The sequence below is a fragment of the Crotalus tigris genome, unplaced genomic scaffold (assembly GCF_016545835.1).
Source record: "Crotalus tigris isolate CLP2741 ecotype Arizona unplaced genomic scaffold, ASM1654583v1 scf7180000022970.308977840:1548163, whole genome shotgun sequence".
Lineage (NCBI taxonomy): Eukaryota > Metazoa > Chordata > Lepidosauria > Squamata > Viperidae > Crotalus > Crotalus tigris.
In genome coordinates this window covers 1,352,166-1,464,438 of record NW_024099557.1, presented here as the reverse complement: position 1 = coordinate 1,464,438, position 112,273 = coordinate 1,352,166, and the positions used below count along the sequence as shown (strand labels likewise).

Below are 112,273 nucleotides of genomic sequence, written 5' to 3'. Positions count from 1 at the left end.
CTGGCTGAGGAATTCTGGAAGTCGAAGTCCAGAAGTCTTAAAGTTGGGAGACCTGCTCAAAAACATAGGACGGTGGCTGTATTTAATGACAAGATTATTCTCTCCCAGCCCAGTGTGCTGGCTGGGGAATTCTGGGAGTTGCTTTGCTAAAGATACCAAGTAGGGTAGGGGTCTTCAAACTTGGCCCTTTTATGACTTGTGAACTTCAACTCCCAGAATTCCTCAGCCAACTCCTCTGGAAGTTGAAGTCCACAAGTCATAAAGGGGCAAAGTTTGAAGACCCCTGCTCTAGCGTAGGGCCTGCAAGAAAACTTTCACATTTTCTGGAAGATAACACGGATCGATCTTAGGGATCACCTCATTCAGGGACCATGGCAGAAAAGAAATGCTTCCAGGGTCCTGATAAATGACATTGTTTGATAGAAAGAACCTGGAAAGTGTGGGCCCTGCTGACAGTTCCTAAGAGCCAAGCAGATGTCACAAGAGATAGGTAGCTCCTCAAATTACTAGTCTGTATGCTTCTTTAGGACTTTCCAAGTTACATTATAACCAGCATCTTAAATCACAGCCAGAAGCACGTTAATCAAACCAGCTTCCTAATTGGATTGAGCCACTTGAGGAGTCGTTTGTGGAGGAGTGGATGGTTTGTAGATGTTTAGACTGTGCATTGGTTTGAAAGAACTCAACAGAGTAACAAGAGTTGGAAGGGACCTTGGAGGTCATCTAGTCCATCACCCTGCTTGAAGAGACCATATACCATTCCAGACAAGTGGCTGTCCAGTCTTTTAAAAAGCCTCCAGTGATGGAGCACCCACAGCTTCTGGAGGCAAGCCGTTCCACTGATTAAGTATTGTTAGGAAGTTTCTCCTTAGTTCTAGGTTGCTTCTCTCTTTGGTTAATTTCCATCCATTGCTTTTTGTCCTGCCTTCAGGCGCTTTGGAGGATAGCTTGGCTCCCTCTTCTTTGGGGCAGCCCCTGAGATATTGGAACACTGCTATCATGTCACCCCTTGTCCTTCTCTTCATTAGACTAGAGATACCCAATTCCAGCAACCGTTCTTCGTATGTTTCAGCTTCCAGCCCCCTAATCATTCGTGTTGCTTTTCTCTGTACTCTTTCCAGAATCTCAATATCCTTTTTATTAAATGCTTTTATTAATCATCCTTCTTAACTAAAGACCACATGGAAAAATGGGAGTTTTCCCCAGGGGACAAATATATTTACTGCAAATGCGGCACTGCTCAAACAGCTGTCTATCTTTTACAGTATCCCTCTGGGACCGACATGCACACAGAATGATTTGCTTCTCAGAAATATCTCAGCATTGGGCTAGATTTACAGCGGTAGGCAACCTTGGCTCTTTCATGATTCGTGAACTTCAACTCCCAGAATTCCTGAGCCAGCCATGCTGAGGGGAAAGGGAGAGGTTTCCAAGCTGAGCCATGCTGGCTCTGGAATTCTGGGAGTTGAAGTCCATCGGTCATAAAAGAGCCCAAGGTTGCCTACCCCTGACCCTTTCCCATACTAAATCCCACTGAAACAGGTCTACCTAACCTCCTTCCTCCAAGGTTCTCTACAGCTACAGTCCAACCATCTTCTCAAAGATAGGAGACAGGTGGTGGTTATCTAATAACAGTGTTGGGTCTAAAAATGGCCTCTTGAGGAGGAGGCAAACCACCATAACTTTCAAGGTCGGAGGCGCTACCTCTTCCGTCAGTGTGAAAAACACTACAGCAAGGACCCAACCTCCCTGCCACTTTCAAGGCCCAAGGGACGCCAGGGCCAGCAGACGGGTGGTTGAGGTAACACCACAGAGAATCCTGTCCATTTCCTCAGGAATCAACAGCTCAGACTCTTCTCAGTTCACACCCAGAAGATCGAGCTTCAAAGCGCCTCAGCCTTGGGGCAGAGTGACTTCATCTACCGGTGAGCTAGAATATTTCTCACAGTCCAGTAGATAGTCCTCTGGCCTATCCCGATCCAAGCAGGGACTGGGACCTCCTAAGCCAGTGGTTCTCAACCTGTGGGTCGGGACCCCATTTGGGATCGAATGACCATTTCACGGGGGTCGCCAAACAACACAGTCCGCCATTTCCCCCCCCCCTTTTCCTTAGCTGTGCTACTCCCTTTTATTCTATTGAATAGAGTCTAATTCTATTGGTTTTCAAAAGCCAATAGGAATTGTCCAGGCTGTCTCTGCCCTGCTGAGCCCGCCAAAAGTCCCATTCTGCAAACGGTGCTGCACCAGTTGAGTAGTCCTCGACTTACGACCGGTTGGGGGTCGCGGCATTAAAAAGGTTGAGAACCACTGTCCTAAGCAGAGCCACTGGATAGTTATCTGTGGATGCAGTAAAGATGGAGAAGTACTGAGGTTTCTCCACCCACAAGGGAGTCCCTAATATGGGTCCTTATCTAGGTTTAATCAGGCTCACTCTTGAGTCTTCTTCCAATAGCACTCCAAGAGTCTCTTCTGGCACGTTCTGGAATTTCCTAATGGTGAGAGCAATCAACCAATGGAATAGCTTGCCTTCAGAAGTTGGGAGTGCTCCCTCACTGGAGGCCTTCAAAAAGAAACTGGACAGTCACTGGTCTGAAATAGAGGGTCTCCAACTCGGGCAGAGGGTTGGACTAGAAGACCTTCTAGGTCCCTTCCAACTCTATTATTCTATGTCTAGCTCCTCAGAAAACCAAGGGGTAATCCAAGATTAGCACAGAGGAGAAGCCGCATAGGGACAGTATAGTCCAAGGCCCAAACCTCTGCCCAATTCAGATGGCAACTAGGGCCGAATTGCCCACCAGATCCTTGAGGAAAACCCTATAGCAGGCAACTTTAAGACCTGTGGACTTCAACTCCCAGAATTCCCCAGCCAGCCATGGGTCTTAAAGTTGCCAAGGTTGGACACCCCTGCCCTATAGAGTCCATCACTTGCTTGAAGTGGGCCAGATGATTTGTTCCTGCAGGGTGAGCAAAACCGAACCAGAAAATGAACTATCCCTGGCAAGGGACTGATGTTCACGTCCTCCACCACCAGATGATGTCACAACTGCCCGTAGACAAAAACAAGACCCAATGTGCAGCCATCCAGATGTGTCGGGCCAGGGATCACTTGGGACACATCCATGGCTGCTACGGAGGCCACCAAGTCCAGTGTGGCTCTTCGCTCAATGTCACCAGGTGGAAGACTAAGTACCAACAGCCCAGGGACTTTACTAGTAGCCCAGCAACGGAAACCAGCAGCCCAGGTAGAGACAATGCAGGGTTGCAAGGAGAGTGGTTCACCAGCAATAATCCCAACTGTTCCATAGAACTAGACTTCAATCAGTGGGTCTCACATCCAGTTATATGTGGCAGAGCCTACAACAGGGGTCTTCAAACTTGGCCCTTTTATGACTTCATGGACTTCAACTCCCAGAATTCCTCAGACATGCTGGCTGAGGAATTCTGGGAGTTGAAGTCCACAAGTCCTAAAAGGGCCAGGTTTGAAGACCCCTGGCCTACAAGGACAGCCACTCCCCTCATGGGCTCTCAGCTGATGCAAAATCTGAAACCTGGGTGGGCATAATTTCGAGAGAGATGCTCCCCCACTCAGGGCCCACCCAAGTCTTGGTTAAACATGGCACCTGCATCCATATATTACTAAAACTTTCAGGTTTCTCTGCTTGTAACCATCAACTGGGCAAAAGAGTGCATCCTAGGGCAGGGGTAGGCAACCTTGGCTCTTTTATGACTCGTGGACTTCAACTCCCAGAATTCCTGAGCCAGCATGGGAGAAACTTCGGCCCCTTCATGACTGGTGGACTTCAACTTCCAGAATTCCTGAGCCAGCCACACTGAGGGGAAAGGGAGAGGTTTCCAAGCTGAGCTATGCCGGCTCAGGAATTCTGGGAGTTGAAGTCCACGAGTCATAAAAGAGCCAAGGTTGCCTACCCCTGTCCTAGGGCAACAATTAATCGAACCAACTTACCTCAAAGGGGCTAACTGACAGAATGAGTCCAAAATCTGGAGCCTGGGACTCCCGTGGGATTGAAATTTGGCAAAGTTGCAGCTGTTTCAGCGCTGCCATGTCCAGCTGAGGTCATATGATTGTCATGGGCATATCCTGGCTCTCTTTCCCACTTCTCTCTGCCCGCTGCAGCCAATTGGCGGGTGGTAAGGGGCAATTGGCTGCATTGGACCCACAGCTGAAATCTGATTTTTTTTTTTAAGGTTCTGGACGATGAGGAAAGGATGAAGGAGCGGCTCGGATGCCTGCTGGCTAGGTAGGACTGGCTGGGGGTGCTGGTGGTTGAACCCCTCTTCCCCCCTTGCAGAGATGTCGAAATGGAGAATGGGGAACAGAGGTGTGCTCAGCAGATCCCTTTGTTCTCCCTTCCCCCCCAGCAAAGTGACAGGCAGATCTGTGGGTCAGGTGAAGAGGAAGCTTCATTGGGACAAGGTTGAGGGCTGGGTGGGGAGGGGAAACGGCCCCAGACTATATTACACGTGGAAAGAAGGCTGACCCCACGGCTCACAGCTTGTCCAGCAGTGTCCAAGCTTGGCAGTTTTAAGACCCCTGGGCTTCAATTCCCAGAATTCCCTAGCCAGCCATGCTAGGGAATGCTGGATGGCTGTGGAATTCTGGGAGCTGAAGTCCACAAGGCTTAAAGTTGCCAAGGCTGGACACCTCTGGCCTAGTCCGTGAAAATATTCTCAAAGGGGGCAGCCTTAATGCACACCAACGGGGGCGTTCCAAGGCAACAGCCACAGCCGAGGGCCGAGTGGGAAAGTAGAAGGCTGAACAATGGACAATGCTTTCAGGCAGTGAAGCTGACGTTCCAAATGAAGGCCACTCCCAGGGTCTCATCATACCCGCCTCTGCTCGTCCCGGTCCATTGCTCCTTCCTCTTATGTCAGAATACACAGATCTAATCCTAGACTCAAACACCCATCCACCCCCCGGACTGTGAATGCCCAAGGACTTGGTGGGGGAAGTCCCTGCTGCAAAAGATCCCCCTTAATCTTCATCAGCTCCCTGGGGGACTGGGCCAGCCTGTCTCTCCCGACCTAATCGACCTTATGAAATTGTCGCTGTGGAGGAGGCAGTGCTCCAGCTGTTGCCTTGAGCTCTTGAAGGGCATCTAATCAGGAAGTGAACAAGTAAATAAATAAGAACCCGTAATAAATAAGTCAACAAATAACAAGGGGGGGTCCAGACTTTGGGCATACAGAGTAGGGATAGGGAGCTATGACCCCTTTAAGGACTGTTGGACTTCAACTCCCAGAATGCCCTAGCCAGCATGACTGGTTGGGGAATTCTGGGAGTTGAAGTCCACTGGGCCTTAAGGGGGCCACAGCTCCCCACCCCTGCCTTAGAGGGGAGCAGCCTTGCTGAATAGTAGAAACAAAAGCCAATTCTCCTCCTTGCCTGCACCCCCAAAGCAGACCAAGCCAGTGTCCAATTGCACCCCATAGCTACTGCTCAGGAAAGTCAAGGGAACCACACCTCTCAGTGAATCGACTTCACTTTTGTCACAAAGATGGACGAAGCCCTCTTGAGAAACTCGTCCTTCTTCATGGCCGCGCTGGCCTTCCTCTCCAACAGCGCCCGGTCCATAGCCATCGCCAAGCAGTCCGGCCTGAGCTTGGATCCGGCCTCCAAGCAACGGATGGGAGGAGAGACGTCGGCTAGGTGGAGAGCATCCTCCAGCGTGCCCAGCACGGCCGTGCAGACCCTTTTGTCGGCGGCGCCCGAGCCATTGTCGAGGGCATCGTAAAGGCCGTCGGCCTTGGCCAGGAACTCCAGAAGGATCAGGCAGGTGAGGACCCCGTAACGGAAGATGTCGAAGGGCACCACTTCGTGGTCCCGGCAAGAGACCTTCTGCAGGAGGGGCTGCAAGGTCTCGTCGGAGGCCCCCCGGTCTTGGCACAGCAGTCGCAGCAGCTCGCTGTAGGTCTTCCCATCCATGCCGGCTTTCTTGCCCTCGACTCCAGCACCGAGGGCATCGTAGGCGGAGTGGACGTTGTTGTTAAAGGCTGTCCTGATGGAAGAGGGGGTGGGGTGAAATGAACAATATTAAGGGATGGTCTCAAAGCCCTCGGAGCTACAAAGGCCTAAAGCAGGGGGTCTTCAAACTTGGCCCTTTTTTGACTTGTGGACTTCAACTCCCAGAATTCCTCAGCCAGTTGTTTCAGCCATTTTTAAGTCAAAAGTCAAAAAAGGGTTTGGGGGTGCTTGAAAGTTGCCTAACAACTATTTCCTGTATTTTCGAAGAAAATTTCCCAAACACTCCAGACAGCCATTCTTGTACCTAATAAAGAGATATTTCAGACTCAAATTGAGGTGTTTTGAGTTTGAAATGGTTGGAAACTAAATATTTTAAACACACACTATCGATGAAAAGGTTTCAAGTTGTATAATGATTATAGTTATTGTTACTGCTTTTCTCACACAGTGTTTTTTGTAATGCAGGGGTCTTCAAACTTGGTTTTTATGACTTGTGGACTTCAACTCCCAGAATTCCTCAGCCAGGCACGCTGGCTGAAGAATTCTGGGAGTTAAAGTCCACAAGTCATAAAAGGGCCAAGTTTGAAGACCCCTGTATGTAATGCAATGCAGGGCAATTTAATTTTAACTGGGAAAAGCAAAGAAATTGTGAACTTAATTTTAGTTTTAACTTTAGAAAATGGCATAAGCTTTGCTGAGCTTTTCTATGCGTCCCATGATTCTGATCAATTATGCTTACTTTATGTGACAACTAACAATGTCAGCTGACAAAAGTCTTATATTTTGTTTTATTCATACATTAACATATGGTAGAATTATTTTAATTGTTATTTCTACACATTAAAAAATGGGAGACTGCCCAGGGAAAACACATTTCATTTGCGTCGTGCCAAGAAAAATATGCTTGGAGTAGACATATTTGTGACTCGGCTTTGGCCAAAAGTAATTCAAGTAAAAAGCAGAAGATTAAAGAAATTAGCTATGATTTAATCTGGAGAGGTGGCTATCAATAAAAATTAATATTATTCACAGAAACCCTGGATCATGGTTCATAAAATACTGTACTTCATCGAAGGATACTGGTGTTTATGCAAATGGTGAGATGAAGGGGAATATTTCTGGATTACAGCTAACAAATTCTATTGAATTTCTTCCAACTCTAATCTTTAGCTTTTCCTGTAAGATGCAAAAGCAAGATATTTTATTCTGTAAATTTTCTTTGTTAATAAATCTAGTTCTCTTTTCTTTCTTCACTTTTCCTCGTGCTTCTTTTAGAATTTTAAACATAAAAACCATCTAACAGTCTTGAGTGGTTGATGTAATATTTCCCCTTTATACCCAAATATTTAGCATATTGAAAATTGAAGTAAAATGTCCTTAGTCACTGACTATGCTTCCCGTTTCCTCATTTATTAAGATGTAATACTTTTAGCTGATTATACTGCAATTCTTTATGATTAACCATGTGATTGAAACCATACATTATTTTAAATAATGTTTTGTAACATATGCAGTATAATTGTAAAATGGGTGAATCATTGTGCTTCGTAGGAAGAGAGCTGGTAGCAAAAAAAAAAAAAAAATCAGGAGGGGGTGTGGTAGCATCTTTTCTGAATAACACATTTTATTAACGGCACCAGCTTTTGTGAGATGAACCCTCACTTCATCAGATATGTAGAATGACTGGCTACAGAGGTAGGCAACCTTGGCTCTTTTATAACTCGTGGACTTCAACTCCCAGAATTCCTGAGCCAGCCACGCTGAGGGGAAAGAGAGAGGTTTCCAAGCTGAGCCATGCTGGCTGAGGAATTCTGGGAGATGAAGTCCACGAGTCATAAAAGAACCAAGGTTGCCTATCCCAGGGCTAGTCTGATGGAGGATTTAAATTGGCCAAAATGGGCTACAACATCCGAGATTTGTAGCCTACCAGACTCCAGATCAGTGGTTCTCAACCTGTGGGTCGGGACCCCATTTGGGGTCGAACGACCATTTCACGGGGGTCGCCAAACAACGCAGTCCGCCATTTTTTCCCCCTTTTCCTTAGCTGTGCTACTCCCTTTTATTCTATTGGCTTTGAAAGCCAATAGAATAGACTCTCTTGAATAGAGTCTAATTCTATTGGCTTTCAAAAGCCAATAGGAATTGTCCAGGCTGTCTCTGCCCTGCTGAGCCCGGCAAAAGTCCCATTCTGCAAATGGTGCTGCACCAGTTGAGTAGTCCTTGACTTACGACCGGTTGAGTAGTCCTTGACTTACGACCGGCTGGGGGTCGTGGCATTAAAAAGGTTGAGAACCACTGCTCCAGATGGACCTCCGGGGCACCCAAGTTTAGCCCAAACCGACAATTAAAATGCAGTCAAAGTTCCTGGCTCAGTACAATCGTTATTTCCATGTCCTTGCTGTGCCTCCCACGCCCCCCCCAGCTCCATGCTTGGCCGCTTTAAAGAAAAACTACATTTCCCAATGAGCCCCGCGGGCGGGGTCGCCCCGTTGCATCGTTGGGGATCGTAGTTCTGCCCCTCGCATGCGGGACTCTTCGCGCCCACCTGTGAGAATGGTGGGCCAGGCCCAGATACCACAAGGCCCGGTCGAGACTCAGCTGGCGCTGGCGGTCCCCGCCGTCCGACAAGGCCTCCGTCGCCGTCTCTGGGCTACTCTGCATCAGCTTCTCGAAGTAGCCGGCCAGGAAATCGACGGGTTTTTCAGGCCGGGCTTCGAGCACTTTTAGGAGAGCCTCTCGCACCATGTCGGTCACGCCGGACTGCAGGAGGAATTCCGCCTCGCCTTCGGCGACGCCGTTCGCTGACAAGGCCGACCGGCTCTGATCTGTCCCGGCTGGTGCCGCCGCCGCCGCAGGGGACGAGCGCCTCTTCTCGTTGGCCGCCATTTTGGTTGAGGGCACTGTTTCTCGCAGGCTGCCATCCCGACTGAGGTCCGTTCGACCGCCATCTTAAGTGAGGGCCCCCATTTTCGACGCTCCTTCCCTCCCCGGGAGCGCCATCTATAATTTTTCCTGGTAGCCAACCAGAGACCGGTATGAGGTCATGAATCTGCGCCGAGACCACTGTCTTATGGCTTCTAAACCAGCAAAAAAGGGGGGTTAATTTTGAACGGGATCAAAGAAGGCGCGTTCCAAACTTACTGCCATTCCCCACCTAAGAGAGGCGAAAGCGCCCCTTCATTCTGAAAGCGTCCCAAGCGATTCAGCCATAGTGATAATAAGAGGCTAGAGTGGCCCCTTATAGTCATAGAGCGGGGTCTTAAAACCTGGCCCTTTTAATGACTTGTGGACTTCAACTCCCAGAGTTCTTGAGCCAGCGTGCCTGGCTGAGGAATTCTGGGAGTTGAAGTCCACAGTCATAAAAGGGCCAAGTTTGAAGACACCCTCCATAGAGCAAAATTGAGGGCATCCTTGTTTCCGTCTTTACCGGAAGCGCAGAGGCATTTCCATTTCCGAAATCAAACCGCTCTAGGGCTCTTCTAACGTCTCTAAACCCGGATGTTTCATCGGGAACTCTACGTGCGTATTTTCCCATCTAGCTTCGCCGTCTCCACGTTTACCCTCTTCCCGTGTCGGCTGCCTTTGCGAAGGACGTCTCGCGAGAGTTAAGAGAGAGAGAGAGAGAGAGAGAGAGAGAAAGAAAGAGAAAGAGAGAGAGAGGTGGAAAACTCAATGCGGCAGTCCTGAAAACGGGGATAACAGCTTCAGGAGCGCTTGGATGCCCGGAAAGTAGGTGAGGTTGCTGGGCTGGAGGGTTGCGCTGCAAGAGTCTTCTTCCTTCCCTCCCCGAAGAAATTGGCAGAAATTTGGAGAGTCCCGAATGTGCTTTTTTCAAGAAACAGATAGACTTTCTTGTTTTTTCTTTGAAGACGTTTCGCTTCTCATCCAAGAAGCTTCTTCAGCTCTGACTGGATGGTGGGGAATGGAGAGATTTATACTCCTTACAGACAGCTGGTCATTTGCATCCTTTTAGAGGGTCGTTGGAGGCCACTTGGAGGTTTACCTGTGTCCAACAGTGAAGGGACTTCAGCAGTGAAGGGACACAAGACAGAAAATATCCTGCAGCCAAGAAAGCTCCACACCCATTTGCACTCACTCAGGTGACGCTGAGGACACCTCCAAGTGGCCCCAACGACCCTCTAAAACAGGGGTCTTCAAACGTGGCCCTTTTATGACTTGTGGACTTCAACTCCCAGAATTTCTCAGCCAGCGTGCCTGGCTGAGGAATTCTGGGAGTTGAAGTCCACAAGTCATAAAAGAGCCACGTTTGAAGACCCCTGCTCTAAAAGAAGGCAAATGACCAGCTGTCTTCAAGGACTATAAATCCTTCCATTCCCCACCATCCAGCCAGAGCTGAAGAAGCTTCTTGGATGAGAAGCGAAACGTCTTCAAAGAAAAACAAGAAAGTCCCATTGCCTCTTTAAAAAGCACCTTTGGGACAACCATGACCAGGATGACTGAACATCTCCATAGACCTTTGGAAGAATCATTTGACATCTCCAAGTAGTACTCCACCTTCATTTTGTCCTCCAGGTCCAACGGCTTCATTCACACGGGACACGTGGAACCTGGTGTTCATCTTTTCTTCAGAATCCCCGCCATGCATTGAACCATCAACATGCCTAAAGGATATGTCCATGTAGATTCTCAGTCATCCAGGTCATGGTTGCCCCCCTTAAGGTGCTTTTTCAAAAGGCAACTGGACTTTTTTTTCCTTGCAGACGTTTCACTTCTCATTCAATAAGCTTCTTCAGTTCTGACTCACTGGTGAGGAATGGAAGGATTAACAGGATTTACAACAGTTCGTTTGGTGTCCGTTTGAAGTTACAATGGCATTGAAAAAAGTGACTTATGATCGCTTTTCATACTTACGACCTTTGCAACATCCCCATGGTCATGTGATCAAAATTCAGAGTTGGTGACTGATTCTATTTATGATGGCTGCAGTGTCCCGGGGTCACATGATCCCCTTTGGCAACCTTCTGATAAGCAAAATCCATGGGGAAGCCAGATTTGCTTAAGAACCATGTTCCTAACTTAACAACTACAGCAATTCACTTAACAACTGTGGCAAGAAAGATTGTAAAAAGGGACAAAACTCACTTAGCAACTGTCTCGCTTAGCAGCAGAAAATTTGGGCTCAATTGTAGTCGTACGTCGAGGATTACCTGTATATTCTTTGCTGTCATCTGATCGTTAGCACTCTGAAGATCGGCTGTTAGAGTTAACTCTTAGTATGGAAAAATGTATAAAAATGGAGGGAGGAAGGAAGGAAACTCTAGTTAACTAACAACTTTCAGAGGGCTAACAATGATTGCAAGGAATATAAATCCTCCCAGCTTCCACCATTCAGTCAGAACTGAAGAAGCTTCTTGGATGAAAAGCGAAATGTTTTCAAAGAAAAACCAATGTCCAGTTGACTTTTAAAAAACATATTTGCGATTTCCTAACAGAGTTTTGACATTGTAGGCCGCCCAGAGGCGCCTTGTAGCGAGATGGGCAGCAAACAAATTTAATAAATAATAATAAATAAATATGAAATAGGGTTCCAGTAAGAGCCTAGCCCAGAGGTAGGCAACCTCGTCTTTTATGACTCGTGGACTTCAACTCCCAGAATTCCTGAGCCAGCATGGCTCAGCTTGGAAACTTCTCCCTTTCCTCTCAGTATGGCTGGCTCAGGAATTCTGGGAGTTGAAGTCCACGAGTCATAAAAGAGTCAAGGTTGCCTACTCCTATCCTAGGACAAAGATTAAGAGCAGGGGTCTTTAAACCTTGGCTCTTTTATGACTGTGGACTTCAACTCCCAGAATACCTGAGCCAGGAAGGGACAGAGAGAGGTTTCCAAGCTGAACCATGCTGGCTCAGGAGCCAAGGTTGCCTACCCCTGCCCTATTTGGGGATAGAGAAACAAAAGATACATTGAATATATGCGTCAGACAGCAAAAGATTAAACAACAAAACACGTTGAGTTCATGTGAGACTTGAACAACAGGAAACATTAACTCTAGATAACATTCCACAAGTGGAAAATTTATGGATTCTGTTATTCTTTCCGCAGCTCTCTCTCCCCCCCAAGGGTTTAGACTTGCAAGTGTATTCAAGGACTTTTGGAATACTTACACTATTGTTTACTGACTGAAAAGGCAAGTTCTCACATATCAAAAGAAATGGCCTTAGCTAAGAAGAAAAACATTCTTTCCTACAGTTAGAAAAGAGGCCTAGACTGCTGTGTTAAAAATGGTAGTGTCATCTTTGAAAAATGCTAATGATAAAAGCCTAGAGAGTTTCAGATAAGAATTGGAACTGTTAGTCTTCCGTTGGGGAAATTACAGTATAGCTTAATTCAGTGTTTCTCAAACTAGCCAACGTTAAGCGATATGGACTTCAACTCCCAGAATCCCCCAGCCAACAAGGGGGAATTCTGGGAGTTGAAGTCCATACCGCTTAACGTTGGCTAGGTTGAGAAACACTGGATTAATCCAATGCAATCTGAGCTGTTTCTTACCGTTTTAAAGCTCTGCCTCCAAGCTTAAGTTCAGATTTTTTTCTTTTCCAGGCTTTTAAATACAGGCAGTCCTTAACAGCCATTAGTGACCGCTTGAAGTTACAGCTGCATTGAAAAATCTGACTTGCAAGCTATCCTTGCACTTAGACCACTGCACCATTCCCACATAATCAAAACTTGGGCACTTGGCAACCAGCATATATGTAGAATAGAATAGAGCTAGAAGGGACCTTGGACTTTGGAGGTCTTCTAGTCCAGCCCCCTGCTCAAGCAGGAGAACCTATACAATCTCAGACAAGTGACTGTCTAGTCTCTGCTTAACAACTTCCAGTGATGGAGTGCCCACAATTTCTGGGGATAAGCTGTTCCACTGGTTGATTGTCCTCACTGTCAGGAAGTTTCTCCTTAATTCCAGGTTGCTTCTCTCTTTGATCAGCTTCCAACCATTGTTTCTCGTCCTTCCCTCTGGTGCTCTGGTGAACAACCTGGCCCCCTCTGCCTTGTGGCCGCCCCTCAGATACTGGAACACTGCTATCATGTCACCCCTATTTCTTATTTTCTTTAGACTAGCCAAATCCAAGTCCCGCAGCCGTTCTTCGTACGTTTTGGTCTCCAGGCCTTTGATCATCTTAGTTGCTCTTCTCTGAATTTTTTCCAAACTCTCAGCATCTTTTTTGTGATATGGTGACTAACATTGGCTGCAGTATTCCAGGTGTGGTCTTACTAGGGTTTTATAAAGCGGTACTAATCCTTTATGCAATCTTGATTCTATGCTTCTGTTTATACAACCCAGGATTGTTAGATAATGGAGAAGAGCTATTATTTGTCCCTATATAGAGAACAGGCAACAGACAGCAACTCGTAATTTTTTTAAATGGAATTTACATACATTTTAGTCTAGATTTCATTTCTTGTAACAAAATAGGGCTATTTATCACTGGTTACCATTGACGCTTCTTTAAAAAAAGTGCAAAACTAAATACATATATATCAAATCCATCATTCCAAATTTAATTATCTTCAATACCCAATGCGGAGTCAAGTTTCTTTCCAAAATAGGTGGAATGCAAGTCTCTAAGTCAGATGGTAGGTTAATGTTAGCTGCAGCTAGCCACAAAAACTTAGGTTGAGACCATGGATGTATAATTGGGAAGCTTAGCCAATATCATCATCACTACCACTACCACCACAATCATCATCAAACTCTCAACATCTATTTTGTGATATGGTGACCAAAATAGGCTGCAGTATTCCAGGGATGGTCTTATTAGATCAGGGGTAGGCAACCTTGGCTCTTTTATGACTCGTGGACTTCAACTCCCAGAATTCCTGAACCAGCCATGCTGAGGGGAAAGGGAGAGGTTTCCAAGCTGAGCCATGCTGGCTTAGGAATTCTGGGAGTTGAAGTCCACGCGTCATAAAAGAGCCAAGGTTGCCTACCTCTGTACTAGGGCTTTGTAAAGAGAGAAAACATGCAGAGTGTCAGCTCAAAAATTTTGCCCCTCTGTGCATGTCTGCAAAGAACTAGGAAGTATTGATTTAGGGTTACAGTTTATCCGCTAGCGCAGTGGTTCTCAACCTGTGGGTCGGGACCCCATTTGGGGTCGAACGACCATTTCACGGGGGTCGCCAAACAATGCAGTCCACCATTTTTTTCCCCCTTTTCCTTAGCTGTGCTACTCCCTTTTATTCTATTGGCTTTTGAAAGCCAATAGAATAGACTCTCTTGAATAGAGTCTAATTCTGTTGGCTTTCATAAGCCAATAGGAATTGTCCAGGCTGTCTCTGCCCTGCTGAGCCTGCCAAAAGTCCCATTCTGCAAACGGTGCTGTACCAGTTGAGTAGTCCTCGACTTACGACCGGTTGAGTAGTCCTCGACTTACGACCGGTTGGGGTCGCGGCATTAAAAAGGTTGAGAACCACTGCGCTAGCGAGTCAGTGTGTGTCTGCAAAGAACTAGGAAATATGGATTTAGGATTTATACTTCAGGGCGTCAGTGAATTAGCAGATATTGAACCCACCAATAACAAAGACAACCCATATCTGTTTCAGAATTCTCCGCTAGAATCCAAAGCAGTTCTAAAAACATTGCAATGTGTAGATCAGGGGTAGGCAACCTTGGCTGTTTCGTGACTCATGGACTTCAACTCTCAGAATTCCCGAGCCAACATGGCTCAGCATGGAAACTTCTCCCTTTCCCCTCAGCATGGCTGGCTCAGGAATTCTGGGAGTTGAAGTCCACGAGTCATAAAAGAGCCAAGGTTGCCTACCCCTGGTATAGATGAAATGAATGATCTCTGCATGCAGAGCTTAGTTCCTGCAAGAATTCATGCTGTGATGATTATGTTCAGCTTCAGCTGAACATGTTTTAAAGTGATTCTTACTTGGTTGGAAACAATTGTTTATGTCCCTAGGGAACTATTTACAAGTCTGGAAAGGAAACACCCCTTTTCTTTCCATTGCTGAATACTGAACTGGGTCTTTCATTGTGTAGTGTCCTAAAAGACATACATTTGGTTTGCTTTTTGAATAAAGTCAAATTTAGGGTATGTATTTTCAGTGAAGGAGATAATTAAGGCTCGCATGTGAAATGCAAACTTTTAGGGACTTTCTGTTGGCATAAATGTTGATTCTTCCGACATGGTTTTCATTTCCCAACAGTCCCAGGCTCCATTGTCTGGAGATAAGACAGATGTTTTCAGACCATGTTCCTTTCACACGGAGGGAGGGTAACAAAGCAGAGCAAGGCAATTACGTTCCCCAACAAACAAGCCCCCCTCCCAACAGAATGGCAGGCCCCGAAAAATGAATACATAGGTGCAGGCAATAAACTGTAAGCAAATCCATTTGGGGGGGGGGTGTTTCCTGACGCTGGCGTTTTGTTCCTGTGACACCGATCCACAGCCATAAACCTTCTCTTTCCATGTTGGTGTCTTCATTTCTAGGTCACGGAATATTTTCCCTAACCATTTGGTCTCGGGAGAGTTGGTACGTATTTGGGGACTGTGGGATGGGGTACCGTTTTTCGACCGTCATCTCTTTCTCTTACTGCAAAAGAGACTTTTGATAAAATAGAGGTGCAGGAGAGAGGCTCAGTGGCCCCTTGCAGGGAAGTTAGAGATCAGCAGCTTCTGAAAAAAAAAAAAATGATCCAGGGCACAAAGGCCTGGAGGCTAAAACACACGAAGAATGGCTGTGGGACTTGGGTTTGGCTGGTCTAAAGCAGTGTTTCCCAAACTTGACAATTTTAAGGCATGTGGACTTCAGCTCCCAGAATTCCACAGCCAGCGTTGCTGGCTGTGGAATTCTGGGAGTTGAAGTCCTCATGTCTTAAAATTGTCAAGTTTGGAAAACACTGGTCTAAAGAAAAGAAGAAATAGGAGAGACACGATAGCCGTGTTCCAGTATCTGAGGGGCTGCCACAAGGCAGAGGGGGCCAGGTTGTTCACCGGAGGGAAGGACGAGAAACAGTGGTTGGAAACTGATCAAAGAGAGAAGCGACCTGGAATCAAGGAGAAACTTCCTGACAGTCAGGACAATTAACCAGTGGAACAGCTTGCCACCAGAAATCGTGGGTGCTCCATCACTGGAAATTTTTAAGAAGAGACTGGACAGCCACTTGTACGAGATGGTATAGATTCTCCTGCTTGAGCAGGGGGCTGGACTAGAAGACCTCCAAGTTCCTTCCAGTTCTATTCTATTTTGTTCTATTCTGTTCTGTTCTATTCTATGTTCTATTCTACTCTGCACTACTCTATTCTATTTTCTGTTCTATTCTTATTCTATTTTCTTTTCTATTTTCTTTTCTATTCTGTTCTGCTCTGCTCTACTCTATTCTTCTATTCTATATTCTATTCTACTCAATTTTACTCTACTCTATTCTTATTCTATTCTACTCTACTCTACTGTATGATTGGCTACCTCTGGATAACCAGAATGCAGGAAATGGGGCTGCCATAGAGAAATGCACAGACAAATGCCATGATAGTCATAAGTCACTTTATTCAGTGCAATTGTAACTTTGAATGGCCATTTAAACCAGGGGTCTTCAAACTTGGCCCTTTTATGACTTGTGGACTTCAACTCCCAGAATTCCTCAGCCAGGCACGCTGGCTGAGGAATTCTGGGAGTCGAAGTCCACAAGTCATAAAAGGGCCAAGTTTGAAGACCCCTGGTTTAAACCAATAGTTGTGAGGACTGCCTGCATGAATGATGCTGCTGAGGTAAGACACACTGTGAGGTGGTTTTTTTGTTTTTTTTTGATACACGGATGTTAGCTGAATTGCATTCTGTCATCTTGGGCTTATCAAGTCATACAAAGGCAGCTGTTTGCCTTTGCGTGCCTTTACAGATTGTCCTCAACTTACGACTGCAACTGACCTCCCAACTTTCTCTTGCTAAGCAAGACACTTTAAGTGAGTTTTGCTCCATTTTACGACCCTTCTTATCACATTTGTTAAGTGAATCGCTGCAGTTGTTAGTAACACCGTTGTTAAATGAACCCAGCTTCCCCTATTGACTTTGCTTGTCAGAAGATCACAAAAGGTGACAGCATGACTTCAGGATACTACAGCCGACATAAATACATGCCAGTTGACAAGCGTCCCAATTTTGATCGTGTGGCCATGGGGGATGTTGCAATTGTCGTGCAAAAAATGGTTCTAAAAGTCGCTTTTTTCCAGTGCCGTTGTAACTTCAGACGGTCATTAAATGAAAGGTTGTAAGTCAAGGACTATCCCTATTCGCTCACTCCACTTTTGGTGAACATGTACCTGCTAATGTTAATCCAGTCCACAAAGTGTCCATGGAGATTCTCAGTTATCCAGGTCATGGTTGTTCCAAAGGTGCTTTTTCAAGAGGCAACTGGACTTCCTTTGTTTCTCCTTGAAAAACATTTCACTTTTCATCCGAGAAGCTTCTTCAGTTCTGACTGGATGGTGGGCAATAGAAGGATTTATACTCCTTGCAGACAGCCGGTCATTTGCCTTCTTTTAGAGCAGTGGTTCTCAACCTGTGGGTTGGGACCCCATTTGGGGTCAAACGACCATTTCACGGGGGTCGCCAAACAACGCAGTCCGCCATTTTTCCCCCCTTTTCCTTAGCTGTGCTACTCCCTTTTATTCTATTGGCTTTTGAAAGCCAATAGAATAGACTCTCTTGAATAGAGTCTAATTCTATTGGCTTTCAAAAGCCAATAGGAATTGTCCAGGCTGTCTCTGCCCTGCTGAGCCCGCCAAAATTCCCATTCTGCAAACGGTGCTGCACCAGTTGAGTAGTCCTCGACTTATGACTGGTTGAGTACTCCTCCACTTACGACCAGTTGGGAGTCGCGGCATTAAAAAGGTTGAGAACCACTGTTTTAGAGAGTCGTTGAGGCCACCTGGAGGCTTATCTGTGTCTCCAGGGTCACCTGAGTGAGGCAAATGGGTGTGGAGCCTTCTTGGAAGTGTTGAAAGGACTGTGTTGTAGACTGGAGATGGATGATGTTGTATCCCTCCCTCTCTGTTGAGGGAGGGCTGTTCAATTTTGACATGGATGGCCTCTTTGATCCCTCTTTCAAAGCAGCGGTCCTCTCTGTCCAAAATGTGGACTTTGCTGTCTTCCGAAAGAATGGCTTTCGTCTTTCAAATGCAGATGGGCTGCTGAATCTTGTCCTGATGGATTTGAACAGCCCTCTCTCAACAGAGGGGGAGGGATATGACAACATCTACCTCCAGTTTACAACAGAATGCTTTCAACACTTCCAAGAAGGCTCCACACTCATTTGCCCCACTCAGGTGACCCTGAGGATACAGATAAGCCTCTAGGTGGGCTCAATGACTCTAAAAGAAGGCAAATGACCAGCTGTCTCTAAGGAGTATAAATCCTCCCATTCCCCACTATCCAGTCAGAGCTGAAGATGTTTCTTGGATGAAAAGCGAAATGTCTTGAAAGAAAAACAAGACAGTCCAGTTGCCTCTTGAAAAGGCACCTTTGAGCAAGTCCACAGAGATTTTGGTTGCAACTGCGGCCTTTTGTTCTGCTTCCCCAGGCGATTCATGGACCCCCGACTCAGCCCTCCCAAAACCCGGCTGCGGAAAAGGTGGAAGAGAGCCGTTTGGAAGCCAAAGAGATGTCCGCCCGCAGCTGTCCCCGACCTACAGCTCCACCACTGCGACATCTGCGGGAAGGACATCAAGCACCAGTCCAATTTCCGCGAACACCAGCGCATCCACACGGGCGAGCGCCCGTACCAGTGCAAGCGTTGCCAGAAGACCTTTGTCCGGGGCGCCGACCTCATTAAGCACCGCCTGGTGCACTCGGCCATCCGGCCCTTCCGCTGCCGGATCTGCGGGAAGCAGTTCAAGCTGCAGGCCGACCTGGACAAGCACAGCAAGGTGCATTCGGACGAGGCCCCCTTCCCCTGCCACCTGTGTCCCAAGCGGTTCAAGCGCACCTCCTGCCTGGTGAAGCACCTGCGGATCCACACCCAGGAGAAGCCCTTTGCCTGCTCCCACTGCAGCCGGCGCTTCAAGTGGGAAGCCTCGGTCAAAGAGCACGAGCGGGTCCACACGGGCGAGCGTCCCCACCGCTGCGACCAGTGTGCCAAGACCTTCACCCACCGCTCCACCTTCCTGCAGCACCAGCGCACCCATCAGAAGTACCCTGCCTTCAGCTGCAAGCATTGCGCCAGGTCTTTCAATCACAAATCCAACCTCCTGAAGCACGTCCGTCGGTTGCACTCTTAGGCAGAGGTCCCCAACCTTTTGGGCACCAGGGACCGGTTCCGTGGAGAGAGGTTTTTCCGCGGACTGGAGGGTGCGTGGTTTTGTATACTGGCAGCATCCTGTGGATGGGATTTTGCTTGTTTGTGCGGACCGGTTGCTGCCATGCCATGGCCCGGTAGTGGTCTATGGATCGGGGGTTGGGGACCCCTGCTCTTAGGGGCCAGAGGGTGGGTGAGGAAGGGATCCACAAGTGACCCCCCGCCCCTGTTTCCCAGGGTGCCCAAAGACTCTGTGAGATGCGCAGCGGCCTTCTGATTGGCGAAAGCTCAAATGAGACAATTCTCTGTAAATTGTCTTGTAGAAGAAGTAGCAGCCAACAAAAATGGAGGCGTTCCCTTTGACTGATGATGTTACCTAGCTGGGTAGTGAAAGGTCCGCAAGAAAACCACTAAGCTCAGAGAGCAGCCAAGGCCCCCTTCTTGATCTTTTCCCGCCCCTCTGCCAAAATTAGTGCGTTGTATTCATTTGTACAAAGAAGTATATTTCTCACGAGAGGAACCAGCAAGAGAAGAATCCCAAGTGCCAATCAAAACGTTTTGACGTGTTTTGGAAAACGTTTTTTTCTTTTTCGTCCACTCGGAGGATATCAAAATTTCAGAATGACTGACATCCTTTAAACCAGTGGTTCTCAACCTTTTTAATGCCGCGACCCCCCAACCGGTCGTAAGTCGAGGACTACTCAACTGGTGCAGCACCGTTTGCAGAATGGGACTTTTGGTGGGCTCAGCAGGGCAGAGACAGCTTGGACAATTCCTATTGGCTTTTGAAAGCCAATAGAATTAGACTCTATTCAAGAGAGTCTATTCTATTGGCTTTCAAAAGCCAGTAAAATAAAAGGGAGTAGCACAGCTAAGGAAAAGGGGGGAAAAAATGGCGGACTGCGTTGTTTGGCAACCCCCGTGAAATGGTCGTTCGACCCCAAGTGGGGTCCCGACCCACAGGTTGAGAACCACTGCTTGAAACCAAATTAAAACGTAAGAAGTTTGATATAGCCTTGGGGCCGATTTAGCATCTAGTTTACCCCAGCCTGCTATGCATTTCAGCAGAACATTTCCATGGCAACCCATTGAATCTGTCCTTCAGATGCCAGCGAAGGAAATCTTCCTTCTGGCATTTGGCACTCCTAAGTGGTCCCCTCTTTTTAATTTGTTTCTTTTTCATTTAAGACAAGGGCTTCCTTTAAAGATGGCACGGGTAGTCTTCAACTCACAACCCCAATTGAGTCTAAAATTTCTGTCGCTTAAGCAAGAGAGTTGTTAAGTGAGTTTTGTTCCCCTTTACAACCTTTCTCGCCCCAGTTCTTAAGCCAATCACCGCAGTTGTCAAATTAGTGACACGGTTGTTGAGTTAGTCTACCTTTCCCATTGACTTTGCTTGTCCAAAGGTTGCAAAATGACCCCAAGACACTGCAACCGTCATAAATATGAGTCGGTTGCCTCTAGTGTCCAAATTTTGATCACGTGACCATGGAGATGCTGCAGCGATCATAAGGATAAAAAGTGGTCATTGGTCCCTCTTTCCAGTGCTGTTGTAACTTTGAACAGTCACTAAAGTAACAGTGGTAATTTGAGGACTGCTTGTAAACCCCAGAAGGGCAGAAAAGGATCCCAGGTCTGTTATTACTCACAAAGACGTAGGCATGCATCTCTCCTACCTTTTCTGAAATGTATAAATATATCTTGTTTAGAGGAGCGGTGCTCACTGTTTTTTAATGAGATGCCCTCCAGTCCGTATTGTTTACATAATGAACGCTGCGGTGGGCCCTGATTATATGCTTTGGGTCCTGCCTTTTGATTCCATGCAAGGGATCACGTACAATTCAGCAATAATGCAAAAAAAGGCCATTGCGGTTGACTCGACCGCTGTCCTCTGTCACTGCTTTTAATTAAGAGATTGTGTTCCCGCCAAAAGAGTGAGGTGACAGTTGCACAATTCTGTTGTTCTTTGCTGCTGGGCCCAGTCTAGGGCAGGGGTAGGCAACCTTGGCTCTTTTATGACTGGTGGATTTCAACTCCCAGAATTCCTGAGCCAGCATGGCTCAACTTGGAAACCTCTCCCTTTCCCCTCAGCATGGCTGGTTCAGGAATTCTGGGAGTTGAAGTCCACAAATCATAAAAGGGGCAAGTTTGAGGACCCCTGCTCTTAATCTTCGTCCTAAGATAGGGGTAGGCAACCTTGGCTCTTTTGTGACTCCTGGACTTCAACTCCCAGAATTCCTGAGCCAGCATGGCTCAGCTTGGAAACCTCTCCCTTTCCCCTCAGCATGGTTGGCTCAGGGAATTCTGGGAGTTGAAGTCCACGAGTCATAAAAGAGCCAAGGTTGCCTACCCTTGTCTAGACGGAGGCCCTACCACAGATTGGGAGTAGGAAGTTAAAACCCTTCCTATGTTTTTTCAAGGTCCGGATGGAATTCTCTGCATTGGTTCCCAATTCAGATTGGATTCTGATCGCATCTGGGAATCAAATAAAACACACTACAGGCAGACCTCGACATACAACCTCCATTGAATCCAGAATTTATGTTGCTAAGTGAAAAATTTGTTAAGTGAGTTTTATCCCGTTTTACAACTTTCCTTGCCGCATTTATTATGCCGTTGTTAAATTAGTAATACGGTTGTTAAGTGAATCTGGCTTCCCCATTGACTTTGCTTGTCAGAATGTCATAAAAAGGGGATCACGTGACCCCCTGGGAACACTGCGACCATCATAAATATGAGCCGGTTGTCAAGTATCTGAATGTAAATCACCTGACCCTGGGGATGCTGCAATGGTGGTGAAGTGTGAAAAATGGTTATAAGTCATTTTTTTCAGTGCGGTTGTAACTTCGGACAGGCACTAAAGGAACTGTTATAAGTCGAGAATTACGACCACAATCGAGCACAAAATTTCTATTGTTAAATAAAGCAGTTGTTAAGTGAGCTTTCCCCCTTTTTACAACCATTTGTGAAACCATAAATGAATCGTGCAAATTAAGGAAACGTGGCTTGCCCCCCGGCTGGGAAGGTTACAAATGGCAATCATGTGAACCCGGGACGCTGCAACCGTCAAAAATACATGCCCGTTGCAAAGTGCCCAAATTTTGATCACATGACCATGGGGAGGCTGCAATAGTCATGTGAGAATCTGTCATAAGTTACTTTTTTCATGCTGTTGTAACTGTCACTAAACAGATGGTTGTAAGTAGAGGACTACCACCCATTTTGGACACGGTAAGTGTCACATCAAGTTTGAGCTGCAGTGCAGAGGTCTCCAACCTTTCTCAGTTGGCGGATCGGAGAGAAAGGGTGAGAGAAGCATTTGCTGCGTGCGCGCGCAAACACACAAATGGGGCCGTGAGCACGCGCGATGCAAACAGGACGGTGCTAGTGCCCACGTGACACTTGCTAGCACCGTGCCGGTTTTGCTGCGTGGGCGCTAGCATCGCCCTATTTTCGTGCAATGCAGTAGGTGGTTTTTGCGCCACGTGACGCCCGTTTTCGTGTCACATGCTGCCCGGTTTTTCTGTTGCGCGCCGCCCAGTTTGCTCTCGTTTTTACGCTGTGCGCCACCCAGTTTTCATACCACCTGTTTTCAAGCTGTGCACCACCTGGTTTCCTTCCATTTCCACGCCGTGTCACCCGGTTTTCACACCCCGTGCCGCCTGCTTTTTGTGCCACGTACCGCCCGGTTTGCCCCCGTTTTTTTAATTGTGTGCTGCCTGTTTTTTCCCATTTGCGTGCTTTGCGCTGCCCTGTTTCCCTCCATTTTTGCGCCGTGCAGTGCCAGGTTTTCGCACTGCCCGATGACCGGTTTTCCCCGATTTTCACGCTGCGCACTGCCCAGCTTTCACACTGTGTGCCATCCTGTTTGCATAGCAACGCCCTATTTTTGCTGCACAAAGCCGTTTGCACAGCAGCAGCAGCACTAGGACGAGTGGGCGTGAGTGTGTATAGCATGGTTCGTGCCCTGGTGGCCAGTAGGCCACGGACCAGTAGTGGCCACGGACTGCAGGATGGGGACCCCTGCTGTAGTGAGCTTTTGTATACTTTACAATGCCTTCTTCCTTCGGTCTACGACCATGTTGTGCCTTTTTTAACCCCTCCCAAAAATATGTTTTGTAATTGTAAAACTTGAGGGTTTCCCTTTGCTTGAGTATATGAAACAAACGCCGATCAAATGAATCCTAGAAACAATTTGTCATCAGTGGCCAATATTTTGACACATGGGTACCCAGTTTGAAAATCAGTGGACCAAAAACTGAATTTGGTTTCCTAAGATGAACCTGAAGGTTTCAGAAAGTCTTTCCCACCCACCCACCCACCCACCCAGGTTTTATTTTCTGGGTGTCTAAAAGTATAGGGCAGTGTTTCTCATTTTCAGATGTGTGGACTTCAACTCCCAGAATTCTCAGCACGCTGGCTGGGGAATTCTGGGAGTTGAAGTCCACGCATCTGAAAAAGTTGCCAAGGTTGAGAAACTAGGGGTTTTCCATGCTACATTCCAAGGAAATGGAGGAAATTGTTTTTATGCTCAGTGAAGAAGTAGTGTAGTAATTATTATTACTGGATTCAATTTTAGTATGGTGTAGCAAATTTGATGATGCTGATATTGGCTAGGCTTCCCAATTATACATCCATGGTCTCAATCTAAGTTTTTGTGGCTTGCTGCAGCTAACATTAACCTACCATCTGACTTAAGAGACTTGCATTCTACCTATTTTGGGAAGCAGCTTGACTCTGCATTGGGTATTGAAGATAATAATTAAATTTGGAATGATGGATTTGATATATATGTATTTAGTTTTGCATTTTTTTTAAAGAAGCATCAATGGTAACCAGTGACAAATAGCCCTATTTTGTTACAAGAAGTGAAATCTACACTATAATGTTATGTAGCTGCCATTAAAAAAAATTTTTACGAGTTGCTGTCTGTTGCCTGTTCTCTGTAAAGGGACAAATAATAGCTCTTCTCCATTATCTAACAATCCTGGGTTGTATAAACAGAGGCATGTAATCAAGATAATGCGGAGTATTATTACCGCTTTGTAAAATCCTGGTAAGACCACACCTGGAATACTGCAGCCAATTTTGCTCACCATATCATAAAAAAAATGTTGAGAGTTTGGGAAAAATTCAAAGAGCAACTAAGATGATCAAAGGCCTGGAGATTAAAACATACGAAGAACGGCTGCAGGACTTGGATTTGGCCAGTGTAAAGAAAAGAAGAAATAGGGGTGACATGATAGCAGTGTTCCAGTATCTGAGGGGCGGCCACAAGGCAGAGAGGGCCAGGTTGTTCACCAGAGCACCAGAGGGAAGGACGAGAAACTGGTTGGAAACTGGTCAAGGAGAGAAGCAACCTGGAATTAAGGAAAAACTTCCTGACAGGACAATTAACCAGTGGAACAGTTTTGCCTGCAGAAGCGGTGAATGCTCCAACACTGGAAGTTTTTAGAAGAGGCCAGACAGTCACTTGTCTGAGATGGTATAGGTTCTCCTGCTTGAGCAGGGGGCTGGACTAGAAGACCTCCAAGGTCCCTTCCGGCTATATTCAATCAAGAGAGGGATGGGGGGGGGGTGTCTTCCAGTGTTTGGGGGAGCTGTAGCAAAAAAGAGGGGTTTGACTCTAGGGCACCAGGGAGCAGGACGGGAAGCAGTGGGTCGAGGCTTAACGGGGAGAGATCCAGCGTGGAAATGAGGAGAAATTTCCTGACAGAGCAATTGATCCATGGACCGGTTTGTGTTCAGGGGTGCCCCTTCATTGGAGGTTTTTAGGGGGAGAATGGATAGCCATTTGTCTGGCATGGTCTGACCTCCTGCTTGATCGGTGTGTGTGTGTGTGTTGGACTGGATGTCCTCCTTGATCCTTATCCAATACTGTTATTCTGAAACTAGTTGGAGAGAGAGAGAGATCCAATCTAGAACTAGGTAGACATTTCCTGACATGGAGAGTCATCAGTGAGTGGAGTAGCTGGCCTCCCAGAATTCTGAGCTGGAGGTTTTCAGGAAAGGATTGGACGGCCATTTGTCCCAATTGGAATAAGGTCTCCTGCCTCTGGCAGGGGTTGGACTAGATGACCTCCAAGGTCTCTTTCAGCCCTTTGGTTCTATGCAATCTCTGAATGGACAGTTGGTCTGAAAGTCATAAGATCGTAAATCAGCACACATTCTAGGATGAGATGATCAGTCAGCATTTTTTAAAAAAAGCACCTGAAGGGAGGACAGGAAGCAACGGATGGAAACTAAATCAAGGAGAGAAGCAACCAAGAACTAAGGAGAAACTTCCTGACAGTTAGAACAATTAACCAGTGGAACAACCTGCCTCCAGAAGCGGTGAATGCTCTAACACTGGAAGTTTTTAAGAAGAAACTAGACAGCCATTTTTGTCTGAAATGGTATAGGGTTTCCCGCCTGAGCAGGGGGTTGGACTAGATGACCTCCAAGATCCCTTCCAGCCCTTTGGTTCTTTGAAATCTCTGAATGAACCTTTGGTCTGAAAGTCATAAGATCATAAATCAGCACACATTCTAGGATGGGATGATCAGTCAGCATTTTAAAAGTGTAGATCACCTTTGTATCTGCTCTCTCTCTCTCTCTCTCTCTCTCTCTCTCTCTCTCTCTCTCTCCCCCTCCCTCCCTCCCTCTCCCTCTCTCCCTCCTCCCTCAGATTGTATCTGTATTGTATCTTTTACCCTGTATGATTAAACTTACACATTGTATGGGCAAAAGCATACAATACAGGTAGGCCTTGACCTACAAGCACAATTGAAACTAGAATTTCCATTGCTAAGCCAGGCAGTTGTTAAGTGACTCATACAGTCATTAAGTGAGTCCAGCTCCCCTCATTGACTTTGCTTGTTGGAAGCCGGCTGGGAAGATTGCAAATGGCGATTGCATAACCCTGGGATGCTGCAACCATTGTAAAGTACATGTCAGTTACCAAGCACGTTTTTAAGAATAGTTGTTGGTGAATGCTAGGGTGACACTTTTGACACGTGTGCTGTAGGTTCACCATCTCTGCTTCTTATATTATTAGGGTCCATCCCCCCCATCCACCCATCACTTGCTCCATTAGACTTTGCAATGCAGAAGTCAAGGAGTGAATTTGAGTGATTGTGTGTGTCAATCTGCCAGTGGTTCCTGCCCTAAAGAATGTAGAAAAGCACTTGCATAAATTCAGCAGAGCCATTTTAAGTATCGTGTAAGTCAGGGAACACTGAGGTGAGGGCAAGAATGGAGTTGTTAAAACAGCTGTCAACGTTGCTAACATCGGATGTTTTTGCATTGACAACAGGTGGAGATGCAACCATTTTCTTCTTTTTGCTTTTAGAGTTAGATCAGTGGTTCTCAACCTGTGGGTCGGGACCCCATTTGGGGTCGAATGACCATTTCACGGGGGTCGCCAAACAACGCAGTCCGCCATTTTTTCCCCCTTTTCCTTAGCTGTGCTACTCCCTTTTATTCTATTGGCTTTTGAAAGCCAATAGAATAGACTCTCTTGAATAGAGTCTAATTCTATTGGCTTTCAAAAGCCAATAGGAATTGTCCAGGCTGTCTCTGCCCTGCTGAGCCCGCCAAAAGTCCCATTCTGCAAACGGGGCTGCACCAGTTGAGTAGTCTTCGACTTACGACCGGTTGAGTAGTCCTCAACTTACGACCGGTTGGGGGTCGCGGCATTAAAAAGCTTGAGATCCACTGAGTTAGATGATGCTGGGAGGGGGGGGAATGTGCACAAGTATCTAACTAGACATAATAACACTGGACCTAGTGTGAGAACCAAGGTTATTGAAATAAGAGATGATAAGAACTGGAGAGTTGGAGGGAAAGCTGTTGCAAACTAATTGGGGAATGTGATTGATGATTGTCAACTGGAGGAAGGAATTGTGCTTTGATATTATGTGCTCAGGGGAGGGAAATTCAGTTTTTTGGCTTCGATTGTGTTAGTGCCAATGTTATGCTACTCAAATAAAGATTCTTTAAGGTAAACCACGCCTCGAAGTTCCTTGAAGAGTTTCATCTGTCGGAACTATGACAACAGCCATCAGAGAAAATAAAAGAGACCTGTGATAATTGAAACACTTGTCCTCTTTTTGTATAAGATTCATATATTTGGAAAGCGTCAGGCACGAAAAGACCAAAAAAGATCAGTTCCACACATGAAGATTCGATTGAACTGATGTATTGCTAAAAGACTACGCGCAGGAATCTTTTCAATTTAAAGCATGTCCCTGCTCAGAGTTAGATACGGGTCAACAGCACTCGAAGGGCTTACGTTCTCTTGTGGCTACGTAATGATTCTACCCTGATCCCTCTTTTAACTCTGTCCTCAGATTCTGCTATCCATTCTACATAAAAAGATCTATCTTATGAATAACAAGGAATCAAAAGAACCTGCAAGCAGAACGTGGAGGGGAGGGTGAGATGCTGCCCCTTTGGTTCCCTAGCAACTGTTTTCAAAACATCTGCCTTCGAATTGGGAATCTGTACTCGGCAGCCTCTTGGGGGGGGGGGGAATCTCTAGCCTCCCAAAAAGCAAAATTTTGGCTTGTTGGAGCAGAGCTAACATATGGATTGCGAAATCTCAAACTGCCTCTAGAGGGCAGCCAAGTACTCTGTGCCTGGTTGCTTAACTATGTCCCAAAGGAGGCAACTGGACTTCCTTGTTTTGAAGACGTTTCGCTTCTCATCCAAGAAGCTTCTTCAGCTCTGACTGGATGGTGGGCAGTGGTCATCTGCATTCTTTTAGAGCAGGAGTCTTCAAACTTGGCCCTTTTAGGACTTGTGGACGCGTGCCTGGCTGAGGAATTCTGGGAGCTGAAGTCCAGATGTCATGAAAGGGCCCGGTTTAAAGACCCCTGCCGTAAATGAATGAAAGGACAGCCTTCAGTGACTTCAGAAGTCTACACCTTTGGATGACAAAGTCCATATATTAATTGCACGTTGCACAAAAAGGTCTAATTTTCCTGCCAGCGAGCAGCTCAACAGTTTGAAAGAAGAGAAGAAAAACTGCTCCCTAAAAGAACCTGGGGGATGCAGGTCCTGGTACCCCAAAAAAGTCCCAACGGTGCTTTTTCAGGGGGCAACTGGACTTCCTTGTTTTTCCTTTGAAGACGTTTCGCTTCTCATCCAAGAAGCTTCTTCAGCTCTGACTGGATGGTGGGGAACGGAAGGATTTATACTCCTTGCAGACAGCCGGTCATTTGCCTCCTTTTAGAGCAGTGGTTCTCAACCTGTGGGTCGGGACCCCATTTGGGGTCGAACGACCATTTCACAGGGGTCACCAAACAACGCAGTCCGCCATTTTTCCCCCCTTTTCCTTAGCTATGCTACTCCCTTTTATTCTATTGGCTTTTGAAAGCCAATAGAATAGACTCTCTTGAATAGAGTCTAATTCTATTGGCTTTCAAAAGCCAATAGGAGTTGTCCAGGCTGTCTCTGCCCTGCTGAGCCTGCCAAAAGTCCCATTCTGCAAACGGTGCTGCACCAGTTGAATAGTCCTCGACTTGTGACTGGTTGAGTAGTCCTCGACTTACGACCGGTTGGGATCACGGCATTAAAAAGGTTGAGAACCACTGTTTTAGAGAGTCCTTGAGGACACTTGGAGGTTTACCTGTGTCCTTAGGGTCACCTGAGTGGTGCCAATGGGTGTGGAGCCTTCTCGGCTGCAGGATGTTTTCTGCCCTGGGTCCCTTCACTGTTGGAAAACGCACACAGGCTGTTGGGGATGAGTCTGTGTTATCTGCATCTCAAGCTGAAGCGCAAATGGTTCCTGCAGTCTGCAATGTTTTCTGGAAATCCGTTCATATTCCCGCAGCATTCGAAGGGTGTCCATCCCAAAGTGCATAGCTGAATATCTATGGAGATTCTCAGTCATCAAGGGCATGGTTGTCCCAAAGGTGCTTTTTCAGTTGGCAACTGGGGTTTCTTTCTTTTCTTTGAAGAAGTTTCACTTCTCTTTAAATCCTTCCATTCCCCACCATCTTGTTGTGATTCCTCGCCAACCAGTGGACCCGAAAGCTGAGTCTGAGGAATCAGAGGAGGAGGGGGAGGGGGATGGAGTGACATCAGACTCAGGAAGGCTCTGAGGAGCTCCAAGACTTACAGTTGGACGAGGAGCCTGGCCCCTCTACTCGCGCTCGGGCTGAGACACAGCTGTGCTGGGAGCCTGAGTTGGACAGTGATGAAGAACAGCTGGGAGATATCCAGGATGCACGAAAACGCCAGCAAGAAAATAGAGTAATAATAATAATAATAATAATAATAATAATAATAATAATAATAATAATAATAAACTGGAGCACCACTTGAACACCATTGGCATTGATAAATTCGCTATTAGTCAATTGCAAAAGGCGGCCTTACTAGGAACTGCTTCCATCCTGCGACGATATCTGTAATATCATCAAACATCCACATCTGCCTATCCCAAGTCCTGGGTAAGGACTCGATAGGTAGACAAAATGCCAAATCCAGTCTGAACATCTGGCTAACTGTGCGATGAACCATAATAATAATAATGTTGGAAGGGACCTTGGAGGTCATCTGGTCCAACCCCCAAACCCTATACCATTTCAGACAAATGGCTGTCCAGTCTCTTCTTAAAAACTTCCAGTGTTGGAGCATTCACCACTTCTGGAGGCAGGTTGTTCCACTGGTTAATTGTTCTAACTGTCAGGAAGTTTCTCCTTAGTTCTAGGTTGCTTCTCTCCTTGATTAGTTTCCATCCGTTGCTTCTTCTCCTGCCTTCAGGCGCTTTGGAGAATAGCTTGACTCCCTCTTCTTTGGGGCAGCTCCTGAAATACTGGAGCACTGCTATCATGTCCCCCCCTCGTCCTTCTCTTCATTAAACTAAACATACCCAATTCCAGCAACCGTTCCTCATATGTTTTAGCCTCCAGTCCCCTAATCATCTTTGTTGCTCTTCTCTGTACTCTTTCTAGAGTCTCAACATCTTTTTTACATCGTGGTGACCAAAACTGGGTGCAGTATTCCAAGTGTGGCCTTACCAAGGCATTGTAAAGTGGTATTAACACTTCATGTGATCTTGATTCTATCCTTCTGTTAATGCAACCTAGCACTGTGTTGGCCTTTTTGGCAGCTGCAGCACGTGGCTGGCTCCTATTTAAGTGATTGTCCACTAGGACTCCGAGGTCCCTCTCACAGTTACTACTATTGAGCAAAGTACCCCTATACTATACCTGTACATTTGGTTTTTCTTGCCCAAATGTAGAACCTTGATTTTTTCACCAGAACCTTGCTTTTTTCAGTAAGACAGAGTAGGACAGAGGAAAGCAATGGCGCGGCTCCAAAGGCAAAGGAGAAGGCATTAGGAAGCCATGCCTTGGCTGCCTAATAAAAGGGAAGGTGCGGGAAGTGCTGGTTGCTGAAGGCAACCGTTAGTGTTGAGGATCAAGTTTCTGTGGACTGTGTTTTGTTTGCCTTGGACTTTGACTCAGGTCTGTGAATAATAAAAGGGGATTGTTTTTTTCCTGCGTTTCCAGCCTGCTTGTTGGAAGAGGGGTTTCTCCTTGTGAGGTTAACAAGGACTCACGTAGGCTGGGACAGAACACCTTTAGTCAGAGCTGAAGAAGCTTCTTGGTTGAGAAGCGAAACATCTTCAAAGAAAAACCAGACAATCCAGTGGCCTCCTGAAAAAAAAAGCACATTTGGGACATCCAGGACCTGGTTGTCCATAGACATATCCCCCAAAAGATGCAATCTTATTATTTGTTAAAGGGATGTCCCGTTTCCCTACCAGGAGTTCGTGGTAGTATAGGTAGTTCTCAATTTACAATTGGTCGGTCGCTTAAGGACCGTTCAAAATTTATGACGAACCTTCTCAGAGCTACTTGGATCCATTTTTGGAGTTAGAATGGTCATGTATGGGTAGGAGATGACCAGGCTGAGCCTGGGGGGGGGGTCAAATGCGTTACCAGTCTTGAGTCCCTTTGCGCCCACAGAAGATCTGAGTCCAGCCCATCTTGAATTCTGTTGACTCTTATCCAATGCCCAGTTTGCTTTGATCATTATTAGTTTAGATTCTTGTAGTGCGTACAATAAATATATTCATTTGAGTTGTCTGGACTCCTGATTTCCTGCACTTGATAACATCTGTGTATATACACACACATATACACATGCATACACCACACCCTGCAATCACGTGATTGCATTTGGGTGCTTGACAACCAGCTCTCTTTTTTGGCTTTTTCAGTCTTCTGCAATCACATGACTGTAATTGGGGGATATTTTTTGTTGGTTTCTGAGGGTTATTTCCTGTTTTGCACACCCAAAAATGGATTTGCTTAACAGCTGTGGCATTCACTTAACACTGGAGCGTTCAGTTAATGACCATTGTAAAAAAAAGCCACTTGTAATTTTGAATCCAGTCACATGATGCTTCAACCTATGACCGCAATTCCGGGCTCAGTTTTGGTCAAGTAGAGGACTACCAATAATCCTGAATAGGTCAGATCAAGGACGAGAGAGAGAGAGAGAAGGGCGCAAAATTGCCCAGTGAATTTTGATGGCTCAAGATGGCCTTGAAACAAAACTCACAACGCCCTAATCTAACTTCTTAGACACGAAATTTCCTTGGTTCTTAGAACTGTTAATTATGCAATGATCGCATTACAATTTTAAAAAACATACGTAATTGTTAATGTAAGAGAAGGAGGCGGTGATAAAATGCCTATCTAGAGACTGAAATGGAAATGAACTGCAATCAGGAATTTTATTTTTTTACTAGCTGTGCTAAAGAATACCACAAACAGTCAAGGAAACAAATAAATAGATCAAATGAACAAATCAACCAGTCCAAAATTCTCACTCAAGGTACCAATGACCAGGCTCAAATTATCCTACTTTGAACAAATTATGGGAAGACCCAGCTCTCTGGAGAAGGCTCTGGTGTTGGGAAAGAAGGAAGGAAAGACAAGAAGAGAAGGACCAGCAGCAGCCAGAGGGATGGACTCAGTTACAGTGGTGATGGGGGCAAGACTGGAGGATCTGAAAAACCAGGTGAAGGAGAGATTGTCATGGAGAACATCTATCTATGACAGGGGTAGGCAACCATGGCCCTTTTATGACTCGTGGACTTCATCTCCCAGAATTCCTGAGCCAGCCATGCTGAGGGGACAGGGAGAGGTTTCCAAGCTGAGCCATGCTGGCTCAGGAATTCTGGGAGTTGAAGTCCACAAGTCATAAAACAGCCAAGGTTGCCTATCCCTGATCTGGAGGGTCTCAGCCTAGGCCAGGAGTAGACAACCTTGGCTCTTTTATGACTCGTGGACTTCAACTCCCAGAATTCTTGAGCCAGCATGGCTCAGCTTGGAAACCTCTCCCTTTCCCCTCAGCATGGCTGGCTCAGGAATTCTGGGAGTTGAAGTCCACGAGTCATAAAAGAGCCAAGGTTGCCTACCCCTGATCTATGAGGTTGCTGGGAGTCAACAACTTAATGGCACCCAATCAATCACGGACTGCACCATTTTAGATAAGCAAAAAACTGAAGGGGGGGGGGAAAATGAGTTGTTCTGCCAGAAGTTTGTCGGGCTGTTTGGCAACCCCCTTAAACGGAAAGTGTTTTGTTTTTGTTTTTTAAGTCCAGGTCTCTAGCAAGACTCATTGAGACAGGAGGCTATGGGGAGATCCCTTTTGTGTCACCCCAGCTAGCACAGCATAAAATACTGGATTAACGTTGCTCAGGGTAGCGGGTCCTTCGTATTGTATTTTGTAGTCTCACAAATACCCTGCAAGGTTGGCTAAGCTAGATTTTGGAGTCTCTGAATTCCCAACCGCCCTCTGCCCTGGCGGGCAACTTGTTTGGCATCTGCTGCCCTAGAAGCAAACGTGTTTTATTTCCCAGCGTTGATTCTTGCAAGAGTTGTTTGTACAAAGTTTTAGGATAGTCCCGACTTACGACCAGTCATTTAATGACTGTTCAGAGATAAGGCAGACTGCCCAAAAGGTATTTACGATCTGGTTCTGAAGTTCTGACAGCCACACACACACACACACACCCATGGTCATGTGACTGCATTTTGGGCACTTGGCAAGCGTCCCGTGGACCTGCGATCCCCATTTTTGCTGAAAACCGGCATTTACTTCTAATTTCCGGCAAAGGCTACCCATAGCAATTCATGGTGGTTTTGTTTAATGACTGTGCTCGCTCAATGACTGCTGCAAAAAGGTCGTAAAATCCGGTCAGTCACATAAAGACCTGCTTTTTGACCGTCATGACTTAGGACCACAATTGCTAGGCTCAATTGTGTTCATAAATGGAGGACCACAGGGATTGAGAGGGTGTCCCCAGAATTCCAGCAACTGAATTAGTTCCTTTTTAGAATCAATTTATCCCCATGTAGGTTGAGAATTTCTGATGCCCTTTCCTAACGGTCTTTCTGGGATCTGGGGAGCAAGTGGTTCTTTTCCTTTAGGTATTGGTTGTTGACAGTCCTTATTATTCTGGAAACCAATTGCAGTCCTAATGCTGGGAACGAGGACAAAACAGAAGCTTCGTAGTGTTACAACTTACCAAATAATTAAACTGTTATAAACCCCTGACTGGGATTAACTCAAATGTACCTGCAACAACATAGAAAGCTAAGCAGGCATGGTAGTGATCAGCTGTGAATGGTCTAACCCTGGAAGTTTTTAAGAAGAGACTGGACAGCCATTTGTCTGAAATGGTGTAGGGTTTCCTGCCTGAGCAGGGGGTTGGACTAGATGACCTCCAAGGTCCCTTCCAACTTTATTATTATCTCATGCTGGTGGGCAGGACCAATCTTGCCTGGGAAATAAACGTTGCTCTCAAAATTCCCAGTCTATACTCACCAGCCCCAAAGATAGCTTAGCCCTTTTCGGAAATAAATTTCCTGCTGGCTGGATGTGAAAACACCCTGCAACTTTCAGAAAGTGCATACATCTGAGAACCAGCTCTTGTAGGTTCAGGATGTGCAGAAAAAAAAAGAGAGAGAAACAGCATTTGATTTACTCTCCCGTCGTTGTTCAACAGGCCATCTGGCATAGGTCCATCCTAAACTGTTGGGAAACTTCCAACCAGGCAGGGAGGAGGGGGTCGAGCGAGGACTTAGCCTTGAGTCCTGGCACAGCCACAAGAGACATAGGTTTGACCCCCTCCCCAAGTCCCATGGAACCTTATCTGGTTGTTCCCAGACAAAGGCAAGCAGTCTGGGAAGATTCTTGTAATACAGGCAGAAGTCAATAAAGTTGCTGACTTAGACTTTTCACAATAGATTGGATTGTCTATGCCGGACATAAACAGTGGCACTCAAACCCACAGTTCCACTCAGTTCACATCAAAACTGGAGAAGGATCCGGCCAGCAGTTCTGCAGTGAACGCCTACTGCCCCCATCGATGGGGCAAATGGCCTCAAGCAGAGCCTGGGAAACAGGCTTTTCATTTCCACCTCTTGCCCAAGGCAGAAAATCCTGGCAACATGTCAGCGAAGTCCTTGCTTGATAGCCCTTGAAGGCCAAAGAATAGCTTTCATGGCCTGGTGAGAAGTCCAGGGTCCAGAGGGGGTGTAGCCAAGGAGATGGACGGAAGCTTTTTGGCCCTTCCCTTGTTCACCACTGCCGCCGTTGCCGCCATCGATGTGAGACGTAGCCTATGATGATCAGTCCTAAGAGGGATCCAGTGGCTCCGATGGTGAAAAGGGCATCTGTGTTGACACTGGCTGCAAAAGGAAAGGTGCACCAACCATGTATTTAGTATCTTAAGTAGACAGATGCGTCCATCTTCTATTAACCCACCTCATACAACCCTGTTGGCGCAGTGGTTAGAATGCAGGATTGCAGGCAATCTCTGCCCATAACCAAGAGATTTGATCCTGACCAGCTCAAGGTTAACTCAGCTTTCCGTCCTTCCAGAGTGGTAAAATGAGGATCCAGATTGTTGGGGGCAATAGGCTGACTCTGTAAACTGCGCAAAGAGGGCAGTAAAACACTATGAAGCGGTATATAAGTCTATGTGCTATCGCTATCTAAGCCCTGGTGGTGCAGTGGTTAGAATGCAGCATTGCAGACTAACTCTGCCCACAGCCAGGAGTTCAGTCCTGACTGGCTCAAGGTTGACTCAGCCTTCCGTCCTTCCGAGGTTTGTAAAATGAGGAGCCAGATGGTTGGGGGCAAGAAGCTGACTCTGTAAACCGCTAAAGAGAGTTCTGTAAAGCACTATATAAGTCTAGGGCAGGGTTTCTCAACCTTGGCAACTTTAAGACTTGTGGACTTCAACTCCCAGAATTCCTCAGCCAGCTTTGCTGGCTGAGGAATTCTGGGAGTTGAACTCCACAAGTCTTAAAGTTGCCAAGGTTGAGAAACCCTGGTCTAGGAGCTATTGTTATTGCTACTGCTATTATTCTCCACCCTTCCTTTGTCTGTAGGTGAGCAAAAAACTAAGATGAGCGCCCTCCCACGTGTAGAAATATTAAGGTTGCAAATATTAAAGACCTATGCCTGTAAATTACATTTCTCCCCAATTTATGATAATTTGATCTCTTCTTTATTCATATATGTTCATTCTTTTTTAATGTAAATAGTATTGTTCATAAAGATTTTTTTTTTTAAAAAAACAAAACTTTACAATGAATCATTTTAACACCTTTTCAAAAATGTTTTTTTAAAAATACATTAAGGTTTTTTTAACCTTACTTTTATTAGTTCTATAAATAACTTAAGGCAGCAAACGTATTTAATACTTCTTCCTCCTCCTCCTCCTATTTTCCCCACAGTGACGCCTGTGAGATGGATTGGGCTGAGAGAGGGTGATTCACCAATAATAATAATAATAATAATAATAATAATAATAATAATAATAATAATAATAATAATAAAAAACAACTTGGAAGGGACCTTGGAGGTCTTCTAGTCCAACCCCCTGCTCAGGCAGGAAACCCTATACCATTTTGGACAAATGGCTGTCCAGTTTCTTCTTAAAAACTTCCAGTGTTGGTGCATTCACCGCTTCTGGAGGCAGGTAGTTCCACTGGTTAATTGTTCTAACTGTCAGGAAGTTTCTCCTTAGTTCTAGGTTGCTTCTCTCCTTGATTAGTTTCCATCCGTTGCTTCTTGTCCTGCCTTCAGGCGCTTTGGAGAATAGCTTGACACCCTCCTCTTTGGGGCAGCCCGAGATATTGGAACACTGCCTAAGGCAGGACTAGAACTCATGGTTTCCTTTTGATTGAGCCAGATCAACTTTTCTGCCTAAGACGGGACTAGAACTCACAGTCTCCTGGTGATTAACCCAAAGTCACCCAACCAGATTTTACCCTAGTGCGCTCAATGTGACCCAAACCCAATACAGGCAGTCCTCGACTTATGACCACAATTCAGCCTAACATTTCTGTTGCTAAGCAAGGCAGTTGTTCAGTGAATTTTGCCCCGTTTTATGACCTTTCTTGTCACAGTTGTTAGGGGAATCACTGCAGTTGTTAAGTTAAAGCTAACAGGGCTAAGTGAATCTGGCTTCCCCCATTGACTTTGCTCATCAAAGGGACGCAAAAGGGGATCAAGTGATCCTGGGACACTGCGATCGTCATAAATACGAATCAGTTGTCAAGCGTCCGGATTTTGATCATGTGACCATGCTGCAGTGGTCATGACTGTAAAAAATGGTCAAAGTCCCTTTTTTCCAGCGCTGTTGTAACTTTGATTGGTCCCTAAGCGAACTGTTGTAAGTCGAGGACTACCTGTATCTTGAATGTGCAATTTCATCTCACTCACCGGCAGACACCACGATGCGCAGGCTGGCTACCCGGGGTGGGCTGGCAATCGCAACGCATCGATAGAGTCCCTGGTGCTCCAAGCTGACATTCTCCACCATCAGGGTCGACTGGCCCTCGGCTTCCTCCAGGCGGTACCGTGATTGGGCCATGGGGGTTTCCACCCACTGGATTTGGACACCTCTGTGGCACTCTGACGTCTGGCATGTGATGCGAAGGACGCTTCCCGTGGTTCCTTCGGCAGGCACAGGTACGATCATGGGGCGGCAGGCATCCTTGCGTTTTTCTGTGGTCCCTCTTGTCAAGAAACCGTTGGCCATGGAAAGAGGCTTAGTGGTTGGTTCTTCAGTGGTCCCTCCTGTCGAGAAACCATTGGCCGTGGAAAGAGGCTTAGTGGTTGGTTCTTCAGTGGTCCCTCCTGTTGAGAAACCATTGGCTGTGGAAAGAGGCTTAGTGGTTGGTTCTTCAGTGGTCCCTCCTGTTGAGAAACCATTGGCCATGGAAAGAGCCTTAGTGGTTGGTTCTTCAGTGGTCCCTCCTGTTGAGAAACCGCTGGTCGTAGAAAGAGGCTTAGTGGTTGGTTCTTCAGTGGTCCCTCCTGTTGAGAAACCGCTGGTCGTGGAAAGAGGCTTAGTGGTTGTTTTTTCTGTGGTCCCTTCTGTTGAGAAACCGCTGGTCGTAGAAAGAGGCTTAGTGGTTGGTTCTTCAGTGGTCCCTCCTGTCGAGAAACTGTTGGCCGTGGAAAGAGGCTTGGTAGTTAATTCTTGGTCTGTTAAGAAAGGGACAAGCAAAACAATCCTGAGTTTGGCTGAAAGACCTAAACCAGTGGTGACGAACCTATGGCCAGCACTAAGAGCCCTCTCAGAGGGCACACGTGCCATTGCCCCAGCCTCGCCTCCCCCCATGACCCCCTCCTCACCAGCAGTCCCCCTGGAGAAGAGTTGCCCCTGAGCGTGGCCCATGTGAAGCAGCGCAGCCAAGGACATGGCAGCCAGGCAGCGTGGACAAGACTCTGCCCTCACGCCCCGTCGTGCGCAGACGATGCTGCGGGGAGCAGGCAGAGGGCATGGCTGCCATGGTGCTGCTGGGCTGCCTGGGCAATCTGCGGGCGGGCCCTGAAGGCGGTGAGTGGCCCTGCGGGCAGGCAGGGCAGGGGATGGGGCGGGGCCAGTTTTTGGGCATTTGGTGTCTAAAAGATTCGCCATCACTGACCTAAACCTAGTGACATCTCAAGATGGAATTGTGCATGGTGATGGACCCTGTCTCAAATTTTGGAGAGGTTGTCCCCAGCTCTGCCAGAGGGTTACCTGTTGGGTCAGAAGCTCCAGTGAGATTGTTGACCCCTGTGATGGAGTTATGGTCTTCGGTTAGGGGTTCCAATGTGGGGATGGCTGTTGGTGTAACCACAGATGCCCCAGAGCTGGTATGCTCAGTAGAAAGAAGTTGAAGAAGGCTAGTGGTTGTCCCAAGTGAGGACTTCCAATCAGCTGTGGCGAGTAGCTCCAGAGCAGATGTTTGACTTGTCCTTCCAGATGTGGGAGTAAGGACGATGGTCTCACTAGCACCAAGAAGCTCCTGCATAGCTGGAAACCAAATATTTAGAATTGTTAAGAGAAATTGTTTCAAGACTTTAGGTCTCTTCTGTTAGATGGTGAGTAGGGGGTCAACTGGCAGCCTCCAATTATCTCCAGAATGACAGGAAAGGGAGTTTTTATTGGCAAAATGACCTCCCTAAAATTAAGGTATTCACAAAGCATCAAAAACCGAGACAGTTTTGTTTTTCCCACCTGGAGAAATCCAGTTATCTCCTAGCACAGGAGATAACTGGATTTCTAAACCACAAGTTTAGAGATCTCTGCCCTAGGCATAAAACAGGCCTGAAAAATTGGCCTCACCCATTACAACAAAGTCAAAACATTACTGGTCCTGTTTCACTCCCCCCCCCCCCAAATGGGGCTGAAGGCTGAAGAATTTGCCAACTCTTCAAAACTGGAACTGAATTAGATTTAGCTAGTTCATTTTTGGCTCTTTAAAGAAAAAAAACCCAAGCTGTACCTGAATAATACTTTATTGTGAAAGTTATTGACTAATGAAATTGGGGATGAAAATGTTTAAAATGAAGACAAGTTCTCCAAGTATGAGATTTGGCTGTAATTATGGAGATGGCCAAACTCTTTTAATTAGAAGAATTTATCTAGTTTTGTTTCTACTTGGAAATTGCTTTTGGACTTTTTGCTGGGAACTGAAAAAAAAAAAGAAACTTTGATGATTAGAATGATTTTGTTATTCTAGAAATGACTTGAAATAGTTAGAAATCCGAAGCCAAAAGTTAAGGTTGTCTCTCTCTTTTTTGTGCGTGTGTGTATTTTACTTCACTAAAAAAAGTAAAAAAAAAAAAACCCACTTTCCTCCTCTTTGTACCCCTTTTTTTTCTCTTAGTTAAATATGAGCCAGCTGTGTGCTGCAGCTGCCAAAAAAAAGGCCAACACAGTGCTGGGCTGCATTAACAGAGGGATAGAATCAAGATCACATGAAGTATTAATACCACTTTACAATGCCTTGGTAAGGCCACACCTGGAATAACTGCATCCAGTTTTGGTCACCACAATGTAAAAAAGATGCTGAGACTCTAGAAAGAGTACAGAGAAGAGCAACAAGGATGATTAGGGGACTGGAGGCTAAAACATATAAGGAATGGCTGCTGGAACTGGGTATGTCTAGTTTAACGAAGAGAAGGACGAGGGGGGACATGATAGCCATGTTCCAATATCTCAGGGAGATAGGGAGTCAAGCTATTCTCCAGAGCACCTGAAGGCAGGACGAGAAGCAACAAATGGAAACTAACCAAGGAGAGAAGCAACCTAGAATATAAGGAGAAACTTCCTGACAGTTAGAACAATTAACCAGTGGAACAACCTGCCTCCAGAAGCGGTGAATACTCCAACGCTGGAAGTTTTTAAGAAGAGACTGGACAGCCATTTGTCTGAAATGGTATAGGATTTCCTGCCTGAGCAGGGGGTTGGACTAGATGATCTCCAAGGTCCCTTCCAACTATTATTATTATTATTGAGGATCATCGCACAGTCAGCCAGATGTTCAGACTGGATTTGGCATTTTGTCTACCTATCGAGTCCTTACCCAGGACCTGGGATAGGCAGATGTGGATGTTTGATGGTATTACAGGTATCGTCGCAGGATGGAAGCAGTTCCTAGTAAAGCCGCCTTTTGCAATTGACTAATGGCGAATTTGTCAATGCCAATGGTGTTCAAGTGGTGCTCCAGTTGTTTTGGGATTGCACCCAAGGAGCCTATCACTATTGGTACTACCCTTGCTTGCTTTTGCCACAGTCTAGGTCTTTGTATTTTGTTATCTTCTCCAGTTCTTTCTTGTCTATTCTGATTATTATTATTATTATCATTATTATTATTATTAAAAAGATTCACCTGCAATCCTGATTTGGCACAGGCCCCGTTTCAAAGTCTGGGAAAAGCGTCAAAAAGTGCATGTGATACTTACATTTGGGGCTGGCGATGGCCATAGCAATCTTCTCTTCGGCAAAGTTCCGCTCGTCAATCTTCAAAGTTGCTTTGCATTTATAAGCTACAGCTTCTGCCACAGTTGGGAGCTCCAGTTCAGAGCGGTAGACAAACAGCTGGTCTTCTTCCTCTTCCATTTCCTCCTCCTCCATCTCCCTGGAAGCCTGCAGCGGTTCATCTCCCTGGAACCAGCTCAGCGTCAGGGCACCGTGAGGGTAGATGTGACTTATGGAACAGAGCAGGCGAGCCGGCCGCCCAACGGTCAGCGTCTTGGGCTGGGAGTCCAGCTGCAAAGTATCTGGAAAAGCTGAGACAGAGGAAGGCAGGGGAAGACCTGCTGTGTATTTTTGTAGCTTTGCTTTCGGTTGTTAAGTGCCAACTCCATGCCGAAGAGGGGCAGTCCTTTTTCTGTGCCATTGGCTAATTGCTCTGCATTGTGTTAACTGTAATGATATTCTCAGGCCATTTGTTTTCCCTTATTGTTTCAGGAAATGTTGGCATCTACCCAGAGGACTGGCATTATTGGCTTAGAAATATAATTATAGTTCCCATTATGAAGAACAATAGTAACAAGCTCCAAAAGAGATACACTCGATCATTGTCTATCCCCAAAATGTTAGAGATGCCCTTGAGACACAGTTGAGTTTTCACGAGTACAAACAACACAAGTATGCAAAAATGATTTCCGTCTTTTGTTTTCTCTTTTCCTTCCTCCCTTCCCTCTTCTTTCCTTCCTTCCCTCCCTCCCTCCTTCTATTCTTCTAACTCCGTTTCTCTCTTAAGTTGCCCCCCTTCCCTTTCCTTGCTCACTTCCTCCCCCAGAAATGGATTCAAGAAAACCAACAGAGAGCAGATGCTTTTTGAACTTACAATATACCTTCAGCTCCACCTTGGCCAGAGAGGACACCCCCTGGCACTCTCCTGAGCACACCTTTGTCCCCTCCATGTTAATGGTGGCACTGCTCAGCGTTAGGATGCTCTGTTCCTGGTCTGAAATGATGTTCCCCAAGTCGGTGTCCAGGCCTTCCCATTCCACTTCAGCACCAGGACAATCCATGGAACAGATCAGTTGAAGGGTGCCTCCACGTTCCACCAGTGGCTTCCGAGGCTGGATGGCGGGCTGAGAAGTCGGAAGACCTGCTTGGGGCAAATGAACAACTTCCTCAGCTCTAGGCACTGTGATGTCTTCCTCAGCTGAGCTCGACTGCCACTTCCATCACCTTCCGTCCAGTTCAGTGTAAGCCCCACCTCCTCTACCTCAGGGGTCTTCAAACTGGGCCCTTTTACGACTTGTGGACTTCAACTCCCAGAATTCCTCAGCTAGGGTGCCTGGCTGAGGAATTCTGGGTGTTGAAGTCCACAAGTCATAAAAGGGCCAAGTTTGAAGACCCCTGCTCTAAAGGTACAAACCAGTAGTTCCACTGGATTAGAGTTGGTCTAATAGCAGCGGTGGGGAACCTTGGCTCTTTTATGACTCGTGGACTTCAACGCCCAGAATTCCTGAGGCAGCATGGCTCAGCTTGGAAACCTCTCCCTTTCCCCTCAGCATGGCTGGCTCAGGAATTCTGGGAGTTGGTCCACAAGTCATAAAAGAGTCAAGGTTGCCTACCCCTGATATAGGGTTTCCTGCCTGAGCTGGGGGTTGGACTAGATGACCTCCAAGGTCCCTTCCAACTTTATTATTATTATTAGTAGTAGTAGTATTATTAGTATTATTATTAGTATTATTACTTGTGGACTTCAACTTCCAGAATTCCTGAGCCAGCCTGGCTCAGCTTGGAAACCTCTCCTTTTCCCCTCAGCATGGCTGGCTCAGGAATTCTGGGAGTTGAAGTCCACGAGTCATAAAAGGGCCAAGTTTGAAGACCCCGGCTTTACAGTGCAGGAGATCCTGGGTTAATCTATCAGCATTTAAGAGCTGTGGTAGTGCAATGGTGAGAATGCAGTACTGCAGGCTAACTCACTGCTCACTCCAGTTCGATCCTGAGGGGGTTCAAGGTTGGCTCAGCCTTCCATCCTTCCAAGGTGGGTGAAATGAGGACCCAGATTGTTGGGGGCAACAGGCTGACTCTATAAACCGCTCAGAGAGGGCTATAAAGCACTGTGAAATGGTATATAAGCTTAAGTGCTATTGCTATTTAGATATTCTTTTTTCTTACATCCTGTCTTTCTGTCTTGAAATATCTGAAGACGTATAAAGAACTCCTGCAGGAATTGGGAAAAATCTAATCTAATGAAAAGAAGGACCAGGGATGACAAAGTAACAGTGTTCCAATATTTGAGGGGCTGCCCCAAAGAAGTGGGGGTCAACTTATTTTCCAAAGCAGAAAGAAGAAGAAAGAGATGGAAACTGATCAAAGAAAGATCCAATTTAGAACTAGGGAGAAATTTCCTGACAATGGGAACAATTAATCAGTGGAACATCTGGCCTCCAGAGATTGGGGATGCTTTCAAGATGAGACTAGATAGCAAAATGGGTTGGACTAGAAAACCTCAGAAGTCCCATCAATTCTGTTACTCTGTTGTTTGCTCTGCCAAAGGTAAAGGCTGATTCTCCAGTGCTCCCAAGGACAAATCTGGGGATGAAATCACAGGGAAACAGGTCCTTGGAAAAATTAATTGATGCTTTAATAAACTATGCAGACCCAGAAGATGGATCTATTCTACAATCACGTTAAGTGTATTGTACAAAGCCAACCTAAAACTTTCTGATTCTATTTCTGAACTTATAGCAAGAAAGGCTGAACAAAATAAAACGGCAATCAATCAATGCAGCAAATGCACCTCTTATTGCTTTTTTTGGTCCAGTTTTCAAAATGTATCTATGGTAAAATGATTCGCGTATCCAATGGCAATCGATGTTCACTATCTGTGCTGCAAAGTGCTATTTGGTTTTTGACTCTCTTCCCCAGGTCTCCCCACAACTAAATTCAGATAATAATGATAATAATAATAAAGTTGTAAGGGACCTTGGAGATCATCAAGTCCAACCCCCTGCTCAGGCAGGAAACCCTATACCATTTTGGACAAATGGCTGTCCAGTCTCTTCTTAAAGACTTCCAGTGTTGGAGCATTCACCGCTTCTGGAGGCAGGTTGTTCCACTGGTTAATTGTTCTAACTGTCAGGAAGTTTCTCCTTAGTTCTAGGTTGCTTCTCTCCTTGATTAGTTTCCACCCGTTGCTTCTTGTCCTGCCTTCAGGCGCTTTGGAGAATAGCTTGACTCCCTCTTCTTTAGGGCAGCCCTTGAGATATTGGAAGACTGCTATCATGTCCCCCCTTATCCTTCTCTTTGTTAAACTAGACATACCCAATTCCAGCAGCCGTTCCTTACATATTTTAGCCTCCAGTCCCCTGATCATCTTTGTTGCTCTTCTCCGTACTCTTTCTAGAGTCTCAACATCTTTTTTACATCGTGGTGACCAAAACTGGATGCAGTATTAGCTATAAGCATATGCATGAATGCTTTTATGAATTGAAATTTTGGAAGAGTTATACAAATATGAAATATTATAGGCGACTTCACACACACACACACACACAAACACATGTACAAAAAAAAATTTGACTTACTGCAGCTACAACAGATCAAACTGAGCAAGAATATCAAAGAAATCATCGCCGTTTCTTTCACTCCTGGATATCTCTAAGCACAGGAGAGCCAATCTTGCTCTGGGTTAATCCTTTCCTTCCTTCCTTCCTTCCAGCTGTGTGGCTAGTTCTTCATCTGTTCCAAAATCCTCGCACCAACGACTCTTAAATTTAAAAGGGATGTCACTGCCCACCCTGCTCTTATTGGGGAGCAATTGCCTTCTCTCCGCTAGTCTCCTCCCCTTTAATAGAACTCAACTACACAAGAGTATTTTCTTAAAAGTTTTGTTTCGTTTTCAAACGGAAGGGTGGACGTTAAAGTTAACCCTCTCCCATGCCCCCAAAACTCCATTCTAACGACTTTGTGACGGATCCCAAATACAGGTAGTCCTCGGCTTACGACCACAGTCGAACCAAACATTTCTGTTGCCAAGCGAGACATTTGTCGGGTTTTGTTTTACCCCATTTTATGACCTTCCTTGCCACAGTGGCTAAGTGAATCACTGCAGTTGTTCAGTTAGTAACCTGGTTGTTAAGTGAATCCGGCTTCCCCCTTGCCTTTGCTTATCAGAAGGTTGCAAAAGGGGATCACGTGACCCTGGGACGCTGCAACAGTCATAAATACCTGCCAGTTGCCAAGCGTCTAAATTCTGATCATGTGACCGTGGGGATGCTGCAACGGTCATAAGTGCGAAAAGCGGTCATAAGTCACTTTTTTCAGTGCTGTGCTAGCTTTGAATGGTCACTAAACGAACCGTTGTAAGTTGAGGACTACCTGTACGAGGGATTTAGCCAAGAATATATGCATCGTTCCCCCTCAGGAAGAGACAGCAAACTCACATTATTAATGTGAAGCTGATTTCAACTTCAAAAGTGGCCATAATACAAATTCAGCCTTAGGGGGGGAATGAATGAGCAGGTTAAACTAATTATTATCCAATTTTGGAAGAAGAAATCTACATTTGATCTGCAGCAATATGTGTTGGTTGTCAACTGTTGAAGAGTTATCATTATTTTGACAAAAGACTTTCAGGCAACACGGTCACAGTTTTTGGAGCTGTTTAACAACACTTTGCAGCTTTTACCCCTTTGTTTTATTCCAGTTATTCTTTTTCTTCCTAATTACTATAATCATTAATTTTGTGGCTACATTACGCTGCTCATTCTGCTGTCTGACACTTTTTGGTCCTTCTGTCGATTAACCTGATGTAAAAATATACTGTCAAAGTAGTAACATGCCCGTTAGATTGCTGGCAGTGCCAAAAAATAAATACATACATGTGCACGCAAGCACATACATATTAAAAAAACGAAACAGAAAACATTCCATCAGCCAAATGCTGCTTCTCCACAGGCCAATGTCTGTTAACTGCAGATTTAGTTAGGTGTTGTTAGAAGTGAGCTGGACAGTAAGAGAGAATTAGATACGTTATCACTTCATCCACAGGGAAAACTACCTACAGGTAGTTTGCAACTTACAACCATTTGAAGTTACAATGGACCTATGGGGGGGGGGAATTGATCTGACTTGGTGGAATAAAAATGTTTCCCACTAATATGGGTAACAGCTAAAATGAAAAGTAGGTAGACATTTCAATTCCTTCTCCTCCTTGCTCCAACCCCATCAGTCGTCCCAAACTCTTTTGTTCGCTTGATGTGCAGATAAAAATGAGACAGGGGAGAAAGGGCAGATTAAGGACAGGTCTCTTTTAGTCTGCATTGCCTTCTGCCCCTTGGAAAAATGGCAGACACAACATGAACTGATTTTAGAATTCTAGAGGTCTCTTTATTCATGTTATTCAAGGAAATAGACACTAAATGTGAATCTTGCATTATACTACCTTCAATTTCCTTAAAAGGCTGGAAATCCTCTGTGCAGACACAACAGGAGTGTAAAACAAATAACTAAGATCAGCTTTTCTCAACCTTGGTAACTTGATGATAGGTGGACGTCAACTCCCAGAATTCCCCATGCTGGCTGATGTCCACCCATCTCCAAGCTGCCAAGGTTGAGAAACACTGACTAAAATTCTGAAAGATCTTGGAGTCTAGTGGACAATCACTTAAATATGAGCCAGCCATGTGCTGTAGCTGCCAAAAAGGCCAACACAGTGCTGGGCTGCATTAACAGAGGGAGAGAATCAAGATCACGTGAAGTATTAATACCACCTTACAATGCCCTGGGAAGGCCACACTTGGCATACTGCATCCAGTTTTGGTCACCACGATGTAAAAAAGATGTTGAGACTCTAGAAAGAGTGCAGAGAAGAGCAACAAAGATGATTAGGGGACTGGAGGCTGAAACATATAAGGAAAGGTTGCTGGAATTGGGTATGTCTAGTTTAATAAAGAGAAGGACGACGGGGGGACAGGATAGCAGTATTCCAATATCTCAGGGGCTGCCCAAAGAAGAGGGAGTCAAGCTATTCTCCAACGCACCTGAAGGCAGGACAAGGAGCAATGGATGGAAACTAATCAAGGAGAAAAGCAGCCTGGAACTAAGGAGAAATTTCCTGACAGTTAGAACAATTAACCAGTGGAACGACCTGCCTCCAGAAGCTGTGAATGCTCCAACACTGGAAGTTTTCAAGAAGAGACTGGACGGCCATTTGTCTGAAATGGTATAGGGTTTCCTGTCTGAGCAGGGGGTTGGACTAGATGACCTCCAAGGTCCCTTCCAACTTTATTATTATTGTTGTTGTTGTTGTTAAAAGGCAACTGGACTGTTTTTTTCCTTCAGGAAAAAACTTGTTTTCTTCCTGAAGGAAAAAACAGCCCACTTGATTTTTGAGAAAAAAGTCTTTGAGATAACTCTGACCTGGATGACTGAGAATCTCAACAGACACTGGCTAAAATTGTTCCCATCTTGAAATCTCAATGCAGTGCCCAAAGCTTACCAGCAGGGGGAATACCAATTCACAGATAATCAGCTACGAAAGTTATTTGAATTTCCCTTTTTTTGGCTTTCTTAGAAGCATTATTTCAAAATATGTATTACTTCAAATTCCCGGACGCTCCGTTTTGATTCCGAAAATCATCCATCCCCATTTCAAGCGAAGCGATTTAATAGCCTAGCAGAAATACTGAAGAAGTTTAGAGACAGGTCCCAGAGTTCCTGGCTAATCTCTAGACTTCCAGCAGATAAATATCTCAATAGGGAAAATCCCCCAATTTGGCGGGCAGCCCTGATTTGCTGGCGGAAATGTTTTACACCCAGACCTTTGGCCTTTCTTAGCCATCCAAAGCCAGAACTGCAATATGCTGATTCTTATTGGAATACTTAAAAAATAGATATTATCCATTTGTTCACTATTGAATTTAGGCAGCACGTTAGAAGAGAGAGAGAAAAAATTATGCTAATAAGGAGGATCCATTGCATCCATGCTTTGATAATAGTACAATTAGGATAACTTGATTGCCCCAAGCGGCAACGTGCTCCAAGAATGTCACACTAAATTGGCTCTATTTGGAAGATTTTATGGCAGATTACAAATACTATTTTCCTATTACAGGATAGTTTTCAATTTACGACCCCAGTTGGAACCAGAATTTCTGTTACTAAGCGAGGCAGTTGTTAAGTGAGTCGTGCCCAATTCTGCAACCTTTCTGCCACAGTTGTTAAACGAATCACTGCAGTTGCTTAGTGAATCCAGAAGCGGTGAATGCTCCAACACTGGAAGTTTTTAAGAAGAGACTGGACAGCCATTTGTCCAAAATGATGTAGGGTTTCCTGCCTGAGCAGGGGGTTGGACTAGAATCTAGATGACCTCCAAGGTCCCTTCCAACTTTATTATCATCATCATCATCATCATCATCATCATCATCGCACAGTCAGCCAGATGTTCAGACTGGATTTGGCATTATTGAGTCCTTACCAAGGACCTGGGATAGGCAGTCATGTAATACAGATATCGTCGCAGGATGGAAGCAGTTCCTAGTAAGGCCGCCTGTTGCAATTGGCTAATGGCGAATTTGTCAATGCCAATGGCGTTCAAGTGGTGCTCCAGTTGTTTTGGGATTGCACCCAAGGCGCCTATGACTATTGGTACTACCCTTACATGCTTTTGCCACAGTCTTTCTATTTCTATTTGTAGGTCTTTGTATTTTGTTATCTTCTCCAATTCTTTCTCGTCTATTCTGCTATCTCCAGGCATTGAACCCCATTATCGACAATTGTTAAGTCAGGGGTGTTATGTTGCAGGTGCTTGTCTGTTTGAATTCTGAAGTCCCAGAGCAGTTTAATTTTATCATTTTCTATGACTTTCTCTATTTTATGATCCCACCAGTTTTTGCTTACAGGCAAATGATATTTCTTGCAGATCTTCCAATGCACCATTGTTGCTACTTTGTCATGCCGCTGCTTGTAGTCGGTCTGTGCGATCTTCTTGCAACAGCTTACCAGGTGGTCCACTGTTTCTTCAGCTTCTTTGCATAGGCAGCACTTACCGTCTGTTGCTGTCTTTTCAATTTTCACTTTATATGCATTTGTCCTTAAGGCTTGGTCTTGTGCAGCCAGAATTAGTCCCTCGGTCTCTTTCTTCAATTTTCCTGCTCTTAGCCATTGCCAGGTCTTGTTATTATCTGCTTTCCCAGCTATTTTTTAATGTATTGGCCATGTAGTGTTTTGTCTTCCCATGCCTCTATTCTGTTCTTCATTTGGTCTTTCTTGTAGGCCAGTTTGGTCTCTCCAATAGTCAGTAAGCCTTCCTGATATACTAATTTCAGTGCATCTTCATCATTGTCCTTCAGATATTCTTCCAAAGCCATTTTTTCTTCTTCAACCATCTGATGTACTTGTAGCATTCCACGCCCACCTATTTGCCTTGGTAGATAAAGTCTGTCAATGTCACTTTGTGGATGAAAGGCATGATTCATTGTCATTATTTTTCTGGTCTTCCTATCCATTGCTTTTAGTTCTGCTTGAGTCTAGTCCACTATTCCAGCTGTGTATTATTATTATTATTATCTCATGGTTGTTAAACGAATCTGGCTTCCCCCATTATAATAATAATAAAGTTGGAAGGGACCTTGGAGGTCATCCAGTCCAGCCCCCTGCTCAGGCAGGAAACCTGATACTGTTTCAGACAAATGGCTGTCCAGTCTCTTCTTAAAAACTTCCAGTGTTGGAGCATTCACACGCTTCTGGAGGCAGGTAGTTCCACTGGTTAATTGTTCTCACTGTCAGGAAGTTTCTACTTAGTTCTAGGTTGCTTCTCTCCTTGATTAGTTTCCATTCGTTGCTTCTCATCCTGCCTTCAGGCGCTTTGGAGAATAGCTTGACTTCTTTGGGGCAGGCCCTGAGATATTGGAACATGGCTATCCTGTCCCCCCTCGTCCTTCTCTTCATTAAACTAGACATATCCAATTCCAGCAGCCTTTCCTTATATGCTTTAGCCTCCAGTCCCCTGATCATGTTTGTTGTTCTTCTCTGTACTCTTTCTAGAGTCTCAACATCTTTTTTACATCGTGGTGACCAAAACTGGATGCCGTATTCGAAGTGTGGTCTTACCAAGGCCTTGTAAAGTGGTATTAACATTTCACGTGATCTTGATTCTATCCCTCTGTTAATGCAGCCTAGCACTACTATGTTGGCTTTCTTGGCAGCTGCAGCACACGGCTGGCTCATATTTAAGTGGTTGTCCACTAGGACTCCGAGGTTCCTGACTTTGCTTGTCAGAAGCTGGCTGGGAAGGCCTCAGATGGTGATCAGATGACTCTGGGATGCTGCAATGGTGATAAAGACACGCCAGTTGCCAAGCAGCAGAATTCCGATTACGTGATCGTAGATTCTGTGTAGCTGTTGTGTCACCAAACCCCCAGGTTGTGGAAGTGGGCAGGCAAGCACACGCATGCAGCTCCATTTGTGCGAGGGGCGGGCGTGCGCTCGCCCGCTGCTCACGTGAAACTCTCCCTTCTCCCCCCTCCCCCTCCAGTCTGCAAAGCCAGAAAGGTTGGAGACTGGTGTAGACGTTGGGACAGTTGTAAGTGTGAGGACTGGTCAAAAGTCACTTTTTTCAGTGTCATTGTCACTTTGCAGCGTCACTAAATGAATGGTTGTAGGCTGAGGATGGCCTGTATTCAAACTGATTTACTAATCAATATGCCCTTGAGCAGGGGTCTTCAAACTTGGCCCTTTGACGACTTGTGGACTTCAACTCCCAGAATTCCTCAGCCAGCTTTGGAAATTAAACTCAGCTGCTTTTGCATCACGGTTTCACTCTATCCTCACTGGTGCTTCTGCAAATGTCCTTCTGACTTTTGCCTCTGGCACCTTAAGATGAAAATAGAGCCAGTCTGGTGTTGTGATTAAGTTGCTAGCTCAGAAACCAGGAGATTGCCTCAAGTTCCACCTTAGGGAGGAAACCAGCTAGGTCAGGGGTCCCCAACCCCTGGTCCGTGGACCAGTACTCGGTTGCAGCATGCCAGCAACCGGTCCGCACAAACAAGCAAAGCCCCATCCGTGGGATGCAGGCCACACAAAACCACACACCCTCCGGTCTGTGGAAAAACCTCTCTCCACGGAACCGGTCCCTGGTGCCCAAAAGGTTGGGGATAGGTGACTTTGGGCCAATCACCAGGAGACGGTGAGTCCTAGTCCCGCCTTAGGCATAAAAGCCAGCTGTGTGACTTTAGGCCAAACACTGGGAGATGGCGAGTTCTAGTCCCGCTTTAAGCATGAAAGCTGCCTGGGGACTTTGGGCCTGTCACCCAGGAGACGGTGAGTTCTAGTCCTGTCTTGGACATGAAGCCGGCTGAATCACCTCGGTCAGTCACTCTCTCTCAGCCCTAGGAAGAAGGAAATGGCAAACTACTTCTGAAATCTTTCTGGGAAAACTTCAGGGACTTTTCCAGGCACCCATCAGGAATCAAAAACTGACTTGAAGACACACACACACACACACACACACACACACACACACACACACACAATCTCAGGGATATTGCAGTGAAGAGCAACGTTGATGAACAAGGCCTTGTAAACTAAACCCTATGAAGGAAGCTTGAGATGAGAAGAGGGGGGTGAGGGTGGAGATAAAGGCTGCCTTCTGAATGATCAAAGAAGTGACCCTATTTCACTTGTTCCAGATTGCAGGATGCAGAAGAATGGAGCTAAGTTACAGGAACACAGATTCCTGTTGAATATTAGGAAAACAATTCCTAAACAGAAGAGGAAGAGTGGCTGGATAATGGAACTGACATCCAGAGAGAGGGGGATGCCGTGTGACCTCCCGTCCTGGCAGCGGAAAGGAGATTAATAACGAAGCAATTAAAACTTAGAACTTCTCAAAGTGTCCCTTCCCGTCTAAACAAACAGGCACATCTTTGTTTCATTTGAACAAGCAACTTATGGCGTACCTTGGAATGCATTAATAGGTGCATAGCTTGAAACTCAACATTAAGAAATGGCATCCGGCCCTCTCAATTCCTGGCAAAGAGATGGGGAAGAAATGGAGGTAGTGACAGATTTTATCTTCCTGGGCTCCAAGATCACCGCAGATGGGGACTGCAGCCAAGAAATTAAAAGACGCTTGCTCCTGGGGAGGAAAGCTATGGCAAATCTAGACAGCATACTAAAAAGCAGAGACATCACCCTGCCAACAAAAGTGCATATAGTCAAGGCTGTGGTTTTCCCAGTTGCAATGTATGGCTGTGAAAGTTGGACCATAAGAAAGGCTGAGCACCAAAGAATGGAGGCCTTTGAACTATGGTGCTGGAGAAGACTCCTGCGAGTCAAGGCAATCAAACTGGTCAGTCCTAGAGGAGATCAACCCTGACTGCTTTTTTAGAAGGCCAGATCCTGAAGTTGAAACTCAAATACTTTGCCACCTAATGAGAAGGAAGGACTCACTGGAGAAGAACCTAATGCTGGGAAAGATGGAGGGCAAGAGAAGAAGGGGACGACAGAGAATGAGGTGGCTGGATGAGTCACTGAAGCAGTAGGCGTGAGCTTAAATGGACTCTAGAAGATGGTAGAGGACAGGAAGGCCTGGAGGAACATTGTTGCAATGGGTCGGACACGACTTCGCAACTAACTATAACAAGAAGAATCCAGATCATGGGAAGTCATCGTGCCATTCTGCTCAGTTCTGGTTGGATCCTATTTGGCTGCTCTTTCCAGTTTTGGGCATTACACGTGAAAACAAAGCATGATCAATTGGAACAAGTTTTTTGGAGGACTGCTAAGACAGTGAGGGATCTGGAAACTCAGGACTTTTGAGGAATGATTAAAAGGCCTGGTTGCTCTTAACCTACAGAGCAGAAGACCGATGGGAGATACAAAGGGAGTCTCCAAAGATCTGAAGGGCTCTCATAAGGGAAGAGAGAGTGGCCTTGCTGCCTATTCACTCAGAGGGCAAGACCAGAATCAGTGAGTTAAGCCTACAAGCAAATAGTTCAAACTTGCAACAAGGAAGAACCCCTTGACCGTACAAACTATCAGCCAGTGAAAGAGACTAACTCATTAGCTGCTAAATTCTTCTTGCTAGAGATGGTTATATGTTACTGGGTGGTCAATTAACCAATGGTGCAGTTTGCTTCCAGGAGCTGTGGGTGCTTTATCACAAGGTTTTCAGGGAGAGATTGGATAGTGATTTGTTTGGAATGTATATAGGGCAGGGATATCCAATCTTGGCAACTTTAAGACTTGTGGATTTCAATTCCCAGAATTCCCCATCCAGCCATTCCCCATTCCCCGTGATGGCTGTGGAATTCTGGGAGTAAAAGTCCACAGGTCTTAAGTTGCCAAGGTTGGACATGTCTGGTATCAGGCCTCCTACCATGGGCAGGGGGTTGGACTAGAGTACAGAGAAGAGCAACAAAGATGATCAGGAGACTGGAGTCTAAAACATATAAGGAACGGTTGCTGGGATTGGGTATGTCTAGTTTAACGAAGAGAAGGACGAGGGGGGACACGATAGCAGTCTTCCAGTATCTCAGGGGCTGTCCCAAGGAAGAGGGAGTCAAGCTATTTTCCAAAGCCCCTGAAGGCAGGACAAGAAGCAATGGATGGAAACTAACCAAGGAGAGAAGCAACCTGGAATTAAGGAGAAACTTCCTGACAGTGAGAACAATTAACCAGTGGAACAACCTGCCTCCAGAAGTGGTGAATGCTCCAACGCTGGAAGTTTTTAAGACGAGATTGGACAGTCATTTGTCTGAAATGGTATAGGGTTTCCTGCCTGAGCAGGAGATTGGACTAGATGACCTCCAAGGTCTCATCCAACTTTATTATTATTATTATTAGACCTCCAAAGTCTCTTCTGACCATATTATTCTATGTTCTATTTCTGTAATGGCGAACCTTTTAGAGACCGAGTGCCCAAACTGCAACCCAAAACCCACTTATTTATTGCCAGGTGCCTAGTGGGCATGGCCCACTGAGTCGGCGTGGCTGTGGTGGTCATGGCAGACTGGGTGGGTGTGGCCAAGGTGGGCGTGGTCACCTTGATGTTGCTCGTGGGGAGGGACGCCTGTGGGGACTGGGCAGGGTTGGGGGAGATCCAGCGGGTCTCTGGCAGGTAGGATGTTGGGTAGGAGGCTCGTCCTGTGGGATGAGGCGAGGCAGGGTGGGGGTGCCATTATCTCAGGGCAAGGCAAGCCAGGGGCCCAGGCAACTGCTGCCTGACACCGTTGGCCCTCGCACACAAAGGTCAGCGAGCGCATGGGGGCCGACAGTGTCAGTCAGCAGCCACAGCCTACTGGCCCCTTGACCGGCACACTCTGGGGTTCCGCAGCCCACCACCAGCAGTTCAGAGAAGTGCCCAAAGAGAGGGCTCTGAGTGCCGCCTCTGGCACGCGTGCCACAGGTTCGCCACCACTATTCTATTTGTTTGCTCCAGTGCATCCAGCTCTATGATTGTATAGAACAGGACAGATAGTTCTTGAGTTATGACTGTAATGGAGCCTGTCCATTATGGTCATAAATCATAAAGATGATAAAATGGTCAGTCATATGAATGACCTTATTTTACAACAATTAAGCAAACCCATTGTTTACTATGATGTAGTTTTGCCAAAAAATGGAAGGGCCAATTTTGGGCAAAACTGTTGTAGAATAGAGGCATATGAGCACAGGATACTGGAAAAAGTGTCCACAGGAGAGTATAGGTAGTCCTCGACTTATAATCATTCATTTAATGAGTATGAACACATGAAGTATTGATACCACTCTACAAGGCCTTGGTAAGGCCACACTTGGAATACAGCATCCAGTTTTGGTCACCACAATGTAAAAAAGATGTTGAGACTCTAGAACAGTGGTTCTCAACCTGTGGGTCGGGACCCCATTTGGGGTCAAACGACCATTTCATGGGGGTCGCCAAACAAGGCTGTCTGCCATTTCCCCCCCATTTTCTTTGGCCACGCCCCTGGCACCCGGTGATGTATAAGTGGTTGGGGGTCACCACAACATGGGGAACTGTATTATGGGGTCGCGGCATTAGAAAGGTTGAGAACCACTGCTCTAGAAAGAGTACAGAGAAGAGCAACAAAGATGATCAGGGGACTGGAGGCTAAAACATATAAGGAACGGTTGCTGGAATTGGATATGTCTAGTTCACAGGTCGGCAACCTGCGGCTCCGGAGCCGCATGCGGCTCTTTGAGCCTTCCCCTGCGGCTCCCAGCCTCCTCTGCCTTTGCAGAGAGAGACAGAGACAGAGAGAGGAATTGCGCTTCCCTGCTTCTCTCTCTCTCTCTCTCTCTCTCTGTGTGTGTGTGTTTGTGTTTTTTTTTGTGTGTGTGTGTATGTAAAAGAGAGTGCACTCACAGTGTTCTCCGAGGAGCTGAAAAGCTTACTGGGCGGAGCTCCTCCCTTTGCTGCGTTTCTGCAGGAAGCAGGAAGGGCAGGAAAGAGCTAGCTAGCCCAACTAGGCTGACTCAGGAATTCTGGGAGTTGAAGTCCATGAGTCATAAAAGAGACGAGGTTGTCTACCCCTTATCTTGTTGGACAACAGCTTGAAGCTTGTCAGGTGAGCAGCAGATAGGAGAGGGGGGGGAGAAAGAGAGAGAGAGAAAGAGAGAGAGGGAGAGAGAGAGAGAGAGGAAAGAGAGAGAGAGAAAGAAAGAGAGTGGGGGAAGAGGAGTGGCAGACCAAGGGCAGATAGAGAGGGAGAGAGAGAGAGAGACCCTTTTGACATCTAAAATGAAGATAACACTGCATATATCCTTTTTTTACCTGTGTGTGTATGTGTGTGTGTGTGTGTGTGTATATATACATACATACATATATACACACACACACACACATACATACACACAAACACATACACACACAAACACACACACACCTATAATAAAGGTAAAAAAGGATATATGCAGTGTTATCTTCATTTTAGATATCAAAATGGTTTTGCGGCTCCCAGTGTTTTGTTTTTGGTGGGAAACGGGTCCAAGTGGCTCTTTAAGTGTTTTGGGTTGCCTACCCCTGGTCTAGTTTAACGAAGAGAAGGACAAGGGGGGACAGGATAGCAGTGTTCCAATACCTCAGGGGCTGCCCCAAAGAAGAGGGAGTCAAGCTATTTTCCAAAGCGCCTGAAGGCAGGACAAGAAGCAATGGATGGAAACTAACCAAGGAGAGAAGCAACCTAGAACTAAGGAGAAACTTCCTGACAGTTAGAACAATTAACCAGTGGAACAACCTGCCTCAAGAAGCAGTGAATGCTCCAACACTGGAAGTCTTTAAGAAGAGACTGGACAGCCAATTGTCTGAAATGGTATAGGATTTCCTACCTGAGCAGGGGGTTGGACTAGATGACCTCCAAGGTCCCTTCCAACTTTATAATAATAATAATAATAATAATAATAATAATAATAATAATAATAATAATAATATGACCATTCAAAGTTACAATGGCACTGAAACTGACTTATGACCATTGCAGCATCCTCGTAGTCACATGATCAAAATATGGGTGCTTGGCGACTGGCAAGTATTTATGACGGTTGCCCTGTCCCGAGGTCATGTGATCACCATTGTAACCTTCCCAGCTAGTTTCCGACAAGCAAAGTCAATGGTGGCGGGGGGGGGAGCCAGATTCGCTTAATGACTGCAGCAATTCATTTAGCAACTGTGGCAAGAAAGGTGGCAAAATGGGATAAAACTCACTTAGCTGACTTGCTTAGCAACAGAAATGTTGGGCTCAATTGTGGTTGTAAGTTGAGGACTACCCGAGGACCACATTCTCGTGTCCTCTAGGCATGTGACCAAAACTTATATGATGTGTCCCTTGTGACATGTATGGCACAGGTTCACCATCACTGCTCCAAGAAAATTTATCTCAGAAAAGATAAACCACAGAATACAGGTAGTCCTCGACTTACAACAGTTTATTTAGTAACTATTCACAGTTATAACTGCACTTACAACTGTTGTAGCATCCCCATGATCATGTGATTAAAATTTAGATGCTTGGCAAATATCATGTGTAGTGTTAATATCACTTTACAACACCTTGGTAAGGCCACACTTGGAATACAGCATCCAGTTTTGGTCACCACGATGTAAAAAAGATGTTGAGACTCTAGAAAGAGTACAGAGAAGAGCAACAAAGATGATCAGAGGACTGGAGGCTAAAACATGTAAGGAATGGTTGGTGGAATTGGGTATCTCTAGTTTAATGAAGAGAAGGACGAGGGGGGACATGATAGCAGCGTTCCAATACCTCGGGGGCTCCCACAAAGAGGAGGGTGTCAAGCTATTCTCCAAGGCGCCTGAAGGCAGGACAAGAAACAAAGGATGGAAACTAATCAAGGAGAGAAGCAGCCCAGAACTAAGGAGAAACTTCCTGATAGTGAGAACAATTAACCAGTGGAACAACCTGCCTCCAGAAGCGGTGAATGCTCCAACACTGGAAGTTTTTAAGAAGAGATTAAGTGAATTTTGCTGTTTTGCGACCTTTCTTGCCACAGTTAACAATTGCAGTTGTTACGTTAGCAGCACGGTTGTTAAGTTAATCTGTTTTTTCCCTATTGACTTTGCTTGACAGAAGGTCGCAAAAGGGGATCACGTGACCCGCGGACACAGCAACCGTTGTAAATATGAGTCAGTTGCCAAGCATCCGAATTTTGTTCACATGCTGGAATCTGCCTCCAGAAGCTGTGAATGCTCCAAGACTGGAAGTTTTTGAGAAAAGACTGGACAGCCATTTGTCCGAAATGGTATAGGGTTTCCTGCCTGAGCAGGGGATTGGACTAGATAACCTTCAAAGTCCCTTCCAACATCACCACCACCACCACCACCACCACCACCATCTCATATTTATGATAGTTGCAGTGTCCCGGGTCTCACGGGATCACCTTTTACAACCTTCTGATAAGCAAGGTTAATGAGGAAGTCACTTAACAACTATGTTATTAGCTTAACAATTGCAGTGATTCAGTTAACTGTGGCAAGAAAGGTCGTAAAATGGCGCAAAGCTCACTTCACAACTACCTCGCTTAGCAACAGAAAAATTCGGGCTCAGTTGTGGTCATAAGTCGAGGACTGCCTGTATGTCTGGATTTAGCTCTTTTTTTGAGACAATGCTTACGTGGCATTCTCCCCCTGCCAACTCCACAGGAAAGGAAGGCAACCTCTGTCCCAAAGAAGAGGATCTCAGACCCCTTTGTGGAAACAATGGTCATCTGGCAAGAATCAGAAAGATAAACCATTTCACGACCGGAGATGAAGCTTGCAAAATGCCAAAAACAGAACCATTAAGAAGAGGGCCGGCATTCAACTCCAGCAACTGCTGCCCCCTGGAAAGGAAAGGAAAACCCTGACCCCAACTTCTTCAGAATCAGAAAAGAGGCACAATCGAGGTCACGCTCAATAAACAAAGAACAAAAACCTCATTATGACTCACATCCTTCGATGTAAACTTCTACAGTGTGTAAGGCTGAGGGACGATTTGGACCAATGTGTCAGAGGGAGACGTCACCCAGGAAAGCTGACTTTTAACCAAGAGCTGAGCGATTGCAATGGAAGAGGGTAGTTACACAGGGGCGAGAAAAGTAAGGGCTTACAAAGTGGTGGGTTTCAAACACATGAACAACCAGTTCTCTATGTGGATGCCGCTTCCATTTTGATCAGCCCAGGTTACAGATAATAATAACAATAACAACAACAACAACAACAATAATAATAACAGTTATAGAAATAGAAATAGAAAGACTGTGGCAAAGGCAAACAAGGGTAGTACCAATAGTCATAGGCGCCTTGGGTGCAATCCCAAAACAACTGGAGCACCACTTGAACACCATTGGCATTGACAAATTTTCCATTAGTCAATTGCAAAAGGTGGCCTTACTAGGAACTGCTTCCATCCTGCAACGATATCTGTAATACCATCAAACATCCACATCTGCCTATCCCAGGTAAGGACTTAATAGGTAGACAAAATGCCAAATCCAGTCTGAACATCTGGCTGACTGTGCGATGATCAACAACAACACAACAACAACAATAATAAAGTTGGAAGGGAACTTGGAGGTCATCTAGTCCAACCCCATGCTCAGGCAGGAAACCCTATACCAGTCGATTCTCTTCTTAAAAACTTCCAGTATTGGAACATTCACTGCTTCTGGAGGCAGATTGTTCCACTGGTTAATTGTTCTAACTGTCAGGAGGTTTCTCCTTAGTTCTACGTTGCTTTTCTCCTTGGTTAGTTTCCATCCATTGCTTCTTGTCCCGCCTTCAGCTGCTTTGGAGAATAGCTTGACTTCCTCTTCTTTGGGGCAGCCCGAGATACTGGAAGACTGCTATCATGTCCCCCCTCATCCTTCTCTTCATTAAACTGGACATACCCAATTCCAGCAACAGTTTTTCATATGATTTAGCCTCCAGTCCCCTGATCATCTTTGTTGCTCTTCTCTGCACTCTTTCCAGAGTCTCAACATCTTTTTTACATCATGGTGACCAAAACTGGATGCAGTATTCCAAGTGTGGCCTTACCGAAGCATAGTAAAGTGGTATTAATACTTCACGTGATCTTGATTCTGTCCCTCTGTTAATGTAGCCTAGCACTGGGTTGTTAGGTGCAACGACTGATTATAAGTCACTTGTTCCAGTGCCATTGTAACATTGAATAATCACTGGTTGTCTGTCAAGGACTACCTGTATCAGTGCTTCTCAACCTGGGAAACTTTAAGGCATCTGGCCGCCAACTCCCAGAATTCCCCAGCCAGCCATACTGGCTGAAGAATTCTGGCAGTTAAAGTCCATAGATTTTAAAGTTTGGACACCCCAGGTACAGGGTCTCCCAGATATAGGATCTTTGACATCCCAGGTACAGGATCTCTTTCCATGGGCAGCAGTTGGGCTAGAAGACCTCTAAGGTCTCTCCCAACTCTGCTATTCTATGTTTGATGTTCTAAGTGGAAACTAATCAAGGAGAGAAGCAACCTAGAACTAAGGAGAAACTTCCTGACAGTGAGAACAATTAATCAGTGGAACAACCTGCCTCCAGAAGTGGTGAATGCTCCAACACTGGAATTCTTTAAGAAGCGACTGGACAGCCATTTGTCTGAAATTGTGTAGGGTTTCCTGCCTGAGCAGGGGGATGGACTAGATGACCTCCAAGATCCCTTCCAACTTTACTACTATTATTATTATTATAAGTCTGCCAAAGTACCAGCAGCAGGAATGGCCAGGGATTGTACGCCGATAAAGCCATTACTGAGTGTGTATCTTTATTTTTGGTGCTTTCCATGGAGGCTATAAAAAAACTATATTCTCCAGTTTCATCACAATGGAGAAAAAAAGATATTTTCCCCATTCAAGAGTTTGCTAGGTTGGTTTCCTCACTTCCTCTTCAGAGGAACAGGGTAGAATAAAATTTCCCACTGGGAAGGAAACAGTGGCCAAAAAGTCTTATTTTTTTTTCCTTGGGAATGCCAAATTGATTAATGGGTCATTTAGCTATGGAATCCTTCACTAATGGGAACGGAAACCCTGTGTGCACAATTTGGCCTTGGGGCATACACAGGGAGGGTAAAGGTGGGCCAAAACAATTTAAATTCTTAGATGGCTCCAGGGAACCTTTCCTTTTTTTTTTTCCATTTCAGGATTATAATTTCACTTTCCTGTTCCTTGAGTGTCTCGGCTGATATAAAAACTACCCCATTCCTGTCTCGTTGCTAATCTATTAGGCTAAGAAGGTGAATTTGAGATTTGATTTCCCGTATTATTTGGCGTGCACAACAGAAAACTTTCCCTTTTCATAACGAAGGGTTTTTTCCCCCCAAGAAATGAATCAATTTCCAGTATTTGCTCACACTTCAACCCCTAAATTTCCAAACTTTGACGACAATGAAGGCGTAATGGAGTACCGTTCCTGAAATGCCTGGAAGCCAGCAAACATATGTTGGACTGAAGAGGTAGCAAAGATTGTCATTTAAAGTGGTGTTTAACCCGCTGGATGATGGGGGGGGGGGGAGAAATACAGGTAGTCCTCGACCTATGACCACAATTGAGCCCAACATTTCCATTGCTAGGTGAGACAACTGTTAAATGAGTTTTGCCCCATTTTACGTTCTTTCTTGCCACAGTTAAGTGAATCACTCCTTCCTTCGTTCCCTTCCTTCCTCCCTCCTTCCCTCCCTTGCTTTCTTCCTTCTTCCCCATTTACTTTGCTTATGGGAAGCTTGCTGGGAGAAAGTCAGTGAGGAAGCCAGCAGGAGTTTGGAAATCCAGGGTAAGATAAGATGATAAGATAAGATAAGATAAGATGATAAGATAAGATAAAACTTTATTGTCATTTTTTTTACTGTGGGCACAACTGCACACATCAAAAATGAAATTTAGTTGCCCGCTCTCAAAGTGAAACACATACATGACACACACCTAAACGTACTATATACAACATATGTATAGACCCACACCCCTACATATACATAACAAATATTAAGTACTGTCCATCTTGAATATATAACGGAAGGAGGAAGCTTGAGAGTTCGCAAGGTTAATGCTGTATGGAATGAAACTATGGCTGAATCTGGATGCTTCGGATACCACGGAGCCCCCTCCCAGAAGGTAACAAGGAAAACAGGTCATGGAGAGGATGTGTAGTGTCCCAGATAATCTTGCGGATCCTGCTCAAGCAATGCTTCTGTGCTATGTTCTCTATGGGAGGGAGGGAACTGCCAATGATCTTTTCGACCATTCTCACCACTCTCTGCACCGCCTTCCTATCTGAAGCAGTGATGCTTTCAAGCCAAACTGTGATGCTGTAAACCAGACTGTGATGCTGTAGACCAGACTGTAATACTGTAGATCAGACTGTGATGCAGGCTAGTAAGTGGCTGCTGCTGTATAGAGAAGGAGAGAGAGGGCACACGGGGGGGGGGGTTGGAAAGGGTGTGCACGGGGGTATAAGAGATGCCATGTGGGTTGGGGAGAGTGCGCAGATGCGCAGTGCGCTTCAGGAATGGTACAATTATATGCTTGTGATTGTACAAGAAGCTCTGTGCGGGTCAGGGATGGTGTACGGGGTGCGTGAGGGTGTGCAAGAGATGCTGCACGGATCAGGAAGCACACGGAGTGGTGCGGATTGGGAAGGGGGTGTGTGGGTGTACAAGTCTGAGCAAGTGGGTTAGGAGGGACCCCATATATGTCCTCAAGGGACCTGTATGGTTTCATTTCTGGATAGGCTCGTCAGGTGAGTAGGCAGAGAGTGATTGGGATGTAAATGTTCCCACTTCTAAATCCTTAGGTAGGTTGTTAAATGTGGCCTCCCAAGTAAACTGCGAAGGGGTCTTGATCCTCCTGATGACTGATGCAAGAGCAGCATAGAAAAATGGGGATAGGTCGTGTCTGAGGCCACCACCTGTATCAAGGGAAGGATCTTCACTGGATTCCTTCACTCTTCTCTCAAACCATCAATCTTCCCTGTCCAAAATATGAATATTTTGTCCTCAAAGAGCGCCCTTTTTCTTTTAAATGAAGGCAACCTGCTGATTCTGATCCTGTGATGTTGCTTCTCCTGTGCTGGGCCATCCCCTTGACTAAAGGCTGCTAAATAATAATAATAATAATAATAATAATAATGATAAGGACTCGATGGGTAGACAAAATGCCAAATCCAGTCTGAACATCTGGCTGACTGTGCGATGATCAATAATAAAACAATACTGAATAACTCAGGACATGGCTATCAAACATCAAAAACATCTACCAGACTATCCCATCTCCTTTACATGGATGATCTGAAGCTGTATGGAAAAACATCATCTGAAATAGAATCGCTGCTCAACACTGTCCGTATATATAGCCAAGATATTGTAATGGAGTTTGGCTTGGACAAATGTGCCACACTTACTATCAAAAAAGGAAAAGTAGTGAAAACTGAAGGAATCAAGATGCCCCACGAAAATAACATTAAGAGTCTGGATGAGGAAGAGTACTACAAATACTTGGGTATCCTTCAAGCTGACAACATCAAGCACAATGAAGTCAAGAAAAAGATTAGAGGTGAATACATCAAGAGAGTGAAGAAGATCTTAAAGTCCAAACTCAATGGAGGAAATACCATAAAGGCAATCAACACCTGGGCAATTCAAGTCATTAGGTACACAGCTGGAATAGTGGACTGGACTCAAGCAGAACTAAAAGCAATGGATAGGAAGACCAGAAAAATAATGACAATGAATCAAGCCCTTCATCCACGCAGTGACATTGACAGACTTTATCTACCAAGGCAAATACGTGGGCGTGGAATGCTACAAGTACATCAGATGGTTGAAGAAGAAAAAATGGCTTTGGAAGAATATCTGAAGGACAATGATGAAGATGCATTGAAATTAGTATATCAGGAAGGCTTACTGACTATTGGAGAGACAAAACTGGCCTACAAGAAAGACCAAATGAAAAACAGAATAGAGGCATGGGAAGACAAAGCACTACATGGCCAATACATTAAAAAAAAATAGCTGGGAAAGCAGATATTAACAAGACCTGGCAATGGCTAAGAGCAGGAAAATTGAAGAAAGAGACCGAGGGACTAATTCTGGCTGCACAAGACCAAGCCTTAAGGACAAATGCATACAAAGTCAAAATTGAGAAGACAGCAACAGACAGTAAGTGCCGCCTATGTAAAGAAGCTGAAGAAACAGTGGACCACTTGGTACGCTGTTGCAAGAAGATTGCACAGACTGACTACAAGCAGCGCATGACAAAGTAGCAACAATGGTGCATTGGAAGATCTGCAAAAAATATCATTTGCCTGTAAGCAAAAACTGGTGGGATCATAAAATAGAGAAAGTCATAGAAAATGATAAAATTAAAATGCTCTGGGACTTCAGAATTCAAACAGACAAGCACCTGCAACATAACACCCCAGACTTAACAATTGTCGATAAGAAAGGCAAAAAAGTCTGGATAGTGGACGTAGCAGTGCCTGGAGACAGCAGAATAGAAGAGAAAGAACTGGAGAAGATAACAAAATACAAAGACCTACAAATAGAAATAGAAAGACTGTGGCAAAAGCAAGCAAGGGTAGTACCAATAGTCATAGGCTCCTTGGGTGCAATTCCAAAACAACTGGAGCACCATTGAACACCATTGGCATTGACAAATTCGCTATTAGTCAATTGCAAAAGGCAGCCTTATTAGGAACTGCTTCCATCCTGCGACGATATCTGTAATACCATCAAACATCCACATCTGCCTATCCCAGGTCCTGGGTAAGGACTCGAGAGGTAGACAAAATGCCAAATCCAGTCTGAACATCTGGCTGACTGTGCGATGATCGATAATAATAATAATAATAATAATAATAATAATAATAATAATAATAATAATAAGAAAGTTGGAAGGGACCTTGGAGGTCATCTAGATTCTAGTCCAACCCCCTGCTCAGGCAGGAAACCCTACACCATTTCAGACAAATGGCTGTTCAGTCTCTTCTTAAAAACCTCCAGTGTTGGAGCATTCACCGCTTCTAGAGGCAGGTTGTTCCACTGGTTAATTGTTCTCATTGTCAAGAAATTTTTCCTAGGTTGCTTCTCTCTTTGGTTAGTTTCCATCCGTTGCTTCTTTTCCTGCCTTCAGGCGCCTTGGAGAATAGCTTGACTCCCTCTTCTTTGGGGCAGCCCCTGAGATATTGGAAGACTGCTATCCTGTCCCCCCTTGTCCTTCTTTTCATTAAACTAGACATACCCAATTCCAGCAGCCGTTCCTTATATGCTTTAGTCCCCTTATCATCTTTGTTGCTCTTCTCTGTACTCTTTCTAGTCCAACCCTCTGATCAAGCAGGGGACCTTATTTCCATTCTAGACAAATGGCTTTCCAATCTCTTCTCGAAAACTTTTGGTGATGGAAGACCCATAACTTCTGAAGGCAAACTGTTTCACTGATTAATCGTTCCCACTGTTGGAAAATTTTGCCTTAATTTTAGGTTGGATCTCTCCTTGATGACTTTCCATCCATTGCATCTTGTCCTGCCTTCAGGTGTTCTGGAAAGTAGGTTGATCCCATCTTCTTTAGGGCAGACCCTTAAATATTGGAAGACTGCTATCATGTCTCCCCTAGTCCTTCTCTTCGTTAGATTAGACATATCTAGTTCCTCAATCGTTCATTGTACAGTTTAGCTTCCAGACGTCTGATTCTCTGCACTCTTTCTAGGGCAGCAGTTCTCAACCTGTGGGTCGGGACACCATTTGGGGTCGAACGACCATTTCACGGGGGTTGCCAAACAACGCAGTCCGCCATTTTTTTTCTCCTTTTCCTTAGCTGTGCTACTCTCTTTTATTCTATTGGCTTTTGAAAGCCAATAGAATGGATTCTCTTGAATAGAGTCTAATTCTATTGGCTTTCAAAAGCCAATAGGAATTGTCCAGGCTGTCTCTGCCCTGCTAAGCCTGCCAAAAGTCCCATTCTGCAAACGGTGCTGCACAGTTGAGTAGTCCTTGACCTACAACCAGTTGAGTAGTCCTCGACTTACGACCGGTTGGGGGGTCGCGGCATTAAAAAGGTTGAGAACCACTGTTCTAGGGTCTCACCATCTTTTTTGTATTGTGATGACCAAAACTGGATGCCGTATTCCAAGTGTGGTCTCACCAGTGCAGTATAAAGTGGCACTATCACTTCTGTGTGATCTTGATGCTATCCCTCTGTTGATGCAGCCTAGGACTGCATTGGCTTTTTTGACAGCCGCAGTACATTGCTGGCTCACACTTGAGTTGTGGTCCATTTTAGGGCAATATACCTATTCCTCTCTTCCCTTCCCTTCCCTGTAAGCAAGTAAATGGCTGCTGCTAGATGAGGAAGGGAGGGAGGGATTGCGAGAGTGGCTGGGAAACTGTCATGGAATGTTGAAAATGAGCCTCACGTGACTACAGCAGCACCTAGCAGTGCTAAAGCAGCTACAATGTCCCCAAATTTCATTCCCTTGGGAATCACGGGTCCTGAATTTTGGAGACCTTCTATAAGTTAGTCTGTGTGAGTCACCTTTGTCCAAAAGTTATTGCCCATTGATGCACTGTTTTGCCCAGTTAAAAGTGTCAGAAATGAGAGTTTCAGTAGTATATAGATTTTGAGGATGGAAATGAATCAGACAAATTGGACACTCAATATTCCTTTTCACAGATAATTGTCTCGGAGTGTAGAATATCCTCTTGCAGATCTGGACTCCTATCTGATAAAAAAGATCAGTGACATGTATGCCATCTTTTTTAGAAGGATATCTATTTATCTATCTCGGAGAGGGGAAGAAAAGCAAAATTTGCGGCAGTAGCACTAGGAGTGAGTTACAGCCTTAGGAGCTACATCAGGCCTGCTGTTTCAAAAAACACCACTAGGAAGTCTAGATGCCTGTCAAGCCTTGAGACTCCCAATTAGCTAAATTGGCAGTAGTTCCAGGATCAAGCCAAAATCAAGAGCAGAGAAAAACATTTCACTTCAGCAAGGTATTTTATAACTTTTAATGAATGGCTGAGGAGGAGGAAGAGAAAAAAGTTGACAAGAACATCACCGAATCCTTCCTCCAGCTGGAGGTCCTTCCATTAACTGTAGCACAAATACTAATTGGGATATGTTTGAGTCATAGGGCTGTGGAGGTTTTGGGAAGGAAATAATTGTGGTCACACTATCATTTTGCTTCCCCCTGCCTATCCCAAGCCTGGGTGGGCCTGTGAAGAGGTACCCAGCCTTCAGTCAATAAAGGACAGCATACATAAGATGCAAAGCCAGTCCCGCGTTTCACTGCTAGCTTACGGAGCTAAGAGGGCCAAGCCCAGAGTGACATGAGAACCTCAACAGGCGACTCTCAAAATATAAAGCACCACAGATTTTATGGCTGGTACTTGTACACCCAAGTATCAGGAGTGGGCACATAATGACCAAAATGCTGGAAACCATTTTAATTGGGATACTTTGCTGAAGCAGTGACTCCCAAGGAAAAACAAACCTGGTAAATGTCTTTCTCCAAATGGTTTTCTTCTCTCCACTCAGTGCAATAATTTAGAACATAGAATAATTGGGTTGGGATCTGGAAGCTGAGTTACGGAAATTGGATTTCTTTTCTTGCTGGCTTGAAAGGTTTCAATGCTTATCCAGCTGCAGCACATTGTTGGCTTATACTTGAGGGGTGGTCATTAGGGCAATTTACCCCAGGAGAAGACAACATTCTTTGTAGCTCTTCAAGCCTTCCCAAGAAGTCAGCAGTGAAATTTATAGAACATAGAATATCAGGGTGTGATGACTCCCCCAGATACCTCTTCAGATGTCAGCTCAAAGGAGGATGAACCAGTTTTGGGCACTCAGGAAGAGAGTTGATTAACTGCTCCAAGCAGCCATCTGAGAGGGATTTGGCTGAAGCACGGCTGCAGCAGGACAGCCCTGAGGCTTCAGGTGGAGAAAGGATGTAGCTGCAGCTGGTCAGCGATGAGGAAGAGGAACTGTCTTCTACACCTGATCCAAAAACACGTAGGGCAGAGAAAAGGCAAGAGCAGAGAAGGTCAGCCAGATTACTCGTGAGGAGAAAGCCTCGCCCTCCTTGAAGGGCTGCACCAGAAGTGGCTGTTTAGCACAGCAGACAGATCGAGACGATGCTGGGAACGTGTTTGTTTCCTTGCTGTGTGTTCTTTCCTTGAACTTTGGATTGTGTCTCTTCATCTGTTGCCTTTGCCTTGCCTTGCCTTTGCCTGTAGACTTTCCTTTGTCTTAGAACTTGCCTTTGCCTTGAGAACTAGCTTTTGCCTACGGGACTGGATTTGCCTTTGCTTTGAAAACTAGTGTTGGCTTCATTTGAGTAGCCTGTGGAACTCATTGGGGTTGAGCTAGTGCTGACACAAGGAATTGCTGGGGAATACCAGTTCAGGCTCAGAAGCCTAAATAAAGACTCCTTACACCTGTGATGTGTGTGTGTGTGTGTGTGTGCGTGAGTGGGACAGCATACAGGGTTGGAAGGGAAATTCCTGGGAAATCATCAAAGAACGTTAAAAATGAAGATCACATGATCACAGCAGCAACCCAGCAATAGCCAGTAGCACGGAAGCACCCACACCTTCCCCAAATTTCAGTTCCATGAGAGTCATGGGTCCCAGAGTTTGGACCATTTGAGGTCCAAAACTTGATTCCTTGATTCAAAAACTGCTGCCTTATGATGCATCATTTTGCTCAGTTAAAGGTCACGACAATGAGATTGTTAGTATATATGGATGAAAAGGAATCAAGCTGCCATCAAATGTGTGCATACAGGTGCACAATAGCAACAACATGATGTTCAGGTCACACACCATGCTAAATCAGAATACAGTTTTGTTTAATAACCCAGCACGTCCTATTCAACCATCCACATGAATCAAAAATGTTAAACTAAAAATTAACATTTCATTGGAATTGAGGCTGTATAAATAAATGAAAGTTTAGAAATCAGCAATGATTGGAATGCAAGAAACCACAAAACTTAATTATATAGTATGGAATTTTTAAACTATACTTAATCCTAAATCTCTAATTTAATTTTGCATTACCCAAATAGAAAATTGTTGATTAATGCTAATCTAGAATTGACTTGCTTAGGCTGGAGTTTTCTAGGACTTGGAGTTTAATTCACATATCCCAACTTCTAATCAGAAGAAGGATGATTCAGACACCAAAAGGAGGAACATTTAAACAGTGAAAAGGCCAAATTATAAAAGAGAGAGGGAAAAGAAGGCAATAGAGAAAAGGTTACTAGCTTGGAGAGATTTACAGCAAGAACAACTGCTTCTGAACTACCTCAGGGGAAAAAAAAACAGATATAAAGAGGGTGAGAGATGAAAGGAAGTAGGAGATGAATCATGTTGCCTGGCCTGTAGATAGCCCAGAAACGATTACAGAGGCTCAAATGCTTAGGTAGCATCTTAAATGCATCTTCTCACATAAGGTAGTCCTTGACTTACAACCATTTGCTTAGTGATGTTCAGAGTTACAATGGCACTGAAAATAGGGACCAGTCCTCACACTTATGACTGTTGCTGCAGTTCTATAGTCACATGATTAAAATTTGGGCACTTGGCAATCAGCATGTATTTACGACAGATGCAGCATCCGGAGGCCACGTGATCATTATCTGTAACCTTTCTAGCTGGCTTCCAACCAGCAAAGTCAAAGTGGGGAAGCTGGATTTGCTTAACAACCATGTGGTTCACTTAACAACTGCAGCAATTTGCTTAACATCTGTGGCTAAAGGTCATAAAATGGAGCATGGCTCATTTTAACAACTATCTTGCTTAGCAACAGAAATATGGACACGATCGTGGTCGTCAGACTGCCTGTATAATTTTTTCTCATACTAAATTGAATGAACCAACTGAGTATCTTCTTGACTCAAGATCTTTTGTGGTGAATAACTTATGACCCTGAAGGGCAGGCTCCATTATGGTTGTAAGTGGAGGACTATCTGCAATTCTTCCTTATCAATAGCACTTAGACTTATATACTGTTCCATAGTGTTTTAGAGCCCTCTAGGAATGGCTTACAACATCAGCATCTTGTCCCAGCAATCTGGCTCCTCATTTTACTAACCTTGAAAGGATGGAAGGCTGAGCCAACCTCCAGCCGGTCAGGAACAAACCCCTGGCAACTTCCATGTATTCAGGATAGTGGTGAAAAAGGTCGTAAAATGAACTGTAACTCACTTAACAACTGCCTTGCTTAACAATGGAAATTTTGGACTTGTGGTTGTAAGTCGAGGACTACCTGTACAAACCTTTTTTTTTGCCACAGTTGTTAAGTGAAACACTGCAGTTGATAAATGAATTGCCTGGTCGTTCAGTGAATCCAACTTTCCCCCATCCCCCCATCGTTCAAATAATCCTTAGTTGTGGTGTAACGGAGCCTTCCCATTAAGTTCGTAACAGTCATAAAACAATGACTGTTGGTCATGTGACCAACCTGATTTATAAGGTGGGTTTTTTTTTTTTTGGGGTAGTCATGATGCAAATCCATTATTTGCTAGTGCAGAAGAGTGGAAATACGTGCCTGGTAAGCTGCAAATGGATGCAAATAGAGCCATATTGCCAAGCACCTGAAGGGACCTTGGAGATCATCTAGTCCAATCCCCTGATCAGGCAGGAAACCCTATACCAGTGCTTCTCAACCTTTTTAATGCCGCGATCCCCAACAGGTCGTAAGTCGAGGACTAAACCGGTCGTAAGTCGAGGACTAAACTGGTTGTAAGTCGAGGACTACTCAACCGGTCGTAAGTTGAGGACTTTCCCTGCCCGGGAGCGCTGCGCCGGCCGAGGCGTAGCTGGCACCCAGCAGAGACGGAGCTGGCCCAGCCCAAGGGAGGTAAGGCACCTGCCGGAAAAGGGAAAAAAAATGGCGGACAGCCTTGCTTGGCGACCCCCGTGAAATGGTCGATCGACCCCAAATGGGGTCGCGACCCATAGGTTGAGAACCGCTGCCCTATACCATTTCAGACAAGTGGCTGTCCAGTCTCTTCTTAAAAACTTCCAATGTTGGAGCATTCACCACTTCTGGAGGCAGGTTGTTCCACTAGTTAATTGTTCTAACTGTCAGGAAGTTTCTCCTTAGTTCTAGGTTGCTCCTCTCCTTGATTAGTTTCCATCCGTTGCTTCTTGTTCTGCCTTCAGGGGCTTTGGAAAATAGCTTGACTCCCTCTTCTTTGGGGGAGCCCCTGAGATATTGGAACACTGCTATCATGTGCCCCCTCGTCCTTCTCTTCATTAAACTAGACCTACCCAATTCCAGCAACCGTTCCTTATATGTTTTAGTCTCCAGTCCCCTGATCATCTTTGTTGCGACTATCAGAACTTTGGATCCAGGTCACGAGTCCCCTTTTTCAGAGAGATTGTAATTTCAAATGGTCACAAAATCAACAGTCATCATAAGTCAAGGACTACCTGTACATACGCAGGCAACAAGGGGAGACTGAGCTGCCCAGAGTGCCATTTCTGAGGCAGTGCAGACAAAGGCCGCTCTAGGAAGGACCACACGATGGCTTAATCCAACTACGGCTGACTCTTCCACTTCCAGAACCAACTCCTGCTGTTACTAATCCAGCTGGAGGTTGTGTAAAATTAAAAAAGAAGTTAATATTTTCAACAATCAGTGAAATCAATTGTCCATTTTTTTTTAGTTTGGATGTTGCTTTTCACGATTTTTTACGTTTTCTAAAGTGCTTATTAAAAGCTTCTCCCCCCCTTACTTAATTTTCTGGCTTCTGCATTTATGGGTAAAAGTTGCATATACAGTAAAGAATATTTCCCTCCATGGCAAAAATGAGAGCTTTTACTTGACTTTTTTGTGGTCTCTGCACTGAGTTGGACACTCTTCTGTCAATTCTCTTACTATAGCTGAGCCAACTCTTTGAATGATGAAAAACCAAGTTGCTTTTCTGAGGTTAAATGATTTGCATTAAAGGCTTTTTTCCATTTTTTTTAATGATAGCAATCTTTCCCCTCTTTTTCTTAATACTTTTAAAAATGTAAAATCTATTTCTCTTAATTTAAAATTCCTTCTGTTGTCCCTTTATCGTTTTTTTTTAAGTTTCCCATTTATTTCTTGGATGGTCTAGCATTAATGTTAAAGTTCAGCATTTGAAGTTTTTTTCTCACTCACTTTTCCTCCATTATACAGGTCATCCTCGACTTACGACCATAACTGAATCCAACATTTCTGCTGCTAAGTGAGACATTTGTTAAGTGAATTTTGCACCCTTTTTGTGACTTTTCTTATCACAGGTTACCAAAGGTTGTTAAGTGAATCACTGCAGTTGTTAAGTTAGTAACATAGTCCCCCACTGACTTTGCTTGTCAGATGGCAAAAGGGAAATATGCAACCCCAGGATACTGCAACTGTCATAAATATAAGTCAGTGTACAAATTTTGATCATGTGACCATGGGGATGCTGCAAGGGTCGTAAGTATGAAAAAAGGTCGTAAGACAGTTTTTTCAGTATAACTTCGGTCACTAAATGATCTGTTGTAAGTCGAGGACTATCTGTATCACTAACTGTATTGAAGAAAAAATAAGTGATTTTCCAGAGGAGTAAAAAAGTGAAAAACAAAAATTAATTTCTCTGCTACTGTTCTTTCCGAAAGAGCCCAGAGTATTTTATGAAAATCATTCGTATACCTGTGTGTGCACACGTGGAAAGCCACACTATTTCCTATATATTTGGTATAAGGTTACGGTTGGATTCATATATTATGCAATTCCAGTTTTTTGTTTTAAAAAAACTTGTTTATAGAACAAGTGAGCTACAGCAGCTTCTTTTTTTGACAGGAAATTAGCCCATGCTATATATTATGTGGTCCCTAGAACGGACACTAATTCGATGGCACATAATTGAGCTAAAAACAATAACAATAGTAAACCATAATCATGGCTGTCATGAATGAACCAGACTAAATCATTGGAGAAGCAAAATAATGTTCCCTTACCTTCATTCCATTAATTAGCCTGTTCATGTGGAGTCCCTCGTGTTCTCTGAGCTTAGTTGTTTACTTGCAGATATTTCATTGCCCAACTAGGTAATATCATCAAAAAGAGTGGGGGTTTGCTCTCTGTTTATATACAAATGGCTCAATGTTAGTGAAAGTGTTCAGTCTTGGGTGTTCCTTGATTAGGCAGCTGTTTACACTTTGTAGTTAGTAGTTCCTTGATTGAGATTTTGTTTAATTGCTTGACCATTGGTTCTAGTGAATCTTGGTGTTAATCTCTGCTGATCTGGGTGTTGATTGCTGGTGATGAGGTGTTGTGGTCTTTCTGTTGCCTTTTTGATTGTCTCTTTTGAATGGAACATAAATGTTGTTGATTAACTTAGTGTGCTGAGAAAAGTCTAAGGCAAAACCTGCGGGGGGGGGGGAACACACCTACGGGTTAACGAGATTTCAGGTCGGAATTTCAAGTAACCTTCTGTAATAGCACATTCTCCAGATGTGTTCTAAAAATTGGCTTGGAAAAACAGGGAACGGAGAATGCACATATAAAACCCCTTGCAGGTAAGACTCTCCCATCCATTATTTCCTCCCACCCCCATTCACCTGCCACTCAAAACATAGTCTCCAGTTGCTGTTTGTCTTACTTTCTATTCTTTATGACCGGATTCTCTCTCATCCAACTTTATTATGAAAATTAAAAGACAAAAAATTGGGTATAGGCACATATATCAAATGGTTATTACAAGGAGTCCTGAACTTAGACCTCAATTAAGCCCAAAATTTCCATTGCTAAGTGAGACAGTTGTTAAGTGAGTTTTGCGTCACTTTATGACCTTTCTTGCCGGTTGTTAAGTGAATCCCTGCAGTTGTTAAGCTAGGAACACAGTTGTTAAGTGAATCTGGCTTCCCCATTGATTTTGCTCGTCAGAAGGTCTCAAAAAGGGATCACAGGACCCTGGAACTCTGCAACCGTCATAAATACATGCCAGTTGCCAAGCATCCGAATTTTGATCACGTGACCATGAGGAGGCTTCAAGTGTGGAAAAACAGCCCTCCCATTTTTTTCAGTCCCATTGCAACTTCAAGTGGTCATTAAACAAATGGTTGTGAGTCGAGGACTACCTGTATTTGTAGCTCAGGGTTGAAATAAAGGGTCCTTGGTGCTCTCTAAATTTGTTTGATGATGATGTTGGGTAATGAAACATCTGCAAGAAAATAGCCAAACACTAAGAGCACCAAGAACCCCTTAAACTAGATTAAACCAACCCTCCTACCTTATGAATCAAGGCTTCTGCTTCAAGGGCGTTCCTTGGGCCTTAGTAGTGGCAGAGGAACAAACTGTAAATCTCTCAGTAACACATATCCATACACCAATTCAGGAGGAAACAACACCCTATCAGTTCTTTCATAGCAACCATCTCAGACACGGGCAAACTTTGGTAAATTGCCCTACTTGTCTGACCACCTGAGACAGTGCTTAACCAGTTGGTTTGACCGCTGAAGCTCTGTAGATTACAGCTTGGCTTTATATAAATGGCTCCAACAGCAGATGATCTGTACCTCCCCGAGACCTTGGAAAAATTCAGAAATACTTAACAGCCCACTCTATGGATCTCTCTTAATTGACTCAGCAGCCATGGAAAAATAAAAGCTGCTCTGCCAAATTTCAGCAGCTCAAGCCACAGGATACTCTGGGGGCAGCCGGCAGCCCATGGATTACTTGATGTATCTCAAGCTAAATTATTCTACTCTGTTCACAAAGCGAATTGTCTTTTGTGTATCACCTGGGGAAAGCTTTGCTTTAAAAGGAAGCCTGGAGATAACTTTCAATTTATCCACCGCGCTTGTTTCATCCCAGACACCACCCCGAATAACAAGCTCAGCATGATTGGAAAAGTAAATAGTTGTTCACTTTGGTGAAAAGAAATCCATTCAAGCTATCTTTGCTCTGTGGTTTGGGGGCTTTTCACACAGCCAGGGTACGCTAGTTCTTGTATCCGCAAAGAGCTAAGCAGAGACTCTTCTAGATGTATTCGCCAAGTTGTCTTGGAGCTTTAAAAACCCATTGAGAGTTGCTATGATTAGAAAGTGCCATAGAGCAGGGCTTTTCAACCTTTTCACCCATTGTACCACTTTTAGGATATGGCAATATCTGAGTACCACCAGTCGCCTAGCAAGGTGTCAAAAACTTGATGACCCCCCCCCCCAAAGGAAAAAAATGATAAAGTACAGGTAGTCGACTTACAACAGTTTGCTTAGTGACTGTTCGAAGTTACAATGGCACTGAAAAAAGTGCCCCCCAAGCCACAGCCGAGCAAGACACCTGCCTGCCCACCCAGTGGCGCTCTTCCTCCTGTCCGAGGTTTTCATTGTTGTGAGCATTTCTGTTGGGGATTGGCAGTGGAGGTGGGGTGGGGGGGGTGATTGGTTTTTATTCCCCCCCATCTGCTGGGTGGTTGCAGCAAGTTTTGGTCACTTCACATGACCCTGGGACACTGTGACCGTCATAAATATGAATCAGTGGCCACGCATCTGAATGTAAATCACAAGATCCTGGAGATGCTGCAACATTCCAGCTGATTGGCGCTTCTTCTGGGCTCAGCAGAAGCGCCAGGATCAGCGCCGAGCTCCAGCTGGAGCCTGGCACTGATCCTGGCGCTTCCGCTGAGCCCTGACAGCCCTGCAGCTCCAGCCGTCTCTCGCTCAGGCTTGTGCGGTGCTGCCACTGGTTCAGCTCATTCCCCTCCCCTGCTACCACTTTTCTAGGATGGTCACGTACCACCTGCCAGGTGCCAATGTACCACAGGTGGTACCTGTACCACTGGTTGAAAAGCCCTGGACTAGAGGACATCTCATACAATATAGAACAACAAACTACCTGGAGCCAATAAAGTAGCATTATCATTTTGGAAAACGATTCCACAAAGAAATTTGCTTTTGTGATGAACCATTTAAACATTGTAAATCACAGTTAAGAGCCAGTTTGGTATCATGGTTAAGGAAGAGGTAGTCTTCGACCACCAAACAACCATTTCTTTAGTGACCGTTCGAAGTTACAACGGCCCTGAAAAAAGTGTCTTAATGACCAGTTTCCACACTTAAGACAGTTGCAGCCTCCCCATAATCACATGATCAAAATTCAGATACTTGACAACAGGCTCATGTTTATGATGGTTGCAGTGCCCCAGGGTCATGTGATCACCTTTTGTAATCTTCTGACAAGTCAAGGGGGAAGCCAGATTTACTTAACAACTGTGTTACTACCTTAATAGCTACAATGATTCACTTAACAAGTGTGGCAAGAAAGGTCGGAGAATGAGGCAAAACTCACTTAACAACTGCCTTGCTTAGCAACAGAAATGTGGGGCTCAGTTATGGTTGTAAATCAAGGGCAACCCCTATCATTCTAGAAATTATGGGAATATGAATTCTAGTCCTGCCTTAGGCAGGAAGCAAGCTGGGTGAGCTAAGGCCAGTCACTCTCTCTCAATCCTAGTGTGGGAAGTCAGCCCCCCCCCCAGAGAAGGAAATATTAAAAGGGCAGAAAAATATATTTCCTCAAAGGATTTTAAAGAGGCAGAAAAGCATGCCCAGTTTTTCTTGATAGCCCCAAGTCTGCCTCCCCCAAGCAGAAACCAGCTCTGTACAAATGCAGATGTAAACCATCAGGAAGGTTGAAGCTAGGAGATTAAGAAGACAAAGACACCTAAAATCTGCATACCTCACCCAAACCCTAAGAGTCATTAGCCCCAGTCCCAGGGAAGTAGGATACAACCTTTGGGACATAATAGGATTAACCCATCACCATCAGAATACCAGAAAAGCACACTCAGACTCAGTCAAAGTTCATGCCACAGGAACAGGAAACAACTCCAAACAAAAGGCTCCAGAGGGTATAAAACCCACTCCCTACATGTGCTCTCTCTCTCTCTCTTTTTTTTTTTTACCAGAGCCATCTTTCTGTCTGGCTCTCCTCTTCAATAAACTACAACCTTCTTCCTAAAGCAGTCGCCATGTTTATTCCCAGCTTGGACTGAATCACAATGAAGACTTTCCTTCCAACACTAGGAAGCAAGCAATGGCAAACCACTTCTGAAAAAAACTTGCAGGAAAACTACAGGGACTATTCTATTCCAAGCAGTTGCCAGGAGTCAACACTGACTCAGAGGCATCAAAAGGAGAGCCAATTTGATGCAACGGTTAAGATATCACGCTAGAAACTAGGAGCCTGGAAATTCTAGTCCTGCCTTCGACAGGAAATCAAATGGATGATTTTGGGCCAGTCCCTCTTTCTCTGCCCTAGAAACAGGCAATCACAAGCCACTTCTCAAATCTTGCCAAGAAAACTGGAGGGATGTGCAATAACTTGCCAGGAATCAAGACTGATTCAAAGGTATACGCCACTCCCCCCAAATACAGTCTGTCCATCCAACTACTTTTTATAACTTCTGTTGGACCAAGAAAAAAAATTATTCTGTTAGCATCATGATGGTGAGCAACCCGCTAGCCAAAAGAAAAATCAACACTACTGCATTATATATATATAATGGAACCACCAATTCCATCTTTATCCTACATAAGCCAGCAAATATATTTTTAATGCATTACTTAAAAACCACAAGTAAACATAGTATTAAAATAAGGAGTAACAAAGAGACAATATTCCAATTCAATTTAATTCTCTTCTGAAAATAGAAAAAATTGGGGTGATAAGGGGGAGATTCTTGTTTGGAGATGGGTGGTGGCTAATAAATTCAAATGAATTAAATAAAAATGTGTGCTCTGTTTTGTTTTGAAGTTAAAAGAAATCTTCAGTTATGCTTCCTTAATTCTAAAGCTTAGTTCACGTAACATACTTGAGTCACTTTGCAGAGTGAGAAAGGTGGCATATAAATTTAATATACATACATACATACATACATACATACATGGCTAGATTTACTGAATCAGTAAAATGGCTGGATTCACAGAAGGTATAAGCTATGTTTTACAGGACATAATGGCTGGCTTACGAAATATACCAAGCTGCCTAGAATTCTAGAGAGCAAAAATGCTTCAATAAATGCATAAATAAAATAAACCAAGCTGTTATGCTATCCCTTTTGAGAGAAACAGTTCCAACTGTTGAATGACGTGCTGAAGAGTAAAAAGGCTGATATGCAATACACAGTCCTCACGTTACGATTGAGACCCAGACTGTCACTAAGCAATGCAGTGGCAAAGCATATGTCACGTGATTGTATTGCTTAGTGACAGCAATCCAGGGAGCCCCAGTTGTCATCGTAACCCAAGATGTGTGGATTGTTAAGTGGAAAGTGGAAGAAGCGGAGGGGGAGGGTGCCACAGAGTTTTGTGGGAGGCCCTGGAGGCCTAGTGCAGGCCACACCAAATATTGTATGACTGGTGTGAGCTCAAGAAAATCAGGGGAAGACAGTGCGGGATTTATGTGATCGCCGGGAGGATGGGAAAGAAGAATGCAATGTGTGAGAGTGCAGAAAATGAGGGGGGGGGGAACTGACCAAAACAACTTGCAACCTTCTTGCTGGCTTCCCCATTGACTTTACCTTTGTGAAGTTGGCAGAGATGGTCACAAATGGTGATCATGTGACCGTGGGATACTGCCCCTGGTGGTATTTGCAAGTTGGTCGGCAAGGGCCCAAATATTGTTCACCTGACACAGGGACACTCCAATGGCTAGAACTTGAAGGACCTGGCGTAAGCCCCTTCTTGCAGTGCTGTTGTAACTTTGAACAGTTGCTGAATGCATGACCATAACTTGAGTATTACCTGTATAATAAAAAAGAAACCCCAACTTATAATTATGAGCTACTTCAGGTTTTCTTCCATTAGCAGGGATTAGGCTTTCAAATGTTACAGTTTCAGCATCTGAGAACCACAGAGCTAATTATATAGTTATGTGGCCCACAGGAAAAAGTGACATTTTTAGAACACATAGAGGACGCCTACATTGCTCTGGTTCAGCATAATGTATGAATCCAGTCTGTGTCCTTCAAGCTAGTAGATCCATCGACCTGACATATGCCCAATTTCAATCAAAAGACAGTTCTACAATAAACTATAATTTATCTTTTTATAAAGGCCTGGTTTTATAACTCTTTAGCTTTTAATACAGTTTTTGCATTCTAACTTAATGTTATGTACTCTGCATTAGTGAAAAGAGAACAGATGTGACCCAGGATTGATGAATTTAAGTGATCAAAATACATGATTTCATTTTTCAAGCTTTTGTCAGGAGTTCCAGCCATCCAAAAAAAAAAAAAAAGTCTTTAACCAGCTAGCTGAAACTGGTTATCAAGGAGTATCAGACTACTGGAAATGGAAGCAGCTAAAACAAACAAGATTAAAACAATAAAGGGCATCACTGCAACTCAGACGATCACAGATGCACAGCTTAATGTAAGAGCTGATGTGAACCTTGGAAAAAATCCAAAACCTTAATTCACAAGGTAGTGAAGAGAAAGTTTCTCTGTTCTGCACAAAGGCAGTTTAAATTAAAGGGGTGGACATGACTACGTCCAAGAATATAGGCTTAGGCAATTCACAGTAGTCCTAAGATTTTAAATTATTATAGCACAGATAATTCTTGGCAAATGACTGCAATAAGAGCCTGCCTATTACAATCATAAATCATAATAGTTGTAAAATGGATCAATCACATGAGTGACCTGATTTTATGAGCTTTTTTTTTCTACTGCTCCAGGACTTCTCAAAATGAAAAAGTTGGAGAATGGGGGAGGAATTATCTAGTGGGGTGCCCCAGGGCTCTGTTCTGGGCCCAGTACTCTTCAACATCTTCATCAACGATTTGGATGAAGGGATAGATGGGGAACTCATCAAATTTGCAGATGACACCAAGCTGGCAGGAATAGCCAACACTCCAGAAGACAGGCGTCAGGTACAGAAGGATCTGGACAGACTTGAACACTGGGCACTAACTAACAAAATGAAATTCAATGGTGAAAAAAGCAAGGTTCTACATTTAGGCAAGAAAAACCAAATGCACAAGTACAGCATAGGGGGCACCATGCTCAATAGTAGTAACTGTGAGAGGGACCTCGGAGTCCTAGTAGACAATCACCTAAATATGAGCCAGCAGTGTGCTGCAGCTGCCAAAAAGGCCAACACAGTGCTAGGCTGCATTAACAGAGAGATAGAATCAAGATCACGTGAAGTATTAATACCACTCTTCAATGCCTTGGTAAGGCCACACTTGGAATACTGCATCCAGTTTGGTCACCACGATGTAAAAAAGATGTTGAGACTCTAAAAAGAGTACAGAGAAGAGCAACAAAGATGATTAGGGGACTGGAGGCTAAAACATATAAGGAACGGTTGCTAGAATTGGGTATGTCTAGTTTAACGAAGAGAAGGACAAGAGGGGACATGATAGCAGTATTCCAATATCTCAGGGGTGCCATAAAGAAGAGAGAATTAAGCTATTTTCCAAAGCACCTGAAGGCAGGACAAGAAGCAACGGGTGGAAACTAATCACGGAGAGAAGCAACCTAGAACTAAGGAGAAACTTCCTGACAGTGAGAACAATTAATCAGTGGAACAGCTTGCCTCCAGAAGCAGTAAATGCTCCAACACTGGAAGTTTTTAAGAAGAGACTGGACAGCCATTTGTCCGAAATGGTGTAGGGTTTCCTGCCCGAGCAGGGGGTTGGACTAGATGACCTCCAAGGTCCCTTCCAACTTTACTATTATTATTATTATTATTACCTTCTATCTTGTGGGACTATGACTGTCCTTATTGAGGCTCAATATTCCTAAATTTGAAAGCCCCACTCAAGTGTACATTAAAAAAATATCCTACACCCAGGCAAGGACTGTCCTGCACCAAATAACCTTATTCCCCAATTTGCAAAGGGTTCTGTTCCTACTATATTATGTTCACAACCAGGAAGTACAGGTAGTCCTCGATTTACAACCGCAATTGAGCCCAAAATTTCTGTTGCTAAGTGAGCCATTTGTTAAATGGGCTTTGCTCCATTTTACAACCTTCTTGCCTCAGATGTTAAGTGAATCACTGCAGTTGTTAAGTTAGTAACATGGATGTTAAGTGAATCTGGCTTCCCCGTTGACCTTGCTTGTCAGGTGGCTAAAGGTGACCCCATGACACTTCAACTGTCAAATATAAGTCAGTTGCCAAGAGTCTGAATTTTGATCATGTAACCATGGAGTTGCTGCAACAGTTGTGTGAAAAATGGTCGTAAATCAGTTTTTTCAGTTCCCTTGTGTTGAGTCCTTGGCGGGAAGCAGACACGAGAAGCAGTTGAAGTTCTCAGTTTCCTTTATTCAGCGTTCAGCTTACAAGTAGATGGCTTCAGCAGCTCCCCAAACCTCCCAGCTTCTTATATAGACGCTTCCCGGGTAAATGTGTTACTTTTCCCACGCCAGCACCCGCGCATGCGCACGGCGCTGGCAACAGCCTGTCTGGTCCCTGGCAGCTTTGCACCTGCCCGGGACTGCCTGCAAACGCCCGAGCCGTTTGCAAGGCTCGGGACATAACACCCCTTTCCCCCGGGCTAAAACTACTACCAACATATAATCATTTATTTTATGCAGTGTTCTGCTTCTCAGTGCTCCTATCGTTACCTGGCTTTTGTTTAGCCAGCACTGTTATGTAATCCTCTCAGTATTTAGGAGACTTCTTTGCTCTCTGTGACCTTCTCAGCTCTGGGTTACTAGCATGAGTTCCCTGACTGGAGGGAGATGTGAGCCTGTTCTCCTTATTGTGCCTTGGTGTCTTCCAAGGACTGTGCCCCGATGCCTGGCCTGCTTGCTTGCCCACCGGGCTCGTCAGGCCAGGGCTTCTGTCACTTTGTGACCTGGTTGACCTGCCTAGCTGTAGACCCTCGGGCCCCATGAAGTGATAGCCACTGCTGGGCGTCTCTGTTGAACCTCCTAGGTCCGTCCAAGACCTGTCAGGAGGCTGACCATTCCCTGAACCCCGTTCTGTGTCCGGGCTTGTGTGGGTTCCTGTACTTTCCCAACACTCAGTTACTCCCTGATTTGGGCTAGAGGTGTTGTAGTCGGGACTTGGTTCCTCGACCACCTCCCTGTATGTTTGACCCCCTGTAGAATTTGGGGTAAGGTCAGGCCAACCTTGGGGATTGTGTGCCAGCTTTCTTGCGGGGAATGATTTGTTGGGATGCCCCCGGGTATCCTCCGTGACTGGAGTGCTGTGTGATGTGTGTGGAAGGTGAGTATGCCCCCGGGGTGACTCCCTGGATGGAGTAGGCGTGAGTGCCTGTTGTGTGGGTAAGCTCCATGAATTCCTTTTCGGAGCAATTGCGGAACCCTGGGATGGGCCGTTTGTGGCTCCATCAGTGGATATGGGCAGCAGCTCGTGCCCTTCCCTTTGCTCCAAAGGGTCCCCCTCCCCCCCCCCCTGGAAAAGACCCAGGAGTCTCATCTGAAAAGTCCCGCCTAGGGCGGAGTTGGTCGATGTGCCGACGCAGGACACGACCGTTGTCCAGGGCAACCTCGTAGGAGAGAAGACCTGTGACCCTGGAAATAGAAGCGGGGACCCAGGTATGACCAGGCCCGTAATTGCGAGCCCAAACCGGGGCACCCACAAGTAGTTGTCTAGGTGCCCTAGGATGTGAGGTAGATGAAGGCAGTCTGTCCGGATGCAACCGGTCAAGTTTAGTAGTAAGTTGACGCCCCCAGCGAAGTTCAGCTGGGCTTCTCCCTGTAGAAGTGGACGGTGTGGTGCGATAAGAAAGGAGAAAGTCAGCCAACCTGTGATGCCAGTCCCCGTAGGTGAGTCTTTTCAAGGCGTCCTTTGTGATGCGCACCATACGTTCAGCCATACCGTTGGTGGACGGGTGGAAGGGTGCAGACGTGGCATGACGAATCATGTTAGCCTGTAAGAAAGCTTGGAATTCGGAGGAAGTGAATTGAGGGCCGTTGTCAGACACGATGACATCTGGAAGCCCGTGTGCAGCAAAAATCCCCCTCAGTACCTGAATAGTCTTTGCAGTGGTGGTGGAAGAGACAGGTACAACCTCAAGCCATTTTGAATGGCTGTCAACAAGGACCAAGAAGAACTGGCCCTGAAAGGGCCCAGCGTAGTCAATGTGCACCCTAGACCATGGGGACTGCATTTCCTCCCATTTATGCACGGGAGCTTGGGGCATCTCTGGGCGAGATCGTTGGCACAGGTGGCATGCATGCACCTTAGCCTCAATATCCTTATCTAAACAGGCCACCACAAGTGGCTGCGTGCAAGAGCCTTCATACGAACAATGCCAGGATGACCCTCGTGGAGGGATTCTAAGACCCTAGTCCTCATTGAGGAGGGAATGACAACTCTGTTTCCCCAAAGCAGACAACCCTGAGAAAGGGACAACTCGTTTCTTTTGGACCAGAAACTCTGAAACTCAGGACTAGGGCAGTGCTCAGGCCAACCGGACAAAACCCAGGAACGGACACGTGAAAGTGTGTGATCTGTACCTGTTTCAGCGGCAACATCCCTGGCACAAAGAGGGAGCTCGGGCAAGGCTTGGATTGATAGAATGTTGACAGCTGGCGCAGGGTCAGCTTCTACTACTGGCAGAGGCAATCTACTGAGGCCATCAGCATGGCCCATTTCTTTCCCAGGCTTGTGGAGTAAAGAAAAATCATATGCAGACAGAAAAATAGACCACCTAAGCATTCTAGGGGAAATGATTTGGGGAGTCTGCTTACGTGTGGTAAACAGTCCCAGCAGAGGCTTATGGTCAGTAAAGACCGTGAAATGCCTGCCATAGAGAAAATCGTGGAATTTTTTAATTCCAGCGACAACAGCCAGAGCCTCCCTGTCTATCTGAGCGTAGTTGCGCTCAGCAGAAGACAATGTTCTGGAGTAATATGCAACAGGAACCTGAGTTCCATCAGACCTGAGGTGGCTCAGGACAGCTCCTACCCCGTAAGGGGACGCATCACATGCGATGCACACAGGAAGAGATTCGTTGAAATGTGCAAGTACACTGTTAGAAGTGAGCAAGGCCTTGACTTTGTTAAAGCAAGCCTCATGTGTATGTGACCACTGCCACACTGCTTGTTTGTCTAGTAGCCTGTGAAGAGGCTCAGCTACACTAGCTTTATGTGGAAGAAAAGAATTGTAGAAATTCAGGAGGCCCAGGAAGGCCTGAAGTTCGGCCTTGGACTTTGGCCTAGGTGCTTCTAAAATAGCTGTCAGTTTGGATTCAGCAGGGTGAATCCCAGCAGCATCAATTTTGAACCCCAGAAATTCAGTAGAAGGCACCCCAATCTTGCATTTGTCTTTTTTGAGCTTGAGGCCTGACTTCCTGAATCTTAACAGAACAGCCCTTAGCCTTTCAGCTAGAATGTGTGTGGAGTCTCCTGCAATTAAGACATCATCAAAGTAGGGGCAAACCCCTGGTATACCCGTAGTGTGTTTTCCATTACGCTTTGGAAAATCCCAGGAGCGACATTCACTCCAAACTGTAGCCTTTTTACCTTAAAGGCTCCCCTGTGGGTCACAATAGTCTGAGCTATAGCAGCATCATCATCAACAGGCAGCTGTTGATACGCTTGAGCTAGGTCAAGCTTTGCAAAAACGCGCCCCCCCTTGAGGGAGGCCAGAATATGACTGACCACAGGAACAGGATAGGCATGTTGCTGCAATGCCTTATTCAGAGTGCATTTGTAGTCAGCACAAATGCGAATGTCCCCATTTGCCTTTAGAGGCGTGACAATGGGGGTCTCCCAAGGACTGGAATCAACAGGTTCTAGGATTCCCTGTTGAATCAGTTTGTCTAACTCAGTGTCAATTTTACTCTTTAAAGCAAAAGGGACCCTTCTTGCTTTAATTCTAATGGGAGTGACAGTGGGGTCTAGCTTTAAGGACACAGGGGGTCCTTTGAATGTGCCCAGCTGGGGGCTGAAAACATCTGCAAATTCTTTGCAGACTTCCTGTAGGTCGAGTGTTTGTAAACTGTTGAGTCCTGTGACGTGTATCCCCAGGGCCTCAAACCAATCGAGTCCTATGAGACTCGTTCGTTCACCCCCTACTACTAATAAGTCTAGTGGACCTTCAAAACTCTTGTATTGCACGTTAAGGGTGGCCTCCCCCTTAACACACACTCTTGAATTTTGAAAATCTGTTAACACAATGTCAGAAGGCCTTAACTTGGCCTGAGTTCCACTACCGGAACAAATCTTCCTAAATGTATGCAAGGAGATAATTGAAAAGGCAGACCCTGTGTCTAGTTCCATAGATAATGGAACCCCTTGTAGCTTCACCTTGAGTGACAGCTTTTTCTTAATGGGCTTGTGTGTGCCTGTCCTAAGGATGCTTCTTCGCGAAGCGCAAAACCCTACCCTATTCTGGCTGGGGAATCTGGTACCTTTCAGGCGCAGTTCTTCCTGAGGTTGTACCTTTCGTCGGCCCAGACACACAGCTGCAATGTGTCCTTGTTTGCCGCATGCCCGGCAGGTAGCGGAGCGGAACTTGCAGTCGGTTCTCCTGTGGCGACCTCCACAGCCGATGCACTTGAGCGGAGCTGAAGAGCTTCCCTTCTGTTTTTCTTCCGTCGTGGGGTGGAGATGGTCGACTTCCTCGTCCGGATCCTCCTCGGAGTTCCTTTGGGCGTCTTCCTGGTGCACGGATGCAACCTCTGGACTGTTTCTGATCGGCCGCATGTTCTTGATAGCGCCGCCTGCTGCTTCTTCTGCGGTGACTTCCCTTAAGGCATCTTGGTAGGACAATTCTTCTTTAGCGAAAAGTCTCTGTTGTAGATCTCGATGCCTTAACCCGCACACGAATCGGTCCCTCAGTCGTTCTTCGAGGTCTTTGAACTCGCAGTGCTTGGCGGCCTTCCGTAATGCGGCGATGAATTCTTTGGCCGACTCACCGGGCCGTTGCTCCCTCTGCTCGAAGGTGTGGCGCCATGCGATGACGGACATCTTGGGGTGGAAGTGCTCTTTCAGTAGCTTCTTCAGATCTGCGTAGCTGACAGACTCTACTGGAACAGGTGCTGCAAGGTTTTCTGCGATGTTGAAGGCGTCTTGACCGCAAACACAAAGCAGGGTGGCAGCCCTCAAGCTCTCTTCCCTCACTTGGTTTGCCTTGAAGTAGTTCTCCACCCTGGCTACGTAGGACTCCCACCGCTCTGGATGTGAGACGTCGAATTCCGAAAGCCTTCCGATTTTCGCCATCTTCAAATCTTCAGGAGACGGGTCTATCAGCCAGCCTACCCCCGAATGCGCACCGGATTGGCGGGCAGCTGCCGAGTCGACGCCGTTCCTTTCCGCCGTTCAGGACTCCTTGGGTAAGCTTACACTTCTTCCTTTCCAGGTAGTGCAAGGCATCCCACCTTCGTCGCCAGTGTTGAGTCCTTGGCGGGAAGCAGACACGAGACGCAGTTGAAGTTCTCAGTTTCCTTTATTCAGCGTTCAGCTTACAAGTAGATGGCTTCAGCAGCTCCCCAAACCTCCCAGCTTCTTATATAGACGCTTCCCGGGTAAATGTGTTACTTTTCCCGCGCCAGCACCTGCGCATGCGCACGGCGCTGGCGACAGCCTGTCTGGTCCCGGGCAGCTTTGCACCTGCCCGGGACTGCCTGCAAACGCCCGAGCCGTTTGCAAGGCTCGGGACATAACACCTTGTAACTTTGAAGGGTCACTAAACGAACTCTTTGAAGTCAAGAACTACCTGTACTTTACCATTTTCATCCTTACTGAGATTTGTTGGCTAATGTTATTTTATGGATTCAAGCCCTCTACTAGGAATTGAACCCATGGACATTTGCGCAATTGAGATGACTTGGCAGCATGAAAAAGTACGGACTTCAACTTCACGAATTCTTTGTGTTGTGTTGGATGAAGGGATACACGTATGTACCTGTAAGTTCAGCGCCCACTGGAAGTGAACTCTATATACTTTTATTTATATCCCATCTTTATTATTTTCACACATAACTCAAAGTGGTGAACACACCATCCTTCTATTTTCCCCACACTAACCCTGTGAGGTGGGCTGGGCTGAGAAAGACCGGCCCAAAGTCACCTAGTCAGCCTTCATGCCTAAAGTGGGACTAGAACACAGAGTCTTCTGGTGACTGGCCCAAAGCCACCCAGTTGGCTTTCATGTCCTAAGGTGGGACTTGAACTCAGTCTCCCACTTTCTAAGCCTGGTGGTCTTACTCACTAGACCAGAGTTGCACTTTAAAAATCTATCAAATACTATATACTCGTACGTATGAATGTCAAGAAGCAAGGACATAATCCTTGTATACTGGCACACACACTTCCACATAAGAGTTTGTGTGTTTGTCTACTGCCACTGAGCCTGGTATGTAGGTCATGCATGCTAAAAAGAAACTACCTAGGTCCTAGGATCTTCCACTTTCTCCCAGGGCTGCAGATGTGATTGCCACCCAAGCAAAGATTGTGCATTTTGGAGCAATATCGAATTGCGGGCATCTCACCCCTGTAATTTGACATGGAGCCACTGCCCCCCGTTCAGCTTGAAAGCACTTGTAATGGCAGAACAGCGACAACAGAACTGCACAGAGATTTGGGGGTTGGGGAGGTTGTTGTCTCTGCAGAAATCTTACTGGCTGGAGTCAGAAGACACTTTAACACCTAGCACCCAGCCTCCTTTGCCCAGATGCTTAACCAGGTTAAGGCTTCATCTTCACTGAAGAGTTTTAAAGTCCAGGCTCTTCCCATCCCCACTCTCTCCCAGACCTTGGGACAGGATGATTGATGCTTTCTGCCTTTTCTTCTGGCATTTACTTATTTTTGCCATTGTTGTTGTCTTCTGCTGCTTTTGGATTGTTTTTAAATGTTTTAACAATTGTAAAGCGCTTATCTTGATCGGGGTTAGAGGAAGCTGCATACAGTAGTATATTATAATTATTATATATTATGGCTCATTGCACAGTCAATCAGATGTTTAGACCACATTTGGCATTTTTGTCTGCCTACTGAGCCCTTCCCAAGGATCTAGGATAGGCAGATGTTATTTAATGATGTTAAAAGATATCTCGCAGGATATAAGCTATTCCATGTCAAGTTGCCTTTGCAATTGACGGATGGGGAATTTGTCAATGCTGATGTTATTCAAATAGTGTTCCAGATGTTTTGGGAGTGTGCCCAAGACATTCTTTTGCCATAGCTGTCCTTCTATTTTCAGGTCTTTGCATTTTGTGATTTTTCTCCAGTGTTTCCGTTGTCTCCAGGTACTGCCGTTGTTATTATAAATTATAAAAATAGTATAATATGAATCCATCCTATGTGGTTTGAATGAACATAGGAAGTGGATTTTCAGGATCCAGGCTCAAGAGGCGACCTCTGCTTGCCCTCTCAAGGGTGGATGGTCTCCTCAAGGTTTTTGAGGGGGACTTGAGGAGAATTGCTGCTCCCCGGGCCCACCGCGCGACTTACTCAATTCCAGGGTCGAGTTACCTCTTCCCACCTTTTTCTCTTCGCCTCAGGCAGCATCACGTTAACAGATAAACAGAGGCAAAGGGGGAGGGCCTTGCGCATGCGCGCGAGCACTCAAACAGGACGGTGTCGTTCGGAGGCTGCACGTGCATAGACCCCGCCCAGCCCATATGTGTCAAACAAACTGAGCCCGCCTTTGTTTTCTTTGAACATTCGGATTCCGCCTGCCCTTCGTCCGCTCCGCCTATGCCCTGTATCATCCAATCATATCTGGCTTATTTCTTCCTTTCCCCGCTCACCTCGGCAGATCCGCTCATCACACTCGTTCTCCACTTTCTAATGTTTCAAAGCTAAGCCACGCCCACTCTCACTTTTCAAGCCAATCAACCATCTCGTCACATTCATGTCTCCGCCCCCCTGCCCCGAGCTGGCTGTCTCAGGCAATCTTTTATCTTTCTCCTTCTATTTATCCACCTTTGTCTCTCTTTCTCCAACTTTTCGCAGAGTTCAGATGAGATTGGGTTTCGATATCTCATTTGGGTTTCGAGTTCTTGTTTCCCCTACACCAGGGGTCTTCAAACTTGGCCCTTTTATGGACTTCAACTCCCAGGATTCCTCAGCCAGCTATGCTGGCTGAGGAATTCTGGGAGTTGAAGTCCACAAGTCATAAAAGGGGCCAAGTTTAAAGACGCCTGCCCTACATGGATTTTTCCCCCAGCATGTGTGAATCCCTACCGTGTTCTTCCATTTTGGAATAAACAGCATTGGAGAGAAAGCACAAAAAGTAATAAAATCAAAGACATTAAAGGGAAAAGATGAGGGAAAAGACAACAGTGTAGATGTCTAGTGCAAGGGTAGGCAACCTTGGCCCTTTTATGACTCGTGGACTTCAACTCCCAGAATTCCTGAGCTAACCATGCTGAGGGGAAGGGAGAGGTTTCCAAGCTGAGCCATGCTGGCTCAGGAATTCTGGGAGTTGAAGTCCACGAGTCATAAAAGAGCCAAGGTTGCCTACCCTGATCTAGTGCATGCTTCTCAGTTTTGGCAACTTTTAGATGTGTGGACTTCAACTCCCAGAATTCAGAAGTCCACACTTGGAGTTCTGGGAGTTGAAGTCCACACATCGTAAAATTGCCAAGATTGAGAAACATCAATTAAATGTACCACAAATGATCTACATGCCATCACCAACTTGGCTTCCAACACATCCATTCATTGCATCCTATTTGCCTTTTATGTAAAAACTTCCTTTTGGATGATCTCATTGTTGAACTTTGTCCAACTACAGGTAGTTCTTGACTTACGATCATTTGTTTAGTGAACGTTCGAAGTTAGGACACTGAAAAAAGTGACTTACAACCAGTTCTCAAAACCACTGAAGCATCCCCGTGGTCACATGATCAAAGTTTGGGTGCTTGGCAAGGAGTGTGTATCTAGGACCTTTGCAATATCCTAGGATCATGTGATCGCCATTTGCGAACCATGCTGGCTTCTGACAACAAAGTCAGTAGTAGGAGCCAGATTCATTTAATGACCTCATGATTCATTTAAGTGCAGAGACTGGTCAACCATTTGTTTGAATGGATATAGCAGGGGTCTTCAAACCTGGCCCTTTTATGACTTGTGGACTTCAACCCCCAGAATTCCTCAGCCAGCATGCCTGGCTGAGGAATTCTGGGAATTGAAGTCCACAAGCCATAAAAGGCCCACGTTTGAAGACCCTTGCGATATAGGGTTTTCTGCTTGAGCAGGGGTTGGACTAGAAGACCTCCAAGGTCCCTTCCAACTGTTATTCTCTTATTCTGGTTCCAATAGGCCAGGGGTGTCAAACAGCTGGCCCGCGGGCCAGACGCATCACAAGGAAACCACACCCACCCCATTGCCAGCAATGGGAAAAAAGCTCCGATATGTTGCGCAACGTCACGTGATGTCGTGAGTTTGACAGGTCTGCAGTAGGCTAAGGACAAAGACTATACATACATTTGAACTTTAGTAACGTTCAAACTCATTATGCCTCATTTTAATGTGAAAACCACACCTATTGACTATAAGGATGAGCATGAACAAGTTCATATGAAGACTATTGGGATGCTATGAAATGTTATATGTTCTATACAAATCTACTGAGCATGCTTGCTTTATCACAGATAAATCAAATGATGCTAATTAGAATAACAGAGTAACAGAGTTGAAAGAGGCTTTGGAGGTCTTCTAGTCCAACCCCCAGAGCTTTTTTTCTCATAGAACGCCCAGAACGGAGTTCCGGCATCTTTTTTGGATGGAACCTTGTAGGGTAGGCAAGGCAGGTTGTATGACATATATGAGTTCCGGCACCTTTTTTTTTTTTTTTAGAAAAAAAGCACTGCCAACCCTATACCAGTGGTGGCGAACCTATGGCACGGGTGCCAGAGGCAGCACTTGGAGCCCTCTCTGTGGGCACACGTGCCGCTGCCCCAGCCTTGCCTCCGCCCGTGACCCACTCTTCACCAGCAGCCCCCCTGGAGGAGAGTCGCCCCCAAGCGTGGCCCACGCGGAGCAGCGCAGCCAAGGACATGGCAGCCAGGCAGCGTAGACAAGACTCTGCCCTCACGCCCCAACGCACACAGTGGATGCTGCGGGGCATGGGCAGAGAGTGTGGCTGCCATGCGCTGCTGGGCTGCCTGGGTGATCTGCGGCGGGCCCTGGAGGCGGTGAGTGGCCCTGCGGGCAGGCAGGGGGGGCGGGGCAGGGGGTGGAGCAGTGGCAGGCAAGGGGTAGAGCAGAGGCGGGGCCAGTTTTTGGGCACTCGGTCTCTAAAAGGTTCGCCATCACTGCCTTATACCATTTCAGACAAATGGTGTCCAATCTCTTCTTAAAACCTCCAGGGCTGAAGCACCCACAGCTTCTGGAGGCAACTCATTCCATTGATTAATTGTTCTGTCAGGAAATCTGTCCTTAGTTTTAGGTTAGTTCTCTCCTTGATTAGTTTCCTTCTGTTCTTTCTTGTCCTGCCTTTGGGTGCTTTGGAGAATAGCTGGACTCCCTCTTCTTTGGGGCAGCCCCTGAGATATTGGAACACTGATATCATGTCGCCCCCCTCGTCCTTCTTTTCATTAACCTACACCAGTGGTTCTCAACCTGTGGGTCAGGACCCCATTTGGGGTCGAACGACCATTTCACGGGGGTCGCCAAACAACACAGTCCGCCATTTTTTCCCCCTTTTCCTTAGCTGTGCTACTCCCTTTTATTCTATTGGCTTTTGAAAGCCAATAGAATAGACTCTCTTTAATAGAGTCTAATTCTATTGGCTTTCAAAAGCCAATAGGAATTGTCCAGGCTGTCTCTGCCCTGCTGAGCCCACCAAAAGTCCCATTCTGCAAACGGTGCTGCACCAGTTGAGTAGTCCTCGACTTACGACCGGTTGAGTAGTCCTCGATTTACAACTGGTTGGGGGTCGCGGCATTAAAAAGGTTGAGAACCACTGATCTAGACATACCCAATTCTTTCAACCGTTATTCGTATGTTTTAGCCTCCAGTCCCCTGATCATCTTTGTTGCTCTTCTCTGCGCTCTAGAGTCTCAACATCTTTTTTATATTGTAGTGACCAAAATGGATGCTATATTAATCCAGGGATTCCGAATGGCTGAACAAAACAAAGGTAGTTAAATCCAGGGCTGTTTTTAGTGGATCCATACCTCAAGATCCCCTCCCAGCAAATTAACCACCACCTTAGTAGTCTACTGGCTTTATGTAAGCTACCCTCTGACCAGATGGAAAAAGAACAATTGACACACAGAATCCTTCTTTGGCCACCTGCTGCGTCTCTGCTTACAGCTCATCTTTTTATCTCCAAGGGCTCACCCTATGGAATTACATTTCACTTCTCCGAGTTTCCCCAGACACTGTTTTCCCACTAAGTCTGCTTTGGATGGTATAAATTCATTTTTTTTTCCTTTTGAATTGGGTTGTTCTTTTGCTTGGGGAGGACACATTGTTAGTTTGTTTGCTTGTTCTTCCATTGCAAAAAATTGTTGGCCTTCCTCTATAAGTGGCCTTGGTGGGAAGGAGGGGAGGAGTGGAGAAGCAAAAAAGAAGACCAGCTCTCCTTCATCAAAGAAATTTGTGGGCTGAAGATGGAAGACGACTCTCAGCCAAAGAAACCTCCCAAAATTGCAGCCCTTGAGACAGGTCAGGAGGAAAGGGACGATTATAAACTTTTGGGTGATAGATTTTAAAAATAGCCTGTGTGGATTGTAAACCGTGGTTTGTGGCTTAGTGTATTGTATGAATCCAACCAGTTATGGGTTAAGCAAAGCATGTTTTTGTACATTTTGTAAATATGACCAGGAAGTTGTTAGTTAGATGCATTGGAGTATAAATGATTTGCCTTATTTAAGAGGAATCTGTAGATCAGTGGTTCTCAACCTTTTTAATGCCGCGACCCCCAACCGGTCGTAAGTCGAGGACTACTCAACCGGTCGTAAGTTGAGGACCACTCAACTGGTGCAGCACCGTTTGCAGAATGGGACTTTTGTTGGGCTCAGCAGGGCAGAGACAGCCTGGACAATTCCTATTGGCTTTTGAAAGCCAATAGAATTAGACTCTATTCAAGAGAGTCTATTCTATTGGCTTTCAAAAGCCAATAGAATAAAAGGGAGTAGCACAGCTAAGGAAAAGGGTAAAAAAATGGCGGACTGCGTTGTTTGGCGACCCCCGTGAAATGGTCGTTCGACCCCAAATGGGGTCCTGACCCACAGGTTGAGAACCACTGCTGTAGACTATTCAAAACTATTGTTTCAGAAAATCTCTAAAAAGGTCTCTTGTTAACATCTTGTTTGGTATAATGGTTAAGGCATCTAGCTAGAAACTAGGACAGGGGTAGTCAACCTTGCTCTTTTATGACTCGTGGACTTCAATTCCCAGAATTCCTGGCTCAGGAATTCTGGGAGTTGAAGTCCACGAGTCATAAAAGAGCCAAGGTTGACTACCCCCGAACTAGGAGAAGGTGAATTCTAATTCCACTTCAGGCATAACAGCTGCTTGGGTGATTTTGGGCCAATCACCAGGCGACTGTGAGTTCTAGTCCCGCCTTAGGCATCAAAGCTGGTTGGGTGATTCTGGGCCAATCACCAGGAGACCTTGAGTTCTAGTCTCACCTTAGGCATGAAAGCCAGTAGAGTGACTTTGAGTCAATCACCAGGAGTCAGTGAGTTCTAGACCCATCTTAAACCTGAAACAATAACTTTGGGCCACTCCACTCTCTCAGCCCAACCCACCTCACAAAGTTGTTGTGAGGAAAGTAGGAGGAGAAAGACCTATTATGTATGTTTGTTGACTTGAGTTACTTATAAGGGTAATGAAAGTGGAATAAAAGGTCTATTTCACCCCTATCCTTGCTCAGACTCTGAACCCAAACTACTACAACCTTTTTCTACGGATAAGATTGTGATCCGCTTGCAAGAAGCCTTGAGGAATGGTGGGATATAAAATAAACAATGGTGTAGGGTAGAGGTCATCAACCTTTCTCGGTTGGCGGACCGGAAGGGAGGGGGAAGCAGTTTATAGGTGCACACGGGCCCACAAGCATGCACATGATGCAAACGGAGTGGGGCTAGCGCTTGCTTGATACTCGCTAACCCTGTCCCGTTCTTGTGTGGCTCAGCGCCATCCTTTTTTTTTATTAAAAGTTTTAAAAAAAATTTACAATATATATCCCAAATCCCTCCCACCTCTCTCCTCTCCCCCACTTCCCAGAGCTGATTACAGGGTTACAAATAAACAATCATAATCTAACGTTACCCAACTCTACTAGCAATCAAATCCATAACCTACTTTAACTCCTTTTCAAGATAAATATTAACAAATTAAAAACCAAAAATAATAACATAATTAAACAATAATACTAAAAATAATATAAATTCAACCATATTAAACTACTAAAATTAATCTAAAATTTACTCATAAGCTAGATAATACTTTTTAGTCTCATATTTATTCTGAATATAATCTATCCATCTTCTCCAAACCGAAATATACCTTTCTTGTGAATACTCCTTCAAATAAGCGGAATTTTTTGCCATTTCTGCTAAATTAGACACCTTAAATATCTATTCTTCCATAGTAGACAAAGAATCTTTCTTTCAATATTGCCCCACCAGTGATCTTGCAGCTGTTATAAGATTCAACATCAAATTAATTTCTTTAACATCAAAATCTACAATAACCCCTAATAAAAATAATTGCGGCGTAAACTTTATCTTTCTCTTGAAAATCTTTTGAATGTTCCACCAGATCTTAATAGCGCCATCCGTTTTTGTGCCCGCATTGCCGCATCACCCCATTTTTCCTCCCGAGGCGCAGCAGCGTCCCATTTTTCCACCGTGCAGCGTGGTGGTGTCCTGCAGGACAGCGGCAGCCCCTTTTTGTGCCCACAGCATGGCGGCAGCATCCCATTTTCCCCCCGAGGCACAGTGGCGTCCCGTTTCACGTCCTGCAGCACGGTGGCAGTCCGTTTTCATGCTACTGCAAGTGGTGTGTGTGTGTGTGTGTGTGCGCGCACACATGCTCACACTGGCCAGCCTATCCTGTGGCCCAGTGACCAGCAGGCCACGGCCCACTACTAGGCTGCTGCCCACAGGTTGGGGACCCCTGGTGTAGGGTCTCCTGCTTGGGTTAGATGACTTACAAGGTCCCTTCCAATGGTGTACGGTCTCCTGATTGGATTAGATGACTTACGAGGTCCCTTCCTATTCTATTCTATTCAAATAAGTGCTGAAGGAAAAGTCTTCATCATGGTTCAGTCCAAGCCGGGAATAAACAACATGGCGATTGCTTTAGAAAGAAGGTTGCAGTTTATTGAAGAGGAGAGCCAGACAGAAAGATGGCTCTGGAAGAAAAGAGAGAGAGCACATGTAGTGAGTGGGTTTTTATACCCTCTGGGGCTCCTGTTCCTGTTTGAGCTTTGTATTTCCTGTGTCATGTACTTTTGACCTGAGTCTGAGTGTGCCCCTTTGGCATCTGTGGATTAATCCTATTATATCCTGTTTTAGAGTTTGGGTGGGGTATGTAGATTTTAGGTGTCTTTGTCTTCTTAATCTTCTAGCTTCAACCTTCCTGGATTATTTACATCTGCATTTGTACAGAGCTGGTTACTGCTTGGGGGAGGGAGACTTGGGGCTATAAAGAAAAACTAGGCATGTTTTTCTGTCTCTTTAATATTTCTTTCTCCCACAGAAACACCCTGCCCAGTGACATTTTGCTTTTTAAAAGAGGATATAGTAATGAAATTAATGAAGACTAAAGAAAAATAAAAAACTTTCTCATATGCTCTTAGGTCCTGGACCTGGATGTTACAGCTTACCTCCCACCATTGGATTTGTCAACCATGATTATACCCGCTTTGCCAGTCCTGCTTATTCCTTTCGTCAGAGGCTCAACAATCATGGTGAGCAACAGCATTGCTGAGCGTCGTAACATGTAAGACGGGGATGGTCACTCAAGAGATGGTTCCTGTTGAGTCCTTGGCGAAAAGCAGACACGAGAAGCAGTTGGAGTTCTCAGTTTTCTTTATTCTGCATTCAGCTTACAAGTAGATGGCTTCTGCCGCGCCCAAACACTCGCAGCCTCTTATATAGGCAACTCCTGGGTCAATGTGTTACTTTTCCCGCACCAGCACCCGCGCATGCGCACGGCGCTGGCGACAGCCTGTCTGGTCCCGGGCAGCTTTGCACCTGCCCGGGACTGCCTGCAAACGCCCCGAGCCGTTTGCATGGCTCGGGACATAACACCCCTTTCCCCCGGACTAAAACTACTACCAACATATAATCATTTATTTTATGCAGTGTTCTGCTTCTCAGTGCTCCTATCGTTACCTGGCTTTTGTTTAGCCAGCAATGTTATGTAATCTTCTAAGTATTTAGGAGATTTCCTTGCTCTCTGTGACCTTCTCAGTTCTGGGTTTCTGACAGGTGTTCCCTGACTGAGGGGTGACAAGAGCCTGTTCCCCTTATCAAGCCTTGGTGCCTTCCAAGGACTTTGCCCCAATGCCTGGCCTGCGTGCTTGCCCACCAGGCTCGTCAGGCCAGGGCTCCTGTCACTTTGTGACCTGGTTGACCCGCCTAGCTGTAGGCCCTGGGGCCCCTTGAAGTGATAGCCACTGCTGGGCGTTTCTGCAGACCCTCCTAAGTCCAACCAAGACCTGTCAGAGGGTTGTCCATCCCTTAAGTCCCGTTCTGTATCCGGACTTGTGTGGGATTCTGTACCTTCCCAAAATTCAGTTACTTCCTGATTTGGGCTAGAGGTGTTGTAGTCGGGACTTGGCTCCTCGACCACCTCCCTGTATGTGTGACCCCCTGTAGGATTTGGGGTAAGGTCAGGCCAACTCTGGGGATTGTGTGCCAGCTCTCTTGCGGGGAATGATTTGTTGGGATGCCCCCGGGTATCCTCCGTGACTGGAGTGCTGTGTGATGTGTGTGGAAAGTGAGTATGCCCCCGGGGTGACTCCCTGGCTGGAGTAGGCATGAGTGCCTGTTGTGTGGGTAAGCTCCATGAATTCCTTTTCGGAGCACTTGCAGAAGCTTGAAATGGGCCGTCAGTGGCTCCATCAGTGGAGATGGGCAGCAGCTCGTGCCCTTCCCTTTGCTCCAAAGGGTCCCCCTCCCCCCTGGAAAAGACCCAGGAGTCTCAGCTGGAATATGCCGCCTAGGGCGGAGTTGGTCGATGTGCCTGCGCAGGACACGACCGTTGTCCAGAGCTACCTCGTAGGATAGAGGACCCGTGACCCTGGAGACAGAAGCGGGGACCCATGTATGACCAGGCCCGTAATTGCGAGTCCAGACCGGGGCACCCTCAAGTAGTTGTCTAGGTGCCCTAGGATGTGAGGTAGATGAAGGCAATCTGTCCGGATGCAACCGGTCAAGTTTAGTAGTAAGTTGACGCCCCCAACGAAGTTCAGTTGGGCTTCTCCCTGTAGAAGTGGACGGTGTGGTGCGGTAAGAAAGGAGAAAGTCAGCCAACCTGTGATGCCAGTCCCCGTAGGTAAGTCTTTTCAAGGCGTTCTTTGTGATGCGCACCATACGTTCAGCCATACCGTTGGTGGACGGGTGGAAGGGTGCAGACGTGGCATGACGAATCATGTTAGCCTGTAAGAAAGCTTGGAATTCGGAGGAAGTGAATTGAGGGCCGGTGTCAGACACAATGACATCTGGAAGCCCGTGTGCAGCAAAAATCCCCCTCAGTACCTGAATAGTCTTTGCAGTGGTGGTGGATGAGACAGGTACAACCTCAAGCCATTTTGAATGGCTGTCAACAAGGACCAAGAAGAACTGGCCCTGAAAGGGCCCAGCGTAGTCAATGTGCACCCTAGACCATGGGGACTGTGTTTCCTCCCATCTATGCACGGAAGCTTGGGGCATCTCTGGGCGAGATCGTTGGCACAGGTGGCATGCATGCACCTTAGCCTCAATATCTTTATCTAAACCAGGCCACCACAAGTGGCTGCGCGCAAGAGCCTTCATACGAACAATGCCAGGATGACCCTCGTGGAGGGATTCTAAGACCCTAGTCCTCATTGAGGTGGGAATGACAACTCTGTTTCCCCAAAGCAGACAACCCTGAGAAAGGGACAGCTCGTTCCTTTTGGACCAGAAACTCTGAAACTCAGGACTAGGGCAGTGCTCAGGCCAACCAGACAAAACCCAGGAACGGACACGTGAAAGTGTGTGATCTGTACCTGTTTCAGCGGCAACATCCCTGGCACTAAGAGGGAGCTCGGGCAAGGCTTGGATTGATAGAATGTTGACAGCTGGCGCAGGGTCAGCTTCTACTACTGGCAGAGGCAATCTACTGAGGCCATCAGCATGGCCCATTTCTTTCCCAGGCTTGTGGAGTAAAGAAAAATCATATGCAGACAAAAAAATAGACCACCTAAGCATTCTAGGGGAAATGATTTGGGGAGTCTGCTTACGTGTGGTAAACAGTCCCAGCAGAGGCTTATGGTCAGTGAAGACCGTGAAGTGCCTGCCATATAGAAAGTCATGGAATTTTTTAATTCCAGCAACAACAGCCAGAGCCTCCCTGTCTATCTGAGCGTAGTTGCGCTCAGCAGAAGACAATGTTCTGGAGTAATATGCAACAGGAACCTGAGTTCCATCAGACCTGAGGTGGCTCAGGACAGCTCCAACCCCGTAAGGGGACGCATCACAAGCGATGCACACAGGAAGGGACTCGTTGAAATGTGCAAGTACACTGTTAGAAGTGAGCAAAGCCTTGACTTTGTTAAAACAACCCTCATGCGTTTGTGACCACTGCCACACTGCTTGTTTGTCTAGTAGCCTGTGAAGAGGTTCAGCTACACTAGCTTTATGTGGAAGAAAAGAATTGTAGAAATTCAGGAGGCCTAAGAAGGCCTGAAGTTCGGCCTTGGACTTTGGCCTAGGTGCTTCTAAAATAGCAGTTAGTTTGGATTCAGCAGGGTGAATCCCAGCAGCATCAATTTTGAACCCCAGAAATTCAGTAGAAGGCACCCCAATCTTGCATTTGTCTTTTTTGAGCTTGAGGCCTGATTTCCTGAATCTTAACAGAACAGCCCTTAGCCTTTCAGCTAGAATGTGTGTGGAGTCTCCTGCAATCAAGACATCATCAAAGTAGGGGCAAACCCCTGGTATACCTCGTAGTGTGTTTTCCATTACGCTTTGGAAAATCCCAGGAGCGACATTCACTCCAAACTGTAGCCTTTTTACCTTGAAGGCCCCTCTGTGGGTCACAATAGTCTGAGCTATAGCAGCATCATCAACAGGCAGCTGTTGATATGCTTGAGCTAGGTCAAGCTTTGCAAAAACACGCCCCCCCTTGAGGGAGGCCAGGATGTGACTGACCACAGGAACAGGATAGGCATGTTGCTGCAATGCCTTATTAGTGTGCATTTGTAATCAGCACAAATGCGAATGTCCCCATTTGCCTTTAGAGGCGTGACAATGGGGGTCTCCCAAGGACTGGAATCAACAGGTTCTAGGATTCCCTGTTGGATCAGTTTGTCTAACTCAGTGTCAATTTTACTCTTTAAAGCAAAAGGGACCCTTCTTGCTTTAATTCTAATGGGAGTGACAGTGGGGTCTAGCTTTAAGGACACAGGGGTCCTTTGAATGTGCCCAGCTGGGGGCTGAAAACATCTGCAAATTCTTTGCAGACTTCCTGTAGGTCGAGTGTTTGTAAACTGTTGAGTCCTGTGACGTGTATCCCCAGGGCCTCAAACCAATCGAGTCCTATGAGACTCGTTCGTTCACCCCCTACTACTAATAAGTCTAGTGGACCTTCAAAACTCTTGTATTGCACGTTAAGGGTGGCCTCCCCCTTAACACACACTCTTGAATTTTGAAAATCTGTTAACACAATGTCAGAAGGCCTTAACTTGACCTGAGTTCCACTACCGGAACAAATCTTCCTAAATGTATGCAAGGAGATGATGGAAAGGGCAGACCCTGTGTCTAGTTCCATAGTTAATGGGACCCCTTGTAGCTTCACCTTGAGTGACAGCTTTTTCTTAATGGGCTTGTGTGTGCCTGTCCTAAGGATGCTTCTTCGCGAAGCGCAAAACCCTACCCTATTCTGGCTGGGGAATCTGGTACCTTTCAGGCGCAGTTCTTCCTGAGGTTGTACCTTTCGTCAGCCCAGACACACAGCTGCAATGTGTCCTTGTTTGCCGCATGCCCAGCAGGTAGCGGAGCGGAACTTGCAGTCGGTTCTCCTGTGGCGACCTCCACAGCCGATGCACTTGAGCAGAGCTGAAGAGCTTCCCTTCTGATTTTCTTCCTTCGTGGGGTGGAGACGGTCGACTTCCTCGTCCGGATCCTCCTCGGAGTTTCTTTGGACGTCTTCCTGGTGCACGGATGCAACCTCTGGACTGTTTCTGATCGGCCGCATGTTCTTGACAGCGCCGCCTGCTGCTTCTTCTGCGGTGACTTCTCTTAAGGCATCTTGGAAGGACAATTCTTCTTTAGCGAAAAGTCTCTGTTGTAGATCTCGATGCCTTAACCCGCACACGAATCGGTCCCTCAGTCGTTCTTCAAGGACTTTGAACTCGCAGTGCTTGGCGGCCTTCCGTAATGCGGCGATGTATTCTTTGGCCGACTCACCGGACCGTTGATCCCTCTGCTCGAAGGTGTGGTGCCATGCGATGACGGACATCTTGGGGTGGAAGTGCTCCTTCAGTAGCTTCTTCAGATCTGCGTAGCTGACAGACTCTACTGGAACAGGTGCTGCAAGGTTTTCTGCGATTTCGAAGGCGTCTTGACCGCAAACACAAAGCAGGGTGGCAGCCTTCAAGCTCTCTTCCCTCACTTGGTTTGCCTTGAAGTAGTTCTCCACCCTGGATACGTAGGACTCCCACCGCTCTGGATGTGAGACGTCGAACTCTGAAAGCCTTCCAACTTTCGCCATCTTCAGGAGACGGGTCTATCAGCCAGCCTACCCCCGAATGCGCACTGGATTGGCGAGCAGCTGCATATTGTCAAAGCAAGAATATACAATATACAATTCTATAGCAGCTGCCGAGTCGACGCCGTTCCGCCGCTCAGGACTCACTTGGGTAAGCTTACACTTCTTCCTTTCCAGGCGGTGTAAGGCATCCCACCTTCGTCGCCAGTGTTGAGTCCTTGGCGAAAAGCAGACACGAGAAGCAGTTGGAGTTCTCAGTTTTCTTTATTCTGCGTTCAGCTTACAAGTAGATGGCTTCTGCCGCGCCCAAACACTCGCAGCCTCTTATATAGGCAACTCCCGGGTCAATGTGTTACTTTTCCCGCGCCAGCACCCGCGCATGCGCACGGCACTGGCGACAGCCTGTCTGGTCCCGGGCAGCTTTGCACCTGCCCGGGACTGCCTGCAAACGCCCAAGCCGTTTGCAAGGCTCGGGGCATAACAGTTCCACTAAAATAGGTTCTCCAAACTTGGCAACTTTAAGGCTTGTAGATTCAACTCCCAGAATTCTCCAGCCAGCCAGCCAGGTTTGGAGACCCCTGCACTAAAATTTCCATTGTTCATAACTGCATCTGATAGGAGATGGGGACAGATACAGGAAGTCCTCAACTTACAACCAAAATTGGGGCCAGAATTTCTATTGCTAAGCAAGGTAATTGTTAAGTGAGTCACTCCTGATTTTATAACCTTTATAACCTTTTTAATAACTATAGTGAATCACTATAGTTCCTTAGTGAATCATTAAATGAATTCAGCTTCCTTCTCCCATTGTCGTTGCTTGTCGGAGGTTGATTGAGAAGATCACAAGTGGTAATCACATGTCCCCCGGACTCTGCAACCGTCGTAAACAGAGATAGTCCTCGACTTACAACCACCACTGAGCCCCAAATTTCTGCTGTTAAATGGAACATTTGTTAAGTGAATTTGGCTGTTTGCGACCTTTCTTGCCACAGTTAACAATTGCAGTTGTTAAGTTAGCAGCACGGTTGTTAAGTTCATCTGTTTTTTCCCTATTGACTTTGCTTGTCAGAAGGTCGCACAAGGGGACCGCGTGACCCGCGGACACAGCAACCGTTGTAAATATGAGTCGGTTGCCAAGCATCCGAATTTTGTTCACATGCTGGAATCTCCCTCCAGAAGCTGTGAATGCTCCAAGACTGGAAGTTTTTGAGAAAAGACTGGACAGCCATTTGTCCGAAATGGTATAGGGTTTCCTGCCTGAGCCGGGGAATGGACTAGATCAGGGTTTTTCAACCAGTGGTACGGGTACCACCTGTGGTACATTGGCACCTGCCAGGTGGTACACGACCATCCTAGAAAAGTGTTAGTGAGGGAGGAGAATGAGCTGAACCAGTGGCAACACCGCATAAGCCTGAGCGAGAGACGGCTGGAGCTGCAGGGCTGTCAGGGCTCAGCGGAAGTGCCAGGATCAGCGCCAGGCTCCAGCTGATTGGCGCTTCTTTGAGGCTATCAGGGCTCAGCGGAAGCGCCAGAATCAGCGCCAGGCTCCAGCTGGAGCTTGGCGCTGATCCTGGTGCTTCTGCTGAGCCCAGAAGAAGCGCTGATAAGCTGGAATGTTGCAGCATCACCAGGGTCTTATGATTTACATTCAGATGCTTGGCAACTGATTCATATTTATGACGGTCACAGTGTCCAGGATCATGTGAAGTGACCAAAACCTGCTGCAACCACCCAGCAAACAGGGGGGGAATAAAAACCAATACCCCACCCCCGCTGCCAATCCTCAACAGAAATGCTCACAACAATGAAAACCTCGGACAGGAGGAAGAGCGCCGCCGAGCGGGCAGGCAGGTGTCTTACTTGGCTGTGCCTTGGGGGGCCCTTTTTTCAGTGCCATTGTAACTTCAAACAGTCACTAAGCGAACTGTTGTAAGTCCAGGACTACCTGTACTTTATCACTTTTTTCCTTTTTTTTTTTTGATCATCAAGTTTTTGATACCTTGCTAGGCGATTAGTGGTACTCGGATGTTGCCATATCCTAAAAGTGGTACAATGGGTGAAAAGGTTGAAAAGCCCTGGACTAGAAGACCTCCAAGGTCCCTTACAACTCTGTTGTTGTTGTTGTTGTTGTTACCATGGGGGATGCTGCAATGGTCGTAAATGTGATGCCACAGCCCGATGCCTATCCACGGAGTTGGGGATCCCTGTGCTATTGCACTGAAGTACCTTAGGAAAGATGAACTGGTGACTTAATAATAATAACAGAATTGGAAGGGACCTTAGAGGTCTTCTAGTCCAGGGGTCCCCAAACCCTGGTCCTTGGACCGGCACCGGGCTACGGTATGCCAGCAACTGATCCACACAAACAAGTAAAGCACCATCCATGGGATGCAGGCAGCACACAAAACGACACACTCTCCGGTCTGTGGAAAAAGCTCTCTCCACGAAACCGGTCCCCGGTGCCCCAAAGGTTGAGGGCCTCTGTTCTAGTTCAACCCTGCTCGGGCAGGAAACCCTAAACCATTTCAGACAAATGGCTGTCCAGTCTCTTCTTAAAAACTTCCAGTGTTGGAGTATTCACCGCTTCTGGAGGCAGGTTGTTCCACTGGTTAATTGTTCTCACTGTCAGGAAGTTTCTCCTTAGTTCTAGGTTGCTTCTCTCCTTGGTTAGTTTCCATCCGTTGCTTCTTGTCCTGCCTTCAGGAGCTTTGGAGAATAGCTTGACTCCCTCTTCTTTGGGGCAGCCCCTGAGATATTGGAACACTGTTATCATGTCCCCCCCTCGTCCTTCTCTTCATTAAACTAGACATACCCAGTTCCAGCAACCGTTCCTCATGTGCTTTAGCCTCCAGTCCCTTAATCATCTTTGTTGCTCTTCTCTGCACTCTTTCCAGAGTCTCAGCATCTTTTTTACATCGTGGTGACCAAAACTGGATGCAGACTTCAGACATGTCTAAAGTCCAATATCAGATGGGTGCCTGATATTGGACTTTATAGACCAGAGTTTCTCAACCTTGTCAACTTTACAATGTTCAATCACTTTAGTTCAAACAATCCATCTCATAGGGTTATTTATTTATTTATTTATTTTATGAGGCTTATATACCGCTTTAAGTGCAAGCACTCTCTAAGCGGTGTACACCAGTAAGCAATATATATATATATATATATATATATATATATATATATATATATATATATGTAGGTCTTTGGTTGTTCGGGTTTTCTCCCGCGTAAAATTGGAAGTGTCTTGGCGACGTTTCGACGAAGTCCCATTCGTCATCTTCAGGCTGGTGTTTTCAGCTTCGTGCTTCGAGCAGCAATGTGTGGTCTTAGCTGTTTCTTCCTTTTAACTGCCAGTGGGGGTATGAACTGATTGGGTGGGAGCTTGGCTGTGTTCTGATTGGGTGGAGGTGTGTTCTGATTGGTTAGGGGCGTGGCTGTGCTCTGATTGGCTGGGGGGTTGGCTGTGCTCTGATTGGCTGGGGGGTTGGTTGTGCTCTGATTGGCTGGGGGAGTGTTATGTTTGGTTGTGCTCAGGTTAGTCTGAGTTGCAGAGGGGTTTAAGATTTTGGGCTGCCTTGCTATTTTTTGGCTTCGCGTTTGTGGTCGTGCCTCATTTTCATGGAGGGTGTCAGTTTGCTTCGTGTATGGATTGGAGGGCTTTAAAGTGGCTAATGATGCAGCTCTGGTCTGGCTTCTGGTTTGTGGTCGTGCCTCATCATCGGTGTGGCTTTGGGTTTGCTTTTTGCGTGGATGTGTGGTGGTGACATCCTGTGTGGTTTTTGTGAGTGTGGGTCTGGTATCATTTTTTGTATTAGGGAGTCGTTTGTCAATAAGGGCGGGTTTCCAAATGGCTGGTAGGCGGGAGGTATCATCTCGCTTGTTCATGCTGTGTGGGCGTTTTTCTATCTCGATGGCTTCTCTGATTATTCTGTTATTAAAATGTTCACTTTTGGCAATGGTTCTGGTATTTTTAAAGTCAATTTCATGTCCTGTGGCTTTAAGGTGTTGGACCAGGGAAGATGTTGGTTCCTCTTTTTTGACTGAGTTCTTATGTTCTTCAATGCGTGCACTTATTCTTCTGTTGGTTTGTCCGATGTATGTGGTGGGACAAGTGGTGCATGGGATTTCGTATACTCCTTGATTTTCTAATTCAATTTTATCTTTGGGGTTTCTAAGGATGGTGGATATTTTTCTGTTTGTGCAGAATGCTGTTTTGATGTTGTGTTTATGGAGGATCTTACTGATTCTGTCTGTGGTGCCTTTTATGTATGCTCCTTCTGTTTGTTTGTATTTTTGTCCATTATAGATGAAGTATGTGTTGGATAGGCAGTGGTTGGTCAGATCTAACAGAAGGAGCACCCATGGGATCACCCCTCTCACCTGTCATTGCAAACCTCTACATGGAACACTTTGAAACCCAAGCTCTAGAAAAATCGGATCACAAACCCAAACTCTGGCTCAGATACGTAGACGACACCTTCATAATCTGGCCACATGGGAAAGAAAAACTGGACAACTTCCTCACACACCTCAACAGCCTACACCCCAAAATACAGTTCACCATGGAAACAGAAGCTAACAACCAACTTCCCTTCCTGGATGTCTTAGTCTACAAGAAATCCAATGGCTCCCTAGGACACACCATCTACCAGAAGAAAACACACACAAACCGCTATCTGCACGCTCTCTCACACCACCACCCAGCACAGATCAACTCTGTAGCCAAGACACTCATCTCCAGAACAAAACGCTTAGCTGACGAACAACACCTAAAAACTGAACTACACACTCTCACCAATGTACTAACATCCAATGGATTCCAAAGAAATAAGATTACAAACCTAATCCAAAAAGAAACCCCCACTAAAATCCAAGACGAAGAACAAGAAAACGGCAAAGCCCTCCTCCCATACATAAAAGGCACCACAGACAGAATCAGTAAGATCCTCCATAAACACAACATCAAAACAGCATTCTGCACAAACAAAAAAAATATCCACCATCCTTAGAAACCCCAAAGATAAAATTGAATTAGAAAATCAAGGAGTATACGAAATCCCATGCACCACTTGTCCCACCACATACATCGGACAAACCAACAGAAGAATAAGTGCACGCATTGAAGAACATAAGAACTCAGTCAAAAAAGAGGAACCAACATCTTCCCTGGTCCAACACCTTAAAGCCACAGGACATGAAATTGACTTTAAAAATACCAGAACCATTGCCAAAAGTGAACATTTTAATAACAGAATAATCAGAGAAGCCATCGAGATAGAAAAACGCCCACACAGCATGAACAAGCGAGATGATACCTCCCGCCTACCAGCCATTTGGAAACCCGCCCTTATTGACAAACGACTCCCTAATACAAAAAATGATACCAGACCCACACTCACAAAAACCACACAGGATGTCACCACCACACATCCACGCAAAACGCAAACCCAAAGCCACACCGATGATGAGGCACGACCACAAACCAGAAGCCAGACCAGAGCTGCATCATTAGCCACTTTAAAGCCCTCCAATCCATACACGAAGCAAACTGACACCCTCCATGAAAATGAGGCACGACCACAAACGCGAAGCCAAAAAATAGCAAGGCAGCCCAAAATCTTAAACCCCTCTGCAACTCAGACTAACCTGAGCACAACCAAACAGAACACTCCCCCAGCCAATCAGAGCACAATCCCCCAGCCAATCAGAGCACAGCCAACCCCCCAGCCAATCAGAGCACAGCCAAGCCCCTAACCAATCAGAACACACCTCCACCCAATCAGAACACAGCCAAGCTCCCACCCAATCAGTTCATACCCCCACTGGCAGTTAAAAGGAAGAAACAGCTAAGACCACACATTGCTGCTCGAAGCACGAAGCTGAAAACACCAGCCTGAAGATGACGAATGGGACTTCGTCGAAACGTCGCCAAGACACTTCCAATTTTACGCGGGAGAAAACCCGAACAACCAAAGACCTACATACAAACACCCGCGAAAACCTCAGAAAACATATATATATATATATATATATATATATATATATATATATATATATAATATATATATATATCTTTACATTGCCCCCAACAATCTGGGTCCTCATTTTACCTACCCCGGAAGGATGGAAGGCTGAGTCAACCTTGAGCCGGTGAGATTTGAACCGCTGACCTGCTGAACACAGTCAGCTAAAGTGGCCTGCAGTACTGCACTCTAACTGCTGCGCCACCTCGGCTCTTATTGTTATTGTTGTTTGGAAAGTGTGTTGGATATGCTTGTTACCTTGACTGATTTGTAAAGATAACAAATGAGAGATACAACCCAACTCCCAGAATTCCCCAGCCAAATGCCAGAATAAACTGAAGCACTAACCTTAGATCCGAAGATCTCTCTCTTTCTTTTCCCCCTTTCTTCTCAGGCCACGATGCAAGTCCTGGACCCTGTTACTATGTGTCCCCCGAGCACACACGCTTCGGCAGGATAAAGGGTCCTTCTTACTCCATGCTGGGACGAGCAAAACCTCCAGGTAAGCGCCAAGCAATAAAGGCAGTAGGAATGGGAAGGAGGGAAGGGAGGAAAGAATGAGGGAGGGAGGGAGGAAGGAAGCAGAGATAGAGGAAGGAAGGAGGGAAAGAGGGAGAGAGAGAGAGGAAGAAGAAAGCAAGTTGGAAGGAAGGAGGAGGGAGGGAAGAAAAGAAGGAGGAGAGAGGAAAGTAGGAGAGGGAGGAAGAAAGGAAGGAGAGATAGAGGAAGGAAGGAGGGAAAGAGGGAGGGAGAGAGAAGAAGAAAAGAAGGAGGAAGGAAGGAGGAGGGAGGGAAGAAAGGAAGGAGGAGGGAGGACAGTAGGAGGGAGAGGGAGGGAGGAAGGAAGGAGAGATAGAGGAAGGGAGGAGGGACAGAGGGAGGGAGAGAGAGAAGAAGAAAGGAAGGAGGAAGGAAGCAGGAGGGAGGGAAGAAAGGAAGGAGGAAGGAGTAAAGTAGGAGGGAGAGGGAGGAAGAAAGGAGGGAGAAAAGAAAGAAGGGAGTGAGGAAAGAAGGAAGGAGACAAAGAAAGAGAAGGGAGAGAGAGAGAAAGGAGGGAGAGAGAGAGAGAGGAAGAAAGGAAGAAGGGAGGGAGAGAGGGAGGAAAGGAAATAGGAGGAAAGGAAAGAAGGAAGGAAGCAGGCAGGGGGGAGAGAGAGAAAGAGAGAGGCAGGCAGGAATTGAAGTCCAGACACATCTTAAAATCACCAAGCTGGAGGAACGCGCCGCCCTAGTGGTTCATTGCTTTGCTCCTGGTGTCGAGGCTGCAAATATTGTATATTCTTGCTTTGACAATATGCAGAACTGGTATTTTTGAGGTTAATACAGAGCAGAAGGGGGTGGGGGCAAAGCCAGGGGGAAAGAAAGAGGAAGGAAACCTTTGACTTTCACACTAATTGGATAATGTGATACATGACAGCTAATTTAGGGAGGGAACATGCTGATAATTTAACTGCTCAGAGGAAGAGAACTTAGATCTTAGCATAAACTGCAGTGTTTCTCAACCTTGACAATTTTAAGGCATGTGGACTTCAATTCCCAGAATTCTGTGGAATTCTGGGAGTTGAAGTCCACATGCCTTAAAATTGTCAAGGTTGAGAAACACTGGATAAAGCCTCCGTTGTGCCTGTGCTGACATTTTGTAACAATAAAAGACTTTTAGGAAAATCAATGCCTGGAAGTTCTTTGAAGTGTTTCATTAGCCGGAACCATAACACCTGGTTCTTAAGGCCAGCTCCCTCTCCTCTTCCCACCCCCCCCATTACAAAAAGCCTCTAAACTCTATATTCATCTTTGCACCTTCTCCAGCTCTGCCTCAAACCCCCGGACCGGGTGCATACAGTCCAGAGAAGCCAGGATCTGGCCTTCAGCAGCGGGCACCCTCCTTCTCCATAGGTGCCCGCACCAAGTCCCGTCCAGTGGATCCTGTTCCTGCTCCCAACAGCTACACCCTCCCCTCATTGCTCAGAGCACGGATTCCCAGCGGACCCTCCAAGCCCACCCGTGCTACCTCCGGCAAGAACGCTCAAAGCAGCGCTTCCAAGGGACCTTGCCAGACGCCAGGCCCAGCAAGCTACAACTCCCAGGCGTCTGCCCTCTGCTTCTGCCGCCCCCCAGCATTCTCCATGCTGAAGAGGCTCCAAAAACCCCCAAGAGCCTTCCAGACACCCGGGCCGGGGGCCCACAGCCCAGAAAAAGTGAGCATTCACAAGACAGGGGGGCCGTCTTACTCTTTTGGGGTCCGTCACTCTGAATACCTCATGCCATTTGTCGCGGATGCTCCTGAGTGGTAGGGCTGCGGAAAGGAGGAGTCTTCTGGTGTGTTTTTTTAATTTTTTAAAAAATATTCCTTATTAATTCCTAATTATTAATTATTTTAATTATTTTTTTACAAAAAGCATAAAAACTAATGCAAATTAGCAAAAGCAGGAGAAGAGAGAAAGAAAGAAAGAAAGAAAGAAAGAAAGAAAGAAAGAAAGAAAGAAAGAAAGAAAGAAAGAAAGAAAGAAAGAAAGAAAGTAAGAAAGAAAGAAAGAAAGGAAACTGTGAACTCTAATTCCACCCCTGCCACGGAAGCTGGCTGGGTGACTTTGTAGCAATCACCAGGTGACTGTGAGTTCTAGTTCCGCCTTAGACTTGAAAGCCAACTGGGTGACTTTGTAGCAATCACCAGGTGACTGTGTGTTCTAGTCCCGCCTTATGCACGAAAGCCAGTTGGGTGGCTATGGGCCAATCACCAGGAACTGGCGAGTTCTAGTCCTGCTTTATGCACGGAAGCCGGTTGGGTGGCTATGGACCAAGCCCTCTCTCAGCCCAGCCTACCTCACAAGGTCGTTGTTGTGAGGAAAATAGGAGGAGGAAGGTGTGGGGGATATCCTCGCTGTCTCGAGTGATTTGTAAAAATAATAAAAGCAGAATACAAGTACAGTAAAATAAAATAAAAAATAAGAAAAAAAGAAAAAAAATGCAGAAAGAAAGAGTAAAAAGAAATAGAAGCTTTTGATTTTCTTTGCATCCGATTACAAGCTTACGCTATAATCATGAGGGAAAGATCATTCTTTTCTACTAACCATTATCAAAATTGAATTTGGAAAGTTATCTATGTTTAAAAGTTTTTCTTTTTTTCTTTTCTGGGCGTATTTGAGCAACTGGAAATTAATAACGAATAATTTGAAAGACAGAACGCTCCTGTTTTAATGAGGCATTAGAATGAATTCTAATGGTAAATAAGACATATTGGTGTTTCTGTTAGTATTAATGTTATTATTATTGTTGTTGTTGTTATCTTTTGATTGGGGACTGTGGTCCTGATGGCAATGCTTCTCTGGCATTTATACAGTACTGTACTATTTAATTTTACTTGATTTATTGATTGCAACCACTTCTTTGATGCTTCAGTTGTATAAATTAAGCATAGCATAGAATTCATACAACACATTTTAGTTAATCAACATTTCTGGGGAAGACTCCTGCGAGTCCCCTGGACTGCAAGGCGTTCAAACCGGTCAGTCCTAGAAGAGATCAACCCCAACTGTTCTTTAGAAGACCAGATCCTGAAGCTGAAACTCAAGTACTTTGGCCACCTAATGAGAAGGAAGGACTCACCGGAGAAGAACCTGATGCTGGGAAAGATTGAGGGCAAGAGAAGAAGGAGACGACAGAGAATGAAATGGCTGGATGGAGTCACTGAAGCAGTAGGCGTGAGCTTAAATGGACTCCAGAAGATGGTAGAGGACAGGAAGACCTGGAGGAATGTTGTCCATGGGATCGCGATGGGGCAGACACGACTTCGCAACTAACAACAACAATCAATCCTTATCCACATCACTGTGTATTTTGACTGCGAACAAAAATTCGTAATTCCCACAACAAGAACATCACAAAACCGCAACATATATTATTAGTATGCTTTGCATGGTCTAATTTATCTACAACATTTATCTTTTTTGTCATATACAGTTACCTCTTTGGGATTTCTCTATTCCCTTAGGGGTAACAGCTGCCACAGTTTTTAATGTGTCTTCTTAACATTGTTGTATAGTGAAATTAAGCTGATACTTCCTTTTTTCTGTTTTGTGCTTAAGCACAAGGTAAATAATAGTAATATTCTTTTCAGTTGTGTTTATTTAGATAGGCATGAAAACCAGGTTACGTGATTTGTTTGTTTTTTCTCTGTCAGATTTGTATCTGTGCCTTTGCAAAATGAGGAATCTGTTGATTCAAGCAATCTTAAGAGGTCTGCAACTTGTTTCTTTGTTAATTTTTGTTCTCCTCGTTGCTGGACTGTATTTGTGTTTGTGTTTTATGGCATAGAAAATGCACCTCCCTTTAAGCAATTATACTTTCTGTATTCCCATTTGCCTTGGCAGCTTTAAAAATGATTTATGCATTAACTGGCTAAGGCTGAGACACACAAACAAACAAAAGACCGCAAGTTTATTTATTTAAATATAAATATTTAAATGTGGCTGCCTCCCTCGCTTGTGGGGACTACAGATAGTGCCCGAAGGGCTGAAGCCAAACAGGGATAAAATATAAAATAAAGGTACAGAACAGCTAGTATAATTTATATACAGTGACTAAAATCATTCCGTTTCTGATCTGAAGGCTGGATCTAAACACACCAATCAACCAGCTGGGATCCACTTAACTTCCCAGGCCCAAATCTTAGGGAAACAGCCAATCTTTCATGCTTGACAAAAGAACCACAGGGTCACACAATCTGGACCTCAGGGGAGGGGCAGTGGTGGGATTCAGCCAGTTTACACCACTTTGGCAGAACCGGTAGCTATTTTTTTGTTGCCCAGGCACAAAATGGATTTTCAGAAGCGGCATCCACACAGAGAACCGGTTGTTCATATTTGAATCCAACCACTGGGTCAACCTATTGTGGGAAGTCAGCTCCCCCCCCCCCAAGAGAAGGAAATATTAAAAGGGAAGAAAAATATATTTCCTCAAAGGATCTTAAAGAGGCAGAAAAGCATGCCCAGTTTTCTTAATAGCCCCGAGTCTCCCTCCCCCAAGCAGAAATGTAGAAATGCAGATGTAAACCATCCAGGAAGGTTGGCGGTCCCCAGCTAGAAGATTAAGAAGACACCTAAAATCTACATACCCCACCCAAACTGTAAGAGGGGACATAATAGGATTAACCCACAGACCACAAAGGGACACAGGTCAAAATACATGATATAGGAAATATAAAGCCTCAAACAGGAACAGGAAACAACCTCAAGAGCCCCAGAGGGTATAAAAACCCACTCCCTACATGTGCTCTTTTCTTCCAGAGTCATCTTTCTGTCTGGCTCCCTTCTTCAATAAATGCAACCTTCTTTCTAAAATAGTCGCCATGTTGTTTATTCCCGGCTTGGACTGAACCCTGATGAAGACTTTCCCTTCAACGCTATTTTCCAAAGCACCTGAGGGCGAGACAAAAAACAAGGGATGGAAAATAATCAAGGAGAGGAGCAACCTGGAATAAAGGGAAAACTTCCTAACAGCGAGGACAATTAACCAGTGGAACAGCTTGCCTCCAGAAGTCGTAGGTGTTCAATCATTGGAGGCTTTTAAGAAGAGACTGGACAGCCATTTGTCTCAAATTGCACAGGGTCTCCTGCTTGAGCAGGGGGTTGGGCTAGAAGACCTCCAAGTCCCTTCCAGTTCTATTCTGAATCTGAAATTTGAATGTGTTGCTTTCCAGTTGCTTGACCTTCAAGCAAGTGGCCTCTCACAATGTTACGGGATCTTCACTCCCCCAAATATAATCAGAGCCTGTTAGGAAGAAGAGTTTGGAGGAGTTAGTGAAGCCTTTCCAAATTCTTGTCCCCATCTCTTTTAATGAACACACTTCCAGTGGAGAAGTGTCCAAGTGGGCTAACAGAAGCTGAGTCTTTTCACACTAATTATGTCATCCCTGTGCACAAGGCAAGGTGTGACCGAAGGATAAGCCGGCTTCCAAAGCGGAGGGCTTAGAATGGCTTCGCAGTTACCAATTAACAGGGGAAACACGATCTCATTACCAAGTATCATATCTCATGTCCCCAAGGAGATGGATAGGAACAGATGGTGAGGCTGCTTTAGAAAGTCTGGAGAAGAGAACTGACACTCTTTCCTTCCTTCCTTCCTTCCTTCCTTCCTTCCTTCCTTCCTTCCTTCCTTCCTTCCTTCCTTCCTTCCTTCCTTCCTTCTTCCCTCTCTCCCTCCTCCTCCCTCTCCCTTCCCATTTCCTTCCTTCCTCCCTCCCTCACTCCTCCCTCTCCCTTCACTCACTCCCTCACTCCTTCCTCTCCCTTCCCATTTCCTCCCTCCCTCCCTCCCTCCCTTTCCTTCCTTCCTCATTCCTCCATCTTCCTTCTCATTTCCTTCCTTCCTTCCTTCCTTCCTTCCTTCCTTCCTTCCTTCCTTCCTTCTTCCCTCTCTTCCTCCCTCCTCCCTCTCCCTTCCCATTT

General features: G+C 45.6%; 4 protein-coding genes across 11 annotated transcripts; 2 read left to right on the top strand and 2 right to left on the bottom strand.

Moving 5' to 3' along the window:
- Nucleotides 1–3,816: 3,816 nt before the first annotated feature.
- Nucleotides 3,817–9,004, bottom strand: TPGS1 (tubulin polyglutamylase complex subunit 1). Its single transcript, XM_039319306.1, has 2 exons — nucleotides 8,529–9,004; nucleotides 3,817–6,017 (listed from the first exon to the last, which is right to left on the bottom strand). Exons 1-2 carry the CDS (start codon nucleotides 8,867–8,869, stop codon nucleotides 5,486–5,488), a joined length of 873 nt encoding a protein of 290 aa, XP_039175240.1. The 5' UTR covers nucleotides 8,870–9,004; the 3' UTR covers nucleotides 3,817–5,485.
- Nucleotides 9,005–9,455: 451 nt separating this feature from the next.
- Nucleotides 9,456–21,888, top strand: LOC120297083 (oocyte zinc finger protein XlCOF19-like). Of its 6 annotated transcripts, none has more exons than XR_005553680.1 (3): nucleotides 9,456–9,712; nucleotides 15,434–15,476; nucleotides 21,654–21,888. XR_005553680.1 is itself a non-coding variant. In XM_039319321.1 (3 exons), the coding sequence occupies exon 3, from the start codon at nucleotides 18,527–18,529 to the stop codon at nucleotides 19,214–19,216; it is 690 nt and encodes a 229-aa protein (XP_039175255.1). In that variant the 5' UTR covers nucleotides 9,456–9,712; nucleotides 15,434–15,476; nucleotides 18,520–18,526; the 3' UTR covers nucleotides 19,217–19,990. The 6 variants fall into 6 exon arrangements, 4 of the variants coding, with proteins under 4 accessions (XP_039175255.1, XP_039175254.1, XP_039175253.1 ...); XR_005553679.1 differs by having other exon boundaries at nucleotides 9,456–9,716; XM_039319321.1 differs by lacking the exon at nucleotides 21,654–21,888 and adding an exon at nucleotides 18,520–19,990.
- A 10,739-nt stretch (nucleotides 21,889–32,627) lies between these two features.
- Nucleotides 32,628–72,120, bottom strand: MADCAM1 (mucosal vascular addressin cell adhesion molecule 1). Of its 3 annotated transcripts, XM_039319327.1 has the most exons (7): nucleotides 71,969–72,120; nucleotides 44,083–44,264; nucleotides 41,382–41,651; nucleotides 40,492–40,818; nucleotides 38,282–38,557; nucleotides 36,976–37,743; nucleotides 32,628–34,931 (listed from the first exon to the last, which is right to left on the bottom strand). In XM_039319327.1, the coding sequence occupies exons 2-7, from the start codon at nucleotides 44,126–44,128 to the stop codon at nucleotides 34,822–34,824; spliced, it is 1,797 nt and encodes a 598-aa protein (XP_039175261.1). In that variant the 5' UTR covers nucleotides 44,129–44,264; nucleotides 71,969–72,120; the 3' UTR covers nucleotides 32,628–34,821. The 3 variants fall into 3 exon arrangements, with proteins under 3 accessions (XP_039175261.1, XP_039175260.1, XP_039175263.1); XM_039319326.1 differs by lacking the exon at nucleotides 71,969–72,120 and having other exon boundaries at nucleotides 44,083–44,377; XM_039319329.1 differs by lacking the exon at nucleotides 71,969–72,120 and having other exon boundaries at nucleotides 41,382–41,648; nucleotides 44,083–44,371.
- Nucleotides 72,121–91,502: 19,382 nt separating this feature from the next.
- Nucleotides 91,503–108,244, top strand: ODF3L2 (outer dense fiber of sperm tails 3 like 2). Its single transcript, XM_039319336.1, has 5 exons — nucleotides 91,503–91,557; nucleotides 93,661–93,900; nucleotides 94,703–94,813; nucleotides 106,225–106,332; nucleotides 107,637–108,244. Exons 1-5 carry the CDS (start codon nucleotides 91,503–91,505, stop codon nucleotides 108,119–108,121), a joined length of 999 nt encoding a protein of 332 aa, XP_039175270.1. The 3' UTR covers nucleotides 108,122–108,244.
- The last annotated feature ends 4,029 nt before the right edge of the window (nucleotides 108,245–112,273 follow it).

Excerpts from the sequence above, each read along its gene's own strand:
- TPGS1 (XM_039319306.1), bottom strand. The coding sequence starts at position 8,869 with ATGGCGGCCAACGAGAAGAGGCGCTCGTCCCCTGCGGCGGCGGCGGCA. Across the intron at positions 6,018-8,528 it reads CTGGCCCACCATTCTCACAG|GACAGCCTTTAACAACAACG; the intron begins GTGGGCGCGAAG and ends CTCTTCCATCAG.
- MADCAM1 (XM_039319327.1), bottom strand. The coding sequence starts at position 44,128 with ATGATTTCTTTGATATTCTTGCTCAGTTTGATCTGTTGTAGCTGCA. Across the intron at positions 37,744-38,281 it reads TGGAGCTTCTGACCCAACAG|ACCAAGAATTAACTACCAAG; the intron begins GTAACCCTCTGG and ends CTTTCTTAACAG. Across the intron at positions 34,932-36,975 it reads GCGCATCGTGGTGTCTGCCG|CCAGTGTCAACACAGATGCC; the intron begins GTGAGTGAGATG and ends TTCCTTTTGCAG.
- ODF3L2 (XM_039319336.1), top strand. The coding sequence starts at position 91,503 with ATGGAAGACGACTCTCAGCCAAAGAAACCTCCCAAAATTGCAGCCCTT. Across the intron at positions 93,901-94,702 it reads TTTTCATGCTACTGCAAGTG|GTCCTGGACCTGGATGTTAC; the intron begins GTGTGTGTGTGT and ends ATATGCTCTTAG. Across the intron at positions 106,333-107,636 it reads GGGACGAGCAAAACCTCCAG|CTCTGCCTCAAACCCCCGGA; the intron begins GTAAGCGCCAAG and ends CACCTTCTCCAG.